At 40.2% G+C, this 113,577-nt stretch overlaps 3 protein-coding genes across 6 annotated transcripts; 1 reads left to right on the top strand and 2 right to left on the bottom strand.

Annotated features, from left to right (window-relative positions):
- Positions 1-5,169: 5,169 nt before the first annotated feature.
- On the bottom strand, positions 5,170-15,927 carry MCMDC2 (minichromosome maintenance domain containing 2). Its single transcript, XM_059861635.1, has 14 exons — positions 14,206-15,927; positions 13,989-14,119; positions 13,838-13,897; positions 13,327-13,522; positions 12,223-12,345; positions 11,949-12,056; positions 10,544-10,672; positions 9,792-10,023; positions 8,927-9,132; positions 8,456-8,622; positions 7,939-8,115; positions 7,080-7,222; positions 6,461-6,570; positions 5,170-5,999 (listed from the first exon to the last, which is right to left on the bottom strand). Exons 1-14 carry the CDS (start codon positions 14,303-14,305, stop codon positions 5,833-5,835), a joined length of 2,049 nt encoding a protein of 682 aa, XP_059717618.1. The 5' UTR covers positions 14,306-15,927; the 3' UTR covers positions 5,170-5,832.
- Positions 15,928-17,727: 1,800 nt separating this feature from the next.
- SGK3 (serum/glucocorticoid regulated kinase family member 3) lies at positions 17,728-73,878 on the bottom strand. Of its 4 annotated transcripts, none has more exons than XM_059861592.1 (17): positions 73,639-73,878; positions 44,304-44,509; positions 39,465-39,548; positions 37,484-37,556; positions 34,569-34,644; positions 28,806-28,893; positions 26,902-26,951; positions 25,795-25,852; positions 24,919-25,002; positions 24,689-24,820; positions 23,317-23,429; positions 23,070-23,106; positions 22,871-22,957; positions 22,006-22,101; positions 21,025-21,180; positions 19,881-19,970; positions 17,728-19,423 (listed from the first exon to the last, which is right to left on the bottom strand). In XM_059861592.1, exons 2-17 carry the CDS (start codon positions 44,379-44,381, stop codon positions 19,253-19,255), a joined length of 1,473 nt encoding a protein of 490 aa, XP_059717575.1. In that variant the 5' UTR covers positions 44,382-44,509; positions 73,639-73,878; the 3' UTR covers positions 17,728-19,252. The 4 variants fall into 4 exon arrangements, with proteins under 4 accessions (XP_059717575.1, XP_059717584.1, XP_059717595.1 ...); XM_059861601.1 differs by lacking the exon at positions 73,639-73,878 and adding an exon at positions 51,585-51,896; XM_059861612.1 differs by lacking the exon at positions 73,639-73,878 and adding an exon at positions 51,592-51,896.
- Positions 73,879-90,353: 16,475 nt separating this feature from the next.
- VCPIP1 (valosin containing protein interacting protein 1) lies at positions 90,354-106,428 on the top strand. The gene is made up of 3 exons (XM_059861578.1): positions 90,354-93,238; positions 98,185-98,271; positions 101,209-106,428. The coding sequence occupies exons 1-3, from the start codon at positions 90,550-90,552 to the stop codon at positions 102,078-102,080; spliced, it is 3,648 nt and encodes a 1,215-aa protein (XP_059717561.1). The 5' UTR covers positions 90,354-90,549; the 3' UTR covers positions 102,081-106,428.
- Positions 106,429-113,577: the final 7,149 nt, after the last annotated feature.

Below are 113,577 nucleotides of genomic sequence, written 5' to 3'. Positions count from 1 at the left end.
TCAGTATTTTTAAAAGGCTTATTCCTTTACATTGAAAGATTCTGACTGCTTAACCAAGAAGCAGGGGGTCAGCTGGACATCAGGAGGAATTTCTTCAAAGAAAGGGCTGTTAAGCATTGAAATGGGCTGCCCGGGGAAGTGGTGGAGTTATGTGGTGGAGTCACCATTCCTGGAGCTGTTCAAGGAAAGTCAGGAAATGTCACTTAGTAAAGGCTGATCAAATTGACAAGGTGGTGATCAGTCAAAGGTGATCAGTATTCTTCTCCAACCTAGTTGAATTTGTAAGAATTAAAAATGCTTTAGCAATAAGGGTTAAAAACATGGAAAGTTATGAATGGATGGCACAGAGAACACACCTCAGACCAAGCAAGCTGCAAGACCTCTATCAGTTTCTCATTGTACATGATAATATTCTGAATTTATAGATGTTGTCTCCTTTCTGAAGACTTTAAATTTTAAAATTACTTTTAGGAAAAAAGGAAAACCAAAATACTACCAAGAACAACTTTTGTTAAAAAAGTATGGTAAAATTTGGAGCTCTCCACAACCCCTGCAGTAAATACTAAATATTTACCATGCTCTGTAGGCAGCCAGAGAATCAGAGCAGCAAGCACTGTCGCTACTTACTGTAGCTGTATCCCTAAGACTTTTTCAGCATTTTATGGAATTACTACAGGCTTGTAAGAACATGCAAAATTACAACAGCAGTTTTTCAGTTAAGAAGAGTTCCCTGTATTTATGACTGGGGATTTTTTTTTTTTTCTTTGAGACAGATTATTCTGCCTCAGAAGTATGCCCTTCCTTCCAGAAGACACTAGCTTAGGCAACACGCTCCCTTCGACCAGGGCAAGAGCTTTTATCTTATAGAGAGGAGGATAACAACAGATCCTCTGAACCTGCTTGCTTTAAACCTGATGTTTGGTTCCAGTGCTACATTTCCTAGGCATAGTTCATATCCTCGTGTACTGAAACACAAGAGTTTGGCATTTAACACTAGGAATATGCACGTGCCTAGGAACACAGTTGTAAAATGTTTACACACTGCTATCAAGAGCTGGCATTCCTCATGAAGGAACCTAAAAGATCTTGGCAAACTTCGGTCACTGCCATGACAGCCGTTCCTTTGGAGGGATGGGACAGGTGAACTTCCCGCGGCCACAGCAGAGGCGCTGTCCGTGCAGAGCCTGCGGCACACGGAGCGCCTATCCGTGCTGCTCGCAGCCGGAACTCCAGCAGCGCCTGCGGACACGGATCATTTCCCTTCCCATCCCAATCCCGCCCCCGCCGCTCTCCCCGTGTCCCTCTGCGCGCGCAGCCGGAAGGCGCCGTGCCCGCCCCGCCCCGGCGCGCCGCGTATTTAGCGGGATCCCGGGGGAAATCGGCCTTTCCATGGGGGACGGAAGCGGAGTGGCCGCGCCTGCCCGCCTCCAGTTGGGGTGCGTGTCTCGGTGGGTGCTTGGATGGATGTGGCGGGGCCCGGCCGTGTCTGCAGGGGTCCCGCTGGCGGAGGATCCCGGGCTGGCGAGAGGAGCCCCAGGCGGTGGCTGGGAAGGGGGAATGCCCGGGCGTGGGATGTGCCCGTGCTGATCCGTGGCTTGGGAGCCGTCCCGCCGCGCCCCGGCCTCGGGCGTGGGAGCGGCAGCGGCGGCCGCCAAGTCTGATGAGTACAAATTAAAAGAGGGGAAATTTGGGTTGGGTATTGGAGGAAATTCCTTACTTTGAGGGTGGGGAGGCCTCTGGAACAGGAAGGCTGTGAGTGCCCCAGGCCTTGGTGGCCTGTATAGCCGGGCTGGACAAGGCCTTGAGCAGTCTAATCTAGTGGGCGGTGTCCTTGCCCGTGGCAGGAAAGGGGTTGGGACTGGATGATCGCTAAGGTCCGTTCCAGACCTATAACATTCTGTGGTTCTGTGATCCCGCCGTGTGGATCCGCAGCGATCCGTGTGATTCCTCAGCCGCCCGAGCGCCGCCGTGCTCCTTGGAGCAAGTCCTGCCGCGGCAGTCCGGATGTGTGCTCGTCTGAACAGTCGAGTGATTTCTGCCCTTCTCAGAGGAATTAGAAATGCTCCTGGTGGTTAATGTGAGAAACCGGGATTTTTTGTCATGGCAGGTCAAAGCAATGGCTGTAATCTCAGGAATTGCAGGGATGGTTTCAGGTGCTTTTCTAAACAGCCAAAGCTGTCGCTTGAAAGAGGGGTGATTGTCACGCTGCTGTGGCTGTGCCTGTGTTTCCCCTGGGCGCTGGCGTGGCGCAGTTCAGGCTGACACTCCAGCCGCACAGGCTGCCCAGGAGAGCCGGTGCCGTGGGAGACCTGGATGGACCTAATTACTGTGTGCCACGTAGTGGTTACTTGGAGCTGTCTCTTGGCTCATCAAGTCTTGAAAGGAATGACAGATTGGACATTCAGAGACACTTGGTTTTGCTGACAGATCGTTTTCATCAGCAAATGCCTGTCATAATTCAAAAGATAAATTACCTTTTTTTTCCTTTAGGGAATTGGAGAAGGGCTGTGGGGTGACCCAGCCTATGCCCTTGTTTGGGTTGTAGACACAGATCTAAACTGGTGGGGTCTGGCAGGGACAGGGCCCCAGGAATATCAGCAGCCTCTGGGATAATGCTCTCCTGCATTACAGACTGTGGCATGAGTGCTGACCTCAGTTCAACTGGTGGTAAAACATCAGTGAGTTCCCCAGAGTGTCACATGTGAGCTGGGGTTAAAGGCTGTACCCTGCCAGGGTGCTCCTCTCCCCAGCCTGGCTGGTCATTAGGAGCACTGTACTTGTCCTGCAATTAGTCATTCCTCACACTGGAGCTTGTTGTATGAAAATGGTCAGGACTCTGCTTAACCTTGATCTCAGCTGATGCTCTGTCCCAGGTAATTACAAGGAGAGCACGGGGTTCCTGTTTCTTGGACTGGCTTACTGTTCCCAGTGAAATGTTACTGCTTTCTGCTGCTGGCTCAGCAGTGGAGCTCTCTGAATCGCACATCTTCTTTTCATTGTTTTAGGCAGAAAGTGAAGCTCAAGATGAGTTTGTTGCTGGCTTTGGAAATCCTCAGTCTGGACTCTGCCAGGCCTTGCAAGCAGAAAGGTGCCACATGAATTCTGGAGCTACAAAAGTAAGTATTTCTTACTGTACTTTAAGATGTTGAGGGAAGCATCACGAAATCCAGATCAAGAGTTCTGAAGCTGTTTAATGGCTTGCAAAGTCCCTTACAAGTGGAAAAAAGAAATTTGATTGTTTGTAGGGTTAAAAGATTGAAATCTTAACAAAAGGTACTATGGCAGCTATAAAATCTCCTAAGACTTGCTCCCCAGAACCAAGCAGGTGCAATGCAAGAATTTCAAAGGAGTCAAAAGGGAGAGGCCTGTATCAGAGGACCTAGTTTTTAACTGGGAAAACATGACTTCTGATTGGAAGAATTCATGGATGCTAGCTGAAATGGAGAGAATCAAGTGACCAACAGTATATTTGGATCTCAGTCCATGCTGGCACTTCAACTGTGTCAATCTTGGAATATATTCCAAAGGGAAAGGGGACTGGTAGTGAGCTTTACCTGTAGAAAGATTCTTGGCATCTGGGGCTTGAATGTAAGAGATGGATCTGCATTTTTGTGCCCAAACAGAGCTGTTTGTCTCTTGGTTGTACTCATTCTATTCTGTGCTTAGCAGTTAAAATGAAGGCTCTACTTCAGTTTATGGAAGTACAACTCTTGAGACAAACTTAACCGATTCCCTTGTATTTAGTACCTGGAAAAAGCAGCCTTACATAGGCAGGAAACTGCTGGCATAGTGATGATGACCCTTTGCCGTTTACCCAACTGAATGTTGTGATGAGCAGTGTTGTATATCTGATGTGCCAGCTAATCAGTAGGGTTTTCCACTTTGATTTGCTCCTGTCATTTCTGATTTTATTTATTTTTTTGTCAAGGTTCCATGACATCAGATGACCACCCCCACTGTATTCCCGCCTTGTGTGTGCACATAGGGCCAACAGGAGAGTCCACCCACTTGTAGAAGTGTGGGTGTTTAAGGAGGTCAGTTGCTTTTTTACTGTCACAAGTGCTCAGGCTCCTGCAGGCTGTACTGGCCATGTTGGCTGCTATCCTTTCCTTGTGGTGCTGCTACAAATCTACCAATTTTCAAGAGCTCACCAATTTTCAAGGGAGAAACTGGGGAGAAGCAAGGATAAAATGTTGTGCTCTTTCCGCAGAAAACCCCTAATATTGCTTCTCAAAAACAGTGATTTATAAAGGAATTCTATTTCAGTCTACCCTTAAAGAGTAATTTTTCTGGCATAATGATGAGACTTTTGCCGTTTACCCATCTGACTGTTTTTTGATGTGTATCTTGAGATCTGAAATGCCAGTGAGGGTAATACCTTTGTGTAAGATTAATTGAGGGTACAGGAAACTAACTCATTACTGTTATTGTTCTTAGCTTGAAAACAGCAGCCTGGAATGTGGAGTTCTAATGCATTTGGAAATGCTTCCATTGCCCTTCTGCTCGTCAGAAATCCTGCTTGGTTCCACAGTACGGCGTGGAGTAGCTGTTCACTGAAAATGAATTATCCTGGAATGAAATTCAGGGTTGAGTGTCACTCTAGAAAGAGGAGCGGCCTTCTAGGCAGTCTGAGAACTTAGTATCAATTTTTGAGTGTATCAAATAAATGGATCAAAAGTGAATAAGGCAAAGATTAAAATGTGGGAAAATTTGTGCTGTCTGAATGAGCATTTACAGTGTTAATAGTGGGTATGAATAAAATCTTGGATTTCTGTTTACAGTAACTTATTTTTGTTGAGGCTATGGGAGCAATAGCACTCTGATCCTGCTGGATGACATCCTGGGTAGGAGTAACACAAGCCTTAATTATTCAGCTTGTCCAGATTTGACAGAAGTCTGGACAATTTTACTGCAGGTTTTTTATTTAGGATGTATCTCATGGATGCAAGGCTTGCTGAGGATTATGCCTAGTGCTATATCTTTACTAGGAAGATTAAACACAGGAAAGCCCATAGCTGGGGAACCACAGGGTGCTCCAAACAACTCCATCTCTTACCAAACGTTCTTCATTTGCTTTTACAGTGAGGTAGAGCTGAACTCATTGAGCTTCCTGCCTGCCAGATTGTCTAATACTCTTTTACATAACTGTAGCACTCTACTATCCCCTGCAGTCTATATAAAATAGTGTGGAAACACTGGGTTTTGCGGATTGTGCGGGTTTAGTGGGTTTCTTTTCTGGTTTGTTTGGTTGTAGGCTTTTTTGTTTTGTTTGGGTTTTGGCTGCAGGAGCATCTGGCATCCTTGTCTAATCTTGTATTGCTTTAGTGTAAAAAGACACTGAACATGAAGTAGTATGATAATACTTTTATACATTTTGAAATCTATACAACATGAGTAAGTAAAGACTGTGGACTTAAACTATGAAAATAAGGGTTTTAATGTTCTTAAAAGTCCTTAACCCTTTGGGTGGGTGATACATTTGAAAGGAAGCAAGAAAAACTGCTGAAATGAAACATTAGATTCTGAACTGATGGTTTAATTTTTAGTTGTAGTCTCACTAAAAATCCTCAATCCTAAATCACTCCTTGCCTAGCTGTGAGTGGTAGCTAGAAAGAGAAGTTCTGGTTGGGACTGTATTCTGAAGCCATGGCTTTCCAGGATGAAGACATCCTACCTGCCTTCAAATAACTCAGAAAACTTGTAATTCAAGTCCTGTCAGCTATGCTTTATTCCTTGGTAAAACATCACTGAACTGTCTTCTGTTTTTAGTAATTTTGGATTTCTAACTGTAGCCTCTCAAAAAGCCAAAGCCTCAGGCTTTACTTAGCGTTTTTACTCTTCATTAGTGTTAATGTGAATTCCTGGGCTATAGGCAGCAATAAACTTCAGCAGTTGATGGTGACACTGCATGAGGTAAATATCTCTCTGTTGCAGGGAGTTTTCATCACTGAGGTCAAATGGAAATACAGGATTTGGTGCTACACATAGTGCAGATGTGCCTAGGCAAAGAAGAAATTAGGCTGTAAGACTTTATATTTGCCAATATCAAGGGAACAAAGAGCTGTGATGCAAATTACTTAGTAATACAATCCTAGATCATAATTCTTACCTTGCTTCCAAATCTGTGTGAAAAAATATGACTGATGCTTAATAAACAAAAAAAGTCCAATGTTTTTGGTTTCCCCAGGGAGGGAAATCTGTCCTTAGTTCACCCTGAGCCAGTGTTAGAAGTGCAATGCCTTAAATAAACCCATATGAAGGACAGACTTGGTGCTGGCCTGTGGCCTTGTTACATATAGCACTGAGACAAACTGACAGACTTCTCCAGTATCTGTCTTCAGCAGTGGAAATTCTAGATTTTGATTTGAAATTACCTGCTATTGCAGTCAATGGATCTAGAATTTTTTCAGACTGACCAAACAGTGATGCACCCAAGCCTAAGGAACTGTTGTGCATTTACCATGTTTTAGGGTCAGCGATGACTCAAGCAACAAGATGGCAATCACTGCATCTTCCTCAAGTACTCTCTGCCTTAAACTGAGCTTGGCATGAGCCTTAGCCAGTGAAATCCTAAGAGATCAATATAAGCATGTCAGAAATAAAAAACAACTGCAAGCATTAATGTGTAGTGCCCTGTATCAAGCACTTGTAAATTAAAAGTTAAGGTTGGGGTGTTTTTTTTCATACTTCAGCTATGCAGTTACACTTACCACTGACAAAATACATATTATGCATGAACTTTCTGTGCTAAAAACTGGAACTTTGCATGTTATCCATTAATACTATTTTTGCTCCCATAATAAAGCTGTACATATTTAAATCCCATTTTTTTTCTAGATAGCTTTAATAATGATATGTTTTGTAAATAGCTGGAGTTTTTAGTTTTCTTTCGCCTGACAAAGTTGCTTGAACTTGGGTTTCTTTTAGCAGTGTCAATATATAAAATAAATGGCATTCATAAATAGTAAGATTATTTATGCTTGAACTTTTCAAAATATGAGTCTTATGTAGCTTTTTATTAAACAAACTCCTGAGCAGATTAGCATAATTTCTCTTTGAAAATGGAAAGTAGGACATACAGAATTTTTAGTGCAGAGGCTGATAATGTTGATCCATGAATGGAATCTCTTCTCACCCTGCGACTTGCAAGATAATAGCCCTGAATGAGACTTTCTGCTTCTGAACTCAGTTCTACGTGAAGATTCCTAGCAAACAAAATAAACTAGAGAGAGAGCATCAGCTTTAAATATTTAACAGGAAATAAGGAATTGACCTTTTTTCACACCTTTTAATATACCAGTGGCATAGTCTTACAGGCTGGACAATATATTCTGCAAATAGCTTTACTAGTAAAGACAGTTGTACATTTGGCTATACTGAATAAGAAAAATATGAAGGATAATAATAAAGACACCTCTTGGATAATGTGGGTTGCAAGGGACCTTAAAGGTTATCCTGTTCCAACTTTACTCCAATGGACTCCTGTACTCCATTGGAACTCTCGTTCCAGCTTTACTTTCCACTAGACCAGGTTGCTCAGAGCCCCATCCAACCTAGCCTTGAACACTTCCATAGAGGAATCACGTGTTAGTTATGCTAAAGATATTGACAATTTTATTAGAATGGAATATTAGCTTCTACTACTGGTTGTAAACTTTTTGGTCAAAAATAGATACTGGAGATCTGTTCTCGTATAAATGTTAACTTAGTATGTTTTCCAAAAACACTCTCAAACTGTATTTATTATACTGACCCTTTCCAAGATCTTAAGCTGCTTTTGTCAATGTTCCTAATAGTGCTAGTGGAAATATGGTGGGGGAAAGGGCAGAAAGTGAGTATTAAAAGTAAGCAGACAGCAGAGAAAACTTTCTGATGCCAAACCCAATATGATATTCACAATTATATTGCATTTCTAAATTATTGTGTATCATTTGTTACCTCCTCGTAGTCCTGTGTTCTGAATTGCTGTGAAACTTTGTACAGCATGGCTTCAGGATTAATGGCTTTTTTCAAGGTATGATATACAACAGGAGAAGACAGGCGACTTGAAGGAAACTCAGTGTAGATCAAGAGCCCAAAACCATCTACAAGGTTAACTGGAATCAAACTCACATCCTAAAGAAAAGATCCAAAGAAAGAAAACATCTACATCTTTATTTTGGGCTTTTGACTTGTGGAAGCATCACAGTGTTTTATATCTGAAATATCCTATATCCACTTATACTGCAAGATTATCTAATGAATTACCTGTACTACTTGGTTAAATGCTGTTTGAGTGACACCTACATTTTTGGGAAAGCTATCTATCTCATTTTAGAAGATACTTGATTTAAAGTTATTTAAGTTGTGACTTTCTGGGAACTACTAACAAGTTTTACTGTTTTCATTATTGGTAGAAATAAACACCGATTGCAGCTATAGCACAGTTCCTCTCACAACAAGGCATGTGCTTTACCATCTGTCCTATTAGAAAGTTCTCCTTTTGTATATGTTTCTTTGAGGAAGAGTCCACATCTACAAAGGACCAAAAGTTGGTCTGAACTGAAACAGTGACTTGTTGGTCAGCCTCTTCTCCATACTTCTTCCCAGGAATAAATACTGTTGTTGTTCTGCTCTCTAGCACTAGGATAAGACAAAATTCATCAGTTACGTGATGGATTTAGCTTAGCTATAAGTTCTAGACTCACACACATCTGAAATCAGTCATGATTATGATTTTGCTAAATTGTTATGATTAATGAATGTCTGTAGTGTAGCAGATTTAAGTTTACAGGACCTTGGCTTTTTTGTCCTTGCGTCTTACAGACTCATTAAAGTGTACAGATTTTTGCAGCATTTGAGGGCCATAAGCTGGGGAACAGACCTAGCCTTGAATTTGCATATTTGTTTACTTCTGTCCCCTCATTTGTTAGGAGTGGGAGATTACCAGACTGAAGAAGTTCAAGTTTATCCTTTTTATATGAACTTAAGTCTCCTATGTAACAGATGCCACCCTTGGCCAGCACAGCGCTGCAGGCTTGAATACTGGCACTTCCAGTTCCGTGTTTATCTTTGGACACGCAAGGAAAAATGTCACTGGAAGGTGGGTGTCGTATGCCACGGGGCAGAAGACATAAGCTGTAATTCAGAAGCCTGGAGAATTAAACAATTCTGTCAGTCATGAATTGTTAAATTATTAACTTTAAAAAAACTTGATAAGTATTAAGACTCACTTAGAAACAACAACAACATCAACAAATCCTTAACATGAAACCAGCATCAAAACTAACTGTTTAAATACAAAAGGTTCAAGCCTGCTTTCTAACAGCTGTCCTCAAGATATTTCTTATGGATTAAACATGAGGCAAATCACGGGTTGCAAAAGTAAATCCTAGGAAATCAAAGACATCTCATAATTCAACCCCACACTGTTAATTTCTCTTTCTATTCTACAGAAACTTTTGAAAAGATGAGCCCTTTTTCTTTGTTACCGGCTTCTGGGACAGCCTTCAGTTTTGATTTTAGAGGAACGAGCTTTTATCTGAACTCTGCAAAACAGTGCCTAGTGTTAAATTTTTACCGTAATCTTGTGAGAGTTTTCAAAAATTTTACAATTAATGAAGTTCTGATCTAGAGTTACCACGCGAAAGAAAAATGTCCAAGGGATAAAAATTGAGTATTTAACTAAGTTGGAGCCTTGTATATTCTTTTAAAATAAAGTCTGTAGCTTTTCATGTAAGACCAATCCTATTATCTTTAAAAAGACTAGATTTTAAATTCTAATTTCTGTGGGAAAAAAGGAATCTCTTTACCTGTCAATTACTAGTGGGTCACTTGTCATAATCAAGAGATCCAGATAATCTGCATTTTCTTTTTCACATGTCTGTACTAGACTCAGCAATATTGCAAGTTTAAGAGTATTGTAAGTGCCTGGTGGAACAACTTGAGAAGCAAAGATGTTGGCCAGGACAGCAGTAAACCTCCAGCATGAACTTGAAGTCAGTGAGAGCAGATACTTAAAATTCTCACTAACAAAAGAAGGACCTAATGGAAACAAAGTGCAGTTGAACAAACACATTAAAGAGACCTATGCAGGTAAGTTGGAACAAATCACCATTGGAGTCTTGATATAAAAACTTACTAAGAACAAATATATCTTTATATTAAGGACAAATTCAGAATGTAAGCATCTGACACTGTTAATTTTACTTATAAAAAGGTGGCAGACATGATCTGTTAGAATTGATGCAATAAGAAAGGAAAAACAAACTGATATATCAGGTTCATTTTATATGATTACAAAGTACTTTCCAATGGATAGGAGAAGATGGAAAGAGAAGTTGAAGAACTACTACATAATTAGGGAGTTTCTCAATGCATGGAAATCAGGCAAAAGCAGATACTCTCAAAAAACAGCAAGTACACATTTCGGGCTGTAAGAGGAAAGTCCCTGCATGGTTTTGTACTCTGAACCTCTAGGTAATAAAAAACTGAACGAATTATCAAGATTTTTTTCTATGGGGTTTTCCAGGGTTTAAGTGAATTTTTAATGGAACTTTCTTACCATTTGGTTTATAGAGCTGTACACTATTGACTTCTATACATGCAGTCATTTGTAGGCCATTTTGTACACAAGCTGGAATTCCTATAATCCTGTAGTGGTTTCCTATTGTCATTTTATTGGCCAGTTCATCTGCAAATAATAAAAAGCTAAGTGCAGGGGGGCGAAGCTACAGGTATGTTATGGCATAGAAACACTTTTAAAGACATGGTCAGAAAACTTACACATTCTGAATGTTTGATTTTATGATTTAACATTGGCACAAAACAACTGGAGGCCAGATTGATAATGGACTAGAATAAAATGAAACATACAATTTTAATTATTTAGTGCAAAAGATAAGGAAGGCACACTAGGTTAGGGAAAATAGATTTCATGATAAAGAAAATGGACAATACATTTAGTCCTGCATTGAAAAGAAAATGAGTAGTTTTTTGCAAGTATATTTCCTACTCTGAAGTTTGTGCCATTACCACTATCAGTGGTATAAAAAATGTCCTATAAAATATCAGAGAAAAAACCACAATGCAATAAAAAGGAGATACAAACTACACAGATTTCAAAAAGACCCACAAATAGCTTTGTGAACCTTTATATTTTTGTGCATCTTAGGAAACCAAATCCCATTTACTTTTTGAAAATGAGAATTAGATCCAACTAGATCTCAGTCTCAGCCTAAGAAACACTGTAACCACACTGATCACCAAAGCCAGCAGAAATTTACTGCACACAACTCTCAGTATCTTGACCATAGACTGTTCTATAAATTTTTATTATAATTTTCTTACTACTGGTTCTTTCTATTTAGTTTTCAATAAATGAACCACATCATTACCTAGACTTTTGGAATGGATGAGGATTTTTTGTTGCTTGTCTCTGTGTTTGGGGTATTTTTAAGAATTAATGGAAGTATGTTGCTGAGTTGTGATTTTAGTTGGATATTAACATTCGAAATCATTTAATGTTTGTGGTGGATGGTAGTGGTAGTAGAAGCCAAAAATCCTGATGGAATGTGGAAAACAGCTAGATTGAGTAAGGATGTTAAATATACATGAAGTTAGTACAGAACAGCAAGACCAAAGGAAGCAGAAAGGAGGAAAAAGCAAGCAACAGTTATCATAAGACCCTGCTGAGTTGGGCAGGGGATTTTAATTAAATGGAGGTGTAAAAGCGACCCAATAATTTTGCTATATACACTCTGCAATCACCTGTGCACACTGCTTTGTCACCTAGCTACTTTTTATAAAATTAAGGGGGGGGGGGGAGGGAGTACAGAAAGAACTGCAACATAAATAATGACTTTCACCATTTTAGCAAAAAAAAAAAAAAAAAAAGCAGCTACAATTGCAAGGGATTCTTATAGATCAATTCTAAAACATTTTTGACAGAACTCCAAAGTTCAGCTTACCTCTCAAGAACAATGTAAATGCCTGAATCCTAAAATGTGATTTATCAATGGAATATCCTTTCAAAGCATTCAGAATTTTAGCATCGATCATTTCAACTATCTGTTTATCTTTCAAAACAAAGGCAAAGAAAAAGGTTAGTTATCTTGAAAACATCTCTTTTAAAAAGACTGGTATATTTTAAGTGTGCTTTTTCCACTTAAATATTTTGTTTACTTATTATATAACAGAAGTAGGAAACTACCAGATCTAAAAGTAAGATTACATAGATCCTACCACCAAGTACTCTAAATTTCATGTCTTCCTGCAGTGGTGAAGAACACAAGCTACACACAAAATCAGTCCTCACTGTAGCAGACTCCGTAGCTCCAGGACAATGCACTCTGATACACCTAAACCCTAAAAAAAAAAAGGTAATAATTTACCAACGATTTAAAAGGAAGGCATAGTTCCAGTTTTAAATTTCCCATGGAGAACAGAAGAAATTAAAATGTGAAATCCTAAGTTTATTATGTGTTTCTTCAGATGAGCCTCCCTTACATATGCCACTAAAATAATCCATTTGATTTCTTGTGATTGGCCACGAGATGGCAGTTTCCCACTGCACATTCCCCAGATGAACATCTTGGCCGGGCTTTCTTGAGGAGTGAGCTACTGCGGCTTCTGCCTGGTATGGGAATGACATGGAATATGGATAGTCACTATTAGAGGTACGTGTCCTCCTAAAGATGTCTGTGTGACTTAAACTGCAGTCTCCAAACTCTGGGATTTTGCATCTCTTTTATAACTGTATGGTCTCACAGAAGAAGCAAAAAACCAGCCTTAAAAGTACTTAGGGCCTCTCTCTGCAATGGGGCAATAAGTTCAGTAATACTACCCAAAGCAGTAGTTCCACAGAAGTCAAGAAGTCAATTACTCATCAAATCATCACTTGTTCTATGCTAGAAGCTTTTGCCAGCCACTTAAGCATGTTGTCCTGTGGTATTTTTTTTATAGACAAAGTTTCCAAGAAAAAGGCATGTTACTAGTTTAGCTTATTTACTTTTGAGATATTATATTGTTATTTAAGTATTAAGTTATTTAAGACATTAAATATATCCAAGCTATACAGGTGACTTATGTTTTCTCCTATAAACTATCTTCAGCATTAGGAAAAGGGATTGCTGGCATACCTGTTCTTCCAAAACATTTAATAATGCTGAGCAAGTCCACTCCTTTCAATTAACAAAAATCCTGTTGTATTCATTACAAAAATGTATGCATATGCAATAAAACTATATAGGAAAATACCTTTGTTAGGCTAGGTTTTTAATGTCTTATTACCAAATTTACTGAAAAGCTTTTGAAATAGTACTGATTAATTTTTATATTTTTTACTACCTTCAGAGAATGGACAGGTTTCCTCAGTACAAAGAAATCTTGCTCCTTGTGTGTATTTTGTTACAGTTCCCATTGCAATCACTATCCCTTCAGACATATAAAATCTCTGAGATGTGTAATTAAAGGGATATGCAGAAAGACTCAGAACATAACTAGGTAAAGGTGGCAAATGGGTTGGTTTCAGCAATATACTGATCTGGCAAGAGACACAATATCATTAACATAAAAACATTTTTATTTAAAACTGCTTTAGTTTTATAGACAAACACACAGTGTGATACATAACTGTTTAAAAAAATCAGAAACACATGAAGAGTAACTAGGTTTCATATTAATTAATCTCACAATTACAATGTGGTAGGGTGAGACTTCCAGCTATTTTTATTAATTAATAATTTAAATAATACTGCAACCAAAGGGAAAATGAAAACCTAATACAACAATATTTGCTAATATTTCACTATACTTAGAAGATTCAAGATCTAAATGGAGAAAAACAATACAGACTCACCTGGGCTTCTGTCTGCAACTGTTCAATTAATGATAATGTCTTAATAGCTACAAAGCATACCTGTGATGGAAAAATAACTTCACTTAAGGAAGGAAAATCTTGTTAAAATTTAGATGATGCACTTTTCCCTACTCATCTGTTATACACTTACTGACTGAAAAATCTGTGCAGCTTGTAGGGGATTATGAAGAATATAGTTTCCAAGAGTTGCATCCAATTCAGCAATGTCAGAAGGATTAATTGAAATAATGAAACGATAAACAGCATAACTTTGGTTTGAGTCTGTAAGAACAAAAAGTATTTTAAAATAATAGATTTGTTAACATAACATTATGCATCAATTCAACAGACTATGTATTGAGTAATACCATTATATTTTTTGCAATCATGCACAAATTTCTGAAGGCCACCACTTCTGTCAAGGTAGACAAGGACAACTTCCCTCATTTTCTGTATTTCAGGATCCATCTTCCAAGATCTTTGCACACTTTATCCAGCTGTGGGAATAAACCGTGAAGAAATGATGGTAGCCCTGGCCATGCTATAACAGTAATAATAAAGGTACATACTAACAAAGCCGCACAAAATTAAAATAGTCTCTTTTTAAAGCTAGGCAATTCTTGAAGGATTTTTAAAATTCAGTTCGAAGCTCTTTCCAATAACTGACACATACTCTATTTCTGGAGTAAATTTCTGAAGAATGCTCTAGTGTTTTCATTTCCTTGGTGAATTATTTCACTCTCCTAATTCCCTAACCCATGAAATAAAAGTCTATCTTTAATTTTCCCTCCCCTGTAGATTTTATAATCAGTCTATCAAAAGTAAGACTTAAAATTTTATCTCCCTTATTTGAGAAGTCTGTTATAGCTGTTGAAAGTGAAACTGAGCAAAATCCCTTTTCTTAAAATCTGACTTTCCTATCCTGCTGTGATCTCCTGTAGCACCTACTTAAGGTGCTGATCTTGCACTTGCTTCCATGCATGTATGCAGACATTAAATTCTGATTCCCACTGGCAAAGCTTTTACAACTACAGTTTTTGTTTGGAGGCTGACCTTGCTCTTTAGTGCAGTTTTCATTGTGTATTACTCACATCTCTTTCTATTTTTTTTTTTTTTTAAGAGTAGAGTCTTGTACCATGAAGCACTACTTTGCAGAATTTAGGAGGAGAATTACTAAGGCCAAAATACGGTATTTGGTATATATTCATCTGTTTCAATGTCTTTCATATTTTCTTCTGCAAAATGTACTTAGTTCTCTCTGTAGACGACCAATATGAAACAACACTCTAATCTTCAAAAATAAGACTTAACTACCTGGTTAAGGATAGGACATGGAATTACTGAGCTGATGAGGGATCAAAGCTCACAGCCTATGAGATTCCCTGTAGGAGTTCACAGAAATGACTTAGGGAGGACAAACAAATCAACATCCGGGAGGAGTAACTGGATTCCAGCACAAATGCAGTGTGGCAGCAGCGTAAACCCTGTGGCCTGAGGCCTGTACACCGTGGGCTGAAACGTGTTTAATTCCTGAAGTAACAAATTAAAGGCACAAGTTAAAAGACAATTTATAATAGGGATTCCCACCCCCCACCAACCCCCCGGCCTTTGGGATTACTCCTATACGATTACTACCCCATCCTTTGAAATTTTCAGCAGGAAGGGCTTAAAGAAACGTACACCCATAGATCCACGGTATCTCTCTGGATCTGGTGTTACCCGGGCTGGACACGCAGGACACCACATATGATAGGAAGGACTGAGCTATGGCCCCACTCATTGTGCACTGAGCAGCCAGAGCCTAAGCTTCCGAAAATAAAGCCTGACCAGGGTGATGGTGTTCACCAGTGTCCCCACAGCCAGCTAACCCCACTCCAGGTGTGACTCGGCACATGAGCAACTCCTGCCCGGCTTCAGCTTCTATGCCATTGGCACCCCTGCCTCACAGACCTCCTCACCAGCTGTTCACAAAGCTTCCTGAGCCCCGTCCTCCCCCGGCGTTGCTGGGTCGGCAGCAGCGAGCACCGCGGGCCCGGGCTGCCCTCAGCCCCGCGACGCCGCTCCCTGTGCCCGCGGCGGAGGCAAGGCCGCCCTGTACGGCCCGGCAGCGAGGGCCCGGCACGGCGGGACGGCGCTCCCGGTGCCGCCCCCTCAGCCCCTCAGCCGGCTGCGCGGGGAGAGCCACGGATCCGCAGAGCTCGGCCGCGCAGGGGCAGCGCCCGGAATCAGTGCGAGTCCTCGGGGAAGGCAATTCCCAGCCCCATCCCACACCCACAGCTAACCCCAGCCCCGCAGCCACCGCCGGGACTGGCGCCTCTGCTTCACAGAGCTGCACCCACGGGCAGGGCACTGGGCACGGGACATGGCTCTGTCAGCGTGCGAAGTACTCCGGCAACGTACTTACAGAACCATTTTCTCTCATCAATACACACTGCACATTTAACTTGCCTTTAGCATGGCAGGCACTCTCAAACTTAGCTCTCCGGGAGAGCACCTCTGAACTCTATTTGTGCCGTAATTCAGTTCACAATTTTACAACCATCGTGCTTTTTCAGTGTTTCCTACGGTCTCTCGTTCCCCCCTCTCAGACCGAGAGATCGGAGACCACACCAGCAGCACGGCACCCGGCCTCCACCTTACGGGGAAAGGCCTGCTCCTCAGGGGCTGCTTGGGCTCCCTCTCTGCAAGGGGAGCAACAATCAATCAATCCCCTTCTGCAACAGACAGAGAGAACAAAACCCTCTGCACTAGTCACAAAAAGGCAAATCTTGCCTCCTTCTATTACTTATCAGCCAAAACAGGAAAGGAGTAGCATAGGTGGTTCCTGTGCAGGTCCACTCTCCTCTCTAGGCTTTACCACCTGTTTCAGGTATCACTTGTCAGAGCTCAGCCCTGGGTGAGGCAGCTACAACACTCCAGATGCATGTCTTACTTTGGAAACCATCCTCATGGGATGCACAGAGATGTGGAACAAGAGCACAGAGTACAGAAATACTGTGAGGCTTTATTGCCTGATGTTCTCCAGTCTGTTAACCTTTAGTTCAAAGAACTTGAAGTACTTCAAAAGTGACGTGCTGAACACATTCGCACTTTGCCAAAAAGGCAGACTCTGCTGAAGGAAAAAGCTTACAACTGCAACACTATTTTTTTTAAGAACTGCTGAATTCTGACCAAAAAAACCCCCCAAAAAACAACAACAAACCCCTTCATCCAGTCAGGCAGCTAGGTATGAACATCTTGGAATTCAAGGCAAAAATTAAAAAGGGTGCTAGTTCCCACAACAATTTCTGAAGTATTCACTCTCCTTCCCATCCCTCTACAGCACTGTACCTCCTTGACATAAAGAGAAGGTAGTTACAGTAGCCACAAAATTACAATAATTTCAGGAGCATACAGACTAAAAATTCAGTATGAGAATGGATACTTCCTTTGGAATGAATACCATCAATTTGTTTCCCAGTCCATTAGGAAGCCATGTTAAAAAAACCCAAAACCAAAACACAAAAACCAAACAAAAAACCAACCAACCGACCAAACCAATACACAAAAACTCAAAAAACCCCAAAACCAAAACATCTGACAACTGCCTCCCCCCACCCCCAACCTAAAAACTCCAGGGCTTTTACTTCCAAATTATATTAATGCCAAGGAAACTATTCACATAGCTGTTGGTTGTCCTGAACAGCTTTTTTTCAACTCTTGCAGAAGAGAACTATGGAAAAGAAGTGCCAAGCCACCATTCTGCTTCCACACATGATACAGTTCCTTCCTTCCTCCCCTGCCAATGTTAATTCTTACTTTTTACCCAATCCTTCCAAAACCTCATGCAGCAAATGCTAAGCATCACTTAACCACTATGTAGGAGACTGTGCTCTAGGAGATACTCAAGGTAAGCAAGGAATCCTGTTTTACTTTTCCCTTTTGTAATGTATTGATACAACATTTATTTCAAAATAATTATGATTTCATACACTCTCTCCCCCTAGGTTCTCAATTCTTATCAGATCTTGACACAGTATATTTATTTTAGCTGCTTATTTTGCCAAAACCAAGGTGACTTAGATACTGAAATTTATGTAATATTCATTCCATTTATGTATCATTATGATCTATCAGTATCTTACCAGACTTCTCTCAAATCAAGGCATTTAACTGAATCTATTTGTGAACAAAAAACACTGAACATTTTTGGAGTAACAGACAAAAATAAGTTGTTATTTACAAGTAATATATATAACAAAACTACTACCATTATATGCCTTTTATACACTGTAACTGCAGTCAATTTTTGCATTGTTTAAAAAAAATTTCCTTAAACAGAAATTGTTCAGAATCATGTTTGTCCATACACGTGTATGTTATGAGAAATACAATAGTTTTTCACATTTTTAAAATTATCAGTGTAATTTACATTTTTCTCCCAACATCAAGTGAAGATTTTAAAATGGTGCAAACTGAAACACAAAGACAAGTAGCTATGAGCACTGAAATACAATCAATTTGGAACATAAGAGTGTTTTAAACTACCAATCTGTGAGAAAAATCCCTAATATTTGGCATGATCATCTCACCACCCACCCCCAAAATGTCAAAGCTAATTGACTTACTTTTAAAGTAACCATGATTATTGCATATTAGATCTTTGGAGAAGCAGAGCTTTAACCAAAAATATTTTTAATGTAATTGAAGTATAGACATACTTAGCTCAGGGAAGAAAGAAAAGTAGAACATATAATAAGTAATGTTATCAAATCAATCAGGTTAATTTGTTCTGTCCTTGCTTTGAGTAATCCCCCATACCTCAGATAATCCAGTTGAGTCAATGGATACTTCAGCAAGTACAAGAGCAACAATCCAGTTTTATGTGACCAAGTTTTCATTCTGCAGAAATTCTTTAAGAATCTTGGTCTTTAACATGTATCATTTAAGTGCTGGCAGGTAAATTAACACATACTCCAAACTGGTAACAGGGAAAACATTTACCTTTTTTCAAACCAGGATATACAAAAGACAATTTGCATAGTTACAATTCAAGCACAAAGTCACTGTAAATAAGTACAAAAGCATTTATAAATTTACTAAATTTGCTGCTGTTTGTGCCAGCCAAATTAGATAGGTATGAATGTAAACTCGAAGGGATTGAGGAGAACAGTCAGTGTTTTTGCTTAAAAAATACATAGAGAATGCTTTTGAAAGGTTTTAAAAAATATTTTCTGCAGCAGGAACAAACAGTTCAAACCCCAAAGACAGCCATCCAAAATGCCCAAATTCTTCCTATACAGCAGAGAAAGTTTGTTCATAGGTTTCAAACCTACATACAAGACGAGGCACTATTTATGCTATTTTGGAATGTGTCCATACCCTAACATTTCAGTCCAACCCGAGACTTCCAAACCACTCTTCTCTTCTAAGTCCCTAGGAAAACCCATCTTCAGAAGGTGGTGCATAAGAAAATCCAACAAATGCATCATCTGCCTCTAGGACACTGGCATTAACAATGTTGTAGTCAGAAGAAACACAAACTGAGTATGGGACCATTTCTTCTGTGAACACTGCATCAAAATTCCCAATATCGTCTGGTCCAACCTAGAGAACAGAAGGATCTGTCAGTCATCAAATTAATACAGTGTTTTAAACTTGTGCTTGTCCTTGAGATTCCAAATTTAACTCTCAAAGCTATCTATTTTGTTGTTATATTCTATTTAAGTAAATAAATTTAAGGAAGCACATCACTCTGTCTTTTAAAATAGGTATTAAAAGGCTGGGTTTTTTTCACTGAGGTTGGAGTTTTGACCAAACCCTATATTCTTAATGATCTGATAAACCTAAAAAAATATGAAAAAAGTCTGTCTTAGGGAGATTAGCTCAGTTGGTTAGAGCATGGTGCTAGGAGCACCAAGTTTATGAGTTCAGTCCCCATATGGGGCATTCACTTAAAAGCTGGACTTGATGATCCTTGTGGGTCCCTTTCAACTCAAAATATTCTATGATGTGTGATCCGAGATGCAAACACTAACACCATCACCACTCCCCAGGCACCTACCACATTAGGATTAAATGGTGGCGGAATCTTCTTCTGAAGAAGATCAGTCCAGCTGAGAGATTCGAAGAACGGATGCTTTTGAATTTCAAGCTGTTGCAAACAATAAAGATTTTAGATATTTCCTAACTCCATCCTCTTCACTGTAGTAAAGATTACTTCATACTACATGTACATAGGGAAGTTCTTACATGCATGTCCTTATCAGTTTGCTTATTCACAATTTACTTTGCAATAAAAGTTACAGTCAGTAAAAACAGCAAGTAAAATTTGTGAGACCGCCACTATAAACGGTTTTCCTTCTAAAATCATGCTTTCTGCCTTTAAGTCCTAAAATCAACAACCCTGAAGTCTACTCCAGAACAAGAATGTCTTCTGTTGATATCTGTTCCTGCCTTAAAGTTTTTAGTTTTTGTAAAGCATATCACTGTCTGAGAAGCAGCTGCTTCATCAGCTCTGCAATATACTTACTATTTAAGAAGCATCAAACAGCTATGCTAAATCCTTGCATCTTGCTCAGTTACAAGGTCCACAGACTAACATAAGGACTGCAAACCAAAGACTGTATACAAAGATCCCACCCCTAATGGACGGAGTACATCCTCTAGATCATTCCTCATAGCACAGTTCTGAAGACACAGTTCTGTAACTCTCTCACATCAACTTTTTGAGAACAAAGGTTTTGTTGCTACAGTGGGAAAATGTCTGCCACGATTTTAAGACTAAAAAAAAAACCTTGCTGTTTGTATGGAATTAGTGTTCATCTTTACCTGAAGATTGGTTTCCACATCATTAGTGTTACCACATGACAGCCTTTTCTTTTGATTATTTCCCAGTTTCACAATGAACAGTGAAACCTACTTGTGTGCACCTTAGTGACTGCTACACCAGCAAGTGTTTTTCCTTTGCTGGCAGGTACAGCAGCAACCAAGCTCAAAATACCTCACAACAATCATTGCTCTCTTATCCCCAGCAACTTCCAGGGATAGACCCCACTGGTGTCTTCACCGAAGAAATAAAAAAGAGGAAAACAGAGACAGATGCAGCAGTTTGTTTCTATCTCCAATTATTAATCCTGAGCTGTGCACATTAATTTGGTGAGTGCCTTTAAATGAAATAGGGTTTGATAAATTACGACATTACTTACAAAGTCTTCCTTTGCTCCAAGTCTGCTTTGCCTGTCTTTCTCCAACAGTTCCTCCAGGATAGACCAGGCTGTAAGACTGATTCCTGGGCGCAAAACCAGGGGCTTATGAAGAATATTATCGTACATCTCAGCAACATCACGGCAGTAAAAAGGAGGCTAAAAAAATACAAGTTCTACGTGAATTTGAAGCCACATGCAATACTGTTTCATATATTACGTATGATCAGTAAATGATTTTGTAAGACATGCAAGACTGCTAGCAGTGAAGCAGAAATCTCCTTTTTATGCACTGCTAACTTCTAATTCAGTCATCACCACTGCCAGAACTTTCCACTTGATAACTTCCCACCAGCCGCCTCCTCTACTCCTATTAGTGTTCTCACACTAATAAGTAGCCATAGATGCCATCCAGCTTCAAAGCTCCCACTGAACTTTCCTGAAAAGAACCTGAGAATGCATCTCCCTATTTAAGGTCCTATGGGAAGAGACAGAACTCAAGAGAACTAGAAGAACAGATTCTAACTGGAGTAATTACAAATGACTAGACGAAGCATAGCAAGATTTTTTTGTTCTAATGCTGTCAAAAGCTAGGAGAAAACCTGGGATAGCTAAGTAAAAAAAAAAAAGTATTTTAATTTTATTTATTGCAATATTTGACAAAATTTTACTTCTAAGCTGTTTGGGGGTTTTTTGTGTATTATCACTGTTGATTCAGTTTACTCTCACAGTGCCTCAAAGTGATGACTACTGATTTTGCTAATGTCTCTGATTTTGCTTTTTCATGAACTATCAGATACCAGGAGGCAATGTATAATGCAAAAGAAAAAACAAGCACTATATAAGTACAAGGCAATCTGTTATTCTGCTTAAATGGACTATTCCAATATTATGAAAAAGGTAACATCTTTAACAACACTCAAAAGCTACTTCAAATAAAAGAGGAGAGGGGAGGAAAACAACCTTTACATATTAGGTACATACCAGCCCATAAAGCATTTCATAAAGAACTGCACCAAGGCACCACCAGTCTACTGTGTTGTCATAGGGTTGCTTTTTAATGACTTCTGGTGCAAGATACTGAAATGAAAAAAAAAAAATAGTTCTTTAGAGAATTAGGCTAGCATGGATAAAACCTAGGGTTTATTCACTTCACAGTAAAAGCTTTCAAGCAAAGTTGCTTCACAACAATCAAATGTTTCAGCTAAATATTACACCTCACTCATCTTTCACTGTATTCAAAGGTCTTTCCTGTAATTTAAAGTATGTTTATCAGGTTACCAAAGTTTCTAATCCTCTGTTTGGTGAATCCCTCATATGTGTTCAAGCCTTTCACATTCTAAGTTTTCCAGTGCAGTTTTCCCAGTAAAAACACAACAGAGTTCAATAACTCAGTCAGGAAGTTCAAAGTTTTGTGCATATGCAATAATTTGATTGAGGCACAGATATGAATTCCCTATAAACTTACTAAGAATCAATGGCAGGATATGGTAAGTAGATTCATACTGACAAATCTGTAGCAGCTGTTACACAATCTAATGGTCTTGTGTCTACCCAGCAGTTAGGAGAAATGGAAGAAAACAGTATTTCAAAAGGGCTGGAAAAACAGAGGAAGGAAGAGATTGAGTTATGGCCATGTGGGTAGCAAGCAGCAGACACTGCATATTAGTAAGAAGAACAATGAACAGATCTGTAGGGAGCTTGTCTCTGAGTTGGTTTCATCTTGTTCAAAGAATGCAAACCTGCCAGCAGTACAAAACACAGTATCTGACCTTCCAGCTACGCAGATATTAATAGTGGTCAACAGTCATTAATGCTGATAAAAAAACCATGAAAGCTGTCAACATACTTCTGGGGTCCCACAGAAAGTTGCAGTGGTATCAGAAGTTGCAATCCCTTCTTTACAAAGTCCAAAGTCTGTCAAGACAACATGGCCCTGTTTAAGAAAGAGTGGTAAGTTAAAAAGAGAACATGCTCAACATGTGAATACACAGAAGTGTCAATTTTGTGAGAGAACACAGAAAACAGAAATAATCTTGCATACTTACTAGTGAATCTAGAAGAATGTTTTCTGGTTTTAAATCTCTATTAAAAAAGAAAAGGTAGTAAATCAAAACAGCAGTCACAATTGCTTCAGAGGCAAGGGGTTTTATTATTCTTCAGCTGAAAGTTGCAAGTTTTGATGAAAGTGTTATGTTCAGGTTTCCTGTCAGATGATTTCTTGTACAGTTTTTTATTTGGTAATTTGTCTTATTTTGAATTTCTGCAGGACATGGATACCTTTCAGAAACTTACCTGTAGACTATATTTATGGAGTGTAAGTAGCCCAGTGCACTGGCTATTTCAGCAGCATAAAATCTGGCTCTGTGCTCAGGAAAGGAACGTTCTCTTTGTAAGTGAAAGAACAGCTGTAAATATGCAAATAGGAAATAAGAACATTACACAGACAAAACAAGTCAGGTTAATAACATGTAATTTTACAGTGAAGAGTAATTTATTTTGCTGTCCACTTTTTTTTTTTTTAAAGCACAATGAAATAGAATTGGTTTTTCTGATGTAATGATGTAGTCATTAATCTAACGATATAGTCATTACTCTCTTCCCTGCTTCTCTTTTGTGGCTCAGATGGATAGGTAACTCAAACATACTCCCTTAAAACCAGGACTAGTCAAAAGGAGCTAGAGTAAATCACTAAGCTGTGAATAGAAGTTGGTAAGACTAAATCATGCAAGATTGCCTCCAAGGAGAATATATGTAACCTGGTGTCAAATAAGTCATCTTTTATTTCTGAAAATGTGTGTATTCAAAAATTTTCATAATTATTTATAGAATTGTATTCTGAAATAATCTAGATGTAGATCACTGTGTGAGATGTATATTCCAAACTGATCGACCAGTTCTCTCTACTATAGAGAATTGTCTGGCTGCAAATAATTTGAGCAGATACAAAAGTCCAGACAAAGATTAAATCATAAACATACAGATTCAAGGATAGTACACGCTCAACTTGCAAAGTTGAGATTCAAATATAGTACACACTCAACTTGCAAAGATTTTAAGAAAAATGAAGTTTTCTGGTTTCTGTCTACAAAGTTCAGGAAAACTAAAAGCCACCCCAGCTTTCCAAGCTTTCCATTCAAATTTGAAAGCTGCTTTGCTGTATTTTAGTTTGCCTGAAACAATGCAAAATTAAGTTCTGACCACAGTTCAGAGAAAACCAGGATTATCATAATACAGGCTAAGTAAGGTACATTAGACAAGAGAAATGCCCATCTTGTTCCAACCCTGACACAATATAATAAATTCAGCTGTCAGTTTCCTTTCTTCCCTTTTTGAAATATCAGCATCTCAGTCAATGCACATGCAAGAGGAAGACAGCGTTCCATGGTGAAAAATGTAAACATAAGATTAATTTGTAATTAAAGTAATTTTATATAACTGTAAAATACAGCATCTGACAAGCATGAATAAATTTGGATTGAAGTTGTCAATAAGAACAGGAACAGGGTCCAAATAGCCACAGAAGTCTGTAGCAACAGCAGATAATAACAGAATTTTCAAAATTGGGAGAATGTGGATCACAGCCCATTGTAAAGGATCACTTCACTCCTCCCACCTAGAATTAACAGAATAGAAAGACTACAATGCAAACAAAACCACCACATACCTCTCCTCCATTAACAAAATCCAGGACAAAGTAAAGCTTTTCTGTTGTTTGGAATGAGTAATGTAGTCCAACCAAAAATGGATGTTTCACATTTTTCAAAAGCACATTACGTTCAGCCATAATATGTTTTTGCTGCAAGAAGTAAGAGATCAATAAGTAAACAGGAATGATTTTGTAATTAAGAGAAAAAAACAAGTGAGGTGGGTGGAAAAAAGACAATTTCTCTTAACCTCTTTCCTATTGAGAACAATTTTTTTCTGCAACACTTTGACAGCGTAGTATTTCCCATCCAGTTTTCGTTTTGCAAGAAGAACCTGTGAAATTCAAAAGAAAAGGAAGAAATCTGATTGTTGCAGTTCACATACTATGGGTAATATTTTATCATTTTGGCCTAACTGGAAGGGGTTTGTGCTATTTTGTTCTCAATACAGCTTCTTTGCTTTTAATACAGTCAGTCAACAATGTAATTGCCAAAAGAGTGAGCTTACAGTTCAGTAAAAACTTATACAACAGTGGTGTCATGAAAGACTGAATTATAACATTTGTTTTCTATGACCTGCTAAATCTCTATCAAGATTAATTTCAGCTTTTTTTGGGATAAATTGTAAATATAATTGAATGAAAAATAACAACATGAAAAATAATTTGGAAATAGAGATTTCAAAAGGGATTCTCCTTGGGATCTTTGTGAAAGATCAATACTTAAGTCACTTTTCAGTGTGCTGTTGCTCACACAGCTCCATAGTATCAAAGGTTTCATAAAATAGTCCCTGACAACAAGAGGAAAAGCATGATTTGTACTCCAGCTGCTGCATAAGCATAGGGGTACCTCCCTTCCTCCCTGGGGGAAACAGAGGATCCCAACTGCTCGTAACGAGAAAGGGAAAATCTCCCTTTTGTGAGTCCCAACAAGTCGCTGAGGCAGCCAACAGCTGCACCAGGGAAAAAATGGCAGGGCCACAAATCAGCAGCAATGAGGATCCAACAGAACAGTTTATGGACCACCCTAGAGCAACACCACTTCTGGAAACTCTGGCCAAGTCATTGTGCATGAGAAGCCAGCAAGCATCCTTGCACCACTGTAAGACACAGGAATAAATGCTCACCTTGCCAAAGCTGCCTTTCCCAATAACTTTCAGGAAATCAAAGTCTGTTGGTTTAGCACTGAAAGATATTTAGGAAAGAGACAGGTCATCTGGGTAGAAATTACAAGCCTTATAGCTGTACAGCAGTGTAGTGTAGCACCCTCATTTTCTTTGCTCCACCCAGCACTGCTTCTGCAGACCTGTCCTCAGACACAACTCCTCTTCGTTTTGCAATTCCATTTTCCTTTAGGGAAAGTGTTCAAGTTGCATCCTCTGAGTTTATTTTATTTACTGTGTTTAACCTTATGATGTAAAGGAGAGGCAAGACCATTCTTTCATTCCCCATGGTCTATTTTTTTGTAATTTTTAAGTCTCCAGTTCCCCTCGACGTCTCCTGGAGCTTATTTCCAGTGGTCCAAATGGATTCTAAAGTTTACATGAGGAAAGGAAGGACCAAGTTTGTTATCTATTCCCTCTTATTTGTTCCATTCTTCCCTCCATCCAATCCTCCCTCATTTAAAATTTCAGTAAGAGGAGAGAGGTCCTAACATCTGCCTCTTCTTGCTGTTGGTACGAATTCACTCTCAGTTTTTCCATTTCCCACATCACCACTCCCTTCAGTTTTTCCCAGGATTCCCTTACTCTTTCCTGAATACAATTCTGTCAGCAAAACAATTATCCATGTTCTCAAATTGCAAAACAAGTTACATCACCATACACCTCTCTATTTATTGCCCCCGAAGGGAAGGACTCTTGTATTTCATTTCTTACTGCAATCTATTAACCACTTCCTCCTGCTAGCCCAGAACAAATCTGTGAGGAAAGCAAAACCAAAATAGCAGTCATTTCCTAGAGGAGAAAAGCAAATTCATACAGAACTGAGAACAGAAACTGCAGAAAACACCAAATAGAGACACAAGTTAGCAGTGCAGTAACTGGGTCGTAGCACCAACAAGGCAAGCTGCTCCCTTGGCATGCAATAAACCCAACTTGTTTTCAGAAGCTGTGGGACCACTCCCCAGCTCAGTCTAACTTTTCAGGATTTCAAATTAATTTGAATCCCATTTAATTAAGTTTTAAATTTACATTAAATTCAATTACATTAAATTCAATTTAATTGAAACCTACTGAGGATTTCCAGATGGTCCCAGGTTGATATTCTGTGAGGTAGAGTTTAACTGTTGGGAGAAACAAAGAGGTTTACTTGTAATACTTTTTCTTCTCTCTTATCTTTCAACCAATCCTAATTTCAGAATACTCTACTGATCTGCTCAATCCATACTTTTACACTTGTTACATTAGAATTTTAAAGAGATCTAACATCTAGATTGGGAACTGAAATACCTGGCCATCATCACCTTGTCACAAATTCTTTCTACACACATCCTGTTCCAAGATGAAGGTAATAAAATATCTGTGTTCATTCAGAGAGGAAAAGATCAGAAATAAAAACTGAAGAGTATTTCAATAAACAACTAGTTCTTCATTCTGAACTTAACCCTTTCTGTACTTGCTTCATGAACATATTTCCTACCTTTTATTCCAAATTCTTCAAGATCTTACTAATACAATAATTTTAAACCCACACTGTTTATATAAGAGTAATTAATGAAAGACACAGTGCTTTTAAAAACACAGAAGTGAACATTCTTTCAACCCCAAGAAAAACGTTTCCAACCTTTTCTATCCTGACATTAAAGGTTAATAACTCAATTCCTGGAATTCCATGAATCTTACTGGTACACACCCAGGCAGAATTTGTAAATTACAGGGAGCAGAGGAAGCCACTGTCACTTAGGTGATTTTCTCCATTTTGTTTCTGATTTAGAGAAGTGGTATTTGTACTCTCATTGTGATTGTAAAATTTATCAGAGAAGAATAAACTGCACTCAAATACAAGTTACCTGGGGACAGGCTGCCAGGCAGCACAAAGCAGTACTCCAGAAGTGGAAAATGGTCTGACAGCAGCACTGGATGCCACTACTCACTGAAATGAGCCAGTGGTGCCGGACAGTTTTGAAAGAGCTACTGTAAAAAAACCTTTTTTTTTTGTTTGTTTGTTTCTTGTTGTTTGGCTTCATCATTTACAGTAATCATTAGGTGAATTTTCCACCAAAAATAAGGCCATTATGCAGTAGCTCTCTTTTTGGAATTTTTTGTGGCATGACACATCATTAATTTTCCAGAGATGGTTTATATCATTCCACATTACTTAAAATACCTTTCACAGGAGGAGGAAACCAGTATCTTAAACTAGTGACTTTAAAATGAAACTTTCAGAACATGCTAAATCTCCCATGGATCACACACAAACCAAAACTAATCTTACATCTTTAACAGGGGCTGAATAAGAAAAGAAGTACTAATATCACATCCTTATGTCAAGTAGTAAGTAATAGAGAGGACATGCTTAATATGGCACTTCTGCCTTCCTAGAAATACTCCTTTTTTCAAACAGCACTGTTTCCTGAGGCTGCAAACTAATTTTCAGAGAATATATCCAGCTATATAGAGGCTTTCTTGACAAAAGAAACAAAAAAGACCTCACACAGTGTTATATGTGAAATGAAATTAAATCCATCCTTCCTCCTAAGTGAATTTTAGAAAGACTGCATTTTTTCCCCTGAGAGAATTCTATTTCTCCCCATCTTTAAAAAAGAAGATTGCACAAGCAAACAAAAAGACAATTAAACATTTAATCTCCCCTGCTCCTTGCCAGATGTTCTTAGCAAGAGCTTTTGAACAGACTGCAAAATCTCTGACAGCTAAGCTATGACTAAACTTGTGCTTCTTTAACCCGTATAGCAAGGGGGGAATAAGCAGGACAAAGCCAGCAATCACTTTTACTCCTCTCTGCAGTTCACACCTGACAGAAAAACAGCTTACAGCCCACAGTGGAACTGAGTTGTTCAAAAGAACAGGGAGGGGATTTAGTGCAAAATGTACCAGTAGTTTTCAGTAAATAATATACCTAAGAAGATTGCCCTCAAGTAGCTAAAATTCAGAAGACTATTCTACTTTTGTTTTATTACCTTCCGATTGCTCCTTTCATCTTCATCTTCAGATGGATCTGACTGGTGTTTTGGGTTGTCCATCTGAAGAAATGCTCTGACATCTGGGCTAGAAACACAGTTAACTTCATTAGCACACCAATAATCTGCATGATTTTCAGCCATAAACACAGAGCATCTGATTGAACAGCAGCATACAGGGGACTTACTCATCACAAAGTTTTATATTTAAGTTCTGGTAATTAAGAACTGTGTACAAGCAATACTTTCTTTTACAGCAACATAATTCAACTGCCAGGTGTGTTATACAGTACAAACCTTCTGACTTGCAAAAAACCTGACATGTTAAGTATATGTATATGAAGACTTCAGAAGGAAACCCTGCAAAACTGCATTTAAGATAATTATCAGAAGAAAGCATGAGTTCTAACTGGCTAGCAGACACCAAGAAACCAACTTTCTTCCCAAAAACTGAAGAGTTTAAATTTTTGTTTTATAAAATGAACTGAATTGTCCAATACAATTGGGAATGAAATACATCATCTGTATCCCAAGGGAAGACACATGTTCCAAGAGATACACAGCAGTAACGTTCCTCTCCCCATTCACTTTAAAGCAGAAGATGGTGACCCTGTATTCAGAATTCCTTCTGGCTGGACACTGTCAAAACAGTGTTAAGAAATCCTTTCAGTCAGCTGTAGGACACAAATGCTTCAGGAAGTAGCGACAGGCTTCCCACAGTATCTAAGGAGATACATTTTATCTTCAGCAGCGGTTTCAAGCTGTGTCTTGGTAGGGCTGGGGGACAAGGACTGAGAGAAAGGTGGGAAAGTAAGGGAATTCCAAGAATTTCTTCTTCCAGAAAGAAAGGCTTGTCCAACCGATCAAAGGAATGAACTTTCTGAACCACAGCACAGTGCAAGTAAAGAATAATGTAATACAACTGAGGAAAAAATAAATCCTAAAAAGACGGGTATTGTGTATATCCTGTATAAACCACTTCAAGAGATTATTTGAATCTTTCAAGTTCCTTCAGTTCACTAAAAGGCAACCTTCTGATCAAGGAAGAAATCTTTCCTGCATTTCAGAGACAAAGTGGTTTGAGAAGGACTCAGGGCAGTCACTGACAGGAAACTCCACACGAGCCATTCAGTACAAGAAAAGCACTAGCTTACTATGGAGCTGCTCTTTTAATATGTCCCTAGAATATATAAAATAGGGTAATTTTAAGAAAGGAACAAATGTACTCCCTATTTTCAATCCATTCACCCTCCACATCTCTGATCAGTGAGGATCAGAAGTAAGAGATGAGCTGTTTCTGACATTTCTCCAGCTCCTGTAATTTTCTGTCAGCACTACTGAACCTACCTCATATCCTAGGCTATCTAAAGCTCCCAGTTTTCATCACTTATATTCTGTATTCCTAAGTCCAATTTGAAATATGTTTCAGTTACCTTCAGCCTTTCAGGTTTAAAGCACAACAAGACTGTTCACATATTTTCCCACTGTTATTTCAGTTTAATACTTCCCACTTTATAGGAACTCCAAATTCTGATCTATTTCAGCATCTGGCTTGTATCCTGAGGCCAGGAAGACAAAAATCACAGTCGTTTGAACGCTGTAGTAATACTGGGTCATGATGCAACAATTCAAGTTTCAGAACATTTGGATATCATAAAATCAAGAATAAAAAGTTATGGTTAATGCTTTTCACTAGACAGAAAAACAGAAACAAACCTTTATTACCTTTCAGTATTAATTATTCTGGACAACTGGCTGATTAAATAGAGCATGTTGTAATACATCTCAAATAGTTACTATAGTAACTTTGTTCATGACTGAATTGACAGCAGGAAAAACATAAAAATATCAATTCACAGGAAAAGACTGCTGTACAGTTGCAGGGTATCCCACAACAGCCAGAATTGTAATTGATCGATGTTACACTGTTCACATTTGCAATTCTAAAAGCACTGCAAAGAACAACTGATTAAAAATAAAAAAATTTATGTACCAATTTCTTAGGCAAAATTGCAGCATGTTATGCAAAATGCTATACAGATTGATATAACTTTTATGCTATTAGCTCACACAGATTAACTCAATGTATTTAAGAATACATGGAAACTATTCCTAAAATAACCTGACCTATGAAATCAAAAGGGTTGAGAAAACCACTTAAAAAGGGACACTGAGTATACATTGTACATATAGTACCAGCAAAAGTTGGTTTTGTCTGGGTTTTTATGATTGACTGAATAAATTTATTTTGTGGATTATCTCTGAAATACACAAAAGAATGTCAAGCTCTGCTTAATACTATTGCTTATGTAATAGTCATTCTGCATTAGTTTTCCTGCAAAAACAATATAATACCACACAAAAATTTTGGATGCACACAGAAATATGAACAAACCCAAAAGGTCACACAAATTTTGAAGCAAAATGGTAAAATTAATAACCAGGGACAGGAACTCAACCTTTAAGACACATTTTATTTAAATAATAGTGTCCAACTCCTCCCTCTTCTTACCACATTCTCTTAAAAAGTAAACCACTAATATCTTTCTTACAGAAAGCAAAGGTTCAAAAAGCCCTTATTTAGTAAAACACAGTAACACTCTAAAAGAGGACAATAACACAGTGCAAGGTTTGTTCTCCCCAGCATGTACTGTAAGATTCTACAATTCAGGGGTTTCACCTTTACTTCTACATTCATCAGATTTTGAAATCAGAGAAAAACTGTGACTGATTTTCTTCTAAGGAACACATTCAGACCCTGCTTCTCACTTAAAGAACTGATAACTCATTTCCCCACAGGTTGCAGAGTATTGTCATCCTTTGAGTTCTTCAAGTGTTATGCAAATGTTCTCATTCTCATTAAGGAGCTACTTTGGACTATTTAAAAATAACTGCATTACATCTTTAATGCATCCTCTATTATATACAGTTTTTCAAACAGGTTTTCTTTGGACATGTTCTGATAGACAGCAATTAAATGCATTAATACTTCAGTGAAGGCCTACATTTGAGGGGGCGAGCAGCCCACTTGCAGGAGTTGTATAGTGTTTTAGGGAGGCTCAGAGTGCTCACTAGGAACAAACTCCCAGCTCCTATTAAGGACAGCAGTCAGAAAGGGGGACACATTATCAGACGTCTGTCCTTCTGCCCTATCTATACCTACCTTTTCTTGGAGCACCTGCATTCTACCTGTGAGAGCAAGCTGTCTATCACAGTAAGTTTGAGGAAATGCAGCTTGAAGCTTGTCCACCTAATTCCCAATTTGGACTAAGCCAGTGATCTCACCCTGTATTCCACCTGGCAGTGACTGCAGGAAAAACTGTCACAGGGTCTCCCTCTAAGCACTCCAATACACCTTAGGTTTTTCTTGGATTTTTTTAATTGAGCCAAAAGGTCTGTCTTTGATACAATATTCAAGAAATGTGCCAGACCCAAGAAAAAAAAGTCCACTAATGGAAAATAAGAACACAGTGCTGCATGTTTCAAAGAATATTTTAAATATTAAGATCTTGGACACATTGAATCTGACATTTGTGCTTTTCACTTCAGATGTTCAGGTGCCTTCCCATCCAGAAATGAGAACACCTTTTATCATCCTTAAGCTTTTAGTGAAACAATTCTCCTAAGCAGGACCTAAAATACATGACATGCTGATATTGGTTTTAATAGTTAAAAGATGCTGTGGAAGGTGGATTTCCTAATGATTCTGTGAGAATGCACAACCCACTAAGTCTTCCTTGCACATCACTAACTTTACTTAAGTTTTTTGACCTAGTTTCAAATTTAATTAGCACATTAAAGCAAAACTAAGAAAGCAAGGATGGACTATCTGTGAAGACTCAGTCACCACGTATCTCTTGAGTAGCTTCCATCAGATTTTACAAAAAATTCCAAGCACCAAGATCAAAGATTTGGTGTTTCTTCTATAATAACATTCACTGGCACAACAGAAAAGGTGACAGATTACATAATTATTAATATGATTTGTTGCAATGCAACACTGCAAAAAACTTCAGAAAAACAATCACCTTGCAGTGATTAAAAGAGAAACAACACAGAAATTACTACAAAATTAAATGCTTTTGCACTAAACTGTGGATTAAAAGCTGTGTACAGCTTTTTATACTGCTTAATACAATATTTCTTTAAGGGTGGGGTAGAGGAGAACAGTAAAAGGAAAACTTTGGTCTCTATTTCTTGTTTTTATTGTAGAACTCTGATTAATAAGCTTATTATTAAACACACTCTCATCAGCACCAAACACTATCAGGTCTATGTCTTAACCCTGGTTTAAGTCAGTTAAGCTCACTAGGATCAGGCAAGCTAAGTGCCATATTAAAGAATATTAGTTCTTCTACAGTTACATTCAATCATAAAACAATTTTAAAAGCTCACAACAATTTAAGCAGGCAGGTGGATTTGAGGTTTGATGACTTTTTTTTTTAAGCACACCATTTTATGCTGTCCTTTAAAAAAAAAAAGCACCATTTTACCTCTTGAGAACAAATATTGTATGTTTTGAAACAAAAATATTTGGTAATTGGATATACTGAGAACTGGAGGAGGAGATTAGCCTAAATAAACCAGTATCCTTTCCCAATGGAACAAAATAGATTGATTTTCAGTAATTTGTTATATTAAAGTGCTTTTTATTATTTCCCAAAGAATAGTACCATGAACATAAACCTCATAGTGCTTGTTCTGGTGGGAAGGTATCCTTCTGTAAAGACTTTGTTACTAATTTTTTTTCACTAATCAAAAGAAATATATATAAAATGCTCCTATTTTTATTTTTCCAGAAAGGAAAGGAAGTACATATTTCAGTTTGATAGGACATTAAATAGTTCATTTGTTGTGAAAAAAGGAAATCTGCCTGCATGCAGCTAACTGCAGTGATATTCTGTTAGAGTCACTTTTTTCCTGTGGGAAATGGGCAATTTCACAGGCTGTACAAATAGGCTAAACAAAGCATATTTATTAAAGACATTTACTCAACACTAAAGCTAAGCATAGAGCTTGACCATTTTACCAGTTCAAGCAACCTAGAAAGCTGCACGGATTCAGCTGAAACTGATTACAGCTTTGGACTGAAAGAAGGTGCCTGTTTGCCCAGCAGTGAGCTCACACATGAAGTGCTGCTCTCCAGATTTAACTGGAGCTGACTCTGTCCTAACACCACTTCCCATTCACTACTGGTAGTGGTGAACACACCTGCATTTCCTCTGCTGGGAAGAGTTTAGTACAAGCTTATCCACCATTTCCTTTAGGCAGCTCAGCTTGGTCGTCCCAAACCATCTCAGCAAGCCAATTAAGGCACTTGGTTGTCGTGCTTTAAACAAGTTCTGGAGCACACATGAACTGCTCTTAACAAAAAAAGGACGCAGGCAGTGACTGACTGCCAGCAACACAGCAGCAAGTGACAGCAGGGCCCTCAAACAGTACAGCCTCTGGCAAAACAAACACCTGCCCAGCACAGCAGCAGTTTACAGCGGAACCTGCACCCCTGGAGTTAAGATCAGTTAATTGCCTGCAAATTGATTTGTAGGTTGGTTTTCAGAAAACAAAAACACTTTTATACTCTTCAGTCTATAGATTTTTTCTGATAGGATGGCCATATAAAGTGGATTTTTTTATACTGAAGAGCTCTGAACAGGTAAAATACATTTTCTGGTTAAATACCTAATTTGCAATTTTGTATTTAACATATCTTTTCATCTCATGTCTTTTCAACAGCCCTTATAAAACAGAAATGAAACTACTTACTGGTTGCATAGCTCTGGCTGTCTAACTAAATTTTGAATGAATTCATTCAGTCCTGCTCTTCTCTGTTTAATAAAATCTGAAAAAAACAGATTTATTAGAATCATCAGTCAGCTTAATAGAATCATCAGTCAGCTTATTTTCTTATTCAGGTTTTTTAGGATTTAAAACAGCAGTTAAAAGGAAACTGGCCCATGACTAATTTAGAACAGGATTGGTTCTACATAAGAAAACTGCAAGCTTTAAACATTGAACTGAGATGAGAGAATAAATTTCAGTGTCTCTGTAATGCTACTTAAAAATGTTGAAAGCCAGGTGGATTAGAAGTGCCACCCTGTGCTTCAAGAACAATGTGTAACTGCAGCGAAGGCTGTGCAGGTGAGCCCTTCAGCACCTGATTCCACAGAAACAAAAACCCCAAGAAGCCACGGGCAAAACCTGACATCAGTTGCACAAGTCAAGTTTTTACATGAACAGTCCCACCAAGCAGCATATTTCCATAATGTATGTACGGCAGGGGGAAAATTGCACAATTCATCCTGCTGGCAGGCACTCAGATAAAGCCATCGAAGATAACAAAATAAAATACTTTCCTTTAGATTTTGGACATCATCTCCAACACTAAAAAAAGATAATCCCTTCCCTTGTCTAAAGCTTAAGACATGCAACTATTCTGTAGTAACACGGAAAGACACATAAAGGATTTAGAATAGAAATAGAGTTCTAACATATAATAAAGCATAAAATGGAATAATCCTATTTTTCATTACTCATATCAACAATAATTTGTATGGAAAAAAGAATATTTTACTCCAGCACTAACCTTTAAGGCATTTCAATGACTGTCATATCCAGATTACTGATAATTATTAAAATTTTAAATTAAATTTAAGTTTTAATTAACAGCTGTATTCAAATTATTAAAAAAAAAATGCCTGTATTGTTTCAGGGATATAATCCCTGAACATTTCCTAGGGTATTTAATAAGTCCAAATTACTGACATCTAACAGAAAGGTAGATTTGCATACAGATATTATTATATTATATCATATCATATCCTATCATACCATATCATATCATATATATTATGGGAGTGAACAACATCAGCAGTTTCAGTGTGGCAGATGTACAATGTCATCAGCCCCTCTAAGCCTACAGGGCTATCCATACTGGTGAAGATAAAACACCTGTAACATCTGAAATTTTCAGGTTCTATATTCTGACTGGTTTTTGTTCCATTTTTTTCAATTTAAAAACAAGACTAATTTTAAAATAACCTAAGTGCCAATAAAATTGGAGCATTTAAATGACAGTATTTTTGGTAGTTTTGGGTAAAAGGATGTAAAGGTCTCACTCTGCTGTATTTCAATGCAATAGTACAATGCTGCATACCCATAGATGGATTACAGAAGTAAAATACCTTTTCAATATTTGTAAAATATGTAGCTTGTTTCTGGAGCCAGCAGAAACATTACATCAAAGCTTCAATAAATCAGTGTTAAGAAAAAGAATTATTTACATAAGCATCATGGCTCCATCTCCACCCTGCCTCCCAGCAAGAAACATCTTGAGAACTATTTGATTTCTCATGCTTCAAGGATTTCAGCATAGTTCACGGAAATTTAAAACAAGTTTGAGGACTTTGTTTTACATATATAATTTTAATAAAGTTTTAGTTGAGGTTTTTTCTCCCCATTAAAACTCCAGTTTCCTAAATTTGGCTCCAAGAAATCCACCTGCATATTTGCCTGTACAGCAAACCAGACTGCATGGCATTCTCCGGTCTTCAGCCAGCTCTGAGAATCCCAAGGTCAGAGAAAAAGAAACCAGAACTAAACAAAAAGTCCCTGTAGACAAAATACATGTAGAACTTTTGGCAATTATTTACATCTTTATCAGGAGAGAACATCAGAGCTTGGATACTTGTATTTGATTACTCTAATAAAAAATAAAACAGTATTTCACATCAGGATCCAGATGATTAACTGCAACTGCCAAAAACTAGGTTTGTTTGTCAGAACTTTTAAAAAACCCAAACATACACATTCTAAGAGTTCAACAGCTTTGGATCAATTTGTTCCTCAGCAGAGGAGACAATGAACAATTGAAACAGATACAGAAGGAGATGAAACTACAGTCTGACCACATCAGCAAGCCAGGGGAGGGTGGGAGGGATCCAAAGAGCAGCGGGAAAAGCCTGAAGTAAAAATGGCTTGAATGAATAATACAAACACACAGAGCAATGGCCTGGCCTTCCCATTTGCCTTTTTCTTAATTCATCCAGGTTACTTTCATTAGTAACTTTCAAGTGACTTTCATTAGTATTTCACTGTGTACAAAGCCAGCTAAATGGCCACCTATCACTGGTAACTGGAGCACAATACGTTCACATCGGACAAGCTTCCTGTTGTTGTTCCACTTACAGAAGAAGTTCGTTTTCACCTGAACTGTATAAGGAAGCACATTCAGATACAGAGAGGTCAAAAGTACTTAAAGATAAATCCCTGAGTTATTTCATTTTTCAGAGACAGCTGTGAGGCACGTAACACAAAGAAAGTTTAAAATGGACTATGCATAATGCTAAGGAAGAGTTGTGGGCTTGGCTTTTGCTTTTATAGGAGAGAGGTCACATCTGAGAGTTCAGAATGAGAATCCTGAATATGGGAGGTCTGGGAGGAGCTATAGCCTTCAGTGCAAGAGAGGCACTGGGCGACCAAGCAATGCTTCGTTCACTATCACAAGGTAAAACACCTACCCACGCTAGTTCCTGCTCTTGACTGAAGCATGACTAAACTTTGGTTTAGTCACTGTTTTGAGGACCGCTGCAAAACTCATATAAGACAGCTTCTTGTAGGCTGGAATAGATCAATTTTCATATAAAGAAACTGACAAAATGAATAACAAGATGATGACATACCAGGATCAAAATTATCTCCAAAAATTCTTTTAGCTGGAATCTTCAGGTTCATGGTGGGAAATTGCTTCTTTAGCTGAAAACAAAACACATAAAATTGGATTGTGCTTAGACATTAAAGTACCTAGAAATAATTGCGTTTTATTTGTTTTCTGATGAACAGTTTGAACACCTGATTATTAGTAATTCTGCTCCGCTATGCCATTTCCTCTGCTTGTATACAAGGGGGAAAAAAACATTCCCAGAACAACCTGTACTCAGTTTGTTTGCAATAGACATACCCTTTTAAATTCAAACGCCATCTCATCTTCATTTTACAGACTACTAGAGCAACAGTGCAAAATTATTTGCCCCAGGTTATAAAACCAAATTTCAGTGTTGTTTTTATTTTTCTTTTTCTTCCTTCCTCCATCAATTCTTTATCTCTTTTGGCTTTGTTTTCTCTTATTTGCTTGCTTGCACTGGGCTGTATGCATGAGCTTTACGATGGGATACAGGAGATACATGCATCTGGGTTTTGTCCAAATTACATTCTTTAAGCTTTAGAAATCACAGGTGGTCTACCCCTACATCAAAATTACAAGCAGATGAACAGTTTATTTTAGGATCCTGCACTTAATAATTCAATTATTATTACACTTCATAAACTGACCAGAAGATCATATACAACAACAGTGAATTATATATTAAAAAAAAAACCCCAAACTTGGCACTAATCAAGCCTCGACTACATTTACTTCACCTTCAAGTGCTCCAGAAGCACAATCTTACGCTCATCCTTTTTAAGAGAGTAGTTTTCTAATACAGTAGCTGGAAATTCTTCCTTAGCAACACCAGTATTTCTTTCAGTTAGCAGCACAAATTCTTTTTGGTGTATATATTGTACAAATTTCTGAAGAGAAACTGGAAATGTCCTCCTGGGTATGCTTCCCCAGGACCGCACCTCTGCCCATGTTAGAGAGACCAGGGCTGAACAAACTTCAGCAGAGCAAGGCCAATTCTAATGGCAAGAGAACATGGCAAAGGAACAGGATCACCAACATTCCCTCTGAAAGGAGGATTTTCTGTTTTCACATCCCTTACAGGTTTACCCCTGCTACATGCAGGCAAAGCACAGTGTGGGGTATCCAAGGGCATTTCAGCTCAGACATTTCCAAGTTCACAGCCTGTGTCTGAAGACCACTGCCACATGCAAATCCATGCCCAGGAGGCAGAAGAGAGAAGGCCTGACTACTTCCCAGAGAGACAGTGGAAGGGAAGGCACAAATAAGCGGGTAATATTTTAGCATGGGAATCAGAGGGGAATTATTTCTTCTTTTGTTAAAGCAAAAACTATAGTCTCTAAACACAAAAGAACTGGAGGAAAGTATGGACATAGCACACATAACTCATACTCACATATGAACAAGTATTTACCCCACTTGCCCACTATGTAAAAACAGCAAAACTCTCTTCTAGCAACAAATCCAAGAAATCCATACTTGGTTGCTGAAGGGGGCTATTTTTTTTTGAACACTAACCACATTTTTTGTGCAAAAAATCATACCTGCTATGAAACTGCAGGTATGAACTGCCATCAATGACTGACTACAAAATTTCTATTAAGAAACAAGGATTTGTTGACTGCTTTCAGTACTTCAAAGAAAAACACTTGCTTAGGAGGAACGTATCTATCTAGATGTTTTGTGAGGTTTTTTATCATGAACAAAAGCACATTTTATATGTTTTGACAACAACTAAGCTGAAAGTTTCATTAAGCTATGATGCCAAGGAACTATAAAAAATGTGACAAATAAGTGGATTTTGAGTCTGAAATTCAAACAAACCGAAGTTTAAAAACCCCACTCCATCATCTTCTTTAATTAGACTCCTATGGTTATTAAACGTTGACTCAAACTCCTCAGGAGAGGATTAACTCAAACCATAACACTGCAAATGTTACTCTGCTATTCTGGCATGATTTCATAGCTTGCTTTTTGCTTACCGTATTGTAGAGTTTATCAAACTCCGCATACCGTCGAAAGACAAACCACTCATTTCTGCCAACAGAGACCAACACTTTGTAAACCTGTAGGAACAAGGACAGTGTTATTGCCCACAAAGCTTAGTAGAACTTCTCAGGTTTAATCTCGTGGTGAAAGTAAGGGCAGGTTGTTAAATTTATTGCGTAAATGCACTTATCAAACCATGTATTTCTTATAGCTAAGTCACACAGACATCAACATGATGAAATTATTAAAAGAACAACTAAAAGAATCTGGTACATCACAGAAAATTTTTTAAACACCAGGTAAGCAAAGAACTAACACCAAAATTGATTTAGTGGAGTTTCATAAATCAGTTAATATCCAAAAAGAACACCTGACCAACAGATAGTAGTCTATTAAAATTTAATATGAAATTTGTTAACAACTCAATAATCCATAATAAAGACAAATATTAAAGAAGCAAAGCATTCTAAAATACTGAAGACTGCCTTCACCAAAACCTAAAGTACATATGGAAAGTATGAAGATAACTGTTCATTTGAACACCTTGAATACAGAAGAATCCTGGCTGATAGCACAATTGTTCAGGGAGGAAAAAGTGGTGCTGTGGCAGAAATGCAGCCTATATCACATAATACACTGGGATGAAGGGAGGTATAGCTGCAATCTGCTGCACACTTCAGGCCTTTCAAATGCCACATCACACAGGACTTCAGTAACTAGACAGATTGTCAGTCCCTGGATTCATGAACCTGGTTGGCAGCTGTGTGTCCAGCAGGCTTCTCCTGTCTCTCAGGGAATTAGCTGTCTTCACTTCTCTACTTTCTTGTACCTCCAGAAGGAGCTCAGCTGTTCCTTCAGGGAAGAGGATGGGCACAGCAAGGAAATGAGTGCAGAGTGTTGCTAATTCCCAATGCAGACTGCTGGACCAATGCCCCAGTCTCCCTTCTGACCTCCAACAGCACCTTGGCTCTCCCTCTAACTCCCACAGTGGAAGTGGCAGCCACCACCATCGGTTCCTCAGCCTGAGGGCTGCAGCCAGGCTGTGATAACTGCTCACATAAGCTGTTCTCAGTTCCTGGCCCTGGGGACCACAGGAAGCTGAATGGAAGCATCCAGCAGAATGCTGATGAGACTTTCTAAGAAAACCCATTTTGCCTCATACTGCTAAACAAGTGTTAGCATAAAACCTACCCACTCCCCTTTTAGAGCCTCCCTACGCTGTAGGCAGCGAAAGCTTCAGCTGCAAAACTTAAGCACTGTCCTTGTGAACTGGGTCTCTTATACAGCAATCAAATCCTGCAAGCAATGTTCAAACACAAAACCCCTCTGCTCCCCATGACTGCACAGCACATCAATGCCAACACACTTGAGCAGAGGGCCAAGGTAGCTGGGCAGAAGCACAGACAGCAGAGTGCATGGGCAAGCATAACTCAGGATACAAGATGACATCCACCTCCTTGGCAACTGCTAAATTTAAACAGTTTTGTTCTCAAGAGTAGAACAATGACACAATCAACATTTTTTACACAAGACAGCATAAAAAAACCTCTGTGAGGTCATCCAGTTCACACCACAACAAAGCTCTTGCACACCCCAACCAAGGAATAGCTTCTAGTCCAACAGTTATGGGCACACTGAGTGGTAAGAAAACACACAATATCCACTAAGAATCTGATAAAAACTAAAACCATGACATGTCAGGGCTGTCTTACTACTCTCAGCTACATCTATGTAAAGATTAGAGAGATGTGCAATGCTTATTTCTAGAAAGGTGGGGGGGAGGAATGTAGACTTACTTAGATAATAACCTTTTCAAGTCTAACTATTCCTAATCCAAATTTGGTCTTAGAAAACTCCTTAAACATAGATATGATGCATCACAACTCATAGTATGTGGGTAAAAATCACAAAAAAGGAAGAAAAAGCAACAGAATTCCTGAAAACATCACCATAAAATGTCTTCCTAGATACAGACAGGACAGGATCTAGCTATTTCTGGATGCAGTAGGATTTGTTCACAAAAGAAGTCACTGAAATTAAAAGCCTTCAACTCTGTTTGTGGTAGCTCATGCTCCTGGATTAAATGCCTGATTTTCATTAAACAAAGAAAAATAAAAAGGTAGGCTGTTTTCCAATTTTGACAGAGGAATCATTGAGAAAGTAAGGAAACTATTTCTTGTCAACAAATAAAAACAAAACAAAAAAAAAAACAACTCCCAATTTCCACAGGGCTGGGGATTAATATTATACATCACAAGTCTGAGACAAAGTTTTCAGATTTAATCAGACAAACAGCACCCTTGAAAGAGATTTTTTAATAAGCCTGTATATGATCTGGTTGTAAAGGGAGATGAGAACAGGTCAAAAGAGAAAATTAAGCCTCAGACATCAAACAGCATAGGGATAAAAGTGAAAAACCAAAACAAAGCTATTTGTCAAAACAGGCAAAAGAATGACCTAATATGCAGCAAGGACAGAAAGCAATTAATATAGACTAGATATGGTCCAAAACAAGGAAATACTTTACTCCTTTTATGGAGAAAGTGAATGCTGAATCTTCTGAAAAATGAGGGACAGTGAACTAGTATGGATTTACATAGAGGCTGGTTGCCATGCATTACATGGGAGCAAAAAAGGTTTCCTGCCAGAACCCAAAAAATGCAAACATGTAGTCATTTGAAAAAAGAAAAAAAAGTTAGTTGTAAATATATCAAAAGTATGCAGCATTTAACAAAACTAAATCAAATATTCAATAAAAGATCATGAAAATGCTCAGGAGGTATGAGAAGTTCACTTCCAGAGACAAAACTGAAAAGCTCATTTAATTATCAGAATGATTCCTGCTCAGAGACATGATTGTTTTTAAAAATGCTGTATCAGAGTAAGTGTGAGGGGGAAAAGGAGAGCTAGCAAAAGCTAAGTTGCACATACTTGTCTTGTTTCCATGCCAGCATTAAGTGAGCCATTGAAAGGTTTGAGCTGAAAATCAGTTTCTGTTCAGACCATTCTAGAAGAGTCTCAGAAGCAGCACTGAAACACTCTGTGAGCAATGGTAAGGTGAAGACTATACAGTCACCTGAATCTTTCCTAGCCTTTATCACTCTGACCTTTCTTCTCAGCCCAAGTGAGAACCCTTCTTACTGTTCTTTACAGAACAAAAGAGACAGTTATACCTACCACAAATTTGCTAAGACCAGCTTCCCCCTGTACCCCTTTCTCACTCCCTGTCAAAGTACTGATGGGATCCTGTCATTACACACAGCTACAGAACAGGGGACACAGTAACAGCACTGACACATGCTGGAATTCACAGTTTCTACCATGAAGTTTAGTATGACCCTCACTTCTGTTTTCAAATCCTAAAATATAAGTGATAATATTCGAAAGCTTGGTTGTGAAAGCACTTCTTGTCAAGTTGCTAATTACTCCCTGGCACAGAAAGCAGAAGACAGCAGGACAAAGTGTACCTCTGCACAGTGTAATCTAGGCTGGATTCTCTCCCCTCTCCTCCCTCTGCCCCCCATTTCTGATGTTTCATACTGCTTCCTCAAGGGCATGCCCAAAGAAAGTGCCTTTGCATTGCCCAGGCTGTCTCACAGACCCGCAAGTAAAATGACCTGGAAACCACAACATTAGTACATGCTCAATGTACCACACTGGCATATTTTAACTGCAGAACTGCCAGCACTGAGGCAACAAAACAGAACTGCTCTGCTCAAGTTTAGACTTTCACAAAGGTTTTTCCACTCACCTGAGTTTCACATGAATGCAGAGGTTTAAGGAATTAGTAAAGTTCTCTTTTGTTTAAAGTTCCCTTTACTGGCACACTCCTTCCCCAAGCTACATCTTTACACACTTGTAGAATCAAAGAGCACTGTTCTTCTCCAAAAAAGGGAGGTGAAGAGGAAAAGGAGACAATTCCTAGTAAAACATTGTTTTGTTGTATTCTTCAGACAGCAACTCCATATTGTTTCCACAGTGTTTGCATTCCTCATCTGAAGAGTGACTAACTCACTCAATGAAAAAAAAAATCTTAGAGGAAGTTGCACAAGAGCACAAAAACAGTTTGAGCCTTCTAAAGGAAGAATTTTGATCTTGTCATTTAGGGTTATATCAAAGCCAAACAAAAATCCATACCACACTATTTTATTTTTCAGTATGCAATGCAAAGAATTTCCCACACAATAGGAAGACTTCACAACCAGAAAGTCATCCAGAAGGTAAAGAAAGAAGTGGGAGAGAAATTACAAGGAAGTGGGAACAGGATAGGAAAAAACTCATAAGCATGAGAATCAGAAACAGGAAGGAAGACAGAAAAAAGGTTTTGAAAAAATTTGATGGTTTGTATTTTTTTTTCATTTTACACAAAAAAAAAATACAATAGTATAATAGGATATCTGTGAAAGAATGGATGTCAAAACAATCAAACAAACCCCCACAAAGAACCAAATTCACACTTTATCCCTTCACATGGATAAATGTAAAATAAATGTCTTCATGAAAAATCATGTAGAATGCCAAAAATGGTACCAGAATATTTTCCCTGTACTCGGATACTTAAATATTTTCTACGAGCAACTGCAGCTATTTTGGGGTAAAATCAGCAGAAATTTGTAAAGGCAAGTTCTTTTTGCAGAAAGCAACACAGGTGAACACTGTAAAATATTCACAGCTTTTCACACTGGACTATGGCCAGTGCTCACAAGAGCAAGGAAACTGATTTCCATAAACCTATTGAAAATAATATGAAGCTTAGGAGCAGAAGAAGAGAAAGCAGCACTGCTAGGCACCAACAGCCTACGCCCACAGTGCTAACTCTCTTACATACTTACAGTAAATCTCTTTTTCTTCTCTCTGTGTTCATCAGAGCTGGGAATGCTAACACTTGGGCAGCTCTCTTTGAGATCCATGGTGTGTTTCTTGTGACAAATTCCTTACAGGACCCTGCTCTGGGTGCTGCAATTAGGAGGTCTCGTCAACGGTACTGGTCCAAGATCCGCAGCTTTTCTTGAGAAAATCTGAATTCCATCATGTTACCCTAAGTGAACATAGAAGGAAAATTTAAGTACAGGAGCTCTTAACTCACATTGCTGAAAACCTGTGTGGCAAGAACTTTTGCTGGCAGGAAATGCACATTAATATGTACATATAAAGCCACAAGCATGGCTGTTTTGTAAACCTGTAGTTCTTTGTTGTTTCACTGAAATCACTCACATTCTCCAAAGACACAAGTGCATCCAAAAACTCACTGAGCTGTGTAGACATACTGGAAACAGATTTGGGCCCACTACAGAGAATACTTTGTAGGAACAAAGGGCATGAAGAAATAATTGAAGATGACAACCTGGTATCAGACATCTGAGAAATGCCACCAACTTGTACATTCAGAACAATTTATTTTAATACCAAAGGTTTTCAACTGCAAGAATCTCTACCAGAGGGCACTTCAGATTTGTCAGAACATGCTGAGTGCATTTAAATGTCACATCAGAGATGAGAGATGACATGAGAAAAACTAATTTTTCATGCGAATTTTAGAGAAGGACACAGGCAGCATCATGTGTCTGAATATTTACCTTCTCTGCCCCTCTTTCCCCTCTTTCCCCTTACCAGGCATACTTTGTGTTTGGCAGAACACAGGGTGTAAGGTTCCCTTCAGTGGAACAGTTCAGTTTCCTTGCAGAATGTGAGAAGGGCACAACACAAGAGACTGAGAATAAAGCCATCAAAAAGGCAAAAAGCTTAGTGTCAACTAGATGCCTCTTTACTCACAGAAGGACAGCATTTTCCACACCTACCTTGAGAACAAGCACATTATTTACTGGACCCCACTGATAACAACAGGAGCTTCAGCAGTGCTTAGGAGCAGCCAAAATTAATGTTGCATAGCTACACACCTCTGTTTGGGCCTGCACAGCACAGCACAGCCACCTGAAGTGCTTCACTGAATGCAGCACAGCTTTAGAACAAGATGTGTCTGATCAACTCACAAACATGAGAGAAGTGGCTTAGAAAGAGGGAGACCTCAGTTCTCTTCAAAATAGCCAGTGGAAAAAGGAGCGCCCAGTTCAACACTAACTCCCTATTTTCTTAAAACAGGGAAGTATAAAAGTGAACTCTATATTTCATATCATAAATTTCCAAAAAGCACAAACTAATCCAATGCAATTCTGCTATTAGAGAGACACCCATATTTGTGTTGGCACAAAGGCCAAAGCTCCTGGAATCCAGTGAAAAGATTTGTTCTTGCTACCCAACTAGTCTCAGTCAATTCACTATTTTTCTTGCTCTCAAAAGCCAGATCATCAAACTTTATGTTGTTATTTCTCTTTTTGCCATTTAAAATTAAGTTAATTTTCAAAGACCTATCTGATGACTTGAACAAAAAGGAATGTTTACAACCACTATAATCACAGCTAAGTGATAGATCATCCATACTGCAAGATATTCAGAAAGTTATTTTTAGCTACAACTGCATTAACCTTAATTTGATTGTTTCCTACTTCACCAATTAGGTAATTACAATGTTGGGCAGGGTTAAGCCTCTCCCCACCTTTATTTGACTAGAACAGAGCTCATTCAACACAGTTACACAGACCATGGGTTTCAGATTGGTTTCTCTTTTCCTTTGGAAAGCTACTGTTAAAAGCTTTGTTACACTGCACACCTTCCTCAATTTTACACCAGCATGAGATTAAGAGTGTTTTCCCATTGCCACACACTAAAACTGAGATGTAAAGGTTAAGTGAGCTCTTCCCTATCTTAAGAGGTCCAGTCAACAGGCACCACTTCCAGTAAGTGCTTTACTAAGCTTAGACTTTACTAAGCACTTGTGTCAATCTTTATCTACTTCAGGTCCAGTATCAGGAACTGAGCATAAGCCCCTGTGTTTTATCTGTCTTACTGCTCATCACAGAAAAACAAGTAAAGCTTCAAAATGGATTAGGTGTTCCCTGATTAATATCACTCACTGTCCTTCTCCTCTTGTAAACCAGCGTTTGTTACAAAGGTTTCCAAGTTGCCTGCACTCATTTTCACAATACAGGCTGTATTTCTCTCATCCCTCCAGTTTCTTATTTTTAGTGTCAGAGTTTTAAATGCCAGTACAGGAGCCGTATGGATTAAAAGCTCAGTCTTGGAAGACTGAGCTTTATTTCATATCTGAAGTTGAAAGATCTCTGAAAAACAAAAGGAGGAAGTGTCAACCAGATTAATTCAGGAAGAGTTTATTCATCTTACTGGGGAGATGAAGAATAAATCATCTGAGAAACCAAAACTGTTCACATTTCATTCTTTGAGCTGCCTGGAAGATCACTGGCTGCGATTATTTTCTTTCCCTGAGGCATCTCCTCTGAGCCGTGCCTGGGTCACCAACACTAAGCTGAACTGACAAACTTGGAAGAACTGCATTTTCACTCTGCCACTAAGCTCCGGCGGATCAGAGCTTTCTTTCAATTTCTATTTCCCTCAAGCATATCAGCTCTTGAGAGCTTCTTACATCTGAACTGTAGGTCTGACTACAGAAATAGGGACAGACGTGCCTTAATCTTTACCATGCTGCAGTTAGGAACACAGCTGTAGTTTAAATAGCAGGTAAAATCACTAATGCTGTGATAACTACATGAAGTAATAATGGAGAGAAAACAGTAAAGACATTTTTATCCACAGCTTCAGAAGTGGAAATTGCGGCATTTTGAAGGATGCCAGGTACAAATGAGTTTAACAGACACAGTCAGCAGAGAAGTCTCTACCTCTGATAACAGCATTTCCTGGAACTAAAAACAAGGGGTTCAGTTTTGATAACAGACCAAAGAGGAAGGGAATTTTAGAAAACCACATATCAAAGTAAGACCCCTCAAATCAAACCTGGCCACCAGTGAAAGATGTAGATAATGTAGATAACCTGCAAGACAGATTAATGCTGAGACCAGTGTTGTCCAGAAATAGCTAAAAGTTAAACAGGCTTACAGAGGCCTGGAACAGGAGAAAGCACAGAAAAAGTCAGAGTAGATCAGAAGTCACCAGTCCTCCTGGCACAGTTTCAAGCCTATCAACAGCTACACTGTCCATTCTCTCCATGGGAGCTGTCAAAAAGCCAGCAGCATTTTCACCGTTTCCTGCAGGAAGCCACAACAACATCAATTTTCAGGCTGACCCTTGCCTGCAGTAAAGCAAGAGCATGGCAATAGCAGAACCCTGACACCACGAGAGCATACACAAATCTACTACACCCACAAATGAATGCCTGACTATAAAATCTTCAGTGCAGCTTCCTAATAGCTGCATGCAACAGGCAAATACAACACAGTTTAGCAGTATGTGGCATCCTCCTTTTACTCTCTTCTACATAAGCAAACTGCATTAGAAAAGGTTTTTGAAGTTTAATCAGACTATTTTATTCTGGACTGAAACATTTTCTCTTCTTTTTAAAATGGTAATGGCCTAAAGATGGTATAACTGTATAATCAGAAGATCCTTCTTCTGGGTGCTTATGCTTCAACCTCTGCCTAGAATGTCCAAGGCTAGATCAAGTAGTTGTGTACTCACCTGGTGCCTCTCCAGCTGCTGCCACATTTCCTTAAACACCTCTAAGGCCAGGGCAAATCACACTCACTCTCTGAGTAAGACAAGGGAAGCAGAGACAAGAACAGACAAAACCCCCAAGGGACTCTCCCTGCAAGCACGTTTGGAGGAATCACCAGGATTCATATCCATTGGAACAGCATATGGGCACTTCCCTCTACAGTAATCATCTGCCCTGAAGATCTTAGTTTGGGAATGAACCATCATTAAACCAGCTGCTGAAAAATCTCACCTGTGATTCCAATTACAAAAGGAGCCTGGATATAAAGAAACCGAAAGGAAGGCACAGGAGGCACTCCTATTATTCACTATAAACACTACCCTATTTCTTCTAACTTTAGAGAAAGCATCAACTTTGGCATGCTTTTCATCACTTCCTCAGTCTTCTCCACAAATGCACTGGCTCAACATGTCACTGGACTTTACACAATCTTGTAGAAAACCCAGAAAGTCAACTTTTTCTCAACCTCTCTGTGGAGAAATAGTGTCCCATTCTTGTTACCAGACAGCAGCTGACACACAGGAAATGAGAGATAAGATATTCAGAATCCAGTGCAGGATGAGGCACTGTACATGAAGTCAAATGGTTCATAAAAAGCCGAAGGCAAAACACAGACTGCTAATATCTAAAGACAGAGCATGGCCAGAAGCTGTTCAATAACAAGGTTCTGGAGAAAACAGGTTTCATTCACAAAAATACATCCTTTCAAATACCACACTACATAATTTACACACATACAATTTTTAAAGCAGTAACACTAGACACCATGGAAGATCTCTAGTGAGACTTCACCTGAATTAAAAAACAGAGGACTAACCAAAATACTCTAGTCAATCCCTGGCTTATCTCCACTTTCCCTTCTAGAGTATAATTTGAGAGAGTTGAGAATTGAGCCACTACTCTAAAAGAAAAAGCCTGCTCCCTGTTTACACATCCACCCACTACCTAGCAGTTTTAAAAATTTCTAGTAGCACCACTCCTCTGCAGCAACATGGGCAAAGTCCAATTCAATTGAATCTTTCTAGTTACAGGAAAGGACTGCAAGTGAAAATGCAACTAAAGGAATGAAATAATCAATTACCCTCTTTCTGTCTCTATCAAATTTACTTGGGAGAAGTCAGACAAACATTACCTTCCCATGACTGTACTGCACCCAAGAATATCCCTTCTGCCCCACCTCCCAAAAGAAGCTCCAGTAAATTACTCCTAACTGGCCTATAACAAGATTTGTGGCTTGGATTAGACCTATTTGCATTCATATTTATTACATGACAGAACACAGTTTCTCTGCTGTGGTAAGCAAACCCTGAGTAATAAAACAGGTCTTAAGAACAAATACTGCCAGTAAGAGGCAGTTGTCTTTCAACCCTGAACACATTTCCATAGAATTCCATTCTCCAGTAATTCCATTTAGCCTGTGTCCATAGTACCCACAAGGATCACTGTGTCTCAGATGGTACAACTTACACAAACAACAGAATATATTAAAAAATCCAGTTTGTATTACACTTGCTACCTGCACATTTCTTGGTGTGCTTTCTCAGTCTGCCTATACACCAGGTCAAATGAAATTTTAAATGTAGATGCCTAAGGATAGCACAGCTCAAGAGTTGCAGCAACAGCACCATAAACTACTTTGAAGAGCTCTTACAGACAGCTGACAGCAGCCACCTGCAACATAGTCAGCTCTACATAAGAGGGCAGTCAGACTTCAGTAAACACCAAGCCAACAATCCAGCCTCATTTTACCCCTCTGGATGAAAATGAAATGAGAGAACACCGCATTTCAATTCCAGATATACTGGACATGCTCTTACATGACCTTCAACAGAAGTCACCAACAGCCCTCCCTCGGTTTCACTACATAAATACAGAATTCCAATCTATTTAAAACGGATGTTGCTGCTAACACACGGAACACGGAGAGAGTTCCAGGGTTTTATGCACTGTAATCAGCAAAAGGGTAAAATCCATATAACAGAATATAGCTGGATAGTAACATAATGAAATATGCAAATCCAAGTTACAGGCCACAATCCAGAAATCACACTTTTGAAGTCCGGGCTTTACAGAATTGATGCCAGCCTAGAACCATAAGGCTGTTGGATAATGAAAAGGCAATAACTTAAACACTGGAATATAAATAGCAAGCAGCAGAAAGACCCTTTAGCAATATACAAACTGCCCATCCAGTTCACCACCAGTTGATTCATCATGTTACATCAGTGCAATCACAGCAAGTATTCTTCAGGGACAGTTTACAGACTCCCACAGGTGAGAGCACACACTGAACTCTCACTTATTTCTGTGCTGCACAGAGAATGAGAAGGTTCAGTTCATAAGGATTCACAGATTAGTGGCTTATGTACAGAAAACAGAATTTGGTGCAACAGCATCAGATGTGGTGAGGCTGTAATTTACATCACAGGTGGGAATTCGAGGCTGGAAAGCAATTTTAACACATTATGTTGTTATTATTATTATGTTACATTATCATGTAACCACTAGTGCCTACTTCTTCAGCTTTGCCAAGGTTTTTAAAACAACCAGTACTTCTCACTGACATGGGCAAGTCAATTGTGCTGCATTTCTGATCTAAACAAAAATCTCAAAGTATCTTTTAAGAAACAGGTAAGTTTTCTAGCTTCATGTTATAAGAAATACCATGCATGGAGACTACCTTAACAACACTGAACTTTCCAAAATGCTTTCCAAAAGCTAGTAACAATTTTTCCTGAAATCTAAAGTATCATAAAGCCTTCAGGAAAATACTCCTCCATATGCAGCTTCTGTTTTTACCATTAGTTCATATTACAGTCATTGAAGAAACTGATGTGCAGGTGAAGGAAAAAAAAAGGTCAGAACTATATTTAGACACTGAGACTGAAACAACACCGATGTTAGAAGAATCCAAAATAGAGTAACATCAAGCCTTAAAAATACAGTCTCATTCTGTGTGTGTGTCTATAAAACCACTTTGAATGTCTGAAAGAAGTTATAAACAAACCTTAGCTACAAGGACACTGCAGCAAGTGATATTCACAGAAATCTTCAGTGCAAGAAGAACCGTAAGGGCATTCAGGTGACACTGCTGGGCTCTGATGAAATGTACTACCCGCATGACAACGTATCCTAAGTTTAATGGGGAATAAGAAAGGCACATTCCATCCTGGAAAACTACTGCACGGTTAGAAGCAGCAGTTACACCTTTATGAGCTGCTAGAGGAGGAAAACTCACATAAACACACACACACACACAAAAAAAAAAAAAAAAAAAAAAAAAAAAAAAAAAAAAGGACGAGCCATAATACTTTACAACAGCCTTTTAATTAACCTCCACAAAATTAAATTCCTCAAGGGTACCTGAATTTCGACAAAGCAGCGTTGCCTAAGACGCTTCAGTGCTGCTCTTCCGAAACAGCAGCACGTCCTGGCTGCGAACCACTCGGAGAATGAGGACAACGACCGCGCAGAGGCCGCCCCAGTTCCCCTCCCTGGGTACCACGGACCCGCACCTACCTCCACCTACCTCCTACCTCCTCCTCCTCCCGCTGCTGCTGCTGCTCTTCCTCCCCCTCCTCCTCCTCACGGGCGCAGCCACCGGCTTCACCACACCGCGAGGACCTCGGGAATGAAAGCAAGCTTCTCTCGCCTTCACCCCAGCAACTATTTCTGGGCTCCTCGACTTGTAGGAAGTTCAGGCGCTCCTCCGGCTCCCGGCCCAGCGCCCGCCGCCGCTGCCCCGCGCGGCCATCGCCCGCCCCCGCAGGATAACGCGCTCGGGGCTCGGCGGCGGGGAAAGGGAAAGGGAAAGGCGGCTCCGCCTGGGCGCGGAGGCTGCGGCCGCCCTCTCTCTCTCCCTCCCTCCCTCCTTCTTTTCTTCCCTCCCTCCCTCTCTCCTTGCCTGCCTCCCGCCCCTCCCCGCCCGCGGCGCCAGGCTGCCCGCCCGCCCGCCCGCGCAACCCTCCGCGGAGCCCGGCTTGCCCCGGGCTGTAGGACGGGGCCGGGAGGTGAGATCCTCTCCCCCTCTCGCCCTATATATATTTATATATATAAATACATATATATAGCCACACTAGAATAAAACACTTTTAAAACCATACTTTGTTTTAGGGGCAAGTTTTCACTTCCCCTAATCCCAAGGCTTCAGTCCCTTCTCCCCGTCCCAGCCCCTAGGGGGATGCTCCTGCTTCTGCTGGGCGGCTCCCCACAGAAACTCTGGAAAAACAGCAACGCTCTGGTAAAAATAACTGAAAATCACCGCTGCGCACACGAGGGGTGTCAGTTTAACTCTTCAGTGTGCCCAGGGGTGCCCACAATCCACCGGCAAGGCCGTCATTAAGCCAACCAGCCGCTGTAATGAAAGCTCTCCTCCTGTATGGGCAGGAGCAATAACACAGGGGAAATGAGAGAGGTTTGTATGATATCTATTATCACTATTTAGGGAACTATTTCTGCAACCTCTGAAATTTCAGGGGTAAGTTTCAACACCCCCACTAAAATTCAACCGGATGTCTTAAAATGATCTGTAACTTCCTAAGTTTTCCTGAGCAAACTGAGGCCATAAAACAGTTATAAAAATATAAATTATAGGAGGAAAATAAAAAGCTCCTTTAATGACAGTATGACTCCTCACTTTATTTTGTTAACAAGATCTAGAAGTGTGAGACAAACAGGAGTTAGCATGGATTCTGTTTAACAGAAAAGACCACCACACCCATTAAGTTAAAGCCTCATGTTTACTGAGGATCTGCTGTGCTTTCAAACATTCAGAGAAGGCTTAAGAGGCAGGGAATATCTAATGCAAATGGTAACACTCAGGATGAGTTAACAGCCTATGCCATTTTAGCTTCCTCCCTATAAATACCTGAAATGTTTCTTGGGATTTCAAAGGCTATGTAGAGAATAAGCTAGTGTGAAAATACTGCAGCCCACTCCACGGTATTACCAATGTAACACAAGAGTGTCCCCAAAACCCCACAAGCTGTCATGAGGAACTGTTCTATTGATTATGGAGAAGCCCCATGTTCTACAGGCCTGCCTTCACAAGACTTGTGTTTGGGCCTGACAGGACATGACAGTGCTCATTTCAACAGTCACAGGTATTGGCAAGTATCGGGCAAGCAGCAGTTCAGGAGATCCTGTTTCTGAACAGTGCTGCTGCAGAAGTATTCCTGCATAATACTACACTCATGTGTCAGGCACTGACAGTCATCCAAGCATTCTCCAAAAACAAATCAGAGAAGCAGTCTGGCAGTTTTTAAAATACGTCAGTGTTTGGATTAGTGTGTTGTAACTGTGTCCACACAAGCTACAAGTCAACTGGATCACAAGCTCCCATTTCACTAGAGTCTACACAGGAAGAAATGAGGAATTTTACCATCCTAACCTGCCCTTTCCTGATTTTGGAGTTTTGTGGTTTTGGATAGGTACTGCTAGATATTGCGACTTGGCATTGTAGCAACAGCCTTCTCTTGCTCCTTCGGATCTGGCAAGGCATTTTCTGCATTCATAGAGAGGTTTGAAGAGGCTTTGTTAGGACTTCTTGTGGTGAGCCCCAGACGAGAATGCTTCTGAAGTTCAGTCAGTTAGAATAACTCATTGGCAAATAATTTAGTCAGGTAATCTGTATTCAAGAGCTATTTTACTTTGCAGTTGTTGAGCAGTGTTCTGCTTCTGTCTGGTTGATAGTTTTCAGTTAATCATTCACTTCTCAGCAGATCAGTTAAATGGAGCTATTGGACTGATTTACAGTACAGCCTCAATCCAGGAAAGGTGAGAAGATGACCCTGGCTTGGAGATAATTTAACTCTGTCTCCCTGTCCACACAGTCTAAGCCCTAAACCTTTGACTAAAGAGCAGCTATTTGTCCTTCCTCACACTGAACATCCCTCTGAAGATTGGGCTGTCGAGCAGTTAATTTATGCACTTCCTCTCCCTGTTCTGGTGTAGGTAATTAGAGATTAGCAACATGGTACATACCCTTAAATTGTAATTTGCCTGAATGAATTCCACAGTACATTCATCTGTCTACTGCATCATGCTATGCAAAACACTGTTAAGGTCCTAAAATTTAAATAAATTGTAATTTACAGATTTGCTTGATGAGCTTTTAAAAGCTAATATTCTAATGTCAAGGTGGATACCTGGTGGTTAACTGCATAGCACACAGAGAAATGCATGGAACTCAGCTTGCCTTTTAGTGAAGTTAAAGGTCAGCATTCACTCTGACATTTTTGTCCCCAGGAACTCCTTTGCATTCCCCATTTATGTTTTCTGAGCAGTAATACACACAAAGAACCTCATTCCCACCGCTTTGCAGTACTTTGCTTCTAAGGAATGTTACAAATCCATGTAGTGCGCTGCCATCCCAACTATTTTAAGCCTTTGCTCAAGGAATATCAGTGATATATTAGTGGTGGGGGAGGAAAATATGAGAAAACAAAAGAAAAATGAAGGACCCATCTCAACCCACTGCAAATGTGAGAGGTCACAGAAATGCAGAGTACCTTTCACATGTTACTCCAAGCCCAGGAAGAGCAGGAAGCAACAATATGAACTATTCAGTTCTGGTTTTACTGCAAATGTCCTTAAATTAGTATGAAAACCTTGTCCCTGACCAAAGATCAAAAGTCTCATTTTATAGCATCAAGAGAATTATATAGAAAAAAACAGAGCATAAAAAACCACTGTAAGACAAAGACAAGCAGGAATACAGATGACTTATTTAAATGCAGCCAGGAGTTTTGCTAGTGAACACTGTTCTATATAAATATACCATGAAACTTTTGTATACATTCAAATATTCACACAAAAAGCACAGCCCAAACCACTTGACAAGCACAGTCCAAGAATTTTAGTTACTTGTAAAACACAGCAGGTCATTGAGCAACAAAATCATTACTTCACTATCAGCTTCAAATAACACCACAACTCTCCATTTCAGTTCTTGCATCTTCAAAGGCATATCTTAGCCTATCTCGGTTAACACCAAGCTTTGTATGCAAGCTTTGTGTCCTCACACAAAGGAAAACACAACCTCCTTGCCCCAAAACAGACTGTTAAGAGGTTTGGACACTAAGATGAGATGGTGTTTGGAATTGAAGCTTCTTCTGTGCCAGTATCTTGCCAGCTGTTAACTCCAGTTAAACCAGATGTGTCTGTTCAAAACCCTCCAAACATGATACGGTAATAGATAAGAAGCAATCTTTTAAATAATTATTGTTAGCCTTTAGCCCATCAAGCCCTGGACTTAGACTTCATTCAGGAAACAACTCTTGATCGCTGTAGTTAAGATCACATGTGCCAACTGTTTTAATCAAAGAGCCCAAGTCCCAGCAGGCTGTACCCACCTGCACAGCACAGAGGACATCACCCTTTGGAAAGGCTTCAGGCTGCAATGGATGGGCCTCACAAAGACACAGGCACCGCAACTCTGGGCAAACACTGTCTAACACCAGGGATTCTGGCTGCCACAAAGACCCCATAAATGTATGAAGACAGATATGCATCTGCCCTGTTCTATGAATTACTCTCACACTGCTCTCCAGCCCCTTGTTTGGCAGCTAATTAGGCGATGCTCACACCCCACCACCTGATTAGGAACAGAAGAGGTTTGGGCATGGGCCAGTGGGGACCTGGCATTCACCCCTGCAAAGCATGGCACCCAAGACTTGTGTACTGGAGAAAACAGTGTCCTGTTAGACTCCCTGGGCTCATGAGATTACCAGAAAACACAGGCTACCATGGACAACATCAAGTAAGAGAAGACACTGGGTGGGAAGGTGAGCTAGATAAAAGCCTGAGAGTTAAAACTGTAGAAGAAATGCCAGCTGGGTAAGATTTAAAGCTCACAGTGCAGGTGCAAGCAACAGTATCACCAGGTAACTGTTCTTTACCAAAGCTGGTTTTGTAACACTTAATGAATGTATGCATATTAATACATTTCATTTAACTCATTTTCATAGTTGCATGCCTGTCCTTATTAGAGGAGTCTGAGTAATGGTTCAGTTTTACATGAGCTGCACAGAGGAAATGATTTTTTCCCTACTTTCTTTTTGTACGCTAGATCAGCTACAGAATGTCTTCACATGACAGTCTTTCAATTTGAAGGAATGAAATGAATACTTAAAAGACTGATTCATTGCAAACATATACTTCAACCCCTTCTCCCAAGCAAACTAACCAACCCACCAGAAACCACCCCAAGCCTCCTAAACACGGCTGAGAGATTTAGTATTATCTTTTGACAAAGCATAAGAATTTGGCTAGTAAAAGGAGGCTTCATTCATAGTGAATTAGTGAACTGCCAGTTTTCCAGCACTCCAGACACAAAGATGATGATCCATGAGTATTACAAGAAGAATGTCCTGGAACACAGAGGTTAACGAACATCAAAACCACGATCTGCCACACTACATGGACTCTCCCTCAGCACAGCAAACACCACAAATCAAAATGATGAAAAACTATAGAAAAACCATAATAAACTGCATCATTTTGTGAACATCACAGAGTGTGTATAACATGAACCAGAAAAATGACAGCAGCACCACATCAAAGAAATTCTTCACAGAAGCTCAGAAAAAACTGGTTTAAATCAACTGAAGCATACTAAAGGAGCACAGGTACACAAGCAAGCATTCTGCCAATAGCATAAATGAACGATGAAATTTCAAAGGAAAATGCAATACTGGGCCGTGAAATACCATATCTGCAATTTCAATATATGTATCTCTGTTTTCCTGATTTCATCCTCCTCAAGTACTTTCCTCATGCACACACCAAAATGTATTATTGTTAGTCTATATGGAGTACTTTTTCTCAGGTTATTTTCCCTTTTTTCTATTATTAGTTTCTAAAAATTACTTAGCATGTAAGGCATTTAAAGTGAACGGTGAGTTCTGTGCACATGAACTGCCTGGCCAAAACCCTGCTGTTTACATCCTGTTCACTTATCACTCCAACAGCTGGCAGGGTTCCACCAGGAGACATCACCCAGCCATAGCTGTGTCCTTAGGAGAAGCACAACTATCCCAGGGCACATGGCCTCTATCTTCTTTTGCCCTGCAGCTGCCCTCACTCACTGCAAGCATGCCCAAGTGAAACCTCCACGAACTAGTTCAGCTGCCAGAAGAAGAACAGTGTGAATGCTGAACTCCTGATAGCCTAGTTTACCTTAGTTATCAGTTATCTCAGAGACCCACAGTGTGGATACTGCCTCAAGCCACCTCCACTTGCTCACATGGAAGCACAAAAGATTTACATGGGCTCCAAGAATACGAGGGAAAAGAGAAGCACATTGGACCTGGCTTACCACCAATTCCTGCAAGGGTGAATACACAGATAACAAAAGGGACTAAATAGATAACAAAAGGACAAAGATACCCAGCTGCCTTACAGGCATATAGCAACACATGTGCTTGACATGTCACATATACAGCTTATTGGTCCATGCTGACATGCTCTGGGACTAGTTTCAGCAGACATGTGTAAAACACAGTAATAAATTACTGCACTGGTAAACACTGTGAAGCTGAAGTTATCAAATACAGCCCATAAAGTATAAATTGTCAAAAACCCCTCCCAACTGACAGCACTGTATGACCTGCATTCTGCTCTCAACAAAGACTCTTTGGAATTCCATTTATAAATACAGTTCTATAAAATAGGTCAAGTCTCTGAGTTTCCAGGAGATCTGAGCGATTTGTGCAGGAAGGTATACCAAAGCTAAGTATAAAAGAAAAAAATCTCTCCAAGTGGTAATTCTGTATGGATGTTTCTTATTTCAGCCTCCTGAATCCCAGCTACAGCACGTTCTGCTAGAATTGCAAATACAGGCTGGGGTGAACAAACATGCTTTGGTAAACAAGTTCTCTGGCACACAATGTTATGTAGGTGGGGTCTACCCAGAATGTCAAGAGTTCTTCCTTAAATTGTAGAGATGAGCAAGAACACAAGGACCCTGTTAGCATTTTCAAGCTATTTACTGGTATTCTAGTCAAAAGAAACTGAACAAGGGCTTTGGTTTGGGGTGTGTATGTCCCCTCACAAAAGGCTCACAGGCTTTTTCCAAAATAAAAGCATTTTAAAGGCAGCCTAGAATCTACAGAATTGGCCAGATTTGTTTTTGCTATTCTATTAATATTTCCAACAAACTGTTTATGGCAAAAGACACATCAATTCCACATCACTAAAGCACTGTTATGCACCAACTCAGAGTAGAAAAAAGGTAGCAACAATGAAAAAAACCAACCTACCAAAGCAGGAAGATGTATCTTAAAATCAAAAAAGAACACAGATTTAAGAGAAATGCTTCAAGAGTTTATTTTTTGCTGACCTTACTTTGCTTCCTTGTTTATCTAGTCACTTCCCAGGTTTGCCAGATTTCCAACCCTATTCCTGACCCACAGAGAAGATGTACATTCATCTACTAGCCAGAGAGTCTGATTTTTGTTCTCCAAGAACATTTTCATTTTCACATTTTCTGTCCTGGGAACTATGGGTCAGTGTTTGAAGGTACATATGAGTCTGAACTTTTAAATCAGTTTCAGAAAGGATTTATCACATCAGCAATATTTTACATAAATATGCATATGGTTCTCTTATACCAGGTAAAACCAATACAACAAGAAGTAGGTACAGATGATCAACTTCTGGACTCCACTAAACTAATTTTTTCTTTAATTTACCTTTCTTTTTATAATATGGCAATCTAGCAGAAGCCAGGTAATGAATATTGTAAATCTAAGTATGAAGCAGAAGCAACAATTAAATAAATCCATCTAATCTCAACACTAATTCAAGACCACTGTTCCATTTTGCAGCTCTAAAAAGGATCATTGGCAGTATTTAATATTTGAGGTCAACAGTTTTTTGATGTTAGGTGTTGTGGTGTTGCGGGGTAGGGACCACATGGAACGAGGCAGGATATTGTAGGTCACAGCATGCAACCTGACTACAGGTAGGAGAAATTACCACAAAATTGTATCTATTGACATTTAGCTTTGATGTACATACAGCCATTTTATAAGGGACAGTAAGAACCAGATTATTTAAAATCATGATATTTTCTTGAAGTCATTGTTCAAATTACTCAAATGTTTCATATGAAAATGTCCCTGCACACAATCCAAGCTACTCTTGGATATATCAAGAGCAAGTCTTACTCCAACTACACTTTTCTCCAACAATGCTGTACAAATGAAAGTAGTTTTTGTAGATGACAGCACGATTCTAAGTTTACACAAGAACACAAAAGAGCAGAATGTCAGAGTTTTCTAATTATATGGCAATCTTTGTGTCAACCTGGTTCATTAAATGTTTTTATAAATCTTTGAATTGAAGAAAATTTTTTTTTCTAGAAAGAAGATAAAAGATTTCGTAAAGCCATGAGAACTCAAGACGTACATCTCATGCACTGAAGCTCTTGATAAATACATTGCTATTGCATTGGTATAACAATATGGGATATGTATGCAATCTGTATACCATTCAAGAAGCTACCCACAATCAGTCTCTGTCTGGATGCAATTGCAGTGGCAGTGAGGATCTCCTAACTGGAATGTGCACCGTGCTAGTGGACGCTAACAGGAGCAGTGTTGGAGGAGGGTACTAATATCTCTCACTCTTGGATGGTCTGAAGCACATGCATGCAAGCTCTCAAAAATCTCTCCATGTCACAGCAGCTCTGTTTCCCCTCAGGTCTGGGATGAGTCAGTAGCAGTTTGCTACACCAAATTGCTTCCGATTCAAATGCACCTTGCGTTTATTTAAAAAGTGTTGCGGTAACAGCCCTTCAAAATACCCACTTGAGAAATAATGTTTCATTGTTCACCTTTATGTAACTGTGGTTCTCCCAGGCCTACGCTGCTCCTTTTTTTGATTTGTTTGTCACCAACTTATGCCTTCCCGAAAGCAGCTGTTGCCACACCAGAACCTCAGGGAACCTCAGAACCTGCCTGTGCTGCGGCCACCTCCCCCAGGGAGGCTGGGGTACCGGGAAATGTCCAAGGGGTCCTCACCACACACCTCTGTTAAAATAAAGTTGGGATAATTGTGGACATTTTCATCCTTCACCCATCCATCTCCCCCGATTGATGTAGAAGTGAGTCCAAAGTCAGAAAATACAACCACTGTTTATTTCTCACTCTTACAGGAATGATGACTAATCTTGAGAAGAGAAATGCAGAAGTAATCAGGATTTTTTTAAAGTCACAGTAAGGAGGTTGGCTGTTTCTACTGCTGACTCCTATTTCCAGCATTCCTAGACACATAATTGCTAAATGAAGTTTTTCATATGCACTTTATTGCATACATTGTGAACTGTCCTGGTTTCAGCTGGGATAGAGTTCATTTTCTTTCTATTAGTTGGTACAGTGTTGTGTTTTGGATGCAGTATGAGAACGGTGTTGACAACATATTGATGTTTTAGTTGTTGCTAAGCAGTGTTTACCCTAAGTTAAGGGTTTTTCAGGTTCCCATCCTCTGCCACTGAGCAGGTGCACCAGAATGTGGGAGGGATCACAGGTGGCACAGCTGACCTGAACTGGCCAAAGGGATATTCCATACCTTAGAACATCATACTCAGCATACAAACTGGGGGGTTGGCCAGGAGCCACCAATCCCAGCTCAGGGATGGAATGGGCATCAGGGCATGGTGAGCAATTGTATTGTCCATCACTTCTTTCTCTTGGGTTTTATTCCTCTCTTTCCATTTTCTCCTTTTTCACTACCACTACTACTACTTTTATTATTATTATTATTATTATTATTATTATTATTATTACTTTATTTCAATTCTTAGACTTTTCTCACCTCAACCCATGGGTTGTACCTTTCTCCAGTTCTCCCCTGCATCCCACCAGGACAGGGGGAGTGAGCGAGGGGCTGGCTGACATCTGGGGTAAAACCATAACAAGAACCTGCACAGGTAAACTTGTACCACATTTTCAAATCTTTTTATTGGAAGGATGTCCCAAGTCACACCAGTCTGAGCAATTTACTGGATAAACAAGAGGCAGTAGCACTTCTATCAACTAACAAAAGGACCAGTGGTTGAGTGAAACAAAAACTGAACAAATAAAAATCAAACACCAAAGAAAAAGACATTTTTGATATTTTACATAAAAGAAAATCTGAAAGCATTAATATGCCAACCATGGTGGACAGGTAGAGCCAAACTGTACTTGTATGGCTGCTAGAATTGTGGAAGTATGAAAACAAGATGTTGGGATTACTTATTTAATTTGCATGGGATTATATTCAGTTTTGTTTTATTGTGTGTCCAGGAAAGTTGAGAGGGGAGACCATGACTTCCTGTCGTATCTGGAAGGAGAGAGGAAAACATGCAGAACTCACACTCCTTTACTTTATAACCAAAATAATAATAATAATAATTTTGAGATTTTCTTTTGTAAAGAAAGAAACCACTCAACAAAAACCCCAAACATATATGGGGGGGGGGGGGAAGGGAGGGCAGCAGGGACAAATTTACTACAAAAGTAAGTAAATTGGATACTAACAAAAGATTATTCCAGAGAATAATTGTTAGTATCTTCTGAACACATAAATTGTGAAATTTGTCTTACATTTTAACCAGATCCTTTTCTTTTCCAAGTGTGGCAGCACATGTCACAGTTTTAATTCAGAGGAAGTTCCAAACTGACAGGCTTCCCACAGCAGGGTGGGTGCCTTTGCCACTCACCCTGGATGTGAAACAAGTCAGTGGTAATCCTTTAGCATCACTGCTGTCACCAAGGGTGAACACCCAAAGGTTCAGCTGCCTCTCAGGAGTGGAATGCAGCACAGCAATCCCCATCCAAAACAGCAAGGGGAGGCATTTCAGTTCATTGCTGAGGTCACCCACATCAAGCAGCAGCTCAGCTAATGTATTCTACTGTCATTGCTGTCATGAGCCATGGAGAGAAATCCATGGTTGGAAGAGCAGCTGACCTTTGTACAGTGTCAACAACTTGTGAAACAAAATCTGGACCATCCCATGAATGGGCTGAGGTTACAGACCAGAAATGGAGACTAGATGATCTTTAAGGTCCCTTCCAATACAAACCATCCTGTTATTCTGTAAATCTGAGAGGATACACTCTCCTTAGGTTTTAAATTGATGTTTCCCACTATGGTAGATCCATTGTCACAGCACAATGGCAGACAACAAGCACAATGAAGACCCACACAATCTGAAGCCTTGCAAAAACAAGCCATTTGCACTGACAGGGCTAATCAGTTTAAACAACAACAAAGCCATTAAAAACCACCTACAGCACCAGGGTTATTTGTTTGATATCTCAAATCTACATATCAAACAGCTAGCAACTTGGAAGTCAAACCAAAGAGCCTGAACAGGGAATCTACTACCATGTGGTATCTCAACAGTCACATGGCATAAAGAACAAAGGCCTGTGAATTGACAGCACTTTAGTTTAGTTTAGACTTAAACTTCTGATATTTCAAAATCAGGGTGTTTTTACATTTAAAAAAGGCAGTGGATCCTTTAGATTTGTTTCTAGACAAAGGGAAAGCAACCAGTTCAGAGAAAAGTTGACTAAATGTCTTTAAATGGGAGGTGGGGGAGCCCAAGAATGTAGCAAAGAAAATGTGAACACAAGAGACACTAAGAGGGGAGACAAGAAAGAAGCAGCAATTCCTCTACAAAACAATACAACCTGATTATCTGTGCTTGTGCCCTATAAAAATAAACAAAAGCAGCACAAGATGTATTTGTCAAGACAGGTACAGCATGTGAAAACATAGTCAAATGCTAGCAATAAATATAAAATCTGCAGAAGGACATGAGAATCAGCATGGTTAAGGTAGAATTATAATGCAAAAAAAAAAATACTAGCAACAAAAAGAAATCCTTATTATCAACACATTTACGGCCTAAGAGCAAGTAAAACCTTCTGGCCCTACATAGAGAAAAGCTGATGAGAGATGACACCCAGAAGATCATCATGTCTAGGACATCAGTCTTCACCAAAGGGGTCAAATGCAAGCAGTTATTGGCATAAATAATAGTTATGACAGGTAAGACTTCAGGAGGAACAGGAGAGAGACAGAGAATGTGAATGGAAGTGTATGCACGTCTGCACAATGGAAAAAAACCCAAGTAAACAAACCAAAGCAACAAAAAAAAGGTAAGAATATTAAAGACCCAGTGAGTCAGTCAGTTGAACTTCAAATTCCTGGGGAAAACAATCCAAAACAGATCAATTAGCAGCACCTGGAAGATAATCCTAAGTAATAGACAAAAGAGATTTGTTAAATCAGATTGCTAACTTCCTCTGACAGCCTTCCAGAGAGGTAGGAGAGAAATCACAGATGTCACACCTTCCCTTTAGAAAAGCTTTGAAACTGCCTTGAGATATTTTAACAACCGGGTTACAGAAGCAGGAAGAATAAATATTAGTTCTGGATGTGAGAAACAAAGGTTAAATATATCATCATCAGGACAGAGTAGTGATCTGGAAGAATGGAGTGAAATGTAGCAGGTTATATGCAAAATATTGCCCACAGGCAGGAAATGTCTAATATGGAAATAAAGGATGGGAAACAAGGCCTCAGACTATAGCAGGTCACAAAGACAAATGTCATGCTGCTCTAAGACAAATATTGCTGTGAGATATAAAATAAGAGTGGAAAGCCTGAGCATAATCTGCTGAACTCAGGAAAGTCATTCTACTTCCCTCTGTTTTTGTTGGAATACCTAGGGCATGGTGGTCCTACCTGTGGGGGTCTGGGGAACAGAAATAAGAATGAAAACTGGTCTGGAAAATGTGACTTATGGGGAAGTGGGATGGACAAGCTAGTGTGGGGTGGAGGGAACCCACTTGAGGGGTAGCTGTTATCTTGGAAGACTACTTCAAAGTGAAGGGAATTGTCTCTTCAGGACAAGTCCTAATGAGCTTAAAAAGAGCACAAAAAAGGTTCAAGCATTGGAGGAGGGGAGACAAGAAAATGAAAAAACTATTGGAAGGGTAGTGAAGCAATGGAAGAGATTTCACCAGGAAAGAGCTTTAAAAACAGGTGAAGGAAACACTTCTTCATAAAACACAGATTGCATCTTGAGACCACTTGAGACTGAGACCTTATGGCTGAGAGCAATGGTTGAGGAATGCCATGGTGGCAAACCAGAAGTGAGGGGAGGAAAAAGTGGTTTAGAAACATGAGAGAAGCACTGAGGGAAGTCAGCTGACAGGAAGGAAGCTGGGAAAAACAAAGGTGAAAAATGAGACTTCCATTTGCAGGGAAAGTAATTTCAGAGGTGTGTTACTCTTTTATGAGCAATAACTTACAAGGATGCACCTGAAGTCAAGAGAAAAGACAGGCTCCAGGTGCTTGGACCTACTCTTGCTGCAGTTTTTGTTTCAATCTCTACCTTAGCAAGTATTGCAGTGCAAGAAAAGCATATCCATAGAGAGGAAGACAGTTGATGCTGAAGATGCAGCACCCACATGACCCATGTTGGCATGGCAGGCTGCCTGTTTTGCTTCAACCCAGCTTTAGCCTGGTCCTGTGCCTGGTTCAGTGCTAAATGCATGCTGGAAGAATATCTTCCAATCTTACTTCATCTGAAAGGAATCCAGCTCATGTTCTCCAGGATCCCCCAGCAGAGTGAACCACAAGGGATGTACTCCAAAAGCACGCTCCTGAGCTGAACTAATAATGTAAGAGAGACTCAGCTGAAGCCAAGCCAGAGGAATCCAGGGACCAACTGTGACATCCATGTGGCAGAGACCAAAGCAGGACACACCAGCCACAGCAGAGCAGAACAACAGTGCTTTCCTCCACTGTTACATTGACCTAAATGCTTTGCAGCAACAAGCATGACTGGAGTGACAGTGTTCACTCTCTAGACACCAGGCACCAACTGATTTGAGACAACATATTGACAATTTTAACTGACATCTGATGTGACATATGGACATCTTTGGTAGATCTGTAAATACACTGCAACAACTATCACAATATTTTAACTTAGCAACTGCATTTGCTTTAAAATAACATTGCTAATAATCTGTCTTATTTTTCTTTCTTTCTTTTCTTTAAATGAGGACCTATGTCTAGGGACTTTCTGACTCATAGATTAAAACAGCAAAACCAAAACAAAGGGCCAAGCACCCAAGTCATCAATCTTTTCCAGCTGCCGAGTCATAGAGCAGTAAACAAGACAAAGAATCTTCCTAGTTTCTCCTTGCCACTTCCTAATATCAACATATTTTCATTTCATAAACTTTCTTTTCCTAAAGAAGTGTCAAATTGTGCATGTCTGTGTGTGTCCCCTGTCCCTGTTTAGATTCTGAGCTTCAAGGACATCCTCTGTTCCTCATGCTCTGTAGCTTCTGAAATATTCAGCCCCTTTGGATTCCTTCTCAAGGACTGTTTTGCTTCTTACTCTGTGCACATCATGCATCCAACATGGTTCCCTGAATAATTATCCAGGATTTGACTGGGACATGGATTACTGCAGTGGTTGATGATAAAATTTCTTTCAGGTCATTTCAAGTGATGCTCCTATGTAAAACAGAAAACTGATTTGTGCATGCATTGACAAGTTTGCAGTTTAATTTTTGAGTAAAACCCAGTAAGGGTTATGAGGTTCCTCCTTCTACCTCCATTTCCATTCTTTATAAATAAACCCACATTTTATGTGTAAAACCCCACAAACAATCTTAACTAATACTGACAAATACAATTAAAGCATTTGCACAGAAATTCAAGATACCTTTTAATACATGAGAGAAGCTACAGAAATCTGGTTTTACTCCCAGATAATTAAACAAGGGGATAAATGGCTGAGGGCATAAACCATAAGAATATCTTAACTGAGGATCTGAGCCAGCTCGTGTTGCAGAGCTGTGTTTGCGAGACAGGCATTATTTACACATTCTGGTGAAGTACTCCACAGATTTAACATTTTAAGGCAGTTTATGAATTTCTAATGTCAATTCACATAAAATGTGCTTAAAGAGCCAGATGCTAGGACCAAAACTAAATGAGTCATAAATCTGAAGTTCATCTGAACTGGCGAGGTTAAGTCAAGCTTCTAGTTTAAATTTACATTGCCTTGGATGTGTAAATTAACATCCAAGCAGCAAAATTTACTTTTAATTGGTTTGGACCGTAGATGAACTCTTTCCTTTTTAGTCTGCCTTCTGATTTTAATTGGGTAGAAAGCTACTGTAAATATTTTCTTCTTTCTCACCCCTTCTTCACAAGGTTTTTCATAAACAAGTGAGGTATTGTTTAGCTGCTGTGCACTAGACCCCACACACCCCAAAGCAAAACAGAAAAAGTATGTGTTCAGATTGCTACAGAGCAGAATTTTATACATTTTTTGATCACACACCAGCAAACAACTTGCCTTCCTCCAAACAAACTGATCAATGCAATTTTTAGTGTCTTTTGAGCTTTGCTTCTCATCATCTGCAAGGAGAGAAGAGTAGGCTTGGAAACTTCGGCAAAGGAACCTAAACAGATTTGCTCAGCAGTCTCCAAGTCTCTGGTCAACAGCTCAGTGCTGTTCAAAGCCCAAGTACAAGTGCATCACTGTTCTCTCATTTAAATGTAGAATAATTCTAGGATTCATGGCAAGGCCAGCTTAAACTTAGCTCTAAAGAAACCCTTTGTTTTCAAATAAATCAGGGCCTGGTTTTAGATAATTCTATAAAGAATCCTATTCATCCACCACATAACCTATTAGTTAACATGAAAAGAGCACCAAAGAGAGAGCCAATCTCCAAAAAATTCTGAAGAAAAGTGAAGTTAAACCAATCTATCTGGCATATGCCTTTGGAGTTACATATAATGTGTGTGGACACACACACAAGATGTAAAACCTCATTGCAAACAGCACTGTTCATTCTTGATACAAACACTTTACACCAAGACAGCTGAAAATTTTGTAGCACACATTCCCTCACCAGAGCACAGTAATTGTCTGGTTTTCTGTCACTGCTCAAAGTGTCACATTATTTTCTAGGGACACAACTAAAGGACGGTTTTGGGGTTCCCTGACAAAGACACTCCATCTGTTTATTATCAGGGCTCTGAAAACAGAAGGATGGCAGGAAAGAATTGTTAGTCCCAAAAACTCCAAAGACAACAGATATTCTCTTACCAAAGGCTGATTTGGGAGGGAAATTTAGGTATTAAAATAAAAAAATGTGGCTTTTTCACTAGTCTGAAAATTCTGTGACCCCTTTTAAAGAGCAAATGATGAAAACAAGTTATTTATTTACAAAATATTTACCATGAGTACCGGGAGATTAAATTAACAGCATTACATTTATTGCTTAAATGAAATAGGAGAGTCTGCTATTTGAAAAAAAATCTAAAAAATCAGGAGGCTAATTGGATAATTGGATTCGAGGCTATCGGCATCCACTATGACTCCAAATAACCCCCTTCTGTTTCACTTCTTACCCCTCATTAAGCATTGCTATACAGCCTTAATGCTACATGCTCTTTTTACTTATCTTTTTATGAAAACATAGGTTTTTTCTTCCTCCCCCCCGCACTTTAATATATTCAAGATGCACCACTACTATGGCAGCAAGGAAGCAGAAGTCTCTTAGTTCTTTAATGCGCTTGTCTTCAAGGCATTTGACAGTCTGGGTGCTTTTGCCAGGTAGTTTTTATTTCCAAATCGTCCTAAATTTTCCCTGTTTAGTAGTTTTTGGCAGCATTCCAAACTTGTAGACTTAATACATCTTGCTTTTGCAAAGTATGGTTAAGTCCCATCCAAAGGGAGTACAGGAGTTATTTTCTTCTTTAATTACCTCCTGTCCCTCTTCTATGCTCTTTCCAGCATTAAAGCAAAACACATACCATAAACTGGAAATTCTAGCATGGTTGACTAAAAGCATTCATTTTCTGAATGCTCAGTCCTTACTTATTTACTCAATTTAGTATAAAACATATTTTAGGGTTTGATAGTGATCCCAGTTCATAAATACCTAACACTAGGAATCTACAAACAAACAAACAAAAATCTAAACCTAAACTATTATAATATAAACACAGAGTAGTTCAGAGTCATGCAGACCAAGTACACTTGCATCCTAATGCATCCAACATTCCTTCACTTAAGCAGGAACACAGGGTATGGAAGAGGCCAAAACACAGACAGTGATGGGCTGCAGCACATTCTCTAGGTGAGTTGGAGGCAACTGGACTCGTTTTGTGAGCCTTGAGAAGAGGCTTGAGGGGCACCCAACAGCAGCCTCCCAATGTCTTGGAGAGGGTTCCCAAGACTTGCTGGTGCATTGCATGAGAAGGAAAATCCCCACAAGGAAAACTGACCACTAGGACAAAGTGTCCAGGGGGGCTGTGCAGCCTCTGTCTCTGGAAATTTTCAAAACCCAGGCAAACACAGCCCTGAGCAGCCCTGTCTGAACACTCAGGGTGAGGAGTTAACTCAAGCTGGTGAGTTAACTCACCACCTTCCAAGGTTCCTTCTAACCAGAATAGCAGCATTATTTAAGATGTTTAGCCATGAGCAGCACTTACCCCTCCAGCTTATCTTCCTAGCTGAATCCAGAAATATCACTGTAATGTAATATTATGTACAATACCACAGGACAATAATCTTCACAGGTGCCCATTTTCTCACTAAAATACCAATTTGAGCACAGATTAATTATGCAAAGCTCTAAAATAGCTATCAAGATAGTTACTGAAAAATAGATCTGTGTTTCCAACTCATGCCTTGTTTTAACAGCAAAGTTACAAGGTCTCAATAACTGGCACAGAGTTTGCATATACTCAGATATCAGATTTTGCATCCTATATTATAAATAAATAGTTGGGATTGACTTCAGTTGCATGGCTCTTCAAAAAGCACTCAGATAGGGGGGATAACTCCGTGGGGCACAGCAAATCTACTCTGATGCACCTGCTGCATTAGCAACATTGAGTCCAGGATGGGAGGCAAAGCTTTCCTCGGTCCAGTGTCTGCTCCAAAATACTTTGCAATTAACAATACAGTGAAGATGTTTTCAATAGTTCTGTTTCCTCCGTTATTTCACAACAGTGAGCGGGAGACGGAGAAGCACCATTGTAGGGAAACAAATCCCAAGGGCTGCAAGAGACAGCAGCAGCAAAGCAGCATGATGCTGTCTCATAAGGCAATGGAAACATGTCAGTCCTGCTCCTCTTCAGAGGCAAAGGATCAGAAGTTGGTACCCCTTTGGTTTACTCCCAGAGGAACATAACAGTCTGTAGAGCTGTGCAACTTCTGCACTGGCAGTATTTTGCAATAGTATTTGGCAAGACACTCAGCACTAGCAGCTTGCCAGTTGCCCTCACTGTTTCAAACAAGACTGCCAAGAAGTAAGATGTGACATCTCTTTGAATAAAGGAGCTGTGAAATAAATTTAGACATCAATCTTGCTTACCCACACTCCCCCAACCCCCAGATGCTTTCCTGCCCTAAGCCACAGAAAAACTGTAGTTGCAAAGCAAAGTATTTCAAATATGAGGGAACAAGGAAGTTCCCTCTTCTCCTCAAGTGATGCTCACAGGGCGTCTGAGAAACTGGAGTGAAAAGATCACATGAAGATACAACCTTACTTCTTCCTTTGCTAAAGAGCAGGGAGAAAGAATCCTAACACAGAAATGGGCAAAGGAATGGAGTTACAGGTGAGGACACCAGCACACAAATCTGTGGCACAGAACATGTAAAACACCACCTAAAAACCTGCATAATATAAAACTGGCAGGGCGACACCTGTTGCCACACAGATACACTGTGTGAAAGTGGTGGGCCAGGATGGAGATTCCTGCACTGGAAATGGGGCTTTCTGGAAGGAAACACTGGACACTTTCCCCACTTCAGCTTGCAGGTTTGAACTTCCAAACTGGGACTACAACCAGCTGTCACCACCCACACTCCAGATCTCCAAGTCTGTTCTCCTGGACCCAGTTCTCACCTGGAGAAATTAGTCAAGTGGTGATCCTCTCTTGAAACACAGAGGATGTCATGGAAATGCTCACCTCTGATAATCACCCCCTGCAAGCAACCACCAGATCCCAGCCCTCTTCCCACCAGGACACACACTGCTGTGACAGCATCAAGGTTCTGGCTCCTTCATGCCAGCCTAGGGCAACCTGCTGCATCTTCCACCAGCTGGGCCAGGGTGAACACAAGGAGCCAAGTGCGCCCTTCTGCTCACCTCCTTCAGCCTCTCCAACAGCTGCAGAGGTGACAGAAAATGTGGGTTTGAACCCCTCGGGCCCAGGGACCAGGAGCCCAGGACCAGAACACAGCCTGCTGTTCAGACAAATCCCAGCACCAGCAGCTCCCAGGGAAGGCTGAGCACTGGCTCCTCTTTGGGCAGTGCTCCCAAGAGGAAACACAGAGCTGCATTTCGAGACACGGGCGATGCACCAGCCCGTGTGTTTACAATGTGCTTGCCAGGTGCCCTACTTTCTTCATCTCCTCAGGGCTTTGATGCTCAACTACAGCAGCTCTAGATAAGGCGCTTAAGAACTTTCTGCTCAAAGGGGGAGAGCCAATATGTTTAAGACACTTTCAGAGTCAGGCAGGCACAGTGTTAGGTGGTTTGGAAGACTTTGGAGGAATAAATTCTGTTTGAGAATTAGGAATGCAAGCAGGAACCTTTTATCATATTTTATAATGTTCTTACAGCACACAGAAGCCCTTCAGTCCTACTTTGGAAAGTGTGTTTTCTTTGTAGGACATTTTAGTATATGGATACTACTTAAACTAGAACAAAATGAATCCTTCAATACAAACACTCAAAGAGCTAACTTCAAATAAAAACAACATATTGCTTTACTATGGCTCAGTCTATATAAGTACATACATTATTTACAGTAGTTTCTAGTTCCTTGGTCTACAGGGAAAAAAAAAAATCATAGCAGAATAGCTCTTCAATGACTTAGGGATGTCCAAAAATGAAGTCACAAAACCAACTACCAGTGACTTTCCTTTTGGGAAGTGCACATTCCTTCAAAATAACATTCTTCTTAATGACAACTTAGACAGCCAAAACAAAAACATAATTTGGAACTGCAAATATGTGTAATCTGAGCTCTATTTCCATGTAGAAATGCAGGGTATTTGTGTATAAAATGGCTTGTAGCCATGGGTCAAAAAAGTCCTAGTTACTTGCATGCAAATTATAAAACTGAAACCATCTGGAAAATTATCTGGGATATAGGGAGGACAACTCAGGAGAGAACCGATGTGTGGATGTGGCTGGAGGATCACAACTTATTAGCAGCTTATCCTGTATGGATAGGAAGGAAAATAGGATTGGACATACCCTCTTATACAGTGATGATTAACATGAACCTGCGATTAGCATGCATGGCATTTCAGATTGACAGATGATTTCCATCACAAACCCTAGATCCCAAGAGAAACAAGAGAGGCTTTGCATCTAGTTTTATTTGCTAATACCTGGCTCATTTTATTTAATATACTTTATTTTTGGCCCTCAGCATACCCTACTGAAATATTTTGTTGCTGGGTCAAGTCAGCTTTGGAGGTTAGCAGCTACTCCAGCTAGCTAGGCTGAAGCAACTCTGCATATTAAAAACCACCAATCACTATTTTAAACACATGCCATTACAGTCAAATTATCCACCTACTTGTGGATTGACTTTAAACAAGTCAAAAACTGAACAGAGTAGTGATTTTAAAGTGCTCACATCTTAAAACTTGAACTATTAGCTCCCTGCAATACATTATTTTATAAGCAGAGTGGACTAGGAACCACCCAACTACTGTACCCCCATAAGTCTTTTGAAGACTTCTGTTCAATGAGACTTGAACATCCAGCTTTGTCAGGTTTTTTAGAAAGATACCTGTCCCTGGAGAATGAGAATGCACACACTGGTCATAAAAAGCAACAACTCCTTATGGGTTGTTGATTATCAGGATGAAGATCCCCTCAGAACAACACAACCAATGAATTACAGTCTCGCAGCACTCTGGATGCAGCCCATGTACTCACCAGTCCGCATAACCTTCCCTCAGGAAATGCTTAATCCTCTTTGAAGACTACAATAGATACTGAATTTATTAGATTAGCATGAAAGAAATTAAATGCAAGGGCTGTCAACATCTATTTTGAATGTCCAGTATAAATGTCAATGCTATTTCAATGCTTAGAGCACATAATAAAGAGGCTGTAGCACTTACTGGAGAGAAATACAGAGATCACTAACTGGTTTTTGCTGCCAACTAGTGCATAGTTGAAAGCTCTTCTGCTCTTCATACAATCTCAAAAATTAAGGGAAAGAGCCTGACAGAATTCAGATTTTAAGAAAGAAGCTTTGCAGGAGCATGTAAGTCTCAGCAAGGGGAAGCCAAGGAGCTCTCACCAATGCTCACAAAAGCACTGAGGCAGACATCCTTGAAGTTACAAAGTCATGCAAGTGAATATTACTGGATACTCCTTCAAGCTCGACCATCCCTCTCCTTAATTCAAATCCCTCAACTCTGAGTCAGAATTTTACCTTCCCATAAAAGATCTGTGCAGGGAGCACTAATACTTTGCAACTTCTTCTGCACGGGAGGAGGAAGCATTATTTTAATTCTCTCCCTGCCTCCAACCTCCTCTCATGCTGAAGGTGTTTAAATGAGTAAAGAGACAATTCCAGCCCTTGCCTCTCTGGCACGGAACCACCAGACAGAGGGACTGCAGACCCAAACCGCGTTCACTGCTTTGCCTCTGCAAGGCACAAAGCAAAGCTAACCAGGGACTCCTCATCCTGCTGAGGCAGAGGTCAAGGACTCTGGAAAAGGGCTTTTTCATCTGATCTAAATGTAAACGTCCAGCCATTCTTCACCTCTTTAATGTCTGATTCCAGCATAGCTTCACTGTCCTTATGGAGTTAAGAAGCGGAACTGAAATGGAGTTTGGTGGTGCTCGTAGTTGAAACCCAGAAAGTAAACCCGCCCACACCGAGCCAGCCATGCAAAATAAAGCATAGTGTGTAAAACTACATATACACGCAGTAAAAACGTTTGGGCAAGAGTACTAGCAGGAGCCAGTAACACTGCTGGAGAAGGGTGGGAATTAAAAAAAAAAAAAAAAAAAGAAAGAAAGAGAGGAAAATGTGAAACACTAAATTACTTTAAAACTTCTTTGCAAATGCAATATCTAAAATTATAGCGGCGGGGGCGGAGGGAGCAGAAGTTTCTCCATGTTTGTTTGTTTATTCGCCTGCGAGCACTTTGCCCCCTGTCCGTAAGCGGATCCCAGCCGCTGGAGCCGCACGCCCACGCGGAGCGGCGCTTCCCTGCGGGAACGCGTTCAGCCCCCAGCCCCTCCGCAGGAGCCCGGCCAGGGCCGCACCGAACACGCTGCTCGGCACCGCCGGCCGTGCGGGGCGGTTCGGGCTGCAACAAAAGGGAAGCGAAACGTCCCCGAGTCCCGTGTCCCCGGCTGAGTCCCGTGTCCCCGGCTGAGTCCCATATCCCCGGCTGAGTCCCGTGTCCTCGCGGCCGCGGAGCCTCCGCGGCTCCGGACGGGCTCCCTCTACCCCGGCCGTGGGAGGGGGCACGGACCCCCGGACGGCTGCACCCCGTCTACCTGCCTCCCTCCGACCCTCCGTCCCTCCGCCGGCCGGGGCGGGCCGGGGATGTCTGTCTGTCCGTCCGTCCGTCCGTCCGTCCGCTCGTCCGCCCGCTGGAGTTGCCGCTTCCTCCTCCCTGCCGCGTCAGCCGCGCTCCTCCCGCCGCGGCCGCGGGATGACGGGCTCCCCCCTCGGGGCTTCGCCCACCCCGGGGCGGCCACGGGCCACCGCCGCTCGCCGCCGGCGCAGGCGAGGCCGCTGTCGCTGTCGGTGTCGCTGTCGGTGCCGCCCCCGCCGCCGGCCCGCCCCGAGCAGCGCCCCCCGGGCGGCGGCGGCCGGGGTCAGCCGGGGACGCGCAGTCGGCCCCGCTCCCGCCCGGGGCTCCGCGGCTGCAGCTGCCCGAGGGACCGCAGAGCCTGCGGCTGCCGGCTAGCGCGGGGTGTGCGATCCAGGCACGGATTACCGCGATCCTCCCGCTAAACCGGCAGCTAATCCAGGGCGATGCCGTCCTCCCCACAGGCGGCACCCAGCGGGCGCGCCGGCTGCGCCTCGGCAGCGGGCTCCGAGAGCTGACGGTGCTGCCAGGCCGCCGGCAGCGACTGTGCCCCGTCGGGACATACACGGAGCCTGCCCAGCACCGGGCCGCTCCGTCCGCTGCAGAGCTCTCACACCCCAACACAGAAAGCGACGGTGGTTTCTGATGCCGATATTTTATCCATCTGGGCGGTAAAAGTAGATCAATCGGGCTGGATGAAGGGGAGGGACACAGGAGACATCAGCTAGGATACAGAAGCATCCTCCCCACTCCGTCCTATAGGCATTATTTTGCCTTTTTTCTCAATAATGACCTTGTGCTCATTTCTCACGGCAGGATGGGGTAAAAATAGTTTGTTTCAAGCAACATTTGTTATCTCTCTTTTGGCTGCTTTTCTGTGCTTCCTGGCACTCTTTCTTCTCCACAAGTTACCACAGGACGCAGCACAGCAAAACTCACCTCACCCTTCATTTGTGCAATCCAGCCTCAAAACACTTCTGTCAGATCCATGGTTCTGGATATGGCCAACTGAGGTCCCCACATGGCACACCTTAAGAGATGGCACCAGCTCGGACACTTCACAAAATGATGAGAATTTCCAGGAAGGCCTCAGTGAGAGGGTATGAGATGAGGGAGATTTTTCCAAGCATAACCAGGCCACAGGTGAATTTTTTTGAGTGGTAATAAGAGGAAGGGGAGAGACTGCTGAGGACAGCAGCATCTCTTGCATCCTGAGGTGCTGGAAAGAAGGCAGAGACTGTAGTATGGGCAAAAGTGAATCCCAGAGAATTAGCTCAATATGACAGTCTGGTATAGTTAATCTGTTGTCATAGCACATCTTAAAAGAATGATCCCTAAATTACAATGTCCCTTCAGTACAATTTCCTTCCTTCCCAGCTTTCAGTGAAGCAAAGGAGTGAGATGAAAAAGTACAGCTAGAAGCCACATCTTTAGGAAAAGTAGGTATAAGCAGTTCTTGCCAAGATGGTTGTGTTTTCATGCAAACTTCCTCTCTTCATCCAGGGATTTTGCTACCATGTTTTAGTAGGAATGCTGTTTTAACCCGTCATTATGACCAGTCACCTGACTGCACCTAAAATTCATTGCATCCCAAGGGTAGTGGTCAATGGCTCAATCTCCAGGTGAAGATCAGTGGCAAATGATGTCCTTTAGGGATCCATACTGGGACCACTGCTCTTCAATGTCCTCACCAATGGCATGAACAAAGGAGTTGAGTGCACTCTCAATAGATTTGCAGATGACACCCAGCCAAGTGGTGCTGTTGACAGGCCTGAAGGAGAGGATGCCATCCAGATGGACCTGGACATGCTCCAGAAGTGGGCCTATGGGAATCTCATGAGGTTCAACAAGTGCAAGACACTATACCTGGGGCAATCCCTGGTATCAATACAAGCTGGGGATGAATGGATGGAGAGCAGACCTGTGGAGAAGGACTTGGGGTGGATGAAAAGCTGGATGTGACCCAGCAAAATGTGCTTGTGGTTCAGAAAGCTGATTGTATCATGGGCTGCACCAAAAGCATCAGGGCCAGCAGACTGAGGGAGGGGATTCTGCCCACTTATTTGCTGTGATGAGATCCCACCTGCAGTACTGCATCCAGCTCTGGGGTCCCCAACACAGGAAAGACATGGACCTGTTGCAACAAGTCTTTGTCCAGAAAAAGGAAGTCCTTAAAGATGCTCCTAGGGCTGGAGCACCTCTTCTATGAAGACAGGCTGAGAGTTGGGGTTGTTATAGGAAGGTTGACCTTATAGCACCTTCCAGTACCTAAAGGGGAGCTACAAGGGAGCTGAAGAGGGTACTTTTTACAAGGGCAGGAAGTGATAGGACAGGGGATAATGCCTTTAAACTGACAGAGGGTAGGTTTAGATTAGATAGAAGGAAGAGAAGTTTTACAGTGCAGTTGTGAAACACTGGAACAGGCTGCCTGTCTATGAGTGGTAGATTCTATGAGTAGAAACATTCAAGTTCAGGTTGGATGGGGCTTTAAGCAATCTGACTGAGCTGAAGATGGCCCTGCTCGTTGCAGGCAGTTTGGACTAGATGGCCTTTAGAGGTCCCTTCCAACCTGAACTATTCCATGATTCTGTGTTTCTGTGATTATCCTAACCTTATGTTTCTCATAAGGCTTGCACACATTTAATGTTTAGCACACGTGGGTGTCCTTGATCCATCTTGCATGTGTAATTATGTAGAATACAGTCACACAGAAAACTATTTTCAGGACAACTTCCAAAAGGCAAATCTCCAGACAAAAAGATTATGCAGTTTGACCCATTCAAGAGGCCCACCCCTGTTTCAGAAGTAATGCTAAAAACTGATGAGTGATTCTAGCTGTATTATTACTTGGGAGAAGGGGTTTGATTAACAAAACTAAACATTTCCTGTAAGGCCTAGATTTTCAGGGATTAATCTGTCAGTATCAGAACCCTATTTCTGCATTGGATTAGAATAGCAGAGACAGGACTGAATAATAGATGTAACCATTCCTTCCTTCCTTCCCCTCAATTCCTAAAGAATCTGAATGAGGAAAAAGTCTTGAAAAATCTTCTCCCATATCAGGACAAAGCTAAGAACAAAAAATGCTCTTTCCCCTTCCTAAGAAGGAAAAATCTGTTCCACCCCAAAGTAGCCTACAACCTGATGTATCATCTCAACATATTTGAGCTTCTTAAACACTTCATAAAATGCCTACAGAATTCCTATTTCCAAAGCTCTGACCAGGCACACTTGTATTGTTTATTCCTTACCAGAAATTAAAAATTTTAAAAACCATCCATCTTGAGTGAAATCTACTTCAGTTAATTAACAATAACAAGAAACTATTTCTAGAGTTTTCCTGGCGCTTAAAAGAACACAGAGATGGCACAGAGGAATGCAAAAGGTCAGCTGTAAATAGAATATTTTATCAGTTGAGGAGTCTGAAGTGCTGGAAATCTCTTCTAGTCCTTTTTGTGTGCATGTGGGTGTAAAAACACTACAAATCCTTCTTTGGCCTGATATAATTCATTTTTTCCTGCTTCACATACTTTGACACAAACTAGGCAACTGGGGAAAGACATGGTCCTCTTGCAGGTGATGGGTTGCCATGCTGACAGCCTGGGGAAAAGTTTCCAGTCTAGACCACAATGAGCAGATGCAGCCATGGTGGTGGAGTTCCCGAGCAACTGCAAGTTCATGCTCTTCCAAGTTTAATTCTCTCCACCAGACACTTTTCTGTTGCTAGTTAGGATGCAACTAGCATCCTAACTAGTTGAAAAAAACAGCAGAAAACTTAAATATCAAAGAGAAAATTAACCATCTCCACTTCAATGTAAGCAGAGTTCACATACAATAAAAACCTCTTAAAAAAAGGAAACAAAGGAAAAAGTGACTTGCCACTGCAGCCAGCCTTTACTTCCATCTTAATTTTCCTATAAGAATGGCTTTTTCCTCCTGCTCTGGTATTCTACTGTGAGGACACAACTACACCCTCAAGGTCCCTAATGCCATGTCCTCTGTACTAGGAAGCACTAAACTTAGAAAATCTTTAAAAGATCAGTCTCAGGCCGGCTGCTGAGCAAACAAAGCTAATAGATGTGCCTCATTTGTTTCCTCATGTCTGCTCCATTGTTTGTTTTCTTCTCTTATGCATATCCTTCCAGACAGGTTGATTTGTTTAACTACACTCAGGTCAATGTCTGAACAGCACACCTAAAAGCACCACCAATACAGAAGGAGAAAACAGTGGAAAAACAGATTACGATGATGACATTCTGCTTTTAAAGCACAACAAAACTGTCAATATCAGCAGTCTGGTGCACAGACTGAGGTCAGAATAAACCCTTTGTGCAGTAACTCAGTAGCTGTGGATATGATGCATTGTCATCTTACTATGAGAAGCCAAAGGGGGGAAACATCTTTTGTGAGGTCACCAGGACTTCTGCCTTCTTGCTATACTTTCTTTCATTTTCCTTCTTACTTCACCGATTTGCATGTCTCCACCTTTCATCCCTTTGCACTTCTTTCCCCTTAGCAACTCTGCCTTCATACATCCTACTGCTGCCTCCTCCCACGTGAAGAAGCCACGTAATAGCACGGGCTGAACTTCAGAGGGGAAATTGAGAAGGCAAATGGTTGTTAGCTGATGTAGACTTGTAGCAAGCTCTCTAGCACTATGGGCTATGAGCCAAAGTAGGGATGAAAGAACTAGAGATTGACTAAGGACAAGTGCAATAAAAGAAATTTTAAAAGTTTTGAAGTAGAGAGCAGAGTTAAATAAGGTGACCTTTTACCTTGGCTTTCTGTTCAGCAGACCTGACAGTACATGCTCAGGCTGGGTAGATCCCCCACAACCACATACTAACCGGGCAATAAATCAATGATTACGTGTCATGAGAAAGGCTTGTTGTGACATGGATTCATCTGCCACTGAATCCATGCTCATGAACAGGCTCCTATCTTCAGGCATGTAAATTCCCATCTTTTCAGAGCAAATTCCTGAAAGAATTATAAAGTTCATCTTCAGGAGGCTAGCTAACAGTTCATATTTCTAATTAGCTGAGAGATTTACAAGGTATAGTACTGAAAATGCTTTCCTCCAATAAGGTAGTATAACAAATTTTATTGAACATTTAAAACATGGACAACAGCAATTAAGATGAAAGTTTAACACAAATGTCAAATAAAAAGAGACTCAAATGCTTTATTGAGTTCCAAGAACTTAGTTACCAAATCACATCTGGGGATCCCTATCTCTCATTGTGCCTTCAAGAAAAATCACTTCTCCAAAGCACTGCCATTAGGCTTGTACATCAACACCCAAGTCACAACAGGTACAGAGGAGTAGAGTCACTCTTCTCATAGCCACCACTTAAGGTTGGTTGTGTTTCCTCCACAAAGTTGCATGCTTTGAGTTTCATACTTCAGTTTGTACTTGTCAGTGTCGTGAGTAAATCTAGATCGGATTTTTGCAGAATTGGAGTTCATGGACAGATATTCAGATGAGTGTAAACAGAGACTTGTTTCCTAGTCTTAGTTGTTATTAAATAATGGCCATTTTCTGTTTGATCCTGAGACATGATGAACATTGGTGCAAGATGTTGCCAAGTTTGTGGGTGATATTTCAGGACATGTAAGCATTGTTGCTTTTCCCCTAACTAGGGGCAGCTTTCAAGTGAGTAAGTGCAGTTCTTTCCCTGGAATGGTGAGAGGTGTGCAATTAAGCATCATATCCTCTGTCTAGGTAGGTAGTAATCACACTTTATTTTCTTTCCCTTCTTCCAAAACCAAAATTTGTTATTCCTCAGTCATATCCTCTTACTCAACTCACTTACTCAACTTACACAATGTTGTGGCATATTCTGTTACTATTTTATACTTTAGTGGGTTCTCTGTAAAGTTCAAAGTTAGTTAGACCAGAAGGTTAGCTACCCTTCAGCTTCTGTTGCTGGATGCACTGTAACACCCTTCCCATGCACACCACAATCCTGGTAAATTTTTGCATACAAAGCAGAGCACATTTTTTTCATTCAGGATCCCTGCTGCTGTGAACTATTTGTCATACAGAACATCAGTGATGTTGGCTACAGCATCTAAGAGTCAACCTCTGTAAGCACAGTTAGCTAAAATAATGGAAGACAGTCTATTTTTCAAGTCTATAAAAAGCTCTTTAAAATGATTTTAAAATTTAAAATAGTTTTTAAATTTGAATCTATTTATCTTAAATATATTAAATAACAATTCTTAAACATCCAGACAAGAATTATAAGCTATTTCTCTACAAAAAGATACAAGAAAAAAAGGCACTATGGTATGTATTGCAAAGGCGAAACATAGTTGTTATATCAAGATACCTCCCAACAGAAATCCAAAGAATACAGCAATCAAAATATGAGAGGACATAAAATCATCGTACTCAATGCAAACTGTAAAAATTAAGCAGATGATAATTTAGAGACCCTAAGTCAAACCCTAAGTCTACCTTTGCTTCTTAACACAGTTGTATAAAAGCAAATTGGGATTAAATCTTAGTGGTATAGGGGGAAAAAAAGTGTCATGTGATATAACAATGTAAGTTTCCAAGAAGATGAAATTGAATTAACTTGCCAAAGTTTCAGTTCAAGAAAATATCCTGCTTAGAAAACAAATTCATTTAATGAAATGTTTTTTTGTTTCTTCTCTTTTTTCCTTTCTGTCCTAGCTGTAGTTGCCATTTTGGGGAACATGAAAACCCCTGCCTCATGTGTTTCCCATGAGTTATCAGGAACTAGCAGCAATGAGTCAATAGCTTTCTCAAACCCACCACAAATTCATGGAGGTGTTCCTATCTGTATTAATATAGGAGTTAGGGTCTAAAATCTTGAAAAGAAGAGAATAAGCCCTTTGAGTGGGCAAGATTACAAGACCTGTAAGGAAGTTGTAATCCATCTCCAAGTGATGTACAAGGGTTACTTAAGCTTCTCTATGTGAATTCTTATATATATGTGTCAACTGGAAGTGTTGTTACTTAATGCTTACTCATCATTAACAGGCAGTGTTTCCAGCTCTGCTGATAGCAAGAGTACAACTTTAAAATGAAATAAAATGTTTGTTTTTCTTTGGTTTTGTTGCTCAGCTTTCTTATCTTTACTCTCTTCTGTTCTATGAACTTTTCTGCCCTGTAATGCAATTCAAATGCAACCAGATTAAGGAAATGGATGACATCTCTACTGTAGGGCAAAATGGGAAAGAACTGAAGTAACTAATTTTTTTTTTAATCTTGCACACAGACATAAGCATAGTGAAATTTAGCGAGCATACAATGAAAGGGTAGTTGAACTGTGCAAGTAAGAGATATCTACTATACCCTGGGGTATTCATTGTGCTGTTACTCTAGTCTAAAAGCATCCATTTTGTAATCAACTTTTGCAGAGCTCCAGCAGGAAAGACCCAGCAAGTGTCCCAGGTGTTCTGACCAACAGTCTATGGATCTGCTGTCAGTAGAGCGTATTTCAAACACCAGTAGCTTTCTGCATCGGAGGTACCTTATTTGTTGGTAGGAACTACTGGAAGTTTATGAGAAATGCTTTGGCATACATTAGGAGATGGCTACTTACAAAAAGTCTGTTTGGAAAGAGTCTGGAGTCTAGGGAGTGACCAAGGCACAATAATTAAAGTAGGGATTAGATAAACCTAAATCAATATTAAACCAGTGGTAAAAATTATCTTCCACTTCAGAGAATTTTCAGATCCTGTCTGTTCCTAAAGATTTATTTGTCTTTCCTACACCTAGACTTGAAAGACAGTGTTTTGGTGCAGTTACATAATCCTCTACTTTCTTCTCTGTCTTATTCTGGCAATTGTAGTAGGTTTACCTGTGGAAGGCCTTCTTCGAGGGGTCTGGTATTGTGCAATAAGGAAGAGGGATTGTTGGGATTCCCTTTCTGAGGAGCTGGTGTTTCCCACTCTGCTAGACAGCTTAGGTATCTCCCTGTATCAGAGGTTCCACATGCATTTCTTTCTTCCCACACTACAGAGAGCCAGTGAAGTGCTTTGGAAGAGCTGAGTTGGGAACAATGCTCTTGGAGGGGTAACAGCTTCATTCAAGTATTCTTCTGTAGGTTACTATAGCACCAGCTAAATCTTTCATCTCTGCTAACCCACATATCAGAAGGTAATCTCTCAGTCTCTTTTTCTCAAACTATCATTTTCCTTTTTTCTACTTTTCAATGTAGCGTGTTTTTGTTTGTCTTCGTCAGGAGCATTTCCCCAGATTTCACCTTGAGTGCTGGGCTGGCTGCTCCTGGTGTAAACAGGAGGTGAACAAAGCTTATCCATCAGAGGAGTGGATTTATCAATCATACTCACCAATAGAAAGCTAGGAAAGGGTTGTGAGTAGAGCAGACTATTTTTCATGAAGCCATATCATCTCTAACATATTTTTCTGATTTTCTCTATGTCTGTATCATGATTCTTTACTGAGACTTTGACTCACAGTTAGTGTGTTACCTGCCTCCGTTACCTTGCTCTTGCGTGCTTACATGACAACATCTATTCTTTCTCTCACTTATTTTTTCTAGATGATGATTATTTTATTGTTGATCGAGCTTAGACCTTTCCCTGTTGGTTCTCATGTTTCTTGAAATGAGGTATTAACACACAGTGTGCTTGCTGCAAGTTGCCATGTTGATCCTTTTGTATCCCTGTGACACTCATTCACTGAATCCTTTAAAAGGCATTGCTTTTTCATAACAATATGACGTGGCTGATTCACAATCAGTTTGTGATTCACTGCATGCCCTAATCCTTTCTGAAAAATGTTTCCAATAAACGTACTCCTTTATCCTGTGATTATAAGTGAGAATAAAATATTATATATGCTGATTTCCAATCCTATTTATTTCACTAGCTTGTCAAGAGAATTTTAAACTATACATTTCTCCCTCAAATTGCTTGCAGCTCTTTCCAGCTCGGTGTTTCCCACAAGTTTGATAAGTATAATCTTGCATGTAATTAATGAACAGACTGAGGACAGATGCCTGCATAACCTCATTTTGATATGGTTTTACAATGTGGTAGTGACCAGCTGCTCTGCATATGCTGTTGTTACGTAAGTTTGCAATAATCATGGCTTTTCTATCTAGCACAGCAGTATCGGATCAGTACATTTTCTGCCAGCTTGATTGTAAAGTGCAATGTGAGAGGATACCAAAACTCATGAATGCGAAAATCAGACAGCTATCACTTCTTCTCCTGTATGTGCTCTGCCCTCATGGAGAGAAAATAGGTGACCATATTGGGCTGGCATTGTCAAACATTCCCAAAAGAAATAATCCGCTTGCAGTGTTCTCCTTATATCCCCTTTATTACATCTTTCTGCTTTGGCATCATTGGATATTTTTTTCCCCCATCCTGCTTTCTATTTGGTAATTTGATTTAATGGACATTTTTGCCATGTGGCTTTTTGGGGTTTTTTTTGTGTTTTGGAGTCAAGGTCATTGTTTAACTGAAGTGATTTTTCTTCACTTTACTGTTCCTTGGATTGAGATGGCTTGGGCACATGTAACTTCAGATTTTTTTCTGAATAATTTTTGATTTTTACTTCCTTCACATTCACTATTATCTAGAAATGCGGAGAGTTCCAAAGATGCTTTATCAAAGTTGTCTTTCTTTCACTCTCTTGTTATTTCATCAAGCTGTGCAATTTGTTTGACACTTTATTTTACTCATCTAGATTTGCTCTGATTCAAATCTAGAAAGCCTTCCCCATAGGATGCTTGACATACTCTATATCGACAGAATCTCCCTCAAACCTTCTACCTGTGAATGAGCTGTCTCCTGCTGTACCTGCAGATAGCTCTTCCTCTGAGCAGTGAGCTTGCCCTTAGTACGATTTTATTTGAAAAACCTCTCCTTAAAATTTTATCCCCTGAATCATCCTTATGCAGTGCTCTATAGTAAAGTCATACCATAAGGAGGATCTTCCCTCTGCAGTTACTTGATCCACTCGCCTGAAGAGTTCCGGACCTCAGAACAGGCACTCACGTTCTCAGTGTGCAAATCACGGTATCCTGTCATTCTCCAGCACAAAATGTTCTTCGAGACCAGCACCTGTCTTGTGAACCACCACGCTTGCTATGCAAATGAACTATCTGTGCGTAAGCAAAGCCCCACCTGCTTGTTTGCTGCGGTGTACAACCACGTAGGATGCTCAGCAGCCGGACCCGCTGCTTTTCGTTATTTGGCTGGTCAAAAAAAAGGCAGCAGAGTGACAAAGCAGCGGTGCCTTACAGCACTGATGTCTGATCCGTGCAGCGCGGCCCTTCCCGGGATGATGGGAAGGTTCCCTCGGTGAGCTTCTGCTGACACCTACTGCCAGCGCCGAACCAGCGCAACAGCGCCGGGGAAGGGACCGTCCCTCCCGCGGGCTTCTCCGCGTGCAGCTTTGGCTTCCGACTACCAGTGCTGGATGGAGAGAGGTAAACACCATCTATGGTTTTATGGGAATAAGTTATATAGACCAGAAATGGTAAAGTCCCCAAGAGAAATTTGGTGGGATTTTTTTTTTATTTGGGTTTTTTGTTTGGTTGGTTTAGGTGGGTTTTTTTGGGTTTTGGTTTTTGTTTTCGTTTTTTTCTGATAAAATTAGTGAAGGGCAAGAGTTAATTAAAAGTCACTTTATGCATTTTCCATTATATAAGCCAATGAGTTTATAACAGGAAAATACTTCTCAAAGACAAAAAAAAAAATTACTTTTTTTTTTTTACTTTTTTTTTTAATATATGGTCTTGTTACTGTCAGTGGTTTCACATCAGATGCAAGAAAAAGCTGTTATTTGAAGAAATTCCTGCCCAGTAGTAGACACCTGTTTCTTTGGTTTTACAAACCTCCTTTTCACTTATTTCAATACTTAGAAATCACATCCAAGACAAGGAAGTGTGGTAGAGGATGCCACTTACTGGAAGGTTATTAGTGAACTGCAATGAATTAATGAACACAAGAGCTGTAGTCTAGACCTTTATAGGTGTATAAAGGATCAAGAACCTTCTGAGCTATCAGAAAACTAGAAAGTATTAGAACATTTGGTTACTGGTGGTAAGACTGTTTGTGCATGTTAGAAGGTGGGGTATTATGCTCAGCTCAGTTGCCAAAGAACAGGGCAGGAAACCAGTTGGAAGGGTTCATCTGGTTTCAATTTGAAGTGTTATAATATCTAGTTTAAAAAACCTCAGGAGAAAATTTAAAGATAGAGTGGATTTGTTTTACTTTTTTTTTTCAGCTTGTTGATCCACTCCCACCATTTTGCCATTTTGTATTTGTGTATCAGGTTCTCTCTTCTGTCTTCAACTCTGAAAAACACACGGTCTCAACCTGTTAAATACTTCCAAACTTGAAGCATAATTGCAAGCCAGGTGTCACTGCTATGGGCTCTCTGTAAGAAGCATTTGATGTCTTTGTTCCCCATTTATATCCTTGACTTGGCAATTCCTCTGTACTGGAAATGCTATTCTTCCTTTAAACTGAGTATTTGCAGAGACTCTCACTTAGAACCAGACAGTTAATTGGGATACTTAAATATATGGGATTGTTATACAGATTTAAGTAAACCTTTAACAGCTGATGAGGTCAGTGACTGCATACACTGTGAACATACCAATCAATAGGGCAGTGAGTGTGTTAGGTGCTCAACCTATTTTATTTTGAGGCATTTATCTTTTAGTGTAATGGGATTTTACCATTCGTTCAATTTATATTTGACAGAGCACTATGGAAAGCAGATAAACATTCACAGTAATTGCCATTGAGGCTTCCATATAATCAGGTTACACATCTAAGCTAATAACACTTACATTCTCCTTTTTTATAATGGTCTACTGCCCTAAAGATTGATTTTCTATTGACAGTTTCTGAACACTGACAGTCCTGATGAATCCATTTTGTTTGCCAGTTGTGCTGACATCAATTTGCAAAGCAATATTCAGAGTAAAAAAATGTGGGGCCTTAACTTTGCAGAGGAGTTTGCATGTGAAATCAATTTGAAATGTTTTCAAGATAGGGCCTCAGAACAGGCTTTTAAGCCAAGAAATAAAAGGGAAGCATAGGTAAACAAACCCAAGCCAGTGTTGAGCAGCTTGCCATGGATGCTGAGATTGACCCAGCATGAGAGTCAGCTTTAGAGCTGTTCTCACTGGACTAGGCTGTACCTGAATCATCATTGGGAACATTGATTTTGCTGCAGCAAAGCCTTTGAGCAGGTTATTTGAATGGTTGTAATTAGTACTGGAAGCTCTGCCCAGTATTTCACTTTTAATATTGTTTTCCTAAGACATTCATGTTTTGCTAACACACATTCCACACTTTGAGCAGCCCAAATTTGGTCTCGTGTAGGAATGACATCAGTGTTACCAGAGAATATCTAATAGTGGTGTGAGTTGCTGAACCTGGTGCAATGGCAGCAGTTCAAGCTCTGACTCTGTGAAAGCACTGAAGGAAAACATTTTTTAATTTTGGAGGTCATTGGAAGGCAGTAGAAGAGGTATATAGAAGTTATTCAGTTGGATGTATCCAGGACATGAGTTACCAGCCCAGCTCCCCAGGATAAGTCAGGTGCTGTTTTGTGACTGCCATTGACTAACTATTAATTAACCCAAAGGTTCACGAAAGCCAAAGTTGCTCAGTGGTCATTCCTGTCCTTCCAGAACACTGCTGGGCTGCACGCTGCCTCTGAGGACCAGGAGATGAGAAGGCCTGTGACCAACACCCTTCTGGAATTGTGCAGGTAGCATGGTAGTGAGCACTTGGGCTTTTCACAATGCCGGCTTGGGTGACGGGCAAAATAAGATACAGAGTTCAGCAGCAGTCAGGGAGTGAGTGCCAAATTGGCTAAACAGGAGCAAGAAGTAAAGAGCCCATAGAACACTTGAAGCTGCTCTGGGCAGTGGAGTACATGCTGTTGATCTCTCCTTGTAGCTGGTACTGCTAATAGTACTTATGATATCATAAGTACTACCCAGTTGTGGATCTGCACATGCTTTTTAGATGCTAGGTGGTCACATCTAAATAAAAAAAATGTTGGATTCATTGTGGGGTGTGATGATATTTCCCTCTTCCCTCTAGCTCACACTTGTTTTCTCTCTCCTTTTTTCTTGAGTGTACATATAGAGAGCTTTCAGAGCCAGGTCAGGCTAAACTGCTAGTCTTGCAGGCTAGGCAGGATCAGCTCTGCAAGGGTTTCAATGAAGAAAACACCAGATTTTAGCTATCCTTTCTGAAGAGCATGTTGAGGTGTAGCTGAAGGCTGATAATAACATTCACTTCTCGACAACACAGACCATCTTCCAGTTTATCATGATCTGTTCTTTCGCATGCTGCACAAGCCTTTTGTTTCTGTTTAGCTGGAAACTTCTATCATTGCTCTTCCAAAGAAACAAGTGCCTCTGAAAAATAATTGCTTTGACCTGGGAATGACCCATTTCCTGAGGGTAAATGACAAAGAAGAGACAGAATAGCACTGGGTGAAGATCATACTGAAATTTTTACATTTTCCATCCTGGGCCTGAAATGAATGCCTGGTGCTTTGACTGTCAGTGCTTGGTTCTCATCAACAAAGTGGCACGAGTTCAGGTATGCCCTGTTGCTGACAATTAATCACTCTTCTGACCCATTACAAATAGACTTAACTTTGTAATCAGTGTGATCTTCAATCCTACTTTCTTGACTGTGATGTTGTTGTTTGCCTGTGAAAATAGCATGGCTCTTGCCATGATCTCTGTTAGGACTCATTGCTACACTCTGCAGGGTACTTACTAACCAGGCAGACACTGTATTTCCTGAATTTTCCTTTAAGACTGCTTAAAGATTTAGTTACTTGTGTAATTTGTATTCAGTGTTACAACACAGAACTTCCTTATCCTGTTTGCCAGATATAGTGTATAAAGCTTGTTAATAAAGATGCATTTAATTTCCATAAATTATTAGTTTGCCAGAGAATTGTGATTTTTATCAAAGATTTTGTAATGAAAGTTTATTGTTGCAGAAATTGCTTGGGCAATCGATCATGATCATAAGTCTGCATATAGCTGGAAAACTTAAAAATGTCATTCATCAAAAACATCCATGTTAATTAGGGTCAAGCCACCATAAAAGATAGATTCCTCTACTGATTATAATTTATCAGTGAAATTACTGTAAGGAATAAAAGGAGAAATGATTTTGACTTTACAGTCAGAGTGCTTTCATAAAAACATCTGGTTGGAGAAGTAAACAAAGCATCATAAGTTCCATTGGCTTTGACAGTACAAGTGAATTATTTCATCAGAGTGCTCTCTATTATTGACTACAAAGTACTATTAAATGGTAACAGAAGTGTTTATTTCCCATATGTGAAAAATTGGATTGCTCCAGAGGCCAGCGATGTTACGGAAAAATTCTTTGGACATTTCTTCAAAATGCAGGCCGGGTTAGCACAGGATTGTCACCGGACGATGCCGTGAATGGTGCCCATTCTCAGCCGCTGCCACACAGTTTCACAGAGGACAGAGGCTTCCCTATTTGCATTTTTACTGCGTTCCTGCTACTTATGAAGGGGAGACTAAGGAATGAATGGGCACAGACTGCTGATTTATCCCCAAGTACAAGGCACATTGGCAGGATTGTGGAGCTGGTGATGCTGCTACCTTACTGTCATACACATTAAAAAATATTAGCAGCAGGCAAGAATGAAAATCTGCTTCATAAATTTTAATCTTTTCTTCTTCAAACCTGCCACATATTTTAAAAGATCAGAGAAAAAAATGCACTGTGGAATGCATACATTTACACACAAACACACACACACACACACACACACACACACACACACACACACATATTTTCTGTGCTTGACAAATTACTGAAACTGAAAGGGAATGAGCATGCACAGCTCAGCTCTGTCACTGGAAGGTGGCAGTGCTCAGTCTGTCACAGGGCCAGGCCTGGAGCCATTTTTTTCCTTAAGCCTGTGATAAAGCACAGAAACAGATTTTTTTTCTGTATGTATTAATCATCTGAATATTTATTATTTAAATGTCAGATGCATAAATTACTTTTCATGGATTAATGAAAATGAAAATTTTCAATCCCTTTGTATTGGAAAGTACAAGCACAATACTATCTCTCTGATACAATCTCTATGATTTTTATTCTAATTTTAGATCATTTGAGTGACTATAGAATAGGTGAGGCCTTGGGATGTAAATTCAAGGTGTTTGTTTTCTAGAACAAGGGTGATGGAGGAGGGAGGAAATGGTCTTTTTTTTTTTTTTTTTTGCCCTTGTGTTCATAGGGATAGGTCACCGGTACTTGGAAATACCCTGCGCGGTTTCACCTTGTCCTCCAACATTCAGCTTTTGTTTTCCTTAATTTAAGGATAAATCTTTATCTGGAATAGCTTTCAGAGAGCTTAACTCCTCCGTTTGCTGACAGTATCCCTCCTTGAGTTCTCCACATGAATATGCTGCCAGCCCTGCAATTAGGTTGGAAGTTGTGAACATTATTCCATTTCATTTTGGCAAAAGTATCGTTTCAGACAGCCACTGGAGATAACGTAAGCGCCAGCTCCGTTCCCTCATTATCTCCTTACGTAGCACCAGCTGGAGGGATCACTCGCGTTAACAGCTTGCTCTCGCGTCTCCTTCAGCCTTGTTTTGTCGCTATCAGCAGCCGGCAGCCGGGGAACACCTCCGCTCAGATAGCTCACCCCCCGGACAAGCAGCCCGGCGCGGCTTCTCGGGAATCGAAACCCCGGCGAGGGTGTGCTGGGCTCCAGGCTCCCTGAGGAGCTCCGAGGGCAGGCACAGCCCGGCGGCCGCCCCCCGGGCCTGCCTGCGGAGGCTCTCGGGGCAGAGGCTGGGGCAGAGCCCGTGTGCCCGAGCCTGCAGGCAAGGCTGCCTGGCAGGGCACTCTGCCTGGCGGGACACGCTGCCTGCCGTGCTTTTGGAAACCTCCGTGCCCGGGGAGCCCTCGGGGGCCCTCAGATTCCTTCTAAGCGGCACTGCTGAGGGGCAGGCTGGGGCCGGCCCCCGCCCTGTCCCTTCCTGTCAGCCCCTTGCGGGCAGCAGCCTGTTGGAGCTGAGCAGCCTCCCGCCCCCCGAGCCTGTCCGGGGCACAGGTGACACGGGAGGGAGCCTCGCCCGATGTTCCTGCGGGGTGTGAGCGGGCGGGGGGCGAGGCGGCAGAGGAGGGATGTACACACGGGGTGTCACCTCGGAGGCGCCCCCGAGGGGGGAAGAGGAGGCGTATACGTAGAGTGTCGCCTCAAACCAGCACCCGAGGGGCATAGAGGGAGAATATACACGTGGGGTGTCACCTCAGACCAACATCCGAGCGAGACACAGCAGGAATGTACATGTGGGGTGTTACCTCACACCCTACTGCCACCCCTAGCGCTCCCTCAGGAAGCGCAACAAGCGCCGCCGAGTGCCCTGCCCGTCCCTCTCGGCCCACCCGCCCGCAGACTACGCTTCCCAGCAAGCCTGCCAAGGCTCGCCTCTCCCCCGCCCTCCCACTCTCCGCCGCGTGGCATCACGGTCTCTGTAGTCTCCCAGTAGCACGTAGATCCGTTCTCTACATCGGGTTGTAGCAGCGAACGAAACTATCACTCCCATCCGCCCCTGTAGGGCCGCGCCTGCGCCGCCGGCGTGGAAGTGCGCGAGGCCGCGGCGCTGCGGGCACTGAGGCGGCCGAGGGGCGGTGAGAGCGGCGGCGGCTTCCGCGTCGGGCGGGGGGCGGCGGGCGGCGCTCGGTACCGCACGGGCAGCACCGGCACCGGCGGCGTCTGAGAGGCGGTGGTCGTTGTCCGGCGTGCAGGGAATGCGCCTGTGAGGGGGGCGGAGGAGCGGGTGCGGGTGAAGCCCGGGCGGAGAGGAGCGGAGCGATGTCCCAGCCCCAGCAGCCGCCGCCGCCGTCCCCTCAGCAGCAGCCGCAGCCGCCGCCTCCGTCCGCCTCTAAGAAGCGAGACCGGCGCATTTTCTCGGGCACTTGCCCCGATCCCAAATGCCAGGCGCGGCTGTTCTTCCCGGCGCACGGGCCGCAGGGCAGCGGCAGCATCGAGTGCACGGACTGCGGGCGGCGCCACGAGCAGCGGCAGCTGCTGGCCGTGGAGGAGGTGACGGACCCCGACCTGGTGCTGCACAACCTGCTGCGGAATGCGCTCCTGGGCGTCAGCGGCGCCGGCCCGCCCCGCAGGAACACTGAGCTCGTCAAAGTCCATGGCCTCTCCAACTACCACTGCAAGCTCCTGGCCCCCATCCTGGCCCGCTATGGGATGGACAAGCAGACTGGCAAAGCCAAGCTCCTCACGGAGATGAACCAGGGAGACATCTTTGACTGCTCCCTCCTGGGCGACCGCGCCTTCCTCATCGAGCCAGAGCACGTCGAAACCATGGGTTATGGGAAGGACCGCTCCGGCAGCCTCATCTACCTGCACGACACCCTGGAGGACATCAAGAAGGCCAACAACAGTCAAGAGTGCCTCATTCCTGTCCACGTGGATGGAGATGGCCACTGCCTTGTCCATGCAGTCTCACGAGCACTTGTTGGCAGGGAGCTGTTCTGGCATGCTCTCCGAGAGAATCTAAAGAAGCATTTTGAGGAGAATCTGAGCCACTACAAGGCACTTTTCCATGACTTTATTGATGCTGCAGAGTGGGAGGATATTATCAATGAATGTGACCCTTTGTTTGTTCCTCCAGAAGGTGTGCCAATGGGCCTTAGGAATATTCACATCTTTGGTCTGGCCAACGTGCTTCACCGGCCTATCATCCTGTTAGACTCCTTGAGTGGGATGCGAAGCTCTGGAGATTATTCAGCAACATTCCTCCCTGGTCTGATACCTCTGGAAAAATGCATGGGGAAAGATGGCATGTTGAACAAGCCAATCTGTATTGCGTGGAGTAGCTCAGGACGTAACCATTATATTCCTCTGGTGGGAATAAAAGGTGCTGCTTTACCTAAGCTGCCTAGGAAGCTACTTCCTAAAGCCTGGGGAGTTCCTCAAGACCTCATCAAAAAGTACATCATGTTAGAGGAGGATGGTGGTTGTATTATTGGAGGAGACAGAAGTTTACAGGATAAGTACTTGATGAGGCTTGTTGCTGCAATGGAGGAGGTTTTCATGAGTAAACATGGTATCCACCCCAGTCTTGTAGCTGATGTGCATCAATATTTCTACAGACGGACTGGTGTAATAGGGGTCCAGCCCGAAGAGGTCACTGCAGCTGCCAAAAAAGCAGTGATGGACAACCGCCTTCACAGGTGCCTCATCTGTGGGGCTCTTTCAGAGCATCACGTTCCCCCAGAGTGGCTGGCTCCTGGGGGGAAGCTGTATAACCTGGCAAAAAGTACTCACGGCCAGCTAAGGCCTGACAAAAATTACAGTTTTCCCCTGAACAGTTTGGTGTGTTCTTACAACCCTGTGAAGGATGTGCTGGTACCAGACTATGGCCTGAGTAATTTGACTGTCTGTAACTGGTGCCACGGTAACTTAATGCGTCGCGTCAGAGAAGATGGGTCTGTTTTGTATATTGATGGAGACAGAACTAATACTAAGTCTTCAGGTGGCAAGTGTGGCTGTGGATTCAAGCATTACTGGGAAGGTAAAGAATATGACAATCTGCCTGAAGCTTTTCCTATAACTCTAGAGTGGGGTGGAAGAGTGGTGAGAGAGACTGTCTACTGGTTCCAGTATGAAAGTGACACCTCTTTGAACAGCAACGTGTACGATGTCGCCATGAAACTTGTTACCAAGCACTTCCCCGGTGAATTTGGTAGCGAGATTCTGGTGCAGAAAGTTGTCAACACAATACTGCACCAAACTGCCAAAAAGAACCCTGATGATTATACCCCTGTAAATATCGATGGTGCTCACGCCCAAAGAGCTGATGATGTACAGCAAGGACAAGAGTTAGAGTCGCAACTTCCAACCAAAATAATTTTGACTGGACAGAAGACTAAAACTTTGCACAAGGAGGAGTTGAATATGAGCAAGGCTGAAAGAACTATTCAGCAGAACATTGCGGACCAGGCTTCCGTAATGCAGAAACGGAAAAGTGAAAAATTGAAACAAGAGCATAAAGGGCAGCCCAGGACTGCTTCTCCTGGGGCTGTTCGTGAGGGGCCCTCGTCTGCACCCGCTACACCAACCAAAACCCCGTATTCTCCAACATCTGCAAAGGAAAAGAAAATTCGAATAACCACCAATGATGGGAGGCAGTCAATGCTTACCTTGAAGTGCACTACCACCTTCTTGGAGCTCCAGGAAGGCATAGCAAGAGAATTTAATATTCCCCCATATTTGCAATGTATTCGCTATGGCTTTCCTCCAAAAGAGCTTCTGCCTCCCAAAGAAGGCATGGAAAACGAGCCTGTTCCTTTGCAGCACGGTGACAGGATTGCCATAGAAATTCTGAAGGGCAAGGAGGAAGGCAGGCAGGCTGCCTCAGCTCACTCAGGCCATGCTGTGAAGCACGAAGATGTTGCTGTGACCAGTAAGATCTCGTCAAAGGATCTGCAAGAGCAAGTTGACAAGGAGATGTATTCACTCTGTCTTCTGGCAACGCTCATGGGTAAGGCTAACTTTGTGTTATTCTTCAAAATTGTGTTTTTAAGTAGAAGATAACATGTTGCAAACTGTAGTTACATACACATTTCCCTTTTTCTTAAATTATGCTTAATCTTGTACCTGAAAAAAATTCCCTTATTCCTTTATTAGAAGAACATTTAATATGTTGTCAGTGACTTTTAGAAATGTATATATGAGGTATATGAGATACTTGTTCTTCTATTGCTACAAAGTCCTCTTTCAAAAATTGCAGTTTAGAGGTAATTGCATTGCCTCTGCTGTCCTGTCTCTGTTTTTCCTGCCTCTCATTAGGCACATATTGAAAGTGTATGAGTGAAAGCTACAGACTTTTTTTTCCTACATCTCCCTCAGGTTTCAGGAAATAAATTCAGAGCAGGGGTGAGAAGGGGATGCTGAGAGTCTGCTCATTGGAAGTTTGAGAACAAATTTTCACCTTTGTAGTAGGAGGAAATCCTGAAATTTGGCCCCACAGGGAGTTGTCTTGGTTTAAGCATATCAACTTAACATTTTCTCCTTACATAATCCATTAGTTTTAAATGAAGATCTGGTCTTTTTAAAGATTTAAGAAAAGTACTATTTCCGAATATAAACAGAGGAGAAACTGAAAGAATCTAAACATGGATCTGAATTCCAAAGGTTAGACATAAGGTTGTAAAACTATACTTACAAATTATCAGTCATGTAAATCTGACTGTGAATAATTCAAGACAAAAGGACTTTTCTCAGGTGCCTGTGGGTTTTTTTTTTTCCTTTTTGAACTCGGGTGACTTGGACCCCTGTTTGTGTATTTTGTTCATCAGGTTTCACAGTTCTTCCTGCTTTTTGGCAGGAAGTAGAACTGTAATTATCATACATTCAGCTCTATGAACCAGTTGAATAGTCATGTTTACAGTTTTTTTTTTTTGTGGGAGCCTTCTCTTTTGCTGGAGGGATTTGGTGTGGCTAAAGCATGTGATGTTTCAGAAACGAAACAATTACGTAATCACAGAGTGGTATGTCAGAAGTTCATCAAGCAGAACTTTGATTCTTTTCCAAGTGTGATTGTTTACTCGTGTGTCTTTTACAAGATAGTATGCTGAATCACTACTCCCCTCGTCACACTGACATTTATACCCCAGTTCCAAAGTGTAGGAAAAAATTAGGTTTAAAAGTTGTCTTAACTTTTAGATGAAGCTTTAAAGAGTGCTTTCCTATCTACAGGAAATACTGCTGGAAGTATAGTTACTGACTTAAAAAAACTTAGGCATGCTTTAAAAAGATCTTGGTTACTTAAACATTAAGGTGTGTTATTATTTCACAGGTGCTTATCCATAAACTGTGAGCTGATCTTGTATGCAAGAATGGTTTTTTGTCTTTGCCATCACTACTGTTAGATTCTGCTTTAAGAGCACCAGTTAGAATAGAATTTATCTCACTCTTCTCTGGCTGTACCCATCGTGCATTACTAATAGAAGTAAAAGCAGCAGCAAGTGATAAACCAACCAGTCATTAAACCTTATGTAACTACTGGATAAGATGCTGTTATTATATCGTCACTTTTCTCATTGGATCTTCATTTTCCTTAAAAAATACTTGTGAGAGAAATCTAGTTACTAGACTGTTCGCAATTGTGATTTTTCAACAGATTAACAAATTTCTTAAGTCCTTGCACTTTCTTAAGGGTGGCAATTCCTCAAGGTGGCATATTCAGCCTTTTTGAGACAAGAAGCCTTAGTTTTTCTCAACAGCATTTCTGTACTGCTTAAAACTGCTGCAAAGGTCTGAGAGCCAGCTTTGTAACTTGGTTCTGCTAAAAACATTCCTATAATACAGTGAGATTAGAATGTGTAGAGGGGAGATGCTGTTGAGATAGCTCATTGTGCTGGACGCACTTTTCTTTTCCCCAGTGCCTGTAGTGGAAGTGTGTCTTCAAACATCCATAATCATTCATTCTGTGTGCTTAAAACATTTTCTTTCATACAGAGTCTCCTGTAGACTGAAGAATTTTTCTTATTTCAGCTACTAGAATTTTTCTTTTCTGGTCTCAGCTACTTATTAGAATTTTAGATCATGTTCTTAAGTTTTTCTGTATACAATTTTAAAAAAGCTCTGGGAAATTAAATACTGTAATTTCTGGACCAATTAACATATTATGCATGATTTTTTGTAAAGTAAAGCTTTCTCTTCTTTTTTTTTAGCTCAAAATGCAGAATTCTGTAGGGAAATTACTAAAGGAATTGGAATTTTGCCTTAACATATTTAAAACATATTTTAAACCAGATTTAATTACACCTCTGCAGAAGCACTCCGAATATGTGCAAGCCAGATAGGAATGTTTTTTGATTGGTTTGTTTTTCACTGATGAATTCATCCATACACAAGAAATCAAAATAGCCAGGTTTAAATTTAATGTATTATATGATAGCAGGATTTTCATGGAATTAAACAGCTTGCTTTGAAGCCAGCTGAACTTCCCTATAATATATGTTTATCAATTGAGTTTCATTATTTGTGTTGCACTTTGTGTGTTCTCTCTGCTGACTGAAGTGACAGTCCTGGGCCTATAGCAGCTGCAGGCTAACTTTTATCAATTAACAAGGCCTGTTGATTTGTTCCCATACCTTAATGTTCTGGGATTGGGTCTGGTCTGAGGAAGTGTGTACTGGAGTAGGAGCACTATAATCTCTTTGATAAATTTAGTGTCTTGAGGGAGTTTTTAATCTAACTAAATGATCATCCAAATTAACTTGTGACCTATAAACATCTTGCTACCATGGCAAACAAATCCAAAACAAACGGTAAAACTCAATAGCAACAAAAATGTGCAAACCTCAAATGTAGTTTAGTTGAGTCACATGCACTAGTTCCTCTGATCTGGGAAAGTCCAGTTGTAACTGTGGGCATTTTTGTCTTCCAGTGGGAGAGGTCTATCAAAACAGTGTCATTAGTTAGTATTTCTTCCAGTGGCTGATGCTTTTGTATTGTGAGCCCTGCTCTCTATGCTTTCCTGCATGTAGTACTTGTTAGTATTGCATAAAAGGCTGTCTAAACAGTGATGCTTCCCTCGTGCAAGGTTTGAAAAATCATGCCCACAGCAAATAGGGAATCTTTCCTTGGAAAATGTCAGTAATTCTAAGACTGGGCTTCTTTATGTCCTGTGGTTGTCTTGTGGAATGAAGGGGAGTCCTTCAAATCATAATGGATTGCTCAATGGAGCAGTAAAGGAGTCCTTAGTATGGAGTCCTGCTGGCTGTGGCCTCTTCAGGCTTCAGTGGACTGACAGCTGTATTCTGATAGTTCTCAGTGCAGTGGTTGTTTTGGTGCCTCTGGGCAGTGTTTAAACCGTCAGGGAGACTTGGAAGAGGCACAGCAGCGATGCTCTGGAGACACTGTACAGGGAGGTGCATTTGAAATTGCCAATGAGAGTAAGAACACAGGTAGCAGTGACAGAAGACTTCCTTCAGTAGACCATGGAAAATAAGAAAGAAGAGCAGTTGGTTTATTACTTCAATGTTCATCTTGGAAGCAAAGGCCGAATTTGTGAGCTTGATGTGTGAATGAATGCAATGAACCTGAGCATATATGTTTTGAAGGAATGTTTTCAAAATGAATCAGATTATATTGGTCTCCTGTCTTTAAAACATCCAAGTCAGAATGTGATGAATGCGCACTGTACTTTTGTAAAGTGAATGGGGGCTTGAGTAATGCCTGCAGTGGAGAGGTGAGTGACAGTTGTGGGGGAACAGACAAGCAGGGAGTCCTGTGCCTCCTGTGCTCTTTTATTTGCTTTTCTCTATAACAGCAAGCAAAGACCTATTGGTGGGTTATATTTTACAGTCTCACACATTCCAGCTTTCTCTAGCCAAGTAGTACAACCAGTTAACTATAGTTACATTTTCCAATCTTAATAGAAATTTGAGAGATTTGTTACTGAGATTTCAATCCCTACAGAAGGGGGCAATTTCTGTCTAAAATGTATTGATATGTTCCTTGTATATTTGATGGAAATATACAAATTTCCAAAACCAATTTTTTTTCTGAAAATGTGTATGCACAGTAGTTGTTTCTGCATCAGGAGAATAGAATTTATCAGAACTTTCTGTTTGTACTGCTTAGACAGCTACAGCACATGTCACTTCTCTGGAGCAGGTAAGTGGTTAGCAAAATAAGGAGAAGGGTATAGGTAAAATGCACATCTGAAATGACTGAGCAGGTGCTGTTAGGTCACTGATATTCCATCACTGTAACCCAATTTTTCTGTTCTTTATATTCCTTTCCTTATGTAGTCTAGGTGGTTGTTTTGGTTTTTTTTCTCTCAATGGCATTTAAGGTTGTCACATTTCAATGCCATTTTTGGCGTTGTTGAGAAACGCTGGTTATACAGGACTGCCAGGGCTTCATGGTTGGTATTTTGTTATAACTCTCAAGAAAAGCAAGGCACAGACACAGCTTCTATGCAGCTGCCTGGGTAAACGTTTGTGTCTCAACTGCAGTATTAAGTCTACTGTGTGGCAGCTGTGAAATTGAGCTCTGATTTTTGAGAAGGTGTAGGGATATAGAATTCAAATTTTAATAAGCAAAAATATGTGCTTGAATTTTGGAAGTGTGTTAGTTTAATGTTGAAAGCAGAGGTAGGGGGAGAATGGAGACTTGTGTTTAGGGCTTGGCAAAGAACCAGGAGCTGCACCTTGGATCAAATAAAATTTGGGAACCTTTGTTCTAGAACATGTAGGATATTTGACTGTAGACAGTGGTATGTTTTTCTAAAAGTCTTTCAATGTCCTAGGCTCGTGTTCTGTGCATTTGCAATAAAAATTCAAATTCTTACTTGCATAGAAGAGAGTGAGGACTCAACTTTTACTTTTGATTTAAGGAGTTACATTTTCAGCCATTGTCTATAATATGAAAATACAACTGTTTAATTTTAATGTTTGTGTTTGATTTTTACAGGAGAAGATGTTTGGTCTTACGCAAAGGGGCTTCCTCAGTTGTTTCAGCAGGGTGGAGTCTTCTACAGCATAATGAAGAAAACAACAGGTATTTTTTCAGTTTTGTTTTTATTCCTTCCTTCCTCTGTTTCCAAATCCTGAAAACTGTAAATTGGTATTGAGTCACTTGTAAGCATAAATATATTTTTTTAAGTTCTATTACTATGGTAAATTTTCATTCTTAAATATTGGAGAAGTCCTAATGCTCCCTCAGACAGACTAAGACTAGGGAATCTGGAATCTGCCTAAACCTATTTCATTGAACTTAAACCTCTTACTTCCTGAAATTTTCACTTCCTGAATTGTACAAACAGCTCTTTTTTTTTTTTTTTAGTGACAATATGAGCAAAGAAAAATTAACTGATTTTTTGTTTTCTTAATATTTTACTTCTATAAAGATCAAACAACAGGAAAATCATAACACCTATTCCTTTACTTTAAGATGCTTACTGGATAAGGAGTTTACCTTTCTTGTGCTTCTTAGTAGATATTTTATACAGGGTACTGCATGTTTTAAATTTAAATGGTTGGTTAAATTTGTTTTTCATATTCCTAAGATTATTGTTCAAAAGCAAAACTATCCATCCCCTTCTTGAATTGCTGAATGTTGCATCTTGGGTTCTGTGCAGAATAACCAAGCAAGTAGAGTGCATTTGATTTTTAGGTGGGTTTAAAAATACTGCCCACAAAAAACAGCAACTGTTTCTTTAGAGAAGAAAGTACTAAGGGGTTATTTTCTCCCAAAGTTTATTTTCTTGATGAAATCTTTGCATTCACAGTTTAGCTGTTTTGATTTCAGATATTATAATTGTCCCTTTACTGCTTTTTTGCTATTTGGTTTTTTTCTTAGGCAGTTTTATCAACCTTAACTTTATCTTACTTATTTCTGGAACTAAATTAAAATGTGTAATATACTCAGTGCCCACTACCTCTCACTGAATTATTAGCCTGATAATTGAATTAGCATGCAAGTGTCTTATATGTTTCCTTTTAGTTTTTCTTCTTTTACTATGCTTGTACAGTAACATGGTGTATTGTTTGTGGAAAGTGAGTCAGCTTAAACAGTGCCTGATGGAAAGGGTATTTTTGACCAATTAATGGCTAGCCAGATTTGAAATCCTGAAATGAATCCAAGGAATTTTAACCCAACTCACAGAAAATGTCTAACTTAAAAGCCATTTCTCCCAGCTTACTGTGTGAGAAATAAGGCTGTAGCAGATAATAGTGTAAAATGCCTGCGTACAGAGAAGTGCAATAGTTTCAAACACAGACTGTCCTGGTAGGTATAATTGCTATTTCAGCATTAGTACACTTCTACAATTCCAGTATGCAACAATCTGACTCATCTTTCCCATTTAAGAAGCTACTTACCTATTTGTAATCTTTTAGGTAATGTAATAATGCACCTATTACACTGGACCTTGGGAACAAAGCTGTGAAGTGTAGGTACTGTTAATCGCTTGAAACTTGATTTAATAGATCTTGTTTAAGGTCTTACTTTGAGATTTTGGGATTGCAGTTTCAGAGGCAGTTTTGGTCAATCATAGGAATTGTTTCAGTTCCCTCTTTTGCAAATGAAAGTTGAGCTGCTAAATTATGTACTTTAAATGTCTTCTTCAGGCAAAGTTAGACAGGTAGGTGTTTGAGGTTAAATTCTGTTCTGCATTTTGGCTGTTTGGTTATTGGTTCCCATGGATATGTAAAGAAAGGAGCTACATGTGTGAAGCTCTCAGAATAAAATCTTATTTGTAGGTCCTCTGCAATTGTGCATATGTGAATCAGAAGCTGTGGAGGATGAGATTAATAAGTAGGTTCATTAGGATGAAAACAGTTTAATAACTTATCAAATTATTGAATGACCTTTTCCACTGTTGCCCAGAATACTCATTTTGAAAGCATTGTATTTGGTAATACAGAAATAGAATTTGCTTGTTCTGTTTCTTCCCTTCTGAATAATTTCTGATGGTTTTCTTCAAGAATTTTTAGAATGAGAGGAAAAATCCCAACAATTTACCTGTTCCTAGCATCTTTTAAACTGTGTTGTTTTCATTGTAGCTCTCCATGCATAGCTGATGGAACTAAAGTGAAGAGAATGGTTCCAGCTAAGTTTTCATCTGCAAATAGCTTTTAACTCATAGAAAGCCATCATCACTGAAGTGATACCTTACTGCTTTTACCACAGCCTGCATGGGACAGAGTTGGAAGAGTTATTTTGTGTTTTATGATGATAAACTGTAAAAACTGAATGTTGTCCATTTTTGGCACACAGAAACTTCTGAACTTAAAATTATCTAGTGAACTCTCAATTTTAACAGATTGGTCAAATTGTAAGTGGGGCAGTTAAACAAACAGCAGAGCAATAATATTATGCCTTATGTTTGTTTTGTAAAGGTTAATAGTTATAATATCTGGGACTACTAAATACAGTAAGCTTGAAACACTTCTGTTAATCTAGCAACACTTCCTCTCAGAGAACAAGACAAAATAGCAAATTTGAAATTCCTCAGGCTTAGCAGCAGTTAGGCAACCAGAAATGCTACTGCAGTTCTAACTAGTATGGAAGTCTCAAACAGTATTTTTCCAGATAGTGTATTGAAATGTTCTCCTTGTCAGTCTTCGGGTTTTGATTTTTGATGGTTTAGTTTTGTGTGATTTTGGGGGTGTGGCTGATGGTAGTGATGGGGTTTGGCTTGTTTTACATTTCTGCAAGCATAGAACTGCAAGTCGTAGCAGTGTGGTCATTTTATCTTGTAATAGTACAGTATTGTCTCTTCATCAGAGTCATCATAGAAAGCAGCAGCATCTTTGCAGCATGCTGAGGTTTTTGTATGGCATAAAAGCCTACATTTTTTTCTCCCACAGTAGTAACTTTCAGTGTTTGATTTTACATACTTGATTCAGTAAATTTAAATACAGTAATTACTGTGTGTTCAGAGCATGCCTTAGAATATGTTAGCGCTTCGAATAACTTTTCCTGTCTTTATAGGTTTGGCTGATGGCAAGCACTGCACTTTTCCACATCTGCCTGGTAAAAACTTTGTGTACAATGCAGCAGAAGACAGACTAGAGCTGTGTGTGGATGCTGCTGGGCACTTCCCGATCGGTCCCGATGTTGAAGAGCTGGTTAAAGAGGCCTTAAGTCAAGTGCGAGCAGAAGCTGCTTCAAGAAGCAGGGAAGCAAGTCCTTCACATGGAATACTGAAGCTGGGTAGTGGTGGAGTAGTGAAAAAGAAATCTGAACAACTGCATAACATAACTGCATTTCAAGGAAAGGGTCATTCCCTAGGAACTGCGTCTAGTAGTCAACAACATGATCAAAGAGCCAGGGAAACACCACTTTTAAGAAAGCATAGCACAGAAACGGACTTCAGTCCTTCTGCTAAAATTGAGCCTTCTGTATTCACAGCTGCTTCTGGTAACAGTGAGCTTATTCGAATTGCTCCGGGAGTTGTGACAATGAGAGACAGCAGGCAGCTTGACCCCACTTTGATTGAGGCACAGAGAAAAAAGTTGCAGGAAATGGTCTCTTCTATTCAGGCTTCAATGGATAGACATTTGCGGGATCAGAATACAGAGCAGTCAGCATCAGTTGATGTATCTCAAAGAAAAGTAGAGGCAGTGAGTTCAACTGCTAAAACTGGGAGCTTTCAGGCTGCCTTACCCGAATCATTCTCTGCACCAAGTGGTACTGAACACTTGAATACTGAATCAACTGATGGTAACATGGTGAATTCTGTGGGAACAACATTCCCTGCAAGGTCTAAAGCACAAAAGGGAAATTCTGTTGAGGAGCTTGAGGAGATGGATAGTCAAGATGCAGGAATCACTAATGCAACTGAGCCAATGGATCACTCTTGATAGGTTACAATCTAATAAGGGTAGAAGAAATTACTGTTCAAATGTAATGTTTATTGGCTGGGCCACACAAAGTGATTAGTTATTAAATCTTGTATGTATGTCAAAGATTATATCATCTTATTCAGTGCATGATAAGCATGTGATTGGCAATAGCTTTCAATATTACCATACTGCTGCCCAGGCTGGCTCTGTTACCTGTAAATTAGTTATTAGGAAATGCACTGAGATGACTATCTGCTGTACATGTGGGTTCTTGAAAATTCTTTGTAATTTTTAATTTCTTAGAAGTCTTAAAATTTAAGCCCATGCAAGGTTCTTACCATGCTAGCTTAAGGTTACTGGAAGGGCTAGAACAGGCAAAACTAGAAACATGGCAAAGTTAATTCTATCCCAGGTACTTAATTCCAATAAGAAAATACCCTATTGTCATAAATTAGGCATACATTTCAGAAAGTAACTGAAACTAAACTTGTGCTCAATTTGATAATGCAGCATATACAGTACTTTTAATTACACTTTGCTGGCACTTCTCCAATTTAATAACTTTTTCATTCATATCCTCCTCTCAGAAATCTTAGAATAGGTGTAACTTTAGTAAACTGAAGTCTAAGTTTTCCTGTTGTCAATTAGAAAGCAAGTTAGAAAAAAGGCTACATAGCATATGATGAAGATACATTGAATGTGGTGTGATTATGCCTGGCTGTCTGAGCCAACACAACCATTTTGGTGCTCTCTTGGTAGCATTTCCTCCCAAATACCAAACTGGTCAGGTGGTTGTGCAATTTTTGAGACAATTACAGGAGAGAAGTTGGCAATTGCAAGTAAGAGCAAATGTTCAATGGCAAATCCATTTCTTTTAGAAGACTTAGATTGCTAGCATTGGTTAGAAATAGCAAAAATGAAATAACAGCTGTCCTCTTAAGAGCAAATTAACAATTTATTGGAAGGAAATGACTCTCTAACACACATTATCCTAAAGTGTTTGGTGATAATTGGGCTTTTAGAGGCTCACTGTTTACTCTGTGGGAACAAGGGATACAAGCTGTTTCAATGTCTATAAAGACTACCCACCTCTCTCAGCCTCACTTCAGTTTGTGTTGCAGATTTCCCTGCATCAGTGATAATCGAGCTGGTATCCACTGAAGTAGTGTGTTCATCAGACTGTAGTGCTAGTTTTTAAGAAGCAGCCATTGTGCTTGCTCCCTAAGGATGGAATGTGTTTCTGATACTGCACTTTGCTTCCTATCTTCATAGTCATTTAAATGCACTATTGTTGCTTCTTCTCATGGTAAAATAACATTGAATGGATGAAAAGATGTTAATACAGCTTCAAAGGAATTAAGAGCATTTAAATACTGAAGTCTGTGTTTGTGCACATGTAGGTTTTTACCAGTTCACAAATGTGGTTTGTGTTGTATATGTTTGTATTCAGGAAAATCTCCTCACTTTTTACATTTCTAATCACTTAAACAGTTCTAAGTATTAGTATGATAAAATGTGCCATGGGGAAGGATTTATTTTTGTATGTAGAACTGAAATGAAGCAAGTCGCTTAAAGAATAGCCCTTCTCTTTTGTCAAAGTAAATTAAAATTACTCTGTTGGTTAACTTTTTATGTAGATGGTACAAATATTTTATGATTTCATACACTACTTAGAGGTAAAATATAAATACCACATTTTCACAAATAAATGAAAAATGTTAAGATCTCAAATTGCTATCCGGTAAGTTAGCAATTTGGAAACTTGGAATGTATGAAGTAATTGGCTTGCCAGAACTGACCTTGCTGATGCACTGATTAACTGGCAGGGCTTATTCAATGAGAAACAGGATGCACATGCAGCACCTGGAAGCCTGCCATGACTTCTGAAAACATTTAGTCTCCCATGAATCAGTCTAGCTTGCTGAAGGCTACATCTATATAGAAAATGTTGAGTAGACGCTTGTGCTTTGTCACAGTGTTAAAAAAGTATAGCACTGACTTGTTCTGGGAAAGAATGTCAGTCGGGAGAGGCTGGGGGGGAGGAATCGCCTGGATCTCTTGCATTTTAGACCAGGTAACCAATGCTTTGATAGTTTTAACCTTTTCTTTAGGGAAAAAATGTCTTCCTTGGCTGGAAAAATAATGAGCGAGCAGTGTATATGAGAGAATTTCAAGTTTGAAATAAATTGAAATATTTATTGCCCATCATTCTTATTTCAAGGAAAAAATGCTTACTTCTTTCATGCCTTTCTGGGAAGACTGCAGAAGTTTGTGTGCCTTTTACTGTCTAAAGAGGAAGGCTTGGTTTAGTTTTGACACACTTCCCATTTCAGCAGTAATTTGACATTTTCCTTCTTATCTAAATAGGCATAGAAACAGATAATAGCTGTTTGACTCACCATTAGTGTCATCTCAGGCCCACTCCAGTCGTGTAGACCAGAACCCTCCAGTTCCTAAAAGAAGATGGTCTCACAGGACTGGTAAAATGGTGTCAGTCACAAGATCTCTGGTGTGAATTCTGGAAGGCAGGATTGTGCATATTTCTTTACAGTGTTCTTATCTCACGTAGCTTTTTCATGCATTTAATATCAGTGGTTTTGAGAAAGATAGATAGCTCTTGATACTCTCAAGTGAAGCTAAACTTCATCTACATGCCAGTGAGATGTGTGACTGTGCAGGAGAAGTGAAATAAAGAACACCAAAGTGTAAGTTGGAACAGATGTTTCATTTGGTTGCTGGCAGTGGGTGCAAATGTAAGTGGAGACAAATCTGTGTGCCTGTCCAAGACGCACCAGTGTTCTTGTTAGAATTCCCTGTTAGAGTCAGGAAAATGCTGGTGGGGTACAAGAGCAGGGAAGACTTTGGCTCATTGTGGATGAGAAGATGTGTCAGTAGGACTTCTCAAATGTCAAGAATGGTGCCTTTTCTTGAAAAGTAAAGGCAACCAACCCAAATTCTTGCTACCAAATTGCCTGTGGAAAGAGGTTGTGGTTTTGAGTACGCACCTTGATTACTTTCTTGTCTGAAGGCCAAGGATCTTCTACGCTGTGTCTCATGGCAAAGAAGACACATTATTAGAAAATCCTAAATGTTACTATGGCTTAGTATGTATAACCCAAAGAAAAGATGATTGCTAAAAATACAGGCCTAGTACAAAAATTAAAAAAGGGAATGAACTAGGTTGCTGATGAGCATATGTGAACAGATTAGGAGAACAGTTTTCCAAGACTTTTACAACTTCAAATGGCTGGCTGCTTACTTGACTTTTTGGTAGTGCTGTTTCTCTCTGAATTGTTTGCATTTCAGTGAGGGAAAATAAATAGCAGATTTTCAAATGAAATCAAAGAAATGCATTTGGGATGTCTTCCCTGTTGTAGTCACAAGACAGCTGTGTGCATTGTTGGCTTTGTGAATTCCATATAGTTTACTAGTCTTGTGCTGGCTGCAATATACAAGCTAGACGTTGCCTCTGACAGAGTGCTTTAGCATTGTCACAGAGGCACAGTGCCACAGGGCTGTGTGCTAACAACCCTGCAAGGCCAAAATACTTGATTTACACTCTTTCATAAAGTGGAATCTGTTGTCATTGTCACAGGGTTAGTGGAGTTGCTTGCTACTTTTTCAATGCCCTGAAAATGCCAGGTAACAAAATTCTTGGTATGCTTACAGTTGGGAGAGTGATGCTCAATCTGAGTTGTATGGAAAATGAATGATTTAAGAAGATGCCACTGTTATCTCTACATTTGTTTGGCTCCTATTTTTAAATACCAGAATCTACATGCTTTTGTAAAATAATAATAATATGAATATGAAGTTAATCTTTTTGTTTAAAAAGCCACAACAGAGAGTGGTTTCTTTGTTTTGCTTGTGGATATCAGTTTAGCTTCATGAAGAAGTTGCTTAAGATCTTTAGAATGCAGGATTCCCTCTGAGCCCTTATGCCTGTGGTTGAGCAATAAAAGGTTGAAACAAGAGTGGTATTTTCAGAGTTATTTTACGTTTGATGAGGATTATTGCCAAGAAATGAAAGAGTGCACTTTTAGGAGGGAATGCTATTTAAAATGTATAAATAGGAATTAAAATAGTGTATATATTTAGAAAAAAATCTTTTTAAAAAGTAAGTGCTTTACATGTTGAATTAAAAATAAATTAGCATAGAAACTATACCATCTTCACAGTACTGGCTGTTATCCAGCAAGGTTTGGTTTGTTCTATTTGTGATTGCTGTACTAATTATATTTGATTTTTTTATCAGTAATGTAACAATAGTGTATTATAACAGTATATAGTGTACTATACTACACTTCACTGTACAGTATTTGGAATTTTCTTTGATTGCTATATTAAAACTATAAGTTGAAACATCTGCTTTGGTTTTGTAAGGTGTAATTTTTTATCTAGCCTTTCACACATTAGCTTGTTTCATTAATGCTGATTTGCCTACAAAATGAGTCAGTTGAAAATGTATTAATTTCTGCATTTTGCATATAAATTGCATTATACTTGCATACATGAATACTAGTACAGAGGTTGAAAAACTGATACAATTCTTAGAAAAGTAAAATCTGATGTTACCCATTTTCCTTTAGTAATGGTTCTTTTAAAAATATTTTTTTTGTGGGAAAAGCTCTTTAAGAAAAAAAGTTGGGTTTTTTGACCTCATGCTTAATCTAAATATTTCATTTAACACGCAGGACCTTTGAATTTGAGAGATTTCTAAACCATGTATGTTTCATATATTTGAGACCAAAATTCAAGACCTGAATCTTTTTTTTCTTTTTCCAAAGATGTCATGAAGAAGATGTAGAAAAATGCTGACCATTTAAGATACCTTGCAATCTGTGATTTGAAATGTTGGTCAAAGTGTATTTCAAACAAAATTTTAATGTGTGCATATAATATTCAAGTATGAATAGTACAATTTGGAAGAACTATGCTTTTGAAAATTTGGCAATACTCAAAAATGAACATATTGACAACTATCTAAATTATCTCTATGCTTTTCCCACCAGCAACATGTGGTACTTTGTTTCACAAATTGGCTTTAATCAAGACTTCTGAGCCTAGAAACAAGCCATAAAACCCATCTGCAAAACTTTTGTGTTACTTCTTCCTGTATTTACTGAAAGGCCTTAATTCCAAGTGTGCTAGCATTAAAGCATTCTTTAAAATGATGGGTGTAAATACACTGTTAATTTTGATTGCATGTCATATCATGAAGAATTGAAAATTATCCTTCAGAAGATTTGTATTTCAAAAGCTTAAATGATTAATGCTAAGCTAGAAATTTGCTCATCTTTATTAACACAGTCAGTACTTATCATCTTAGCCAAAACCAGTACTGAATGTATGAAGCAACAAAGTTAAGTGTGCTTTCCAAGTGTTTTCATTTTACTTCTGTACTTAATTGTACAGTCTTAATATCTGCCTAAATTTTTATTTTGGATTGGAGTTGTTTGATTTGGGTTGTTATTTGTTGTTTGGTTGGTTTGTCTCATTTTTTTTCTTATGCATGTCCACAGCAAATCTGTTGTAACATCACTGTAAAACCCCATCTTCCTGTCACCATAAAACTCCTCAAAATACAATCTTATCCCTAGAGCCAGGGTGAGAGTGAACCTTGGATATTCATCAGCATGTGTAGCAAGTTATGGAAGCTGCTTTTGGTATTACAAAGTCAATTCAAACACCTTATACTGTCTGCAGAAGTTAATTGAAATCATGTTGCTTTGCTTGATGTAGAAGCTTTGATATATGTTGCCTTCTACTGGTTTGTGTAGTTTTGAGTATTTATTACTTAGAAATGGATAAAGAAAAGTAAGTGTTTAGATTCACATTAGACTTGATGGCCAAGCTGACATTGCAGAAACTCTGTTGCTGCAGCTGGTTTGAAATAGATTATTTGGATTTGAATTGCTGAAATTGATGTATACTGGGTTATTCTGAACATCTGTTAACACAGAGGAATTAGGCTTCAGTGTAAGCATGACCTCTCTTGCAGTAACCTGCAGGCACTTTAAGAGGTTTCAGAAAAGACTGTTATTCTTTGTTCTGTTACTGCAAAACATTGATTATGAGATAGCTGCACAGACTTGCGTTTGGACTTCATCCACCTCTGTTTTTAAAAGACTGCCTAATTTTGTTTTCCACTGGAAATAATACTTCTAGTGGCTTGTCGTGCTGGTAGCAAATCTAATTTCACTTCTAAAGTGATCCTGTAGGTCTGGACTGGGTCTGTGCTGTTTGGAAACTCATATTCAATAAGTGAAAAATTAAAAGAAAGATGGCAGATGGAAGGAAGTTACTAGACATTATAAGAAGGTTTAAATGGTGCTGTGGTTCTTATTAGCCAACAGTCTGTGGAGTCTGGCTGGATGCAAAGCACAGTCACTTCTTACAAACCCACAAGGCATATTTCAAGCAATTTCTTTCAGAATAAGAAAAGTTGATTTTGTAGGCTACTTTGTCAAGTCACTGTATAAGATTTTCTTTAAAATGAAGTTTCTTTTAGACTGTCACATTGTTGTGTAAATGTAGAGCAATCCTTGCCAGACTCTACCTCCTGATCTTAAATTCTCCTTTCCCACATGCATTTGTGCCGCCTCTGCGAATCCTCAAGAGGTCTTCTGACACTGGGCTGCCTTTCCTGTTTGCTTTTCATCTGTCTCTTGAACTTTTAGTCTATATCCTTTTTACCATGGATATTTTTGCAAGTTTATTGTCTTCTATTTATACTGTGCCTCTTAGAGACAGTAAGAGGCAACAAATGATTGAATTTCACACAAATTAGACTGATTTGTAAGAAAACCTTATTGCAAGCACAGAAACCTTATATGGCACAGAAAGGAACAGAGGGAGATTGCTGGGCGATGGGAATATTTACCTGCATATCCAGAAGAGAAGAAGATGCCTAGGGATTTATCAGTGTTTATAAAAATTCACATTGTTGTTTGGTAGGCAGCCATGTTTTATGTTCTTCCATCTCCATGGTGGAACTTTAGAAGCTGCAGTGGCTCACTCCAAATCTTTAGATTTCCCTGAGATCCACCTTTGTTTTCTCCCAGGAACAGAAGCTGCCAAATATATACATTTCAGCCCCATGGGAGAGAAGGGGTGAGACCTTACCACACATTGCCCCAATAATGATGTAGGTTTTGTGGCAGTGAGAAAAAAGTCAAAACACACAGAAAAGGCAAGAGCCTAACTTAAAACATGTGGGGAATGAAATAACTAATTTCTATTTGTATGCTCAAATCTGCCCAAGCATTGCTCAGTGCATACCAGATCCTACACCTGATCACTGCACATACTAGAACACTACTCCTTTCTCCACTGTGTCTTCCTTAGAATAAGGCCCTTCCTGTCTTCCTAAGACAGATGCTGGAAATAGCAATTATTTTTGCAGGCAGCAAAGAGGGATGCAGAAAATAAAGGTCAAGAGTACCTGCTTCTTTTGGCTCTCAAAATAAGAAAAGTCAAGGCATGGTACAATGGAAAAAACTAAATGCCACTATTTATTTCTTTGTTCCCTTTGTTTTTCCTAACTGTAACCACTTCTTTACCCTGCCACATTCACCAACTTTTTTTTTTTTTCTTCTTTTTTTTTTTTTTCTTCCCTGAATTCGACATCAGCTGAGCTGGCCCATTCCCTCCTTAGTCTGGTCACTGTGGACTCTCAGGTCTCTATTAAGTCAGCAGCCCAAAAATTCCCAGTTATCTATTGCCACTGTGAAAATAACCTTTTATTATTTGACATTTTGTTTCTTTCCAACCCTAACCTGAGGTTCTACATTGTAAACTCTCATAAACTCCCATCTTTTCCCAAACTCAGAAAATACATTTACAGTAACTGAAGACCTTTCATGTACACCTGTTTTGCCTGGAGAAGTGGAGCCAGGATGGAGGTACGCAGTCTTTTGGATCTGTAAGCACCCTCTGATCTCTCTTCTCTTGCTGGAATTCTGCAGAGCATGGGAGCAACACTGCCTTGGACAAAGAGGCAAACTACTGTTATGCAAGCAGCAGGGGCCAGCACCTCTGGGAGTGCTGGTTGTGATCCTGGCAGATTTGTCTGTGTGGTTCCTATTTTTGTAATTAGCATTGGGAGTCTTGTTGCTAGTTTGGAAAGCTGGCAATCAAAACACTGTTCTTTTTATAAAGTAGTTTTGATTTTTGGGTAGAAAGTCAAGCAAGTGCTTTTCATCTATCACCAGGACACAATTGAATTTAGGCTGAATCTAGGCTTGCCTGAATCTAGCTCAGGCAGTTGCCAGGACACTGTTACTGCTGCCCGCCTGTCAGTTGGCTCAGTCTGGCTCTGATAGCTTTAGTCCCTTTCTTTAAGAGTAATTGTTTACTCCTGGAGTTGATAAATATTTAAGAACTAAATTGACTTCTCTTGCATTTCTAGTAATAATTTGCTAGGGTGTAATTCTAAAACCGCAAGGTAATGCTGGTACCTGATTAACAGGTGACTTGCATATGTCCCCTTTAGTCTCCAAAGTTGTACATATGTTGGTGAAATACCTTTTTAAAAGCATTTGCATACTTGATCAGAACTAATAAAATTATTTCTCCATAATTTCCAAAATAAACAAGTGGAATTTGAGAAATTAGAAAGGTTGTTAACTGAGATAAATATTATAATCTAATCTTGCTGTGGTATCATTACTAATTATTGTGAGACTTGATAGCAAGATGATAGGTAATGTCTGAATGTAAACTTAAGAATGTTTTTCCCTCTTTCATTGATTCAAGGCTGTTCCACTTTCAGCCCCTAAAAATTAATATTTGCCTGTACAGTGCCTAATTTAAGTGAATGCTCATGCCATTGAAACAATAGGGGATGTGATTGCCAAATGAAATTTGTCTCTTTAAAGGAATGCTGTCAATCAGTCTAGCTGCCACTGTACTTTGCACAGCAGAAGAGGTGAGGCTCAGGGCTTGGTTTCAAAGTGACAGCATCCATCTGAGCTGTGCAATGACACCATTTCCCTGCACTCTGTGCAAGAGGATCCTAGTGTTGGTCTCTGGCAGGGCTATATCCCTGGAGCTGCTTTACTGGTCTTCAGAGCCTGGGAACTGTGGTTGTTTTTTTCAGTCCAAGGCTTGATTTCAAGGTCATCTCAGAATTCTTTTAATAGTTGTACAGCCTCCTTGATAAGCTGATATAGGCTGCTAGGCTGCTTTGGAAACATGCAAAATGTTTTGCATGCATGATTGTCAGGAAGGTTAATGCACCAGAATAAATTCTGAGCCCATCCAGATACGCTAGATTATTTTGGTATTTTTGTAATATGGTAGCCTCTAAGCCTTTTGTTTCCACCCTCCCTACTCTAGCATGAATACTGTCAATGCAGTAAAGTAAAATTCATGAAATCACAAAGTTCATGCAATTCTTCTGTGTCTGAACACAGGCTAATTGAATTAGGCAAAGGTAACAGTATTTCTTCCCCTCTGCAAGAGGCTGTGTAAATAGGTTGAGTCAAAGTGCCCAGAACTTGCTAACTCTTCAGAGTGAAGGGGCTGATCCTTTAAGACTTAACATTTTAGGAGGATGTTATAAGAAGCATTTAGAGAGAAGTCCAACAAAATCAGATCAGCCATGAACAGAATATTGTCCTTCAGAATCTTTGATGCCAAGCAGATGGAAAAAAAAAAAAGAATAAAACAAGAATAAGTATGACTGAAGGCATATAGCAAGTTGAAATTACTCTGAACTGCAGCTTCCCTGAACTGGCTATGACATGACTGGAGTACAGATGACAAGTTGGAATCTTCAGTACTGAGACATAGAACAGATGCAGATAATAAGGTGCTGTCATATGAAAAACTATTTTAATTTAAAAGAGTATCTGGTGTGTATCCTTGTGCTCTTCATTGGAAATTTCTCCAAACATGAAGAGGAAGCTCAGTCCCACCAGGATGATGCGAGGAAGAACACCTTGGCTGCTGAATGCTGGTGCTGTGACATTGAATCGAGACCAAGTCAAGCAGCTGGGCTGAAGACTTGATGGATACATGTGCTTTGATTGACATATTTGGTGTTTCAGCCAGACTGATCTCTGAAGATTGCAGTCATTGGAGCAGCTGGTGATAAAGCACTTAAAACTACTAAAGGGAAAATACCTGGTAAAAGACCTGTGAAGTCACCTACGCTGAGCTTTTTCTTTATTTTACAAATAATCAAGTATTTCTTTTACTGTATAGATCTTAGTTCTGTGAGACCAGCAGCAATTGGTTGGGAAACTGTTTGCTGAGGAAATAAGCCTCTTGTTTTCCACACTTAAAAAACCTGATTCTTGAGTTTACTTTGTAGGAATTTTTCTAGATTCTTCTCTCATACTAAGAAATCAGTTGCCTTCCTTGTTGATTATTTGTGCTGAGAATCATCTTCACAAAGACTCTGGCTTCCTCTGTTGTAAGGTTTCCAAACAACCTACAGAGAGAATATTTAAGACAGACTGATTATTCTTAACTTCAAGTCAGTGATGTTAAGCCCTGTGCCTCCCAGGGAACATCCATGTACTGCTTCATTGTCCAGAGAAATGTTAAATTGGCTGTTAAATTCACAATGATATTCCAGTGCATAGCAGCAAAGAATTACAAACTTCTGCATGTGACTTCAGAGTTTTTCTATCATTTCCTTGTGACAAGAGGCAGTGGGATCATGACTGGTATTTTTTATTCACTAAAGGAAATGTTTTATCAGGAAATAGATGGAACTCTCACCAAATTGAAGCAGTAAAAACTAGTATACATATAGACTTAATACATGGCCTTATAGTGTGGTACCTTCATCCATTGCAGCTTGGTGACATTTTTTGAAGAATCAGTGTTGCACGGGGAGGGATCTGTTGCCCAGCAGGAGCAATCTGCTGTTAGTTAAGGTCATAATCAATGCCTAATAGAAGTTTTCCCCCTGCAGATCAGCAGGAAACTAAACAAGAAGGAATAAATAATGGAACAAATGGTAGGACAATTACTCTCTCTTCAAGGGCACTTTGCCCTTTGAATTATCTAGGTAAGAGCAAGTGTCTCTGTCTATGAAAATGTGTTGCCCACTGCCAATAGTACTTGGGCAACACTACAAAACCCAAGCAAGTTCCAAATGCCAACAGCTGATTCAAGTGTTTGGTTTTGATTTGTCAGGAGACTTAAATAACAGCTTTAAGGTAATGGGAAAGTGGCAAAAAATGCCACTGGAAGTATGTCCACTGTGACTCATGAGCTATGATTTGCCTCCTGACACCCTGAACCTGCAGCAATGTCTTTGCACCTGTCTTTGGGTCTAGGCTGGAACTGGGCTGTCCTTTGTCACAGGGGAGTCTTGGGCAGGGTAAACCAAGGCAGAAAGCAGTTCTTGCACAATGGGACTCAGATATTGCTGGCTGGTGAGTGTCCTGTCAGAAGCCTATGAAACTGAGTCTGGTGGCTTGTGGGCCATGACAGCTCAGATGGGGTGGGAGGGGAGGGGACAGTCCAAGTCCTGCTACAGAGACAGTGTCTGTTTGTG

The sequence above is a fragment of the Haemorhous mexicanus genome, chromosome 1 (assembly GCF_027477595.1).
Source record: "Haemorhous mexicanus isolate bHaeMex1 chromosome 1, bHaeMex1.pri, whole genome shotgun sequence".
Classification (NCBI taxonomy): Eukaryota; Metazoa; Chordata; class Aves; order Passeriformes; family Fringillidae; genus Haemorhous; species Haemorhous mexicanus.
The sequence above is the reverse complement of the archived record's forward strand: the minus strand, read 5'-3'. Positions and strand labels throughout refer to the sequence as shown.

What these genes read in the sequence shown, in the direction of transcription:
- MCMDC2 (XM_059861635.1), bottom strand. Translation starts at nt 14,305, where the DNA reads ATGGATCCTGAAATACAGAAAATGAGGGAAGTTGTCCTTGTCTACCTT. An exon ending in AACCTGTCCATTCTCTGAAG is followed by an intron (nt 12,346 to 13,326) that starts GTAGTAAAAAAT and finishes TTTTTTTTTTAG; the next exon opens with GGTTTAGGTGTATCAGAGTG. An exon ending in GCCTCTGCACTAAAAATTCT is followed by an intron (nt 6,571 to 7,079) that starts GTATGTCCTACT and finishes TTGATCTCTTAG; the next exon opens with GATTTCACTGGCTAAGGCTC.
- SGK3 (XM_059861592.1), bottom strand. Translation starts at nt 44,381, where the DNA reads ATGGATCTCAAAGAGAGCTGCCCAAGTGTTAGCATTCCCAGCTCTGAT. An exon ending in TCCATAAATATAGTCTACAG is followed by an intron (nt 23,107 to 23,316) that starts GTAAGTTTCTGA and finishes CTTTTTTAATAG; the next exon opens with AGATTTAAAACCAGAAAACA. An exon ending in CTTTCTGTGGGACCCCAGAA is followed by an intron (nt 22,102 to 22,870) that starts GTATGTTGACAG and finishes TTTTCATTTCAG; the next exon opens with TATCTTGCACCAGAAGTCAT.
- VCPIP1 (XM_059861578.1), top strand. Translation starts at nt 90,550, where the DNA reads ATGTCCCAGCCCCAGCAGCCGCCGCCGCCGTCCCCTCAGCAGCAGCCG. An exon ending in TCTTCTGGCAACGCTCATGG is followed by an intron (nt 93,239 to 98,184) that starts GTAAGGCTAACT and finishes TGATTTTTACAG; the next exon opens with GAGAAGATGTTTGGTCTTAC. An exon ending in CATAATGAAGAAAACAACAG is followed by an intron (nt 98,272 to 101,208) that starts GTATTTTTTCAG and finishes CTGTCTTTATAG; the next exon opens with GTTTGGCTGATGGCAAGCAC.